Raw genomic sequence first — 144,179 nt, 5'->3', positions numbered from 1 at the left:
TTGATAGTCAGATAGTAAATAGTTACACACACACACCACACACACACACACACACAATGGAGGGGAGTTTCAATTTTGTTTTCTCTCCGATGGGATTATTGGCAACCCCTTTTTTTTCGAACAATGAAAAAAGTTTCAAAGTAGGATTTTCCACTCTCCCTCTTCCTCTCTCTCTCAAAAGGGGATTGCTAGTGCACACGCACACACACACACACACAGAGTAATGGATAGGAGTTTTAAAAATTTTTGTAACTGGGAAAGGGTTGCCAACTACCTAGTTCATAGAAAAAAAAGTTCAAAATTCCCACAATGGTAAGAGAGAGAGAGAGAGAGAGAGAGAGAGAGAGACCCCTTGAACATTTTGTGTGTGTGTGTGTGTATCTCTTTGTGCATGTTTAATTTTTTTTCCTTAAGGTGGTTTTGGCAACCCCCTTTTTTATGCAAGCCCCCTCCCTCTTCTAGTCACTCTCTCTCATTCTCTCTCTCCCCTTTCTTCTTTGCTTATAAAAGGGCCTTTCAACCAGAAACCATGTTCTAGTTTGTCTCCATCGAGTCTCTCTCTCTCTCTCTCTCTCTCTCTCTCTCTCTCTCTCTCTCTCTCTCTCTCTCTCTCTCTCTCTCTCTCTCTCTCTCTCTCTCTCTCTCTCTCTCTCTCTCTCTCTCTCTCTCTCTCTCTTTGTGCGTACATGCTTAGAAATAGTTTTTCATCAAAAGGGGTTGCTAATGGTCCCCTTTGTGGTCATAAATTTGTCCAATCTCCATTCTCTCCCTTGTCCCTCCCTCTCTCTCTCTCTCTCTCTCTCTCTCTCTCTCTCTCTCTCTCTCTCTCTCTCTCTCTCTCTCTCTCTCTCTCTCTCTCTCTCTCTCTCTCTCTCTCTCTCTCTATGTCCTGCACTTTGCTTATAAAAGGACGCTCTCCACCCACAAAAAACCACAGTGTAATTTATCTTTATCAACCCGAGCTTAGGATCTCTCTCTCTCTCTCCCTCTATATATATATATATATATATTTGCATGCTTTGGAATTAGTTTGGTCAACGAGACCACGTTGTGCTCTCTCTTTCTCTCCCTTAAATTGTCTTTGTGTGTGTTCAACCATTGTGTTTTAATCAATTCATCATTAGTTATTTATGGCAAGTAATCTAGCAAGCAATATCTCACCATCTAGGAAACACCGAAAATCCCACCATCATGGCAAGCAATATCTCACCATCTAGGAAACACCGAAAATCTACCATCATGGCAAGCTCGAAGCTTAGAAGACAAGTTCGTATTACTCTTTTTGTGGGTAAAAATGCATTGAAGAAAACCATGTTCAATAGACAATCACCTCATAAGGCTTGCGCCTTGCATATGTAAGGTTTCTTGTCAATTTGTACATTATAGAGATGTAAAGTGCTTGGCCATCGATAACAATGAGATTGAGCTCAAAGAAAACATAATTGTGTAGTGGCCAATTGAATTACTTGTAAGTAGCTCCTCTCTTGAAGTTATTCAATACATTTCACTTCTCCCTTTTTTAGATAAGTAGAGAAAAGGGAGTCAGATCAATTAAGTCATTAGAGGAGAACACAAACTCCTCCCGCACCCCCTAACGTGGAGTTGAATATCTTGAAGTCACTAGAAGTACTCAATAATAACAAACAAGGAGATGCCTATGAAGAGGGAGGGGAAGAGCAAGACAATCAAGATTGCTAACTTCTACAGATGTGGAGGAGGCCATTACACTTGTCCATGAGGGATAAGTGACCTTGGAGGAGTCAGCTCCATCTTGCCCCTCACCTAAGGGGAACATGCTTTGACTAGGCAAGCTTACAAGGGAAAGAGAAAACTAGTAATATTTGAAAATAACATCGAAGAGAAGGCTGGAGATGATGAAAACAACAACCAGCAAAGCATTGCATCAAATAGCACACAATGGGGGCATGGCCATGAAAAGAGAAAAAGGATGCAGAGATAAAAAGAAAAAAAGGAGCCCAATATGGATGTCGTGCCACTACATGGACATAGCATTGTCAAATGTTTTTCTGAAAACTGAAAAGCCCTAGTCAAATTGTAGTTAGGTTTGATTTTTGCTAGCTTAGTTATTTGCATGACAGTTTGTTTTGTTATTTCGTAGTTGGATTTCTTGTATTTGTTTAGCCTAGGATTTGCTTCTGTCATTTTGTTTGATTTGTTGAGTGTGAAAACTTGATAGCCTTGGTTGAGCTTGGTATTTTTTTAAACAGGATGAAGCTTGTGTTTGTCAATAACTACTAAACATTGTGGAGCTAGGTATGTTTTCTTGTCGAGACTTTTGCACATCATGAGGATAATGGGTTCGCAAGCACTTCACATTGCACTTGTTGATGCACTACACTCGGGGTCGTCTCCTAATTTTCTCAAATACTATATAAAGAGATGAGAATGGAGAGTTAAAGGCCTTCCCCCTTGATTACAATTGTATTTTGTGAGAGAGGAGAGTGGAGGGTCGCATGCTAGAGTGAGCTCTTGTCGTGCCAATTTGGAAGTTGGAGCTTTTGGGTGTCAAAGCGCCGAGCATCAGCTCAAGGTTGTTAAGGTACAAAAATATATCTCACTTGGTTTGTTTTCGAATTGTTGGTATTTCGTTGTGTTGTGGTTGGTATTTTCACTTGTTTTGAGCTTCAAGAGGCATTGTGTTTTGTCTTATTTTTATATATGGCTTGTGGTGTATTATCGAATATTTAAATTTTTCAAGTTGTGTTGTGCATTCGACAAAGTCAATTACCCAACCCGCACTCCTGAACATCTCGTTATTGGGTTGTGAGTGAGGCTTGTTCTCGATCACCACTCGCGTAATAGCGTGAAAAACCCTGGAGTGCATCCTTGTTTGACTTTTTAATTAATCTAGAGAGTCAATGTTGTTGGGGTAAAGGCGCCTCCGCCGTGCCGCCCCGTGTATTACTACACTGACAGTACCCGCCATTGCACACTGCAGGTGGCAGGCGCCCGTCACGTCACTTTATTCTTTACATTCATTTTTAGTGACTAGTAAATAAAGGAAGGCCCGGTCACACATTGTGACTGTTGGAGTTTCCATTTCTTGTCTCTCTCTTTCTTGCTCTTGCTCTCCCGCCATAGCTCGTGTGCAAGCTTCGATCCTTCTCACCTTTCAACTGGTATCAGAGCTTGGCTTACTCTTGCTCGAGCTCGACTCGATGCTTCTCTACCTTCGCATCGACTCCCTTCACGCATTGGATCTCCATCCCGGCAGCCATATCCGATCTCCCCGAGCTCTCGTCACTCCCCAACTTCCCGAGCACCTTCCCGGCCTATTGAGGCACCTTCAAGGCATTGATACTGAGGTATTTGATCATTCTTTCAAGGTTTTATTTCAGTCTACAGGTTGCAAACAGCAAGGGCAGCCATGGCTTCAAACCCTTGAAGCTTATTCTCCTCATATTGTGCCTTACACCTATCAAGGCTCAAAGAGGCTTGTCATAGGCCTTTGATAGGCCCTTCTTGAGCCCCCCATTACCCCCTTTTCAGCCCATGTGGAGCAGCAGCAAGTTCAGCACCAACAGGGCAGATTGCACCATTTTTTTCAGGCTGTTAGCACTCGTCTACTTCAGCTCCACACTTGGCCATTGCTTCTTGCTCTCTACCTTGATCAAGAGGGCTATAGACTTCATGTTTGATGTCATTCAAGCTTTGGGCATTGGTCTTGATCATTTGGGGTTGATTTCTTCAGATTTGGGACTGTCATAAACTGTCATAACAGGCGAAAAACAGGGCAGCACCATTGGCATTAGCATTTGTTGCTTATACTCCATTCCAGTTGTGCTATTTGATGCCCGTATGCGGTCTACATGATGCCTAGTGCCTTGGGAATGTATGCACATGATTATGCCATGATTTTGGCCTGAAATATTGGCTGATTTGGGACTGTTATTTACTGTTATACAGTGGTGGAAACAGGGCAACCACACTTGGCATTGGCATTTGATGCTTATACTCTACTCCGGTTACCTTGTTTGATGCCCGTATGCGGTCTACATGATGCCTAATGTCTTGGGAATGTATGCATTCGATTTGCCCATGATTTGGCATTGTTTTTGGGCTGGAAATTGATATTTTTGGACTGTTTAGAGCTACTGTATATGAGCGGGCTGAAGCTCATTTGTCACATGTATTGCTTCTCTATCGATACCGGATGTATACTATGGGTTATGTCATGATGTATTACACTTTGGGGATCGACTTTGAACTCATGATCATGATTCCGGAATGCTTTTGAGCATCGCATTTGCTCCTTTGTTATTGGTTTGTCATTGGCAGTTTGGTCAACTTGACTGGCATTTAGGCCACTTATGCCTATTGTCTGTACTTGACGGATAAGCTCTATGCATTACATGCTTTGGTCCGTGGTTGATGCCTCTTAGTTCGTCCATGCTTGACAGATATTTTGGAGCTCTGATTTGGATGTTTTGAGCACTTTCGACTCACAGGGATATTGACTTTGGCTTGCTACTGGATGTATTGACTTGACAGAGATCTTGCCATTGGGATTATGTCTTACTTAGTGGTTGCTACATCAGTTGCTTCATGTATGTCATGCTCTTGGGAAGCGTATGACGCATTGACTTGGTCACTTGTCACTAGTACTTTGTCTTGGGTTGCTTGAGCCCTTAACTCGATTGTACGCCTTTTGTGCCAGTGGGAGCATCTTGCATGCTTACTTGACCTTGAGCACGGATTACATGCTATTGGAGCAGTCTATGTCATTGAGTAGTTATAGATGTATTGAGACTTTGGGATTATACTCCGACAATTGGATGTTGCATTGAGTATATGTCTTGGTTCACAGGATGCTTATGAGCTGAGTCTCAATTTTGGATCCGCTTTCTTTTGAGCAGACGCCTATTTATGTCAGGTTTTGGCAATTGGTTCTACATTTTGCCTAGATTGTCTAGGGTGTGCCTCTTACTGGCAGATGCTATTTGACATCTCTCGGTGTTATGTTCATGTATTTTCACTGTCATTTGGCTTTGCTTTGTCCTCTTTATGCCAGCTTTGGACCTAGCATTGTTTAGTTGACATTAGATCCAGTTTTGGGACAGTTTGCTCTCATTATTGCAATTCTGAAATTTATTACAGCAAGCATTTATTGGTGGACTAAGCAGTATTTTTTATGCTGAAATATCCCGATTTGGTGTACTGCACCTAGTACTAAGTGGGCAGCATCTTTTGGCACACTTTTCTTGCCATTTGGAGCTCATTTCAGTGGATTTTGGGCATTTTCTGCAGTAAAACAGCCAGCAGTTTTACATTGTCTGTGCATTTCCAGCCTACATTATGGCATCCTCTTCGACTGATAATGCCATATTTAACATCACAAAGTTGGATGGTACCAACTACTCTTATTGGAAGAGTCAAATTTGGCAGGTCTTGGTGCAGAAATCTCAGATTAAGCCACTTCGGTTGAGTGGGGAGCAGCCTGAAACTATGGACAATGACGACTGGCTTGAACTTGATGAGCTATGCAAGTCCACGATTGTATTGTCTCTCATTGAACAGGTACATTATAATGTATTTGAGGAAGCACAGAGTGCATGGGATCTATGGAATAAGATCAAGAATCTTTATGATAAGAAAAGTCCGGCAAGTCAGATGTACAATCAAAATATCTCCCCTTAGTAGATATGCTTGGTCTCTTTGTAAATGTGACATACTAGATACTATAAGACACATGGGGGATCTATCCATGAATAAACTATAAGTTTGTTGTGAATGATAAGTAAGCATGGTCCACTACCACCCCAATGGGTGCAATGAGATTATGAGATCTTGAATACAAGCGATAAGCATAGGATGGATAAGTACATAGTCCACTCGGTTGGCACCATACCGATGAGTGTAGCATATGTAGATGCACCTAACAAGGGCTATCTTGTTAGATCATTGACTAGTATGGGTCCACATATTATGTCCATCTCTATATGGTATTTTCCATACTTTGTGTATTACCCCACATCACGTGGGTTTTACTCCATCTCTAGATTATCCATCTAGCCCTTATAGCATCTCTTCCAATGCATAAAAAATATATACTTCATGGCAAGCTATTGGCACTAATGTCCAATAAATTAACATCTTCCTCACTCAAGAACAATGAAATGACCTCATCCATAATTGTGTAGGGTGATTGCCCCTTGGGTGGGGTATATTGGGACATCGTAGGAGGCAATTAGCATACAACAATGTATAAAGTTCATTTCTTACTCCACACTTTCACATACACACTTAGCATGCTCACCTCTATGAACTACTTGAATCATTAGGTACAACTTCTTCCTAAATAAAACTGCCACACAACCTCATCCATGACTAGCATGCTTACTACATGTTTCCCTCTTCTATGGCAACTCCCATGTATACCCTATCACTCTTAGAGTGTGTGGGCCTTCATGTGTCAGTAAATAAAATAATAAGTCTTTTCCTTTTGGAGCCCCAAGAGGAACACCATGGAAAAGGGAATTCTCTTTCAAGAAAATCTATCTTGTAACATCAACAAGCTTTTATTTCATTCTTTTGATGACCAAAACAAAGAAAACAGCAAATCTTCACGCAGCATCATAGTAAATTTCTCCCACGGATTTGATAGAATCAACCATAATCTTCAACATCTTCATAAAATTCTTCAATTTAGCAAAGAACACAAAATAATACACCATTTTTGAATGGAAATCAATCACGTAATATTCATCTTCAGATCTCTCTCAATCTCTCATATACAGTTACACTCTCTCTCTCTCTCTCTCTCTCTCTCTCTCTCTCTCTCTCTCTCTCTCTCTCTCTCTCTCTCTCTCTCCATCAATAGTACATAATCTCCTCACTAAAATATTCTCATAATAACTCTCAATAATCATTCTTAGGTCTTGGATGCACCTCCCAAAAGGTATGTCTGATATGAAGAGTCCCCAGAGCCACTACAGTGTCTTTTCATAGCTCACTACTGTCATTGTCACTTCAGTCTTCTCTTCAGTCTTCAGCAGCTGCTTCTTCCATTTGTTTTAGCTCTTTTGAACTTAGATTCATCCTTTCCAAAAGTTAGAAAACTTTCCCAAAGTCACACATACATTCTACAAAACACTTACAGAAGGTCTACAAAACAATTACAGTACAGCACCAGAGTAGCTACAGTACAGTTACAGTACAGAGACAGAGCAGTGATAGAGGCTCTACAGAAGGTTTACAGAGGGTTACAAAACGCCATCAGAACCTCATAACTCATACTCAAACCATTTCAAACTATCAAAAACTATTCAATAGGCTTCCAAAAGATCTCAATCTTCATCAGTCATCAATCCATGCTTCATACAGAAGAAAATCAAAATAAAACAGAAGCTATACATAAGGTATACAGAACCTTAACAGAACATCATAGAGCTTCATATCTCCACTGAGAATCATCATAAACTTCCAAAACATAATCAATATCATCCAAAATACTCTCAAACACTTCCATTAACAACCATACATCACTCTAAATCCATCAAAAATCAATCATTTAGTCCTCAAAAACAACAAAAATCAGTCAAAAATTCAATCTTTTTCCACTCTCAACATATCGCCACACTTAGAAAGAAAGTGTCCTCGCGACCTAAGGAAAAGAACAATATAAGTTCATTAAGAGCTTAATTTTATCTTCCGTCGAATCTTCAATAATCTCACTAAGCCACGATCCCAACTTATCACCTGTATCTGATAGAAAAAACTACTAAATGAAAACTTCGTTATTCATTAACTCATCTGATTAAGCACTTAAAAAGTCATAACAAATTTGTAAAGGATATAAGAGGTTCTCTTCAGCTTTCCACCATAGGCTTTCCATCCACCATCAATAGCTTGAAAAGAGCTCTCGAACAAATTATTCTCAATCAGCACGAACTCATCATATACAATGATTACAACACACACACAAACACTGACATAACCATCTGAATGACACCTCCAAAAAGAGATATATATATATCATTTAGAATCATCCAAAATACATTGCAAAGGCATCAATGAAGATGATCCCTTTTGAAGGCTTGGTGGTTTCAGGGCTCATCCTCGGAAGGATAGACCATAAAGGAGAAAGGTGTATAGGAAGGGATGGTACCCTGTCCACACCCTCAAAGTTGTTGGTCAAAGCTTCCTATGGTGGTGATGAGGGTTGCATGCCCTCCACCTGGAGACGAGAATGATCACACGGCTTCTAAATGTGTGGTGGAGAGGGGGATCTGAGGAGCTTAGCCTGTTGAACCCAACTCTTCTCCCTGCGCTTGACTATCATTGCTTGTGTGTGTTGACATTGTCTATACAGGGTCACAAAAGTCATTGTTTATTTATATACATATCTATGAATCCATGTCACTTCACGAGGATAAAAGCTAATTTTAGAACTCTGGATTGTACTGGAGCGTGGCACACGCATCTAGTACTCGTGGTAGCTTACTCAATACCGATAGATATTTTACAACATCGAGTAGCATGGAACCTTGTCCGAGTCTACTGGCAACATGTAACTCTTCCTTAGTGAGAACTTTATCAGACAGAGAGTTCTCTTAGCTAGTTTCAGCTAAGTTCCTACCCCGAATGGCAGTCAGCACTCGAAGGGAAGTTGGTGCCACATAGGTTTGGCCTCTTTGAGATTGCCATTTGGCCAATCACTCCTCTAAGACTGTCGTGATCTAGGCTCCTAGTTTGGCCATTGCAACGCGGTTTTCACACCAACATTGTTCAAATTGGCTTCAGCCCTCTGATAGTTGCTTTAGTTGCTCTATCTCTAAGAGATTTGATTGGCAGAGCACATCATTGAATGTGACAGTTAAGTGTAGTTCCTCGGCTTCCTCGTCAGAGATGAGTCGCATGCGTTCATACAGGAGCATGTTATAGTGCTTGTCAAGATGTTCTTGCTCTTCTCAAGATAAGGGAAATGGCAAGTATTCTTCAAGCTGCTCTTTAGGGAATGTGCCCATGTCTACCAGGACATAGACACGTGCGAACACTTTGAGCTTAGTATCCAACTCGGTTAAGCATTCTGTGACACTTCTATGTTCAACAAGGGCTTGCTCAGTTGCTATCTCATGCAAGGTTCTAGGAGTTTGCATGGGCTTTAGCATAGCTGGGGGCTCAGGCCTAGAAGAGCAAGTTTGGCCAACGCTAGGATTTCTTATGCTCCTGGGGTTTCCATGTTTCTCATGAGGCTTCATTATTGTGTCATGGTTCTCCCTGGATATGACTGGTATAGATTTGTCACCCTATTGTGACAGCGTCGTATCCACTCTTGATTGGTCAATGCGAGTTCTATTGTCGGTGGATTGAGTGTTGCAAGCAGCCGTTGTTGGTAATGACTGCTTTGATTTTTCAAAGCACACGGATGTGTCTGAGGTTTCACCGCCATTAGGAGATGCGTCAATGGGGTCATTGGTTAATGGACTCGATGCTTCATTCCTCAAGTCTCCAGCACTCTTGGTGTCAATGTTCTTGGGATCCACAACCACCTGTAACTACTCTTGTTTTCACTGTTTTCTCCTCTTTTTCTTGGTTAGTGAAGGTGCATCTCTCAACAACTGAGGACCTTGGACTAGGTCAACCATTGATGTGCTTGGTTGGGCCTCAGCATTCTCTTTCTCTAGTGTGTTCTTGTGGGACATATCCGTGGCTTGCTGGATAGCCTCGCTAGGTTATGAGGGTACAACTGCCTCCCTCTTTAGGGAGTCTAGCTCTTCAGCCAATTCCCTTGTGTTTAACTCCTCCAGCCTAGGCTTTAGGCACTTTGGAAGTGCTGGAGTTGTCAAGGAAGTTGGTTCCGACACCTCCTCCACGGGTAAACTACTAAGGACACGTTCCACAAGGGGCATTGTCATGGCCAAGGGCTGTGACTGCTGTGATCCCTAATTGGAAGTAGTAGTGGCTAGTCCAGTGGGCTGGCTACTCTTGGTGGATTGCGGTGTCAGGTCCCTAGGGCGATTGGAAGTGGTTGTGTCTTTTGTTTCCCTTTGAGCATTCATCTGTGTAGATCGAGCATGAGTTGATCTAGTCACATTAGGTTGCACGGGCATATCGTTGAGCCGAGAGCTACGGCTAGTGTCATGTCCCACCTCTTGGACATTTGGAAACTCAGATGAAGATAGAGATTGGGAGTGAGCAGCCGCCCTTGACGACCGCTGTTGTGCTTCCTGTGTCCGTTTGGAAAAAGAGAGTGTAGGAGATCTAGGACTCTTAGGTGAACTTGGCATTGGTTGAATGATTTGCTCGAGGCTGTTAGACGATTGTGCTCTTTGCTTTGTTGAGCAATCAGTCTTGCCATGAGCAATGTTGTGCCCATGATGCCTATTATCCTCTTGGGAAATCAAAGGATTTTTGGACACTAATGGCTTTTGTGCACGCTCAATGGTTACATATGACATATGCTTACTAAGCATGCTAGGCTAAGGCTCTTTCTTTCAAACACTCATGTTTGGTTTCTTGCCTCAAGAACTGGAGTTTCTCTTAGATTTCCTCCTGTGCTTCATTGCTTTTGATGCAATCTGGCCTTCAACCGATAGAGGTGGTTTAGCAGGGGGTTTTGGTACCCAAATCCATTGGTTACCTGCATAATACCCTTGAGCACATAGCAACGCTTTGGATATCCATCGCAACGTTGTGTTGACCCTCCATCGATGCCTTTGTCTATAAGGCTTGGGCTTCTTTTGGGGTCTTCTACGATATTTGTAAGTCCAAAGCCCATCCTTGGCCTTGTCTCTTGACCTTCTTGTTTCAGGCATGGTGTCACTCACTGGTTCTCGTTGTTCGACCTATGCTTGTATCAACTCTTTCACCAAGTCCTTGCTCTCGTTAGCAGGCTTGACTGTTATGTCAGTACTCTCCTTGCCTTTCCCTCGAGGTTTGATGAGGTCACCCTTGCTAAAGGTTGTGCGTATCCTCACATCCGGTAGTGTCAGGTGTATCCTCTGTGCTACATAGTCGGCTTCACACTTGGTCACCCTTTTGAAGGGTCTTCCTAGGAGGGTTTCCTTTACGTAATTAGCACTACTTGGAGGAACATAAAATAGGATATGCAAGCTTTCAGTTTCAATTATCGCAAGGATTTTGCACTTCCCTATGAGTACTTGTGGATGTCCCCCGTAAGGGCTAAGAGTTGCATTAGTCAGTGTGAGCTCGTGTTGGCCTAGTAGGGTCCATGATTCATAGGTCAAGATATTAAAAGCTGCTCCTTCATCAATCAGAGCATCGATAGTATGCTCTCTTTTCGTGGTGAGTTTGACCCTAAGATAAGTAGGTGGTACTATGTCTTCGTCTTCTGAGTCTTGGCTTGTAAATTTAAGCCTTCTGACAAATGCCCTTGAGTCCCCAACTGCACGACCAGATGTGGATTCTCCACTGATGTCTTGGATTGTCAGTGCAGTGCTATTCAAGGAACATCTATCGTCAGGACTGTCATGTCTAGTCATTCTTACCGTTGTAGCTTGATGTTGCATTTTGCCCTAACTAGACACCGTCTAAACACAATGTCTTTGTGTTCTTGTGGTGTGGCCCTTTTGCCTTTGATGGCTAGATTGTCCTGTTGAGGTTCTAGGGTCTCTTTTTGTCTCTGTTTGGGTGTGGGCTTCTGGTTGCTGCTTTGTGAGTGAAGATCTATGCTTGTGTAGAGTCATTACTACACTAGGGCCTAATCCAAAGGACCTGTCACAATGCATGTTTTCTCTCCAATCTACTTGGGGGAGGTGTGGAGGGGGCAGAGCCCCCTCTGCAAGGGTCCGAGGGGGAAATCCCCCCGGCCCACACGGCCGTTACGATAAACACCATGCGTAATTTGGAGGATAGTTTATAGCCAAATTTTGAACTACTTGCTCTAAGTTTCAGCTCAGTGATGGATCTGTGATGTGCATTTAGCTCTACGTATCCTTTGGGGTCAATTTAGGGGTTTAGATGTATCAAAATTTGTGTTCTAGTTACTTGTCTGATTTTGACAGTTTTCTGTCCGATTCTCAGATGTCCGATTTTCAGGAGTCCAATTATTAGAGTCAGACATCCAATTTTGGTTGGAGTAATCAACCCAATGGTCCAATTTTGGTCACGTCTAATTTCTGGAATCGAACGTCCGATTTTGATAGGTGTCTAATTCTGAGTGGTCGGATTCCTTGTGTCCGATTTCCAGGGTCTGAGTGTCCAATTTTCAAAATCGGATGGGTCCGATCAGACAGGCAAAGGTGGTCCGATTCTGGGACTGGTCCGATTCTGGGACTGGTCCGATTCTGGGACTAGTCCGATTCTGGGAATCGGATCAGAAAAGTGGTTAGATTTTCGGAGTCAGACGGTCCGACTCCAGAGATCGGGAAATCCTATTCTGGGACTCAGACGAACTGGTCTGACGGTGTGGACGACGGCCCGCGAGTTGTGCGTGATGCCTCTAGGCCGACATCTACTTTACCAAATCATACAGTGCCTTCTAAATAGATCCAAAGCAACAGAGGGAACCGCCTGGCATACCTAGAAACGATATGGCACTCAAATCGTTCAGCACTTCAACAGTCTCCCCACTGTTCTCTCTCTCTCTCTCGCTGGCTCTCAATCTCACTCTCTTCTCAGAAGGCAAGATGTCAAATGTGGTCTTTCCTAGTTCTCTGGACCTCTTATTGCCCCATCCCAACCTGCTGTAACCTCAGAAGTTAATCCCTCATACTCTTCCAGCCAGAAATCTGAATCTGTGCCCCTATTTTTCTGTTTCAGCATGTTATACAACAACAGAAAACCCTATTGTTTGCTTCTTTTTCTTTGTTTTTTTATACCCTAAATGCATACAAATCACAAAGCAATCACCTACACTACTCCAACATGCTTTTCCAAATCCAAAAAACCAAAAACCTACTTGCTAAGGAGATCGAATACCTCTTCAAACTCCCTCGCTTCCTACCTATCTACCTCAAGCACCGGTTCGGGGAAAACCCTACTTCAATGCTCGATTTGAAGCACGCAAGCGCTGGGAGCTTTCACTCAACCACCAAGACCCATGGACCGCTTATCGTTCAACTGTTTCAAGCCGAGCACTAATGGCTACCTCTCACATAGCCAATGCGCCATCCATATCTACGGGTGTAGTGAGCTTACCTCCATGCCGATCGAGTTACCTCCTCTCTCGCGCACTCCGGTAGCTCCACAATCCAAGTGCAAGCTTCAAGCAAGCTCCATCCTCAAGCCTCCAAGCTCCATCGCCGCGAACAAGACAAGAGAAGAGAAGAGAAGAGAAGAAGAGAGGAGAAGATGGAGAGCTTCTCCTCCCCGGTCCCTCACCCTCACACACTCACTCCCTCACACTCTCACACTCCCTCTCCCAAGCACAAGCTCAAGCAAGCAAGAATAAGAAGAAGAAGAAGAAGAGGAGGAGAGTCACTTTTGGCCACACACAAGAATGAGCTTCTCATTCACTTTTCAACTTTATATATAAAACCCTAAATCCCTTTTTGGGCGGTCATCCCCTTATCCCCTTTTTTACATGGCCGGCCATGACCTAGGCCATTTTCCCCATTGTCCTTCTATCTTCCTAGCTTCCTTTCCACCGCTCGTCCACATTTACAAATTGCACGGATGAGAGCCTAGCGCTCCTTGAATTAAACCATGATGCGCTTGCGCTCTTTTACGAAAGTATTGACTTGCGCTTTTCCTTGCGCGTCTTTCTCATAAAATTATTCAATATAGCAAAGAACACAAAATAATACACCATCTTTGAATAAAAATCAATCACATAATATTCATCTTCAATGTCTTCATAGTTCTCTCTCTCAATCTCTCATATACAGTTACATTGTTTTGATAGAATTGACTATCTCTGACTCTCTCTCTCCATCAATAGTACATCATCTCCTCACTACAATACTCTCATAATAACTCTCAATAATCCTTCTTAGGTCGTGGATGTACCTCCCAAAAGGTATGTCTGATATGAAGAGTCACCAAAGCCACTATAGTGTCTTTTCACAGCTCACTACTGTCACTGTCACTTCAGTCTTCTCTTCAGTCTCTTCAGCAGCTGCTTCTTCCATTTGTTTTAGCTTTTTTGACCTTAGATTCATTCTTTCCAAAAGTTAGAAAACTTTCCCAAAGTCACACATACATTTTACAGAACAATTACAGAAGGTCTATAGAACAGTTACAGTATAGTACCAAAGCAGCTACAGTACAGAGACAGAGGCTCTATAGAAGGTCTACAAAGGGTTACAGAAGGTCATCAGAACCTCATAACTTATATTCAAACCATTCCAAACTATCAAAAACTATTTAATAGGCTTCCAAAAGATCTCAATCTTCATCATTCATCAATCCATGCTTCATACAGAAGAAAATCAAAACAAAACAGAAGCTATATAGAAGGTATACAGAACCAATCAGAACCTTAACAGAACATCATAGAGCTTCATATCTCCACTGAGAATCATCATAAAATTCCAAAACATAATCAATATCATCCAAAACACTCTCGAACACTTCCATTAACAACCATACATCACTCTAAATCCATTAAAAATCAATCATTCAGTCCTCAAAAACAACAAAAATCAGTCAAAAATTCAGTCTTTTTCCACTCTCAACACCTTTGCTTCCTACTCAATTGTACAAACATCGAGTTTCCACTCTCAACACCTTTGCTTCCTACTCAATTGTACAAACATCAAGTTTCCATGCTCCATTGTAGTAATAAACAACCACTTTAATGCTAGTATCACAAGTCTCAAATCATCATACATACATAAGAGCACGTACACACACACAAAAAGATTTTCTAAAGGTTTGGTATCATTTCTGACATCCTCTTTTATATGTTAGCATCCATTTAGCATGTTATAAAAAACATTTATTAATGCTTATTGAAGTAATTATATCTCTTGTCAAGTCCCACTTGGTATGAATTGGACGTGGTGGGTAAAAACCTTCTCCTACTGCTATTTACTACGAAGTCTGGCTTGCAAAAATCCCTTTTTAATGTGGGTCTAGTATGAGGTAGGCATGTTATAAAATTTTTCTATTACGAATTATTTAAAAAGCCTTACTCTCATGGGTGTTACTATAAGTTTATGTCTACTCAATATATTTGCTATTTAGTCCCCATGAACTTTACTCCTTATTCTAAATATCTAGGACTACATATCCCTTAAACTTTAAATAACTTTAATTGAAAAAAACCTACCCGCTCTATCATTCTTATGTCATGCCTTATTTGTAACTTAGCTTCTCTCCAACCCTTGGGGCATCTAAACTTGCTTATACGATGTTGTCATTAATACCCACATACATGGGTTTGTTTATACAGGTCTAAGATGGGGGACACTACCCAATCAGATTGGTAACAACAAACCTATGTGGTTTAGCATTTCCCATGCTAAGAACTACTTGCCCAAGCCTATGCTTCAATGCTCGATACATTGCATATGGGCTCATTATCTATATAAAGCTCCAAAAGTTGCCTGCTATACCCAACCTACATCCATCTTTGCGACTACTTCCACCTTTCTCTAAGGAACTTCTACGTTACGATAGATGAATGGCTACATCTAAGGTAATGTTACTCTTTGTAAGTAAATTTCAAGGACATCTTTTCACACTGATAAATGATACTTTTGGACTCTTCTTCTCAGCATAAAATAGGGTATTCATGGGCTAAAATATGTAAACATAGATTCTACTTCATCTCCAAACATTGCAAGTACAAACTAGACCTTTAATTCTCTCTTCATAGTATCTTGCTTCCTCTTCATTCAAGGGAGGGTTTAAAGAAGTATTTCAGTGATTTCTTGCCATACTTTGGAATTAAACTTGGCCGTCCATAATAGTCAATCCATAAGCTGAAGCTTTTATGCAACTGCTTAATTCAAGTTACATTGATTTAAGTCATGAAACTCATGATCTTTTCATGAAAACCCAACGACAGCGTTGCTAGTCCTATAACCTTGAATCATTCAAAGGCTGATATAGGCAATCTTCTTATTGATCTTCTATCTTCATTGTACTAAACAGTTGAAAAGAGAATGTGTCTTGTAGTTCTTCTTTATGCCTAGGTTGAACTAGGCAGCTTTATACATAGGCAAGGAAGGGCAAGAATTATCTTGTATCAATTGAAGTTTAGCTCCTGTTTGCAATTCATCCGTCTTTGTGAGAGTAAGTTTCAGGCTCTTAATCCATTTATTCAATTGTCTTATGTATAAATCTGTCTTTCTAAGATAAGCCAAAGTATATAGAGAACTGAAGGATGTAAATGATCCTCTTGAACCCTCAAATACTCACGTATAACTACCTATCCCTTGAAGTCACACCCCCATCTATCTTGTCCAGTTTTCTTGCCAAACCCCTGTGGTGGCCTTGAACCCTACGCATTGCAACACCGTCAATACCAGCGTGTTCTTGGCAGTGAAGAACCCTCTGTTGTGTTGTCTGATCGTGAAGGACCTCACCTAGGAAGTGGAGGACCACCTGTGAAGATCCTTTGTAAGTCTTTGGAGTAACAGAGAACACAGAAGGAATATTATTAAGCTTGGAGCTTAATAAGCTTAAAAAGCTTAAGAAAAAGCTTGATCTCTTCAAAATTCAATGTTAACGGCGGCAGGATGTATTTAATGACGTCAATTCTAAGGATGACATCCTGACGTCCTACCACAATTGATCCAAAATAATTAAGCTTTTTAAAGCTTATATTAAAGCTTCAATTCAATCTTTAATCCCCTATCTAGTTGGTGTTCACACCGAGCTACTCTCGAACCAATTACGCAACTCCAACAAGCCTCAGTTTACACCTGCACTTTGGTAGAATTGAATTCCAGCAAGCAAATTGTCATACGCAGTCTATTTTTTGCTTGGAAGAAGACCATAGTCAATTGCCATACCTGCGAAAAAAGCAAGTTTTTTTTTTTAAAAGCAAGTCTTGTAAACCGAAATTTGAGGTACGCTCATCCTTCTAACGAGATTTCGAGTGTGTGAGGTTGTTTGATATTTTTACAGGATATTCGATCAAAACATGGAAGATTTTATGACCGAAGGTGATTTGCCAGAATTGACTATGGAGCAAAAATTGAACCGTGATGCAACTTCAAGAAGAGCGAAGAGTACGTCAAAATTTGCAAGCACAACTGGCTACATTTCAATGATCCACTGTCAATTAAGAAGGAGCGCAACCTGAAGATGTTATTCGATATATGATTAATGCGACACTCAATGCATAGTCTCTTAGGAAAGAAGCCAAGATAAGTCAAAGAAATTTCAAATTCCATACTTTTAATGGGCAACGTGATGGAAAATTTATTCTCGCTTTCATCAATTAATTTGATGATTATTTTCATTAAGAGAAATATGCTAAAAAAGATAAATTTAAATGCATCACTAACCATCTAGTAGACAGAGCATCGTTATGGTGGTGGATTGTTGTCCGCAAGAGTGTTGATTGTTCCTCTACTTGGGAGACCTTTCAAAAGAAATTTTTGCAGAATTTCATTCCACCTCAATTCCATGAAAAAGCTATCAAACAATGGAATCTTCTGCAACAAATAGATCGTAAATCCATCCCACAATACACTAAGTGTTTTTGAAGTGCCTTACTACAACTTCGAATGCTTGAAGATGTTCATGGGGGGATCTGCAAGTGCAAGTATATGTTCGGTTTGCATGGTCACTTCTATGTAGAAGTGAATATGTTCAAACGAAAGATTTTGGAGGATGTGATTTCTTTAGCGCATGATGCTGAAGATAAAATTTGTGAACAAGAAAAGCGACTTCAACAATTTCCAACTAATGGTAACTTTGGTACAAAGCAATTCAATTCTAACTTTCAAAGATTCAATCAAAATCGCTTTATTCATTCTTCTTTCTGTAAACCCTATACTCGACCCCTTGCTTTACCATCAAACACAAATTCAAACCCTAAGCCTTCTCACCAACCAAATCCCAACATACCCAAATTTCCAATCCTTACCAATAATGTTTCCAAAGCAAAGTCTATAGTTTACTACAAGTGTCAACAACCTGGACACTTAGCAGTAAACTGTCAGCCCAAGAAGCAAGCTTTTCAAATCAATTACATGGGAGCGACTAAAGCTGAAGACCATGAAGATGTGTCAGAATCCACTGAAGATGACGATGATATCGGTGATGCTTTAGATACTTTACTAGGTATGCCAAATCCTCATTCATTATTAACGATGAAATGTTTTGTGCATGGTTAAGAAAACATTGTTTTGCATGATGATGGAAACACGCATGATTTTATTTTCGCAAAGTTGGTAAAAGAATTGAATTTACCTATTGTTCCAACTCATTATTGCATAAAGGCTTCATTCTTAAGCATTAGATACAATGGTACATGGTATACAATAAGTTTTCATGATTTAGAAATTAAAATTGGTGATTATGTTGAGCACAAAAATTTCTTGATTGTGCCTTTGCAAGCTAGTGATACTATTTTAGGAATGCCTTGGCGTCACAAATATAATCCGACATAGATTATTTCACACATTCCATGAAAATTCATTCTAATGAAAAATAAATCACATTACATGGAACACATACCTTTGATCATTTTTCCCTACTTAGTCACACACAGGCTAAACATGCATTGAGAAAATGTAGCAAATCATACTTAGTATGGGTAAATGAAATTGAAGCTAAGGAAAATCAAATGCATCCTAGGCATGCACAATTTCTTTCACAATTTAAAGATTGTTTTGCTGCTGATTTACCCCCTGGTTTACCACCTACACGTCTTGAAGATCATAAAATAGGCTTAATCCCAAGTTCTCAACCACCATGTAAAGCACCTTATAGACACAATCTGATTGAACAAAAAGAAATCCAAGCACAAGTCGAAGAACTGTTGAACCGAAGACTTATTAGGCCTACTAGTTCTTCTTTTGGTGCACATATCCTATTAGTTAATAAGAAAAATAATACCTATAGGATGTGCATTGACTATCGTGCCCTAAACAAGATCACTGTTAAGAATAGATATCTGATCCCTAGGGTAGACGACCTCATGGATAAACTATAAGGAGCCACTATTTTTAGTAAGATAAATCTCAAATCTAGATATCATCAAGTACGATTGGATACACCTGATATTTTCAAGACTGCATTTAGAACTCAATTTGGTCATTATGAATTTCTTATTATGTCTTTCGATTTGACCAATGCACCAACTACATTCAATCGTATGATGAGTCGTATATTTTTGAAGTATCAAAATTGTGTAATTGTTTTCTTTGATGATATATTGGTTTTCAGTAAGAATGAGAATGAGCATTGTGAACATCTATCTTTGGTTTTTAAATTTTTGAAAGAGAATCAATTATATGCTAACCGTGACAAGAGCAAATTTTTCCAAACCCAAATTGAATACTTAGGTCACATTGTTTATTCTGATGGTATTCGTGTTGATCCTAAAAAGATAGAGACAATTTTAAATTGGCCAATCCCTAAAAATCTACATGAGTTATGTTCTTTCTTAGATCTTGCCAGCTTTTATAGAACATTTGTGAGAAATTTTTCATTGCTTGCATTGCCTTTAACGAAATTGTTAAAGAAAGTGTTGTATATCATCGGTCTGACAACCAACAAAAGTCTTTTGATTTATTGAAACATGCTTTAACATATGCACCTGTTTTGCAATTACCTGATTTTAATCGACCATTCTTCCTAGTAGTCACTGATGCTAGCAATCAGGAATAGGAGTTGTCCTCATGCAAGATTCACATCCCATAGCCTATTCTAGTTGCAAACTTAAACCCTTTGAACTGAAGTATTCCACATATGATAAAGAATTATTAGCTATAGTTCAAGCCTTACGTCAATGGAGACACTATCTAATGGGATCTGAATTTATGATCAAAACTGACCAACAAAGTATCAAACATCTCATTAGTCAGCCATAAATTTTTTACCATCATATTAAATGGGATGCTTTCATTCAAAATTTTCATCCACTTATCCAATATCAACCCCAAAGAGAAAATGTTGTTGCCGATGCATTGAGTAGAAAACCAAGTATCCATAATATTTCTATTCTATCTCTTAATTCCCTTATTCCTATGAAGGATACCTATGACCATGACCCCAGTTTTCAAGCTGATTGGAACAAATTAGTTGCTAATAGCTGGATTCCAATTGATTCTTTGTCGTATTCTGATGGATTTATGTTTTATGAGAAAAGATTGTGAGTCATTGTTCCATTTAGATCATTTGTGTTACACGAAATCCATTGTCCTCCGTATCAAGGCTATAGAGGTATTATTTCCACTTTAAGAATAATGGTTGAAGATTTTTATTGGCCACAAATGGAATCTGACATTTCTAACTTTGTTTTGAGTGTTTAATTTGCCAAAGAGTCAAGAGACACCATGGTAAGCAATATGGTTTGTTAATGCCTTTACCAATTCCTGAACGACCATGGAAACATATTTCAATGGATTTTATGATTGTTTTGCCTAACACACAAGCTAATCATGATATGATTTGGACTATAGTAGATCGATTTAGCAAACAAGCATATTTCTTACCATGCAATAAAACATTAACTGCATCTCAAGCTACACAATTGTTTTTGAAGACTGTTTTCACTAACCATAGTTTGCCGAAAGTTATTATTTCTGATCATGATTCTAGATTCTATAATAATTTTTGGACTACTTTGTTTGCTAATTTGGGTACTAAGATTGATTTCTCATCTACATTCCATCCTGAAACCAATGGGCAAATAGAAGCTACTTACAATACAATTCTAGATCTTTTGCATGCATACACAATTTTAAAACCACAAACATGGGATACATACTTGCATCTACTTCAATTTTCATACAATAATACACCACACACCGCTACACAAAAAGCACATTTTGAAATCATTTATGGACATAGATTTCCTACACCTGTTACATCATTGTCAAATAAAATTAAAGTTGTTGATGACATGCCAATACACATGCTACTATTTTTGTTCAAGTTAAAGATATGATTGTGAAAGCCCAGTAATCATATACTAAACAAGCTAATAAGAAAAGAAAAGCCACAAGTTTCAATGTTGATGATTATGTGTGGTTACGCATTGAAAAGAGACAATTGCAAAGTGTTGAGAAACACCCTGTTGTTAAGTTAGCACCTAAATTTTATGGACCTTTCAAAATAATTCATAAGATCAATGACAATGCATTTAAATTAGAACTATCCCAACATTGGAAGATCCATAATACTTTTCACATCAGTTTACTACGACCTTTTAGAGGCCAATTACTTGTCCACCCTGTCTATGAAAACCCTCATTTGTTAGAAGAAGAAACAGAAATCCTTGAACATGAAACTATTCTAGACACCGACTTTATGACCACTAGAACTGGCCGTAGATATTCTAGATATTTGGTTAAGTTTAAAAATCATCCTATTGAAGAAGCCCAATAGATGCACACTCACGAACCTAAGTGCTTACCCCTCACTGCTCGCTCCACATTAAGCTAATAGTAATTGAGGATAATTGCTATCGTTCAAAGCTATTTATTTATTTTGTAGCTAAAGACTACTAGATATTCACTTTTGTGGGTTTTATCTTATTATTTTCTAACAATTGTGAATGCTTCAGTTGATATGTAGAGTAGGCAACAATGGCATTGGGCGATGGCATGTATTCAGATTATCTAGAAAATTTATTATTTTTGATGGGCGCGCGTCTTATTACTAAAGGTGTGACATCAATATTTATTTAGGCACGCTTATTTATTAAAGCGCTGGACAAACATTTATTATTTTGTATACGTATAGACGCTTAGTTTAAATATTTCATTATTAGACATTGTATTTGGACATAGCTCGATTTTTGGATGCCCAAACGCTTTATTCTTTATTTGGGAAAAAACAAACACAAAAGCCAAAAGCATGCTAATTGTAAATTGGGCTATTTTTTAGCTTGGAGATTAATAAATTTATAAATACATGCCTTGTGAAGCGCTCACACAAGGCATGGGGGGAGATTGCACCCAATTTGTCTTTTTGTCTCATGTCGTGCAAACCTTTCTTCTTACTTATGAGCTTTTGTCGAGTTCTTTATCCTTGGGGCCTTTCAGCATTCACTAAGCGCGCATACAACATCCGATTTACATGCCACACATGTTGAATTCAAGGTCAATATACTGACCAATAATCGAACTTCTAAAGTAGAAACATCTGTTTGGCCAATTGGTGAATGGCATTTTATTGCTTAACTACATAAATTAGAGCAAAACGATCCACATGGAATGGATATCCCAGTAAATAATGCATCAACTTCTTAACATAAAAGATGATGCCAAGGAACTATATTTGTGTAACTAAGTAATAGAGACAATCTTTGACTTGCATAGTAGATAGGCCTAAACTGCCCATTGAAACTTTATTGTATCAAGACACTACCAATGGAAATATTTGAAACATCTACAAAGATGTGAAACTCCTTCCAATCTGAGTGAACCAAAGGCTTTGGAAAGCATAAGATGTAGTTGGTGAAAAGCTAGATCACAATAAAAACAATGCTCAACAAATGGATGGCCTGATTCAAAGGAATTGCCACACATGCCAAGAGTCAAAGTTGGCAACCATTCCATGGCCTACACAATGAATCTCAATATTGCATTTGGTGTGGCTATTCCTATGCTTGCATGATGGTAGGCACTTTTACAAATCCATTGCTATGCAATCCTATGAAATAACATGACCAAGAAGCATTACTCCTTTGACAAAAAAAGCATTTCATGGTTCAAGCTAGCTATGCTTTCGAAGACTTAGCTAAGCACAATTGTAGGTGACTTAGATGCAAACTAGCCCTTTCAAATACACAAAAGTCAACAAGAAGCACACACACATGAAATTTATATGTATCTCTTGCATGTTGTGCCATAAAGAGGTAGGTTCATTCTTTAGGGCAAACCACATTATTGTAAAAATGAAGACTGTAAGTTGTAATGATAATTGTCTTTGGATGAATCCCTAGGTCATTCAAACTTGATTAAAGCTACTGCAATTATCCAAAAAAGAGTGCATTTCATGTATGACCACTTCATGGGTTTGATGGCTTGAGTCACCCTATCCCATGGTCACCAATGAGAGGCGTGACAAGGCGCCAAAACTAAAGCAGAAAATAAAAGCATTTGTGGTAAAAATAAGAGACGCTAGAGTTTTCTAAGCAAAAGCAAGTGGCCCAAAATGCATTGGAAACGTTTATTTGTTAATTGAAGTTTGATAAACAACCCATTTAAAGAGGTGCAACTTTAGCATTACAAAGCAACTACTTGATTTAGAGGCCAAAAATAGCATCCAAGAGGCCAAATTAGTTAAAAACGATGCCAGAAACATGGTTGCACCTTTAGATCTCGAATTTGAGCTCATTTATCCCTCTAGTTTTAGTAAAATCACTTGTTGAAAATTTATTAATTAAAGGTCAAAGGGGCTAAAAAGCTCAAATTCTTCACGATTTTTTTTTGCTGTATTTTTTTCAGTGCCCCTTCATTTCCCATAAAAATAGAGACTTGCAATTGTTCGAATGAGAAAAAGCACACTTGGCCATGGAATTCTAACTTTTTTTCTCTTAATCACCATAGGAAGCATGAAAAATTATGTATTCTATCAAAATATCACTTTTTAGTATTTCTCTCTCCTGTTTCTCTCTCACCATAGTGGATGTTTATACATGCTGAGAGGAAGAGGAAGAGGAAGAAGGGGTACCGAAATGTGATACGATGTAAGTAATGGAACAAGCAAGTGCGGAGGTGGTTGTTAGCAGCTATATGGAGTATCAGAGTTGCCTAAGCAATCTCGAAATCATAAAAAACAAAGCAATTTTATAGAATATTTTATGGTAAGTATCGTTTTATTTGAAATCGAAAAAAATGAATAGTACATGTATATGTAAAGCATTCTCTCTTAGAAAAAATTAAACAAATATTTTCTAAATGTTTGATCAATGTTTATTCTATAATAATAATTGGTTTTTAAAAGGCGTTTGTATAAGTAAAATCGAGCAACATTGCAAAAAATGGGATTTTAAGGGGAATTAAATGATTAGATAGATCCCAATATCGTGGAATAATAAATATACATTTGTGCAATGTTTGTACAGGTTCCACGACATGGAGATTTCTTTAGCGTGGCCTCATATTGTGTGTTAAGGTGCATTCCTATGCAATTTTTCTCATTTCACCACATACTTAAGAATATGACAATGCTTGCAACATTTGTTGATGGGGATGGTGAGAAGGAAAAAATAAGACCAAATGTGTTGATTTTCTTATCTTTTTCCTATGCATATAGGTTAGATTTTTGTGTATGTAAAAAGACAATATCATGAGTTTTCTTGGTGCTATCTTCTACATTGCTAACAATATGTACGGTGAAAAGCATGAAAATATATGATTACATGCATGGAGTATGATGCTATTTTTCTTTTGTTTGTGCACTTTAGAGCATTTCACCTTGCATGGAAGGAGCATAAAATTATGGTATCAAAATAAACCTCTTGGATGCATAGCAATTGCTTATAAAAAAACATATGTCGACCCATGCAGAGTGAAATAGGATCCCTAGCCATAGGTTAGTGTTTTTATTCTTAGGGAAAAGATTGTGTGAGGTTATGAAAAGTCTCTTGAAATGATAAATATCAAGAGAGAGGTATGTTATGATGTTCTATATGTTTCGGACATCACATCTTAGGGTCAATCCTTGGGGTGTAGGAGAGCCGCAATAAGGGCCATAGCAGTTGACTGGGGGGTGCTCTTTATGTATGTGATTCAAGGTGAGATAGTCACTTGTGTATGGGAAACTCCTTTGCTTGGAGTTAGGAGGGGTAATTAGTTGAACCACAATCCAAAATTGCATTTACAAATGCAACAGTTTTAAGAATCATTTGTAGTACCCATACGCTCTTAGACGTGAGGCCATGTGGGGTCATTTGTCATGTTTATGAGCCCAGCTAGACCTATGAGAGCTAGTGTCAGGGGTCCATTTTTTAGATCCCAACACCACTCTCTTGTCAATGAGGTTGCTAGTTTCCATTCTTGGTTTCTTTTGTGTTCAGGTACATACTACACTCATTTGTTTTTTACTCCATTATAAAAATGTTTTTTATGCTCTTCAAATGTGCTTGGTTTTTTTTTTGAAATAATAAATATGGTGAAAGGATTAAAAGCTGACAAAGAGGAAGCACCCTAGTAGCTAATGCCATTCCATTACAATGATTGCCCATATTCAAAGATACCTAATGGATCCTAACATGGTCAAATCAGTAAGAACAAGTTGGATAAGTTGCTCCAAGTTGAGTTCATTACTCGAGTGGATTGAACATACTGGATTTTCCTATAGTTATTATCCCAAAAAATGGAAAAAGAAAAAAGAAACTTGTGTGGACTAAAGAAAGCTTAATGAGGTTGCAATTCCAAACCCCTTTTCTTTAGTCCATGATTATGTGAACTAGAGGAAGAGTAACAATGCAGTAATGTTGGGCCCTTTTCCTTTAGTCCATGTTTGTGTGGACTAAAGGAAGCGTAATGAGGCAATAACTCCAAACTCTCCTTTGCCACTCTTAGAGGTATTCTAAATAGCAAGCATCAAGCTACTTCAAATAAAGTGCACAACATAACACATGACATGACTCTCACTTGTAGAGGAAGCTCACGCTCAACCACCACCAAGACCCACAGACCACTTATTGCTTCAAGAGTTTCAATCGAGCACAAATGGCTATCTCTCACCTAGCCGATGTGCCTTCGATCCTAGAGGGTGTAACGAGCTTACCTTGATGCTTGAATGAGTAGCCTCCTCTCTCAAGCAAGCCGGTAGCTCCACAATTTGTGATGCGAACTCAAGCATCCTCAAGCCTCCACCTCCAAGCTCCATCCTCCATAGTCGTGCGCAATACAAGAGAAGAGAAGAAGAAGAGAGGAGATGATGGAGAGCTTCTTTTCCAAGATCCCTCACCCTCACACTCTCACATTCCCTATCTCAAGCACACACACAAGCAAGCAAGAAGGTGAGAAGAAGGGAAGAATAAGAGTCCACTTTAGCCACACACCAAAGAATGGGCTTCTCATTTACTTTTTGAGTTTATATGCAAAACCCTTATCCCTTTGGGCACCCATCCCCTTTTTTACATGATTGGCCATTATGGCAAGGTCCTCTTTTCCCATTCCCTTCTAGTTGCCCTTTCTCTTTACCTAAGTCCATCTACCCTTTACAATTTGCACAGGAGAGAGCCCGGTGCTCTTTTACAAAAGATATAGGGGCACCTTTGCAAAAAAAAAGTGTGCTTTTGCCTCAAACTTAGCTTTTGAGGCTGCCCTTGTGCTTTTGGTCATTTCCCTTCCTGCTTCTTCCTTTGTGTTTGCATTTTTCCCTGGACTTCTTTTTCTTCGTCTTGAACTGGGGTTAACATTACCCCCCTCCTAAAAGAGTGCCAGTCCCATGGCATTTGCATGTCTATGTTAATGAGGGCTCAGCGATCTGAAGGGTGGTTGGTGAGTTGATGATGGTGAGGCCTCTTGGGGGTTAGTCATTGGAGAGAAGATGATCAAAATGTTGAGGGGGCAGAGGCCAATAATGGTTAGAGTGGATGATGGGGCCTCTGAAGTTAGTGGTTTAGCACATTTGTTTGTACCTGAAAAGAAAAGAAGTGTGCTATCTAGGGGAAGTGTCTACCTTACCATGTGGTGCATTGTACTCATGCTAGTGGAACTAGGAGCTAGGTGAGCCTCGGTATTGTCCCACACTTGAGAACCCAATTCATGCATAAGGAAGGTGCAGTGGGTGCGGCTTAGGGAGACAGGTCTAACCATATAGGCAAGTGTGACCGCCTTAGGTACGTCCTGCCCTTAATGTGCCTTAAGTCGTGATGTAGGGATTCAAAATGAGCTATGGGGTTAGGGACGGAGCCGGTCAGCCAACCGAATCTACGGACGCACCTAACTTGAGAACCCCTAGGTGCAGTGGTTGTGGCATATGTGCAATGAGGTGATTTGATTGCTTTTATTGTGATTTCCTTCTCATTTCTTTGCTTTTTCCTTTTTTTTTCGTTTCTTTTTCTTTTTCTATTTTGAATTACATAAATATGAAGAGAAGCTAGTCTTTGTCATCCAAGTGGTTTTTGGGGCTTAAGAGATTTTTCAAGGAATTTCTAGCTCTGCATGTACCCCTTGAAGTTCAGATGTACTTGGAGAGTGGTGATGGAAAGAAATGGATGATTGCAACAGGTGAAGCAGCTATCATTCATATCTTCTATGAGGGCGCTAATTAAAAAGAGGGGAGTAGAGCAGCTCACATAATTAATTTAGCCATAGTGCAGCTGTCTATGCCATTGGGATAAAAAAAGAGTGCTAGGAGGCGGTGCTCTTGTGGTGTTGGATCCTGCCTTAATAGTATCTTGAGCAACCTAAGATAGTACACGTGGTGATGAAAGCGGGATCAAGGCAAGAAGAGAATTCATTGATGAAGCGGACTATTGAGTCGTACAGGTCTCCTGTTGTGAAAACTAAGACTTCTTCGGGTTTAGTAGCATTCGCATTATAGATCCATGGAAAGTCGTATTTGTCATGGATGCTTGGATTAAAATCCACTCCTACCTTTCTTGGACATGGCATGAAAGTTATGTCATTCCTTTCGAAGGATAGGGTGTTACAAAATGCCATCCAGGAGTCCATGTTTACATCCAAAATGCACCTTCTCCACTTTGGTTGGTATTCATAGCCCTTGACTACTCTGGGCACTTCAAAAACTTTGTTCTGCCAAAAATCTGTGTCCTCTATCCCCCATAAGGTAGGGTTATGTGCCCTCATTGTGATATCCATTTGTCTCCTAGCCTACTCTCAATATTGATTACCTCTTCCACCACCACTGGCAGTACTCTGCCCAAGTTGATGGGAAATCAGAAATTAAAGTCGAAGGGCAGTTCTTCCTCTTGAGGTCCCATCTCAAAACTTATTCATGCCTCTTCCTCTTGTTTGTCCTCGTGTTATGATTCCTTTGCGAACCCTAGGGCATCCACTTCTTGTGGGGTCAAGCCTGCCCTTAGTAGATAACTCCTCTGTCCTACGAAGCTAAGGCAGACACCCATCAGTTGCGCTGGCATATGCAATCCTACTCTTAGGGCCTTGAGAGCAATACCCAGCTTCTTCTTTAATGGTTCAACAGCCTTCCCTTCTTTTGTTTGAGTGATATCTAGGGTTGTGTTCAGGAAGGCACATTGTTGGGTCTCTAGGCTCACTTGAGCGGCATCTGCCTTGCTCCCTATCGACACTTTATCTCCTTCTACACGGGCCAAATGGCACAACAAGTCCTTGACTCTTCTTTCATTCAAATTAGTCTAATCCTCTACTCTTCTTTTCATTTCTTTCAAACTCTCCCCTTGCCTTTGAGCCAAGATTATGAGGCTTTGCTCTTGATCTTCAATCTCTCTCTACAACCTCTTTTGCTCCTCCTACCCCAAGGCTACCTCCTTTTTCAAAATTTCTATCTGCACTTGATACCTTCATGCCCTTTCCTCTCTTGTTTATTCTAGCATTTCTGTGGCATCTTGGATATTCTTCATTTCTTCCTATAGCTCTTCATACAACCGTGCCAGCTCCTCGATGCATTGTTGCATCCTCACTGGGCCCCGTTTCTCCTTAGCTAGCCTTGCCTTTGTTGAAAGATAAGCATAGGAACTCTCCCTACATTAGAGAGGATAAGGGTAGCTAGGTGTAAAAGGGTTGGAGGACAGGGGAAACCCTAACCCTATCTCCTCCAGTGGCTAGATAAACAGCCTAAAGTACACGCTCAATGCAAAGGAGAGTGTACTAGTTGTACTTTGAGCAACTAACTAAACAAGATCTTGTCTTGTACTTGAGCTCTCTCTCTCCCTCTTGTGCACACTCTCTCAAGCCTCTAACTCTAATTTGCAATATGGTATTAGAGGCTTCTCTGATCTCTTCAGCTTCCTATAACATCAGCTTCACTAAGTGCACGTGATTTTTCCATCATCTTCATCTTTTACCTCTTGCCACCATAGCCAGCCAGACCCCCTAACCTTGGAGGAGCTGATGTGAGCAATAGAAACAGTTTCAGCTTCTGATTTCTTATGGAGATCTTCTCCCTAGCTCAAGAACATGAGCTACAGATGAGTGCTTATAAGCACTAAGGCACATTGCTCAATCAGTATTGCTGCTGGTATTTACAAAATATGAATGTTTTTCATCAAAAAATTAAAACAACTGAGTACTTTACTTCATGTTGTAAGGCCATGTGTACAATTATAACCACATAGACCATCATACACTAAAATTGTATTGCATATCTTGTGTGACTTTTTTCAAGTACACTAGTCAATGAAATCAGAGGGATGAGTGTCATTGTACTCTCCTCGGAATTATCAGCAACAAGCATTGAAATCATAGTCTGTCCTTGTTTGACACAAGGTTCATCCACTAAGCCATACCACAAGGAGGAGCCAGAAGTCCAATCTAGGTTCATATCATTGAAGCCTAAAAAGACCATTAAACCTTGGAAGAAGACTGCACACAAGAAAGGACCACCCAAATCATATTTTGAAATATTACACGTATGATTTTTAGCCTTTTTCCTCATTACAACTTTAATATCAATTGTTTGATTTGCTTCCGCATTCAGTGGCAAGGTTGTAAGGGACTAGGCACTACCCTTGTTCTAACAAGTGGTAAGACCTTCCCAATGGCCACAACATATGTTCCTCAAATTCGAAAATTTAATGGAAAAGATTTCCATCCTTGGCAGGTTTTGATCAAATACAAAATGATGGAAAGAGGATACTGGCCCTTCATACGAGGAATCGAAGTAATTGACCCATCTAATCCCCTTGATGTAGAAGATGATGAATGGGCTCAGGCCATCATCATGCTTCATTTAGATGAATCCTAATTCATCACATTGAACAGCTCTTAATTGCAAAAGAAAAATGGGATGAGTTTGAAAGGCTCTATGGTGCTACAGGGAAGAACTCCAAGATATTTCTCAAGATTGAGTTTTTTAGCTTGGAATACAAACAGGGAAAATATCTAAGCAAGTTCATTCCACATATGAAGGGGCTTATGGCACAACTTGCCTCTGTTCAGGAACCTATCCATGATGAAGATGCCATTGCCATAGTCTGTGAAGAAGACCTTTCCAACCCTTGTGACTGCCCTAACTAATATCCCGAACCCAACTTTAGCAAGTACCATCCAGTCATGCCTGGATGAAGAGAAGAGAAACCATATTGAAGGGTCTTCAACATTTACTTTATGTGAGCAAGTGTTAGTTCATACAAATTCTACTAAGTGCTCCTTTTGTCACAAAAAGGGGCATATTATGAGCAATTGTTGGAAGAAATATTTTTACAAAATGAAGTGTAATAAATGCAAAAAGACCAGGTATATCACCAGTAAGTGTCTTGGTGTTCCAGAAGTACCTAAGGAATTGGAGGTCAACTTTGCCTCCCAATCCACAGGTGACTGACTCTTTTGAGTCTTGTAACACTCTCTACCTATAATCTTTTCTTGTAGCCTAATTTATAAAGGAAGCAGTCTGTTCATTTCAAAAAAATTATGACACTTTTCCTCAATCACAAGTTGATTTTCATCCACTCTTTTCCGCTTTTGGGCATTGATTGAGGCTTTTTTCCTTGTATGTCTCATTTACCTTACATGTTTGATTCCCCTTACCCCCTCCCCCTTGGAATTGAGAAGAATCCTTCCTAGGATGAAGATTTAAGAGGTCAAGGGCATTCAACGTGTGCTCGTAGTGTTTTACTTTCACATGAGCCAAGCATAGAAGTTCGGATTGTATTCTAGATCAGCATAGTGATCCATGTCGAAAGGACGGATGCCTACTTGAGTGATGTAGGTGAGAACATTCGTGAGGAAGTCACTAGAGTCATTCGATAGAAATGCGTAACTCCTCCTTGGTTGTCATCAGAATTCGATCTAAATACGAGTGGGTCAGGAGGTTCTCTTCTAGGGGTCGGTTATGAATGGTGGTCAACACCCTGTGGGAGGTTGAAGCCACATAAGTGGGGTCATACTTTGAGGCTTTGATTGCCCATTGTTGCTCCATGTTGGTCATGATTTGGTAGCCCTCTTGCTCCCATGGAACTTGGAGAGCATACCATTTCCTCAAGAAAGAGGAGTCGTTGTCAGCAAGTTGCTTCAGCTCCTCAATTTCCTAGTCGGTGGCAAGGACTATGCTCTTGTCATAAGACATAATGAGGCATCGTTCTCGTGTGTGTTCTCGGGATATCTCAGTGGTAATTAATTCCTTGGCTGCATGGGGAGCCTTAACAAACACGAATTTGGATTCCTCCCATGAGCAAGGCATCGTACATACCTTTGTTGCTAAAGGCTCGTCCAAAGGCCTAGGTCTAGTCGATCATAGCTTTTAGCAAGTGTGGTAAATGTGGCGTCCAATCATCAAAGGTAGAAAATCAAGTCATCCCCTGCATTTTTAGCAAAGTCTGCGGACAATGTGAGAATTGATCTTCGTTCATAAGAGGGTCTAAGGCCTCTAGTAGGTGGTTGGGGTTTGACAGTACTAGATAACTCAGCAGCTGATGGTTGTGGCTTTGGTTATTCTTGATGGTGCGGTTGAGTCATTTCAGCTTGGCTTGTGATCCAAATATAATGCTACTAAACACTGGTGAGGTCTTAGGGGCACTACCAAGACTAGGTTGAGGTAGTGTGTGAGTAGCAACCTGCTGCAACTTTGGTTGATAGACTTGTTTAGTCTGTGTCGGCTTATGCGCTTGAGGCTTTATGGGCTTCGCAGCAACCTAAGTTGTTTGTGGCATTGGGGCATTTTTTGTCACATAGCTTGGTGTGGTCAAGATTGCAGGTGACATTTGAGTAGTGCCCTTGGTCATCTTGGCTATAGGTACCCATATCCATGCATCACCCTTGTAATATCATTGCGTTTGCAATAAGATTTTAAGGACCCATCACTACTTGACCACTTGTCGATGCCTATAGTTCTTTCTCTATCTCCTAGGTTTCGAATATGAGTTCATAGCCTTGTGAGATCGTGATTGTGTGCTTTTAGGTGGTGGCCCTTGATGTTTAGCATCCATTTGAATTGCAGTGCATGGGCCTTAGCTTTGATTTCGGCGGTTTGCTGGATTTGAGGTTTGACGGGTTGTGACGATTTACAACCCCCTTGCTTAGGCTTGGCGGTGGATTGCTCTACCAGTGGCTTTGCAGGCTTTGATGGAGCCACACTACCCTTGTGCTGAAAGCTGTGACTATACATATGTTGTGAATGGCTAGATGAATGCGATCTGATTGGTAATCGACATTACAAAGTGTTTGCTTTTTAAATGTACATCCTAATAGCGATTCCATACCTACATTCTTCGCATTTGGCACCACATAAAAGATCATTGGTATGCTTTCAAACTCAATAGAGACTGCAACCTTGTGCTTTCCCAGAAGTGTTAGGAAAAAGAAGGACTCTATTGGTAGAATTGCTTTAGTTCCATAGGTCAACTTGAAAGGAGTCTATCCTACAGCCATTTTATAGGATGTTCATCGATAGGCCCATAAGGCTACCATTAGTTTGTTATCCCAATCATTGCGCAAAGTAGATACTACTTTGGTCAAGACGTTCACTAAGATTTTATCAGTAGACTCAACCTGGCCATTCGCCTAAGGCTAGTAAGGTGAGGATTTTCGATGGATGATTAGGAAGGTGGATAGGAGGTGAGAGATCACTTCATTGATGAAGTGCGTGCACCTTAATCACTAACCAGTTCAATGGGATAGCCAAATTGCGATATCACTTACTCCCATAGGAACTTAGCTGTGGTCCTAGCATTGTTTTTCCTTGTGGCTCGTGCTTCCACCCATTTTATGAGGTAATCGGTTGCAACAATGATTTACTTGACCTGCAAGTACTATGCTACGGGACTAATAGGCCCAATAAAGTCAATCCCCTGCTTCTCGAATGGTTTTCTTGCAATGATTAGACTTAACTCCATTTTGTACTTGCGAATAGGTACATTGGTTTGTTAGCACTCATCACAGTGCACTTGACAAATCGTGCTACGTCTCGAAAAAGAGTAGGCCACCTTGTGGGCAGTCGTGTCTCTACTGAAATGTCCTCTTGCAATCCTACTGTGTGCCTCTGCAAGTATGTTATGCATTTCATGCTCGCACACACATCTTTGTAGCAACCCGTCTTGCCCTAACCTATAGGGTTGACCTACTATCAGTTGGTAGGGTTGTATTTTAAGGATGAGTCGCCTAAGTTGGGCTTTTTCAATGGGTATTTCAAGCACTCCATGCTCAAGCACTTGGACTATATCTTTTGCCTAGCATAGCATCAAGTCATCTCTAAACAAATCTCTCTTTTATGAGACATGTTAAATATATGCGCATTTGGCAATTCGTCTACGATGCCATGTCTAGCGGCTTCTTCAATGGGTATGCTGTTGGGGTAAAGGCACCTCCGCCATGCTATCCCATGTATTACTACACTGACAGTACCCGCCACTGCACACTGCAGGTGGCGGGCGTCCGTCACGTCACTTTATTCTTTACATTCATTTTAGTGACTAGTAAATAAAGGAAGGCCCGGTCACACATTGTGACTGTTGGAGTTCCCATTTATTGTCTCTCTCTTTCTTGCTCTTGCTCTCCCGCCATAGCTCGTGTGTAAGCTTCGATCCTTCTCACCTTTCAACTGGTATCAGAGCTTGGCTTCCTCTTGCTCGAGCTTGACTCGATGCTTCTCTACCTTCGCATCAACTCCCTTCACGCATTGGGTCTCCATCCCGGTAGCCATAGCCGATCTCCCGAGCTTCCGACACTCCCCGGCTTCCCTAGCTCCCTCTCGACATTGTTGGGCTTCTTCAGGGCCTTGCCCTTAAGGTATTGTATCAGAGTTTGAAGGGTTTTACTTCAGTTCTCAATTTTAAATAGGTGGAAGAAGAGGGGCAGCCATCATTTGAAGCTTCAATCTCCATATCTCCCTTACCCTTTGCTTTGGGCATTCATGGCTTTGTTGTATGCCCTCTTTAGGGCCTCTTTGAGCCTCCCATCCACAACAACATTGCCACATGGAGCAGCCACTTTCCAGGACAGCTTGCGCTGAATTTGCGCCAGATTTCTGCCTGCCTACTCATCAAGTTTTCAGCCTATATGCCTTGGCTCCTAAATGAGCACTTAAACAATGGTTTCTAGAAGGCATTTGAGCTACTTTGAAAGACTCTTTAGGCCTTGTGCTTGGCATTGAAGCTTTGGGGCTGACATTCTCTGATTTGGGACTGTCATTTACTGTTATACAGTGCTGGAAATAGGGCAGCCACACTTGGCATTGGCATTTGATGCTTATACTCTACTCCGGTTACCTTGTTTGATGCCTGTATGCGGCCTACATGATGCCTAGTGCCTTGGGAATGTATGCACATGATTATGCCATGATTTTGGCCTGAAATATTGGTTGATTTGGGACTGTCATTTACTGTTATACAGTGTTGGAAACAGGGCAGCCACACTTGGCATTGGCATTTGATGCTTATACTCTACTCCGGTTACCTTGTTTGATGCCCGTATGCGGCCTACATGATGCCTAGTGCCTTGGGAATGTATGCACATGATTATGCCATGATTTTGGCCTAAAATATTAGCTGAAATTTCTCAGTTTTGACAATCAAACTTGGCTGTAGTAATAGTGGGCTGAAGGTACTTTTGATGCTTTGTCACTTACCTATTGGTATCGGATGTATGCTTTGGGATTTGCCATCATGTATCTGACATTTGGGGACGACTTTGAGCTCATGTTTGAATCTATGGAATGTATTTGAGCTACGCATAAGCTCCGTCTTGGTTGATATTCACTGGCATTTGGACCGACTTGGCATGCTCTTGGACCGCTTATGCCTTATGTCTATGCTTGACAATTAGGCTTCATATATTACATGCTTTGGTTCGTGATATATGCCGCTTGGTTCATCTATGCTTTACTGACATTGGGAGCTTTGCCTTGGATGTATTTGAGCATTTTCGACTCATTTTGATCATTTACTTGGTTGCTATCGGATGTCATTGAGTTGACAGAGATCTTATTTTTGAATTATGTATTGCTTGTTGGTTGCTTGCAAGAGTGCTATGGATTCGTGTCTTTACATGAAGAAAGCCCGTGATGGTTTATTGCTTATTTTGGTACTCTATGTGGATGATATGCTGATAGCAAGGAAAGCTCGTGATGAGCTAGATGCTCTTAAATCTCAGCTGAAGAAGAGCTTTGAGATGAAGGATTTGGGACAGGCCTCTCACATCCTTGGTATGCGCATTAGACGCGACAAGCATCAGGGACTCCTCTACTTGTCACAGAGGGAGTATATTCATAAAGTCCTTGAGCGCTTCCACATGCAGGACGTAAAGCCTATTGGCTGTCCATTGCCTTCTTATGTGAAGATATCACAGGCCGATTGTCCGCAAACAGATGAGCAGAGGGCCGAGATGGCCCAGATCCCTTATGCTTCAGCCGTGGGCAGTTTGATGTATGCCATGATAGCCACTCGTCCAGATATTGCCTTTGCAATTGGTATTGTGGCATGCTATATGGCTACACCTGGCAGGAAACATTGGGATGCCGTGAAGGGTATCATGAGGTACCCGAAGGGCACAACAGATATGTGTATTTGCTATGGCAGCCAGGATACAGGGGTCGTGGGGTACACTGACTCCGATTATGCAGGACATGCAGATAGTAGGAAGTCCACTTCTGGCTATGTATTCACCTATGCTGGAGGTGTTGTCTCTTAGATGTCCCGGGTTCAGAAGTATACGGCTTTGTCTACCACTGAGGCCAAGTATGTTGCAGCCACCCATTGAGGCTTGCAAGGAGGCCATATGACTAGGCCGTGACCTTGGGATTGATGCTATACCTACACTGCATTTGGATTCTATGAGTGCCATTCAGTTGGCTAAGAATCCGGTCTTCCATGCGAAGACGAAACACATTGAGGTGAGGTATCACTTCATACGTGGTGTCGTGGAGGACAAGTTTATTGACCTTATCAAGATCTCCACTGACGAGAATCCTGCAAATCTGCTCACGAAAAGCCTCACTACTGAGTGCTTTGCCTTCCTCAGGCGATTGATGGGCGTTGGATGAGATGTTGCCTTTCCTCATCCCTTGTACCTATGTACAGTTGTACTGTCTTTTTTCTTTCCTTTTCTCTCTCACTGGGGCAAATTCGCCTTTAAGTGGGAGGTTGTTGGGGTAAAGGCGCCTCCGCCGTGCCACCCTGTGTATTACTACACTGACAGTACCCGCCACTACACACTGTAGGTGGCGGGCGCCCGTCACGTCACTTTATTCTTTACATTCATTTTAGTGACTAGTAAATAAAGGAAGGCCCGGTCACACATTGTGACTGTTGGAGTTCCCATTTCTTGTCTCTCTTTTTCTTGCTCTTGTTCTCCCGCCATAGCTCGCGTGCAAGCTTCGATCCTTCTCATATGCAAGACATATGATCAGCCATGTAATGCTGCTTTCCTTTTCGTACAACCATAGTGAAGTCAAATTCTAAAAGCAGAAGTAGCCATTGAGCAATGCATCCTATAGAGCCGCAAGGTTTACTAACGAGATAAAGCAAGGTTTTATGGTCAATAAAGAAGGTAAAAGGCGTAGCCAAAAGATAATGCCGAAACTTCTTCACAACAAACACCATGGCTGAACCCTCTCTCTCTATCATTGAGTAGTTCATTTCCATATTCGTGAGTTGTCTGCTAGCAAAGCTCACTGGATAGTCTAGATTGTGTTCACCAGGCTGGCACAACACAGCTCCCACAACAAACTTTGAAGCGTCAATGTGAACATGGAAGGTTATGGTCCAGTCAAGGGCTCGTAGGATTGGTGTTGTGGTTAGAGCCTTCTTCAAATCCTCGTATGTGCACTAGCATTCCTCGGTCCACTCGAATATTATTAGCAACTTGTATAGAGGTTTAGCAATCAATGCATAGTTCAGTACAAATCTTCAATAATACCCCGTATGGCCTTGGAAGCATTGAACTCCCTTGTAATCAGATGGTGGTGGTAGATCGACAATAACCTTGACTTTCGAAAAGTCTGTGGCAATGCCATTCTTTGATACCACGTATCCTAGGATGCATCTATGTTTTACCCAAAATTGGCTTTAAGGGGTTCAACGAGAGATGATAGAATCGATATCATTCAAATATTGCTCTAGGTGTTCCTTTCAATAAGAGTGAACACACGGATCATCAATGAATACTTCTAGATCTTTCCTAAGTATGTCTTTGAATATGACACACATGAGCCTTTGGAATGTGGCTAGTGCATTTGTCAACCCAAAGGGCATAACTATGTGGGTAAAGACTCCCCCACTCAGTGGCAAATGCAATCTTGTGTCTATCGTCAAGATGCACTTACCCCTGATTGTATCCAGAGAATTCATCCAAAAAATTGTAGGCCTCTATATCAACAACAACTCTCTCAAGCATGTGCTCCGTGTACGGTAATGGGTAATTGTCTCTCTTGGTAGCAAGGTTGACTTTCTTGTAGTTGATGCACACTTTGATCTTTCTGTTTTTCTACAGTACAATCATCACTATGGGTGAGACCCAGTCCGTGTGCTCAATCTTCTAAATGAATCCTGCTCTCAACAGTTTATCGATTTCTTCCTTGACAACGTGAGCATGCTTGGGATTCATAGGGTACAATTGTTGCTTGACCAGACGTCATGGGTATATTATGAGTCACAACACTCGGATCTACCCCTTTTAGCTCATCAAAGGACCAAGCAAAAACGTCTAGATACTCTTGTAAGAGAGCAATGAGAATGGCTTCCTCCTCCTCGGCGGCTATAAAGACAGGTCGAGGCGTCTCCCCTTCCTCAGCTAGATTAACCTCCTTGACTTTGGTTGGGCCTTCTATTGGTTCACTTGCTTGCCCTTGTCGTTTGGCTCCTAGCAAGATCACTATCCTATCGCCTTTCTTAAACTTCGTGAATTGTTTTAGCAGGTCTTATAGATTTTTTAGCTCCTTAGCTTGCAGTTTCTTAGGCTGTTTCTTTCTTTATTCCTTCAACCTTCAACGCCTTAGGTGGACTGGTAAGTCTCCTTTGGTGTGTCTAGTCTTAGGCAGTTGAGGTATTTCAAGATCACTGTCTGAGCTTACTTTTGACTTGGAATCAAACTCTTCGTCTTTGCTAGAAGAGGGAGTCTCTCCTGGTGATCATAACTCAGATGGTAACTCTATCGACGACACTTGGTTGGGCTAGGCCTGCTTACTCATAATCAATTGCTCCTATATGCTCCAACCATGTGCGATCACAATCCATGCACATGACTCCTCTCTCGATTCTAAAAGTGTTCTTCTTTGAGGTTTGGAGTCTGCCCATATTTGCTCAATTACATGTCCCTTAGTGTCATATTCTATCGTATCGATCTCTCCTTTGCTCTCGTCACATTGAAGGAGTAGTAGTCCTTGTATTCGTCGTTAGAACTATCCTCATCCAACTGCTCGTCATCTCCTAAGTCTTGATATGGCATTTCTTGTTCATCTGTGACTAAGGCCCAATTATACATTAAGTTCAAGTCGTGCACCTTAGTCCACCGCCACTTGGGTTCGTTTATGAGATTGTTGAGATGTTTCAAGTTAGCAATAGAGTTACCAGCTAACTTGCTCGTTAGGTACTCCAAGACCTTGCGGAGTTCTAGCCTGTTGCTAGGGACATGGAACATGACAGGTTTGGATCGGCTGCAAGAGCTTCTGGCCATCATGCAGAGTGGCACTGCAGGATCCTTATTGGGCATTCTCACTTTCTTTGCAGCTTGCTTGTATTCCAACTGCTCGTCATCTCCTAAGTCTTGATATGGCATTTCTTGTTCATCGGTGACTAAAGCCCAATTATACATTAAGTTCAGGTTGTGTACCTTAGTCCACCACCACTTGGGTTCATTTATGAGATCGTTGAGATGTTTCAAGTTAGCAATAGAGTTACCAGCTAACTTGCTCGTTAGGTACTCCAAGACCTTGCGGAGTTCTAGCCTGTTGCTAGGGACATGGAACATGAGAGGTTTGGATCGACTGCAAGAGCTTCTGGCCATCATGCAGAGTGGCACTGTAGGATCCTTATTAGGCATTCTCACTTTCTTTGCAGCTTGCTTGTATTCCTCTTTCTCATTTGAGAATGGTAGATCCATTGTAGCAAGTACATGCATCCAATCTCGCTTTGGCCTCACAAGCATGCTCGAACTACTCTACGAAAGTGCGTGATCCCTTTTGTTGTTTTCTCACCCATGTATCCAAGTGAGTAGAAGGTCTTATGGCTAGGGTCTTAGCGTATACCTTATAGGCCATGAGACATGTGATGTGCTCTAATTCAATAGGTTCTATTTCTAGTCCTTTTGTGAATTGATATCACTACGACCTCATATTAATCAAGTGAGATAAAGCCATAGAGACATCGGATTTCTTCATATAGCTAGAAGGGGTTTAATTAGGGAATCTTTGAACATATGAAAAATTTGACTTGGTAGCCTTGTTAAGCCTTAGAGACTTCCTTTTGGGTACAACGTTTATTGTGTCTCTTATTTTATGTATGTGAAGTTTGCATCAAGGATCCTAACCAAATCTTGGGGGACTACCTTCTTCCTACAGTTCACATTAGGACCTTTGGCATTTGTTTTCTCTAGGGTTGGTTTTTGCAAGCTTGTCGAAGATGTCAAGATAGAAATTATGGGCAATTTTAAGGTTCTCCTCAATAAGTTTTTGGCAAACTTCCATTGTAATTCTCTTATTGTGAATTGCAATAGCATAATGAGCTTCTGCGCGAGCGAGGGAGAGATTGGATAAGTCTTTGTGAGGGAGGCAGCCCCTTGCCGCTATCTGCACTTACTTGGGTATACAATGGCCACTCGAGAAGAAGCTTATGATGTTGAACACTAAGGAAAACGAAGTCAAAAAAAGCGCCGTTTGCCACATGAGAAAATGTCAAATCCTTGTCTAAGCCTTGGTTGCGATGACCTACTGTGTGTAGGGATATAGAAAAGGCCTACCTCAACACTGAAAGAGGTCTTTGGTTTGAAGCGCCCCTCTCTCCTCTCTCTCTCTCTCTCTCCCCCCCCCAACTCTCCCTCCCTCCAAACTTTTGTCATTCCCGCTTCCAGAGAGACACGCACTCTTCCCCCCATCCCCCATCCCCCTTCCAACCTCTCTCTCTCTCTCTCTCTCTCTCTATCTGGCCTGCCTGCCTGCCTGCCTCTGCCTTACTCATACAAGCAGCTCCTTGCTTGGAATCTTGAACGACCTCCCTCTCGCCTTCCTGCGTTTCGCCTTACCATCCACCCCCGCATGTCCATCACAGCTTGTATCAGAAGCCTCGCTGTCTCTCTCGGCAGGCCTTTTGTCCTCTCAAGCTTGTAATCGCACCTTGCGTCAGAAACTTGTTACTGCGCTCTCTCTCTCTTTCTATATCTGAGCAGGCCTTTTGTTCTCTCAATCGCGCACAGGCGGAACATTTGTGTTGGCAGGCTTCCCCCCTTTTCTGCCCTCTTCCTGCTCCGTTTCTAAGAAGGCCTAAGGCAGGAGTAGCCAGTATCCCTGGTGCAGCTTTGCACAGACGAGCAGCATGGATGCCCACGGCAATCACAGCCTGTGGGAAGACTCGTCGCATGCGTCCCGCAGTGAGTTCTCCGATCGTGCCTGGGGAGGTTCCTGGGGGAGCGCTCTGTCCTGTGGCACTACCTCTGCCATTGCAGACTCATCAGATAACGGCTGGGGGGACGTGTTCACCATAGATGTACTAGAAGACCCAAACGAAGAGGATGAGGACGACATGCAGCCATGCAATGGTGGCTCTGCCGGAAAGGTGGTCCTCATCATGTCGAATTCAGTCCGTAAGGACCAGTTTTCTGTAGCTTTTGTTCCCGTTTTATGCATCATTTCAATTGAAGCAGCACCACCACAACTGCAGTGTGCAGGTCTTTTAAATTTGGGAAATACATGCTTCCTCAATTCTGTCCTCCAGTGCCTAACCTATACAGTTCCATTTGCCAACTCCGTGAAGCGCAGCCAGCATAAGTCTACATGTGATTTCCTTTCTCTTACCTGTTTCTTATAGTTAATTCCGTAAACCTTTTGATAACAACATGCATGCTTGGCCATTAATGTGTAGCTCATCTTATAGGCCCATTGATTTTTGTAGGTCATGTCGAAGGGTTCTGTGCAATGTGTGCCTTGGAAGATCATATCAAAGATGTTTTTTCTTCTTCTGGTAGCACTGTTTCACCTTCCTATCTGGCCAGTAATTTGAGCTGTATCCTTGAACTGATAACTATAATGCCTTAAGCCATAATTCCGCTCATATTCTGTATTACGCTCCTTGACAATTGTCCTTTAGACATTTCAAACTCCTTTGTTTTAGGGGAGCAACAGGATGCACATGAGTATTTCTTCTTTCTCATGGAAGTGTTGCAGAAATGTTGCATGCCTGCTAGTTCTATGGCTAACACAAGCCCAAAGAGCTTTGTGTCAGACATATTTATTGGTCGACTAAGGAGCCAGGCAAGAATCCCCATTCACTTCCCTCCCAAATACAAAGTTGGTTCTCTGCAATTTTTTCCTCATGCTAATTTGAAAATTCTCAGGTGCAATGCAAAGCCTGCTCTCAGAGCTCTGATTCATTCGAAGATTTTTTGGGCCTCAGCTTAGAGGTCGAGTCTTGCAACACTGTTCTTGAGGCACTGCATAATTTTACAGCAGTGGAGGCTTTGGAAGAAGAAAACAAGGTCTCATGTTCGCACTGTAAAAATACATCTAGCAGAACAAAACAGTTGACTTTTGAAAAGGCTCCACAAGTTCTTGCAGTCCATCTCAAGCGTTTCAAAGCATCTTCAATCTTGTTGAGTAAAATCGAGAGGAAAATTGACTATGAGTCCTCACTTGACCTGAGACCTTTTATGAGCAAGGGAGGAAATACCAAAGACATTCAGGTATCTGCCCTCTTGATCTTTTGGTTTTCTACTTCCCAGGGACATGCATCCTGTTTTACTAACTATTGCCTATTGCAGGAGTGTAAGCTGAAGTATAATTTGTATGCTGTACTTGTGCATTCCGGATGGTCGACAACATCTGGCCATTATTTTTGCTTTGTCAGGACATCTCCAGCCACATGGCATTGCATGAATGATTCTGTGGTACTCTCTCACGCATTGCTTTGGTTTCAGTTTTCCACTTTTGTAGAATGCAACATGTTTAAAGTTAGACATGACACATATAATCTGAAATGTCACTTTCAGTGGATAGAATGATCACTCGTCTTGACAATAATGATCATTTTAATCAGGTCAGAGATGCCTGCGTGAGTTATTGTGATTATGTGACCGCAGTAAGTTATCTAGTTTTCAGCTGATGCATTATTCAGAAACATTAGAGACAGGAGAATTAAGGATGCATAGAGAAAGATCAAAAGATCGGTGTGTTTAAAACAGAAATATGGTATTAAAGTTGTGATCAAAGTCATTGGTATATTCATGGAAGATTGGGATATTCTGATAACAATTGTTTTTTGGCGCAATTCTATTGAAATGGTGTAGAAAATAGATTTGGTGGTAATGCACGTAAATCTCTCTCTCTTTCTCTCTCTCTCGCGACCTTTTACGAAAAAAAAAGAGACCTTTTACGAAAGAGAGAGAGAGAGAGAGAGAGAGAGAGAGAGAGAGAGAGAGAGAGAATCTGCTGTTGTCAGTCACGTTTAACAGCCCTTGAGTATGTCTTAATCCTCGACTTCAGTACTAGGACAAGTTTATTGTGGTTAGTGTCTGACAGGAACCAGCTCCTTTAGCTGCCATTTTGGCACTGGTGCTTCTGCTTCTTGCCAGTAGGCTGTAAACTCTGTGCTTCTATCCAGCTTGGGTTGCTTGTTTTATGGGCTGCATGCTTGCCATATTCTCTTTGACCTTTTCTGCTCTGCTTGATGACATCAAATGTGAACCTTCTATTAATCATTTAAAGCTAAGAAGCTTAACTGCAGTGCATTTAACGAAGTTTGGCTCTCATGCATGAAGGGTGAGGGAAAGGACTGCTTCAATTAACATATATGTTGAAATTTGTTTTGAAATTCGTTTCTCAGGTATCAAGGGCGAGTGAAAAGACTGTGCTTCGGCAGGAGGCATATGTCCTTTTCTATATACGTGAAGATATAGATAATACATGCAGACTTGAAATAGAGGATCCTGCAGATATTTCCTCCACAATTGTACAGTCCTGTAAGAAGCCTGTTTGTGAAGATCTTCAGACCAGGACAGACGTTGATGCCCACTCTATTTCGGCTTCTCCCTCTTCAACACCTGAGGTAGAAGTTGCATTTCCTGCTCAGGTACCGATATCAAAGCTCCTCCCAGCATCCAAGGAGACTACTCCTAATGACAGGCACACTGAAGTGGCTATACTGACCAAACCTGGTCAAAACACAATGGTAAGGCTCATTCTATCTTTCTGTATAATGGTAAGGCTCATTCTATTTTACAGGTATTGCTAATTCCTACAATGGGGATTTGATTTTTAAATCACTGAGTTTGCTGCTGTTGCAGCCTTCATCTCTTAAAGCTAGTACAATCTCAGAGCTGTTGAATGCCAAGCATGACAATGATAAGGTGTACCATTCAAGAAGAGCTCAACAAAGTTCTCCCGTATCCAAAATTGATACGAGCCAGCTGTCAGGATCTTCAAGTGGAGGAAAGTCTGAAGGCATTCCTAACTCATTCCAGAATGGCACACAGCAAAGCTTTATGCGGCTCTTAAACAATATGCCATCTGCTCGGCGGCATGCTCTTCTTGCCAGTGCTCAGGCAGCTGCAAAGCAGGCAAACTCACCCACAAATAAGGTGCTAGATGGAAAAAGAGCTATTGCTGTCAAGCAACAACCTGAAGACAAAATAGGATTGATTCAGAAATCTGGTGTGTCTGGCAAGAGGCAAGACAAAGACAAGTTGACAGATTTGGAAGGTCTTCTACTTGATTGCTCTTCTGTGTGCTTACATTGTAATATGATTTGCTATTCTTTTTAATAATGTATTCTTTTGTCAACATGCAGATAAGACATGGATGGGAGATTGCAGCACCTTTGGAACCCGGAAGTTGCAAAGAGTAGCAGGATCAAAACGGGTTATGGCTTCTTTTGTAGACTCTCATGCATAACATCAACTGGTAAAATAATTATGATAGGATCCATTGGATCTTTCTCTGTTTCAGTAAAACTCAGATTGATCTAAACATGTAAAATAATTATGATAGGTGCATTGGATCTTTCTCTGTTTTCACTTTCATACCTTTGTAATAGGCTCTAAATTCAGACTGATCTAAACATGCAGTTTGTTCAAGCCACATGTGTAATATCAACTGTAAACTAATTTTGATAGGATACATTGGATATTTCTCTGTTTCACTTTCATACATTGGTTATAGGCTCTAGTAAAACTTAGACTGATCTAAGCATGCAATCTGTTCACGCAACATGTAGAAATCAGGAAATTGGTCTAAGTGGAGAACTGTATAGTGAATGCTAATGTCAATTCAATTAGTTTCTGAATTCTAGCACCTCTAACTCCTTTGCTGTTTCCTAACTTGATCTGATATGTTTTTAGTGACTGTGTTCTGCAGTGCATATTCACTTTTCTGGAACATGCCCATGTGAACAAGGACCACCTGGCAGACTGAACGTAGGTCAGGAACAGACTGTAGGGGAAACGGTCTACAACATGATCTGGAATGTCTTGTGTATAGCACAACTGGCTAAATATTTTGTTTGAATATCACACCATAGAGCTTGATGAGGATGAAAAACCAAACAGGCGTGTGCCACTATTTTTGACCAAGAGGTTTTGGAGTGTAGAGTACATATACTGCTTGGTGTGGGCACAGGCAGAAGGCCCTATCTTATTGAGATCTAAGATCTCTGCAGAAAAGAGCATGTTTTTTAACTGATTGTGTGCCCATGACTACGCACAATTTGCTTCAGGCCTTGGATGATGGGATTTACCAGAATATTAGTCTGAGTTATGTATGCATCAGGTGCTTGTCTTAGCACCTCAATCTCTATGTATTCTATATAGTAAGATTAGTTATCTGATACCTTTTCCTCTATTTGCTATTCCTGCAATTATCTGGTGCCAATTTAGAAGTGTTACTATGATATAACTGGAGGTGATTTTGAGTTTAGATATTCGAAGTTTGGTGATATATTTCTGAAGTCGAGATTTGGTCTAATGTAGTGACGAGCATTATTGCAATGCCCATGATACCCTTAAATGGGAATGTAAACGTTTAGTGTTTACTTTTGAGTAATGGTTGACTATTGGGAATCAAAATGACTTGGATGGTTTGCTATATTTGCTAATGTATAATCTATAAGTTGGATGCTTTGTTATTATTAACTGATATGCAAGACTTTTAGATAGTGTGAAATTCAATTCAGATAGTTTGCTGCAGTTGACTTGGTCAGAATTGATGAATTTTGTGCACGGTGGATATCTTAATTCTAGATGCAAATTCTCTTATCTTAAGCTTCAAGATTATGCTGCAGTTATCTTAGTCAGAATTGATAAATTTTGTGCACGATGGATATTTTGATCCTCGATGCAAATTCTCTTATTTTAAGCTTCAAGGTTTCGGTGTTTGGACAAACAATTAATAAATTGCTTAAGGACTAAAGGTTGCAAAGCTACAGTTGGCCTGATATGCTTTGAAATCTAAACGTGCTGTCTTAAGATTCTTCTGATGACTCAAGTTGAGAGTGGTGACCAAGATTCTGTTAATGATAGTTCAGGTTTTTTAAAGCAGAGCTTAAAAAGTGAATAAACTGAGTAGTTTTCAGCTTTTTAATGCAAATGACAATTCATTTCATTTAGTTCTATGTGTTCAATTAACTTTTTGCAGTTTTTGGATCTGGCTTTTAATTGATTTTGCTGAAAACCACCAGAAACCATGTTGTCTTTACATAACTTCTGTATAAACATCTCCAATATGTTTGAATGGATGTAGCCACTAGTTACAAGTTCATGCAATCAGGTTACTACCATTATAATGCAATCAATGGTGGTCATGCATTTATAAAATTCATACCAATTTCTTTAATCTCATTAACTTGAAAGAACAAACACATTTCCAATTGTTACATGTTTTCATATGTTTAAACCACCTGGTCTGTTCTTGAAGAGATTTTTGAACTCCAGTATTTTAATTATCATTACATGTACTGAGCCAGTGTTTTCACGCTAATGCTTTTCCTTTGGTACAGAGTCCAAAATTTTCATTCTCATTCATCATTACTTTACTGTTCCTGGGCCAGTGTTTCCATGATTATATTTTCCTACAGTTAACAGCCCAAATGTGGCATAATGCAATTAAAACAGGTGTTTCTCAAATATCAGTCCTCAATTCTTAATGCTCTCACTTATCACACAAGTTCTATATGGTCATACTTATCACATGAGTGCCAAATGTACAAAGCCTTTGCTAAAATGCTTGCCTCCTTTTACATGAGCATTATGGAGGCAAAGAATGTACTTCGCCATTCTCCTAATATTGGTACTCATTTAAAGCTCATGATTACAGGACCAGAGATCAAAGACAACACATTAATTTGTTTTGCCAGGCAATGTTGAAGTCAGATAGCCAATAATATACATATTCAGCATGTCTCTTACATTAATCACTTGAGTTATTTGTTTCAAAGTAACCAAATAAGAGTTATGATGCAAAAAAAATAAATGCAGCCCACTTGTTCACTTGCTAAATGCATATAGGCCTGAAAGACACTAACATATTTCAGCTTTTTAACGAGCTATGGCTACTAAGAGCATGGATGCAGTATCACACTGCACACAAAATCAGGAACCTGCATGCATCTGCGAGGTACTATGCAAAATGTTATACCAACAATGTAAATAAGCAACAGTTTGCTCATTAAGATATCATCTACTATATTCGTGTGGTCAGGTGCCAAACATAATTGGTACCAAACAGATCTGCCTCCTGTTCTGACTTACAGTAGGGTTGATTTACAAGTAGTCAGCTGAATTTCCCTACCTTTGTTGGAATCTGCTTGTGCCAGAACTCCACCATATTCACTCTTCAAGCCTGTGAATAAGTGAAGGAGTTGATGGCTTGTGCCAAGACAAAGTAAATGCTCTCTCAAGAATGTCAACTATCAGCTGACAAGGAGATTTGCTCAATTGATTTGACTTCTGTTGACTTGAAGCTGATACCTATAAATTCATCTTCTGCTGATCAAGTAGGTAACCAGAGCATACAGCATAACAAGAATTTGAGTATTGTACTCTTGTTCCTGATTTGCTTTCTCCATATTTGAAGAGATTTGAGTATTGTACTTCTATTCATTCTGTGGCTGACTTACTTTCTCCACATCCAGAGTTCTTTGAGAAATTGTGAATTGATCTACAACATTAAGATAACTAGCCACTTGAGAAACACAGCTTTCGACAACTGATTCGCCAGGGAGTACCTCTTTTGGCAAAGAGGGAAGACACCTTGGTAAATATTCTTGTTTGCCTCCATAGTGCTTATGTAAAGTGAGGCATGCCCTGCAGAAAATAAACCTGCAACAGACAAAAAAGGTAAGCCAAACTTCAAACACGTCCTGGTAGAAGAAAGGATTGCTAGCAGGCAGTCTGCAATTTTCTGAGTATACATTTAGGTGCTAAACTCAAATTGAAAATGTGATTGTGCAAATTAAACCAGTAAGTAAAACTCAGTAACTTACATCCTTGAAGAATGAATCCAGAGACCAGAATTTGTTTACATTTTCTTTACAGAAACAACCAAAGCTTTACAAAATTGTGGGTTTTTACCCTGAGTAAAACTGTGTAACCACAAGGAAATAAAATTGGGAGCCGCTTTGTGGTAGTAGGACCATTAAGCCTGTGAAAGTGAAGAAGCCTATGGCAGTCCAATACAGTCGCAGCTTGCTGGTTGTTTTAGCTGCCTGCCATATCTGAAAAAATCCAGATGCTATATGTACTCCCCGGAATCCTCCTCCATCTCCATTCAGTATTTGCTATCTGACTATTGGCCAAACCACTCGAGCTCTAGGCTTTATGTGGGTCAAATCATCTAACCATGCTTCGTAATTTGAGAAACAAGCTCCGTGGAAGTACATACCACTTAACCAAATGAAAATAATGGCTACTTGACCAAAAGGAACCCTACGTATTATACAGAATATATCCTCCAAATCATTGGTGTAGCTATTGAAGTCATGGGCATCAGCATGTAATTCCAAATCCACATGGTTGTACTTGGGACCTTTAGCTAAGTACCTTGAAGGATGATCAAAGAGATCAGAATTTGTTCTTTTTTCTTGACACAAACAACTCTTTGAGAAGGCTCCATATGTCAAAACCAACTGCAAAAGGTTCTATAATATTTGTTACCCATATTTTTTGATTTCCATGTTAAAGAGCAATGCTCGTAGAACATTTCCTGATGTCTCTACTATAAGCTATAAACTTTCTCCTAGTGTTCCATTCTGTACAACAGCTTAATGCTTCAGGGAAGAACATTTTGAGGGACATGAGATTTATGCAAACGTTTCTATCATTTTCATACAAAGCCAAATTCATGTACCAACTATGTTAATTATTGTAGATGGTCAATGATGGTTTGCACCTTGGAGTCTTCTATATGGATCTTCTTGAATGATAATGCCAAAGCTTTGTTGACATCAATGCCAAGTCATGTACAGTTTCTATGTTAATTATTGTAGATGGTCAATGATGGTTTGCACCTTGGAGTCTTCTATATGGATCTTCTTGAATGATAATGCCAAAGCTTTGTTGACATCAATGCCAAGTCATGTACAGTTTCTATAATATTGGGACGCTAGCTTCAAGTGGTTGACTGGTTTGATCCACTTTATGACTTCTTGATCACTACCCTGCTGAAAGCTGTGCAAGAAAGATGTGATCTCGTTGGTCTAGGTTGTTCCTCTGCTCCTTGGTATACTGGGTTTATGGTTTAGGTTTCATTACTAGATTATGTAACTTGAATCAGTATACATATACTTGGATTTTGTTGTTCTTTTGAGTACCACCATAACAAGTGACATCTAGTCCATACACTCAATGTCCTAAATGAATCTGACCTTTATATATGGAATTTAGCAATGGCCTCTCTTTGTGAACCGTGATTACTTTTTTGTAATTCACATATACTTGGATTTTTTTGTTCTTCTTGAGTACCACTATAATGAGTGACATCCAGTCAATACACTCAATTTCGTAGATGAATTTGGCCTTTAGAAGTTTATTCAACTCTTTCTAATGTGATGAATGTATCTCAAATTCATGGGATATTGTCTTTACTTCAAGCTTGACATTGAGATTTTTTGGAATGGTTTGAGTCAATACATACAACGGAATACCCTTTAGGACAAACACATCGTGAAACTCTTAAATCAACCTAACAAGTTTCTGTTTGTCCTTCCAAAGATGGCTGAAACCTCTGTGGCTGCCTTTAGACAGGCGTAGACCTTTTTACCCAATGATTTGTATTGTCGGGCAATGGGCATACATCCTCGGGGTATGTGCACATCATCACCATGTTGCTGATATTCAGCATTTTTGTGCTACTGTAACCTATTTTCAGCATGTTCTTGCTGCCCATTATCTTTTGGCTGTAGCACAATGGGTTGTTGCTCATTTTCAGCATCAAAAGGGATAGAATCTTCAGCTAGGGGCTGTTGCATGGCTGGCTGTAGCATGTTTCAGCAACTTTGCCCCATTTAATACTGTGTCTCGACTGCGTACGATCTTCTTGCCCTCAGGAAGCTAAACTCTATAACGCATCTCTCCCTCATCTCCATATCCCATGAAGATGCCCTTAATGGATTCCATGTCTAGTTTGGTTCTCTGATCTATAGATACATGCATAAAAGCATCACAACCAAAAGCACACAAATGGTCATATGAAGTAGGTTTGCTAGACCAAACCTCTTTAGGAATGCCATTTTCCAATGCATGATTTGGAGAGCAATTGCATATATAAATTGCCTCTCCCTAAAACTACTGCGGGAGATTAGCTGTGGACATGTTTTCCATATATGCAATCATTACAAAATTCGAGACTAGAGCCTTTTATATCCGTTTGTGAATGAACTTCAGCCACAACCAAGAACTTGCCAGGTAATGCTTTACAATGCAAATAATACAAAGTCCCCCTTTTGTTGCCTTTAACAATCAGCATAGAGCCCTTGTGGACCTTCCAAGATCCACCACCAAAGGTAGTAAAATATCCTATTGTATCAAGCTACCCAACTACAGTAGACTTTTCTTTATGCCGGGTACATATTTGACATCCTGCAAAATCAGCTCTTAGTTGTTTTCAAGAACCAAATGAATGGTACCTACGTCCTCTATCTCACATGCATAGTTGTTGCCCAAGTAAACTCTGCCTAGGCAACCTATAGTGTATTAAGAAAATGACTTCAAGGAGGGAGTAACATGAAAAGAGGCATCGCTGTCTACTATCCATGATTGGGACAACCCATTATGAGCTGAAAGTAAGGCATCAATTACTTCCTTTTTGGTGATGTGCATATCACCTGTTGCTGCCATAATGTCTACATTGCATGAGGTTGCAACAAGTATTTTCTTTCCCTGCCGTTTCTTCTTTCTTGCTCTTTCTTGTAATATTGGCACTCCCGCTTTTTATGCCCTTTTCATCTACATTGATAGCAAGTAACATCCTACTGTTTGCCCTTGCTTTTACTTCTACTTTTGCCTTTATTTGCTCCATTACCCCTCTTCTCTAACCTACCTCTAAGATGATAGGCTGAACCATTGCTTTCTCCATCGGACTTTCTTCTAATCTCCTCATTGAGGATAGAGCCCCTAACACCATCTTAGGTTAAAGAAGTGTTGTTGCTAAGTGGAACAACCAAAGCCTCCTAGCTATCACGTAAAGTCATAAGCAAGAAAATAGCTTTTAGTTTATCATTGAAGGGCTGTAAATCAGAGTCCTGCAATTGACTCAAAATCCCTATGAAAGCACTCAAATGCTCAAATACTAGCTTAGACTCATAGAATTTCATGTTTACAAGCTTGCGCATGAGATGCCCTTGATTTACTGGAGTTATATTTTCATAAGTATCCATTAACTTTTTCCATACAGCATAAGCTATATCAAGTTGCTTAATGTTTGTAAGTATATCATTAGATATAATCATTTTTTTTTCGTTAAGATAATTGAATTAAGTAGTAAATATTTACATCAGACCATCACGTCAGCAATCTCTTTGTATCTCTTACTTTCTGTTACATCAGACCATCAAGTCATCCTAGAAACCCATTTTAATGTATGCAATGGCTTTCTTGTTGAGTCTAGCCCAATCCTCATTTGTCATAGTTGCATGCTTAGTTTCCAAGAGAGCATTATCACAGTCTTTGAGAAACAAAATGCCTTGCATCCTGTCCTTCCATAGATCAAAGCCAATGCCATCAAACCTCTTGATTTCAAGGAGGGATTTAGTGTCATTGCTGCTAGAAGCATTAGTGGCCATTTGTTAACAAAGTACCAAGTACCAATGCTGTAATTTATGATAGCAAACAACATACTAAATATTTAGCTAATTTCAACCCGAAATTTAAAGAAATAAGAGCAAGATTTAGTGTAACTGTATTACAAACAATGCCCAAAGTCAAGAATAGCAACAGAGGAAATGACTTTCAGCAATATAACTGAAATTTCAGCATACATTACATGCATACATCACTGCTGCTAGGTGACTCCCACTTTAGCAATGCACCAAAGATTTACATTTGCAACAATCCCAAATCCGCAAATGATCTCTAAGACTGTTGCACCATGAATATTCAGCAATACATCAACTCAATAGGAGCTGCTTGACATGTATACTGCATACATATACATCCAAATCAACTTCAAATACACAACTTATGCATGAACTGTATCAAATCCAGGAAAAGCCCCCAAATTTCGAGCATGAAATTGCTGAAAAATCTTAACTATGCTTCCATGCGTGAAGCAAGGGTCTATATAAATGTGCCAAAGTCACACAAGAATGTCAAACAAACTGTCGATTGACTATCATGATCTATTGTGATCTCTTGCTTATGTCCTGCTTGTCAAAATTGACTATCGCTTGACCATGTGAGCTGTCCTTGCTCTCACGTTGATTTGGGAATTGTTGCTTGCACTTGCTTGGTCAAAACTGATTGAAAATATTGTTGCCTATTTGTCCAGTACACACACGTGCTTGAAGTTGTCGTCTACACTTGACCTGGCTTGAACTGATATTTCTTCACGTGGACAAGTTGAAGCTGACATGCATAGACTTTGGGAAGCGTGCCCACCTTAGCCGCAGCTCTGATACCAGTCTGAAGGGAAGAGCGCACAATGGGAGTGCGAGTTAGAAGTGTAGTAGTAGTGTTGAGAGTGAGAGAGTGAATGCCAAGATAAGTGTACCGGATTGTATCGGTACACAAAGAATAAAGAGTGTATTTATATGTTAGGGTAAGTGGCAATGTTATGACTGTGATGTCTTATAGAAATTCTAGTGCAGTTGGCTTTTCCTTTGGCACAATGCAATGCAATCAAAGATGATTGCAGGGAGTTCAAGGGGGGGGGGGGGAGGGGAGGTTTGTCTCACAGAGATGTGAAATTTTGAGATGCTTTAATTTTGATGATGACATCTGATTAAGTTATTAATCAAATATACAAGGTGTTTAGCATATGTGATATACATAGCAATTATTTCATGGTAATGGACCAAGGACCTCGAGGCTGCAATGGGTATCAAAGGCAAAAGTTGTGATAAGGTATGCCAGTTGGGCTTTGGGGGCTAGTTGGTGTCAGTTTTGACCCTAGGATAGTTATTTGGTCAATAAGTGTTGGTAGTGACACTAGCAACTAGTACTAATTAATTAATTAATGCTAGTCTAAAGGTCAATAGAATCTGCAGACCACTCCAGGTTGCAAATGGCCTAGCCAATTTAACTATGGATGGACACATTTAATTTTGGGCAGGGTCAAAAAAGTCGAAATTAATTTTTAGAATTATTTAATTCTAAAAATTAATTAAATGACTGAATAATGCTGAAAAATGGGTTTAGAAGGTTGCTGCTTAGCAAAAATGCCCATGCAAACTTAGAAAACGTTTTTGGGGGACTAGGTCTGAGCCATTCAATTAGTTTACAACTTGGGAGAGAGAGAGAGAATATGTGTAGTAATTATTTTCTAGACCTTCTTGGTTCTACTCCTTCACTTTCTGACCAAATTACTCATGCCTGCTCAGTTTTCTATGATTTGGTCTGCAATCAGGTTCCGCATGACATGCAAACTACATTGGAGACCAATATTCGTGAGGAGGAGATTATGGATGTTTTGCCATGCTTGCCCAAGGATAAAAGTCCCGGTTGGGATGGTCTCACCAATGAATTCTTTGAGGTTTTTGCTACCTAATTGGTGAAACCATTGACGGCTAGTTTCAGCAGGTTTGGGAAACGGGGTTCATGCCTTCCTCATGGAAAGGACTTATCAAACTGCTTCCAAAAGTTCCTTCGCCGTCTATGTTGAATTATTGGCATCCAATTTCTTTGATGGGTTCTATGTATAAAATATTTTCCAAAGTGATGGCGAATCGGCTTCATAAGCATATGCCTGCCATTGTGCATCCTCTTCAATATGGTTTCATTAAGGGTTGAAACATTCTACATAATGTCTTAAATGTGCAAATGGCTATTGACTATGCAAAGCACTCTAATCAAGAGGTGGTATTGATCCAATTGGACTTGGAAAAGACTTTTGATTATTTAGACTGGCCTTTCATTGCAGAACTTATGTCTACTATGGGCTTTGGTACTCGGATGTCTCGTTTGATCTACACCATTAGTGCTGCGGCTTCTTCGCGAGTTATGTTGAATGGTGGCGTTACCAAGCCATTTGTCCTTGCACGCTCTGTGAGACAGGGTTACCCTTTGAGTCCTCTCTTTTTTGCCATTGCAACTCATCCGATTCTTTCGATGTTATCCCATATGACAGCTTCTAATCAGTTGGCTAGATTGTCTCTTCCTTTTGGACAGCACCTTATTAGTCAATCCTTGGCTGATGACAGCTTTATGATTTTGCATGCGGACAAGGATAATCTTCGCAAAGCATGAGATGTTTGGACTCTCTTTGGTCAGGCTTCTGGTCTTCATATCAATGCTTTGAAATCAACCATTCTCAGTTGCACGGAGTCAGATTTGTAGTCATTGGACTGGCAAGGAATGGTTGTTTCCCGTGGTTTCATTGTTAGGCATCTTGGGTACTCTTTGGGTGTTGATGTTCGGCCAAAGAAACTACTAGAGTGGATTTCACAGAAACTGGCAACTAAGTTTTTGTATTGAGTCAGGCGTGGCCCTTCCATGTTCGCCTCAAAGTGGCTCAGACAATTTTGTTGCCAATGCTCATATATTTCTTGCCATTGCTGCCTTGGACTACTACTACATTGAATGCTCTTACTCAGTACATTCGTTTCATGTTATGGAAGAAGGATTCCTTGCATGCAGGTATTTCATGGATTTCTTGGTAGCATGCATGTACCCCCAAACGCATGGGTGGTGGGGCTATTTTGGATTTTCTTGAGGATCATAGGCTTGTGCATGGGAATACCCAAATTCGGAGCTCCTGGTGGCATGTTCTTAATGCAGACTCTCGGTTTTCTAGTCCATCATCCTTGCTTGCTCATCTGGTATGTTCCTGGAAATTGGTTCTCCAGAAGGCTCAGTAGCATCCTGTGGAGGACCGCTTAGCTACTAACTCTTTTCAATTGGAATTGTTGGCAACCTCGCGATTACTTTCTTGGGAAGGCAAACATGAGCTCAGGCCAAAATTTAACCGCATGGCACGCTTGGGCTTGACTTCAGTTGTAGATGCACCCTTGCCAGTCACAATGTGTTGATATCGTTTCGTACAGCCAGGAGACTTTTCATGATCCCTTGTGGATACCGTGATTTATGGAGACAGCTTTTGATGGTGCTCCAAAGCAGACAACCCTTTCCTGCCCTTGCTTCGGATCGTCCCTGGCAGGACTGGGATCTTGCAGGCCGGCTGAATTTGGAAAAGGCTTCAGCTAACCAGGTGTATCATCTTCTGATTAAAGATCATCAATGGCTGGCTACTAAAGCTAATATTGTATGGCGATTGCGTAAATCTCAGTCATGGTGGAAGGTAACTGTGATGGAGGGCTGGTTGAACAAGATACTGTTCAAATGCAAGTTCTTTCTTTGGAGGGTGACGATTGGTGGTCTTCCTCTTGCTTTAGCCTTTCCAAGCGTCGAATCTCCAACGGCAATTGTTTCTTTTGCACCACCAGTGTGGAATCGGCCCGTCATTGATTTATTTCTTGCCCTCTCGCTAAGAAAATCTGGTCACTCTTGTCAGTGGTTTGGCGAGCAATGGTTGGCTTCTTGCTAAGCCCTTGGGAGGACTTACTTCCCTGGCATATGGCAATTTTCTCTACGTCTTTGCCATGACTTTTGTAACTCTTTTGTTGTTTAGTACTTTATAAATATAACATGCATTACGAAAAAAAAAAGAGAGAAAGAGTTGCTGGTCCATTCTGATTAGAGAATAACAATTTGCTGCAAAAGATAGCCATCTAGGGGCCTCAACAAACAAGGGATAGTAGGAGTCATCTTCTAGGGGTTGGCAATGGCATTGCTGCTCATGTGACAACATTTTGGAGGTGCTTGGCAGTAGGTGACTGCATAAAATGCAAGTTGGAGCAAGCAACGGGTAGAATTAGAGTTTTCTCGTGAAGAAAATCAGATTTCTCTCTCATCTTGGCTTTCTCTCACCTTCTCCAATCCATTCTTAGGAGATCTCAGCATTTCTCAGCCATTTTGAGCAGATCTCAACCAAAGTTGGTAGACATCAAAGAGATCTTTGTTGTAAACCCTAAATTTTTAACAGAAATTAGGGTTTTAGAGCTACCTCAAGACTCGTGCCAATTGATGAAGGCATCATACACTGAATTCAGCACTTGAAATTTGTGTAATTGCCAAGGAAGTCAAATGCCAGCCCATTCATTTTAATTTGAGGCAACATTTGGATAGTTGGTGGTTCCATTTGTGCAAGTCTTGGGTGAAAAATCAAGGGGCAATCGGCCCGAATTGATTGCTGATTGTTGCTACAACAAAGGGGCTTTTGGAACAGCAAAGGAGATTGTGAATCTCAACTTGTACTCATTCCATGCAATCAAGTTAAAAAAATACCGAAAGGGGTGCTAGTTTTGGGGTTAACAAGGTGTCGAACGTCGGAGATTATCAAGGCAATTTGTGCAATTTAAGTTATGTTCATTTGTTGATTGCTGTAACTAAGTGCTTGATTAGGGAATTACCACCGCTTCCAAGAAGGCTAGTTTCACTGCCCACCATTCAACCTCATCTTTTTGTGCAAGTTTCTCACTCTACCATACAGTTTTTAGCCATCAGCCACCTACCATCTACTGTTCAGCTATCACCGATTGCAACTCATCACTATCCATCCTTGGGTGGCCTATTTTCAACCATCGCCTTGCTGTTTAGAGGTCTCCATCTACTGTGCCATCATAACACCTAATCAGCCTACGTTTTCAGCATTTAGAGCTAGGCGACAAGCTACTGTCATCTCTCCCACTGTGCAAATGCTGCAATACCTACGTTTTTGCTGTCTAGCAGACTGTCTACATCAGCAAACACCTCTCCTGTTATCGCTACCTCAGGTGATCAATTTTCAGCCTTCCTCTAGTGGTACATTGCTACACTTACTAGATTTCAGCCTCCAATTGCTGTGTTTGGACTACCAACCTGTTGCAATTCATTATTTAGCACTCTCTCATCTTTGACTGGTGGTTAGTGCACTTGGGATCTGTCTCTGATGGACGTCACTCTTCGACTTTGCATTGCTCTGCCCTTGGGCATTCTATACACTCTTACACCATTCATTTACTTAAGAGTTTCTTTACTCTGTGTTTGTCCCTATGTTTGTGTTTTTGTGTTTTGCATTTTACGTTTAGGGTTTGAGTTTTGCTCGTCTTTGTCTGAGTCTTTTGTTTCAGTCTTGGCCATACATGCTGTGTTTCCTCATTGCAAACCCTAGCATGTCTTTGTCTGAGTCTTTGTGTTTCAGTCTTGGCCATACATGCTATGTTTCCTCATTGCAAACCCTAGCATATCTTCAAAATGTGGAGGTTGCCCAAATACCCAATACAAATCTCTCAGAGAGTATGGTTCGTGGCTTGCTGGGGAGGGATTCAAGGACAAGACCTCACTTTTAGAGTGCAAGACAATATGCATATATCCTTGGTAGGCATCTTGGTGATGGCTCGAGCATGGAAGTAGTTCTGCACCACATTGCAACTAGGAATATCCCAAGCCCACCACATGTTACACATACGGTACATGAAGCAATGGAAACTCCTATGTTTGAGGAGCCAACAACTTTGCAAGGGAACAAGGAGACTGTGCAACGCAAGAGGAGGAAATCAACAAATACAATAGGACCTTGGTCTATCATGGAAACTAGGACTGATAACAAAAAGGCCGGCCTTGAAAGATTTCATTTAGTGGGGTGAAAGGAGATAACACATGTTCAATGGGTAATGCTGCATATGGAGGCTCTAAGGATGGAGAAACTCTACATCAGGCAATAGTATTACCACAAGATGTGTCAAGTCCACTAAGAGAGCAATTCACAATTATGGAGCATAGCATCAATCTAACTTTGTGAACAATATGTAGGAAAGGAGATAACACATGTTCAATGGGTAATGCTGCATATGGAGGCTCTAAGGATGGAGAAACTCTACATCAGGCAATAGTATTACCACAAGATGTGTCAAGTCCACTAAGAGAGCAATTCACAATTATGGAGCATAGCATCAATCTAACTTTGTGAACAATATGTAGGACTCCACTAGGTTTCATATAAATTGTATGGGAGCTATGGGAGGAAAGACCAAATGTGACAAGGCACTACAAAATTGTTCACAAGGTGTTGTGGCTCCAAGCTCCCTCCCTAAAAGACAACATCTAGGAAAAGATAGCCCAAAGGCACAAATGATGTGGTTGTCTAGATGATGTTACAAATACTTGATGTGTGGATAACGATATTGTGTACATCCCAAGAATTCCTCTTGTCTGGAAGGTAGATGTAGGTACAAATATCAAATGTGAAAAGATATGCAACTTGATGAATGCATAGTTTAGGCTAGAAATAATCACAAGGAGACTATGCCATATAGCAAATGAAACAAATGCCACCCTGCCTACAACAACAGCGAATCTATCGTGTACACCCCAAGAATTCCTCTTATCTAGAAGATAGATGTAGGCACAAATATCAAACATGAAAAGATATGCAACTTGATGAATGCATAGTTTAGGCTAGAAATAATCACAAGGAGACTACATCATACGGCAAATGGAACAGATGCCATCATGCCTACAACAACAGCAAGTCTATCAATTGCTCCAACGCTAACGTCATCAAGGTCTACAAGTAGAGGCATGGTGTTTCACGAGAGGCAACCAAAAGAGTTGCAAGTGCACAAAGTATGCTTGCAAGCCTTGTGAATGAGCTCACCATTGAAGATATCAAACATGTTATTTTCCATGTTTTCCATGAAACACTGACTCCTTTCTGTCCATGCAGCACTGCCACAACTCTGACATCCCTGCTCATAATGCCACTTGCTACGCCTTTAGCCTAGCTTAGCTCCATCTCCACTACCACCTAGTTGCTGCTACTGTAGCTGCGCTGCATTTGCTGCCACCTTAGCACAGCTCTTGCACCTCCAGCTGAGCCAAACTGTGTTGTATAGCACAATCTTGTTATCCTGAACTCATGCATGCAACTCAAGGTGACACAAATTTTGGGCTTTTGTCCGATCTAAGGTCTTCATGGGGATCTTCATCAAAATCGTTGAATTTGTGCGATTTCTTCAACATTTGCACTAAAGATTTGGGGCTTTTGTAACTTTTTGCATCTATCACACACCCCAAGGTGAATCAAAGTTGCTGATTGCTGTCTGCATGCATACCGAAGCAACATTCCATCAAGTTTTCAGGTTGTAAGTATACAATCTCTTTAATGTCTCAGAACTTCATGGAGATTTGGGACTTTTGCTTGGCATGCATCCCAAAGCAGTACACAGGTATTGCAATGGCATTATCTTGTTGTTTATGTTAGATTGGGCAGAGAAATTTGTACAAATTTGAAAACTTACAGTAAAATAAGGGGATTTTCAGCATTAAGTTACTTCGTTTGATATTGGGCATGCATATTGAGGCACAGGCAGTAGTACAGCACTGGATTGCTGTAAATTGCAGATTAGGTGCTGTTTTGTGTAGAGTGGGCGTGCTTTTCAAGGAGATTGACAGTTTTGTACTTGCATTTGTATTGCGTGTTGGGATTTTGGAACTTGGTGAGTACATTTCACACTCCATCTTGTGAGTGTTTGGTTGCTGAATTTGTGCATTGATTTGCACCAATGTCAAATCAAGATACCCGGAATCATAGCAACATTTTGGGAGTCCTCATTTAGGAGGATAAGCTAGATGGCACCAACTTGTCAGAAGTGGAGCAGCGGTGGAAGCATAAACATGTGCTGAAATAAACTGCTGAAACACAAGACAAAAAGAGAAAAGAAAGAACACGATACAGATGAGAACTTAGATGTATGCACGGGAAATGGAATCCATATATCTGAACACGAGACAGTCGCATACAACAGTGAGTCACTAGCTGCGTGGGCACTGGCACTGGCACTGGCACTGGCTCCTCTCTCCACAGAGTCTGCAGATGGTGAAGATGACGATAATGACTGAGGAGGAGCCACTGAGTATAAATAGGCTGAAAAGTGGGGAGCAATAAATGCTGGTCGGACAGCATTAATGCTGGCCGACTGGTGCATAAAATGCTCCACTGGCATAAAATGCCACACCAAAAAATACCTAAAATACCTAATAAAAATGCCCAGCCTAGATCAAGCTCAGACTCACACATGAGCTGACAAATACAATACTCTGCTAACACAACTATCCCTTGTGGAGTTTTATGGTGCGCAATCTACTTGTTGCGAAGGATCTTTGGGATTATGTCATTGGAGATTTGCAAAGACCGGATGAGCTTGCACCTCAGACACACCTCAACATGGTTCTAGAGGGCAGCCACTTGCTCATGTTGCTGCCCCTTCTCCTCCTACATCAAATCATAGGAGATGGGATTCAAAGGCCGGATGAGCTTGCACCTCAGAGACACCTCAACATGGTGCTAGAGGGCAGCCACTTGCTCATGTTGCTGCCCCTTCTCCTCCTACATCAAATCATAGGAGATGGGATTCAAAGGCTGGACAAGCTTTGTCATTGATTGCCTTGTCACTCAAGAGAGCTATTATACCTCATATACGGGTATGCGGGACCTCTAAAGCACCTTGGGATGTCTTGGAACGCATGTTTGCAATTCCTAATGAAGCCAAAATCTCTTACTTATGAAAAGAACTGGCTAATGAACATAGGGATGAGGGTGACAGCATGATTGATGACCTTACACACTTTAAGGACTTACGTAAGCAGCTGCTGAATATTGAGGAGGCTATTTTGGATGCAAGAATTGTGAATGTTTTCTCAATTCACTTCTAGAGTTTTATTTTATGTTGGCTTCATAACTCGTTGAATGTGTCTTTTCAAAAGGAAGGGGGGGGGGGGGGGGGGGCGCAACTCCTTACTTTTGTGGAATTGGAAGGCCTCTTATTAAAGGAGGAACAGACTTGAAGAAACATTGCTATGCATTCATGTGATGTAGCCACGCTCTCTAAATATAATGGCAAGGGTAAAGCAAAGCAACACCTAAAGAACAAAGATGAATGCATGAAAATGTTGGCCAAGGAGAAGAAAAAGGACTCCAGTTTGGCTATCCAAGAGACATTTGCCACTTGGTCTTTAGATGGGGATGCTACGACCAATTTTGTAGAGTAGGACTATGCATTCTTGACGTGCAATTATAATACTTCCGTGGCTGATAGTGCATTTAATGCTGCTAAAATGGAACGTACTTGGTATCTTGACAGTGGGATATCCATGCACATCGTGGAAGTGTTTGCTCACATCATTGCATTCAACCCCTAGAAGGAAGTGTGTTACATGTGCTAATAATAGTAGTTATGATGTTTGTGGTTTAGTGCTGATCACTGGTACAGATGGCTTAGATTTTATGCTTCTACATGTCTTGTTTGTTCTTGGTATTACAAAGAATCTATCATCCATCTTAGCTTTTCATAAGCATGGATTTCAAGTCATCTTTGAGGATGACAAGTGTATTGTTAGAGATAAAGAGCTTGACAACGCTCTTTAATTGTCAAATACCTTATATAAGGGCCTTTTCTTGTTGGACACATATGAGAAGAGTTCTCATGATGCTCTAGTAGGTAGCACGCTTACGCCTGCTATGCAAAATGTGGAGCTATGGCATGCCCAATTTGGTCATATGAGTTTTGGTAGTTTGATGACTCTTTAGCATTGTTAGATGGTGGATGCCTTACCTCTTGTGGAGACCCCACCTCCCCATGCATGTAAAGGATGTATATTAGGTGAAATGCATAGGTTTGCTTTCAAAAAGAACGATGTAGTGTCTGCTGTCTGAAAATTGCAGCTAATACACTCGGATGTATGTGGTCCCATGAGGACACAAGCACTTGGGGATCATCTCTATTTTGTCACTTTTATAGATGACTACTCACACTATACTTGGATGTATGGGCTGGAAGCAAAATCTGATGTATTATGCACTTTAAACATTTGGTTGCTAAGCTTGAGGCAAAAACCATTTTGAGAGACACTTCGCACGGATAGAGGAGGGAATATATATATCTCAAGCTTTTGAGATATTTTTGCTTAAAACAGGTATCACACATCAATCCACTATGAGGATGACCCCTTAGCAGAATGGGTTGCTAAAACAAAAAATTGGATTCTTATAGCAATGACTAGATGTACGCTTAGTAGCAAAGGGTTGCCATATAAGTTTTGGTTAGAGGGTCTTCAATGTGCTAATCATGTCTTGAATCATGCACCAACAAACGTACTAAAGACTATCACACCTTTTGAAACTTCGCATGGAAAGAAACCAAAGATTGATTGATTTGAAGTATTTGGATGTATAGCTTGTGCACATGTGCCAAAGTAGCTTTGTGGCAAGCTCGATGACAAGGTCATAAAATGGATTTTTATTTGCTATAGTTTGGAAACCAAAGGCTATCAGCTATATGATCCACACACAAAGAAAGTGTTTGTTAGTAGAGATGTAATGTAGTCTTTACTGAAAATGCAGCCCTTTAGTATGATCAGTTTGAAATGCTAGCCACCAATGACTTGGGTGATGTATTTGAAGGCCTCTTACCAATTTCTTTGGGGTCCGAGCCTACTCTAAATGGCCGAACCAACAGACTTATCACAGCAAGCTGTTGCTGCACAAACAGCACGTACTTGATGATGCTTTCCTTCCAACAGTGGAACATGTAATATAGCAAGAAAGGGCTACTATAAACGCAACAAACACAATCCCAAGATGGCTATTGCAAACTCTCTAGGACAATAAAATGGATGCTCCCTTGCCTCAACACACTAGAAGGGCTGCTAACTGGAAGAGCAAGGTAGAAGTCATAGCCATGATAGCATCAAAAGAGATGTTGGATGATTTGCCTTGGGAGGGAAAGCCTCCATGCTGGTAGAAGAACAAACCTCCTAGGGTGTGCATCCCATGTCTCCATCCTATGAATTGGTGTAAACCTACATGTTAGCTCCACACTAAAATACAAAACCCTACAAAAGAGAGAAAAATCTGCAAGCAAAGAGGTCAGTAGTGAGATGCTAAAAAAAAAAAAGAAGCTAAATAAAAAGCAATGCAATGATTGTGTATGAAGGAGTGAATGCAATGGAAGACTAAAGAAGAAAACCTAAGGATGAGGCCACCATCACATACGTCCATCAATAGGCCATTGCTAAGGAAACACCTGACGAGGTTGGAAAATGGTCCTAAATGAAGGTGCAGAGAATGATCTAGAAATGGATGCAAAGAGTGCAATGGGGGAGGAGCTAGTAGACCAATTAGCTAATCCTTCAAGAGTACTAAAAGATATGGGTTGCTAAGGCTATTTGCGTGCCACGTCTAGCGATCACTAGGGCAGAAATAAGAGACGTAGACCCACTAGAATGTCCAATAGAAGTGGAGTCTAATCGCAATGGTTTGCTAGGCTCTCTTAAGAGGAAGACCCTCAGCCTTGGTACAACACTCCTCGTTCACATGGCCCAATCTCTAGCAGTGTGTGCAAAACATATATTTCTTAGGGAGTTGGTGCCATATAGGTTTTATTTCTTTGATGTTGTCAGACGAAGGGGTGTCACTCTTGTTTTGGCTTGCCTTCGCATCTTCTGAGTTCTTTCCATTGCTGGTTTTCCCTTATGAAGAAGAGGCAACCCAACCCCTCTTTGAATAAGAGTATGTGGAGGACTTCTTGTGGACTTGATCGTGTAACCTCACATAATGCAAGAATAGACATTCCAACTCATAGAAGGTCAGCAATCGGGACAACAAGATAATGTGTTGAATAAAAATTGACATATTTTTCAAGCAATGCACTAAAAAAGAATGTAACTTGATCGTCATTTGATTTTAGGGAGCCAATAGTGGCAAACTCAACGAGTAACCACTGATATTCGGCCAACTTGACTTTTAGATCATCTCCTTTCTTAATGAAAAACTCTTGAAGCTCAAAATCAAGATTGATATGCCAAGTACAATCTCTTGCCACATAGTGGTCAATGAGATGACTCCAACACTTAGATGAGAGGGGAAAATGTTGTCGCTGAGAGTGGAACTCATGAAACACCCCTTGCATTAACTCAATATTAGCGGTGGCATTGCAAGCTCTCCATTGATGGATGTGATTAGGGTGAGCTAATCGAGGGTTCGATATAGACTCTAGACCAATGCCAAAGTCCCAAAGACCTTGAGATTCAAGGACTTATTGCATGAAGTTCAACCAAATGGTGAAATTCGACTTGTTAAAACGGAGTTTTAGTCATTGCAACAAGAGTGGTAGTGCTAGGAGATGGATAGGATGTGTAATGGGAGTAGGGTGGATAGGGTGAGGGAGTGGAGTACACTTGGAAATTAATCCTACAGTACTCACCATGTATATAGAAAGGGTGCACACTAGATCTAAATGTGGACATGGGTAGGGTAATCACATGAGGCGCCCATGAAAGGAGGGATAGAGAGACATGGGACAGAGGATGAAAATCCCTATATAGGAGACCCAAGGAATGTGTGACGACGCACCATAAGCGGAGAATAGAAATCCTTGCACCTAAAAGGTCGATGAATGGAGATGTGAGTGTCTAAGAAAAGTGAGGGGGAATACCCATCACAACCATCCTAGAGGAAAAATAAGTGCTTACTTGTGGGTATGTGGAAGGCATAGTATTAAAGAGTGGCATTCTACCCAATGATGTATTTGGGTGGAAAGTAGCAGTGAAGTAAGGGTAGATAGAAGATGGTGGGTAAAAAGAGAAAGTGCAAGAAGCGGAGATAGAGGATTCAACTCCTAGGGTACTAGATGCGAAAGTGGGATGTAATACTAGGCTTTGGAATGAAGAAGAGAGGAAATCGAGGTGTGGATTAGAAAAGGATGGGATAGGAGGGATTTGAGAAGAGTGGATTACATGCTCAAATGAAATAGAAGATGATATATACCTAATGAAGCATGTATGCTTCGGGAGCCCCCCCTATTGAAGTTTACATACAGGAAATCATCTAGATCTTGTACACACCAAAAGAAGAAATAGAAGAGAGTTTTGATTCATATGAATCAAAGGGATTGTATGAGCTTGATACTGGGCTTGGCTGAGATGAAGAAGATGGGTCACCAGCTGTCCCAAACATTGTATGTTCTCCATGATCAAAGAGGTGGCCAACCTGACCAACCAGTCCGAATAGAGTAGCAAAGCTGGTAGAAGGGGTGTAAGGCTTGACTATACGTGATGCGCAAGTACTCTTTAAACTCCTCTATCATGAGACTAAAACCTGGAACAGGAGAAAACAAAGAAGGTGAAGGTGAAGGTGGGATGCTGTCTTTCTTGTTGAGTCCATAATGCCTTCTTAAGGCCTCCAATGATGATGAAGCTTGATAAGATATCATGGGGTCCTCAAAAGTTGGCCTCTCAAACATTGTGATTTGGTTATGAGTCATTTGTGTGCCTTGCACATAACCAAGTCTCCACAATATCTGCAAGATACTCTTTACAAAAGCACCGACTCGGATACCATGTGAAGAAACTACTAGGGTTTGCATTGAGGAAGCATAGAGTGTACAACCACCATAAAAACACAAAGGCATTGGCAATGACGTGCAAAACTCAAACCCTAAATGCAAAATACAAAACTCAAAACTTAAAATGCAAAAACAAAAACACAAACAATGAGAGAAGGAGAACTCTAAAGTGAATGAATCAATACAGTAAATGAATGTAAGAGTGTACAGAATGCTCAAGGGCAGAGCAATAGAGTGTTGAAGTGTGACATCCACTGGAGATGGATCTTGAGTGTTGTAATCACCGATTGGAGTAGTCAAAGGGTGTAGAAAACCAAAACACAGATCACTAGAAGCAATACGATGCCTAGCGATAGCAATGGAAGCATCTAAGGATGCTGGCGATGGTTGAAATTGCCAAATGCAACTGGAGAAGTGTCGATTGGAGCTGGCAATGGCTGTCTGGGGAAATCAGCACGTAATGCATTTTTTAGCTCAATAGGATCCAAATCATGAAAGGTTTGATGACGCTACCTTCAATTGAGGAGGTGCTCAAAGAAGTTGTACTTCCACAGATATAACTATTTCATTTGAGCATGAAATTGGTATTGTTGATTCACAATTTCCTCTCGTCCCTCCCTCTTTTGCATGTTTTCTTTCATTTGCTTTTAATAGCTGAGAATTACATTCCACATTTGCATCCAACACAATGGAATTAGGATCACCTATTTCCATTCCTAGTACTTTGTTTTTCCAGCACCACACGTTAGCTACCCACAGGTGAATACTGCTTTGCACCCTAGTACATCGTAAGTGCAGAAAAGGAAGATTTGCTGGTTTTTTACAGCTTAGGCTGACTATCAAATTTCAAAATATTTTCATTACCATACAAGGCCAAAAAAATGGTGAACTCGAGCTTAATCAGTGCCTGCCACAACTCAACTCAATGCAACCAAGTAACCTAGTATTCTATCCACACAGACAGCATGCAGAAAACATTGCCCTCTATGTGCTTCCTCTAAGTGCTGATGACATCCTGAGCTCTATGCAAAACTAGAATACCTCTAGTTTGAATTGACAGTCAGAACACTGAAGTCCACATATTAGAATGTTACCTTAAAACAAGTTGCCTTAGAAATGGGTCCCACATAATACGTGCCCAAAGTGGATCTAGTGCTGATAGGGAAAGAGTTTTCCCCCATTCAGAGACTAGAAAAGTCAGAAGCTTCTGCACTTTCTCACTTAAACCCTGGATAAAGAACCCACAGTACGTGCAGTTAAAACTCAGAATCGCCTTACTGCAAAAAAAACACCTTGAAGAGAGCATGCTCTGCAAAATCACTGGAAAATACTTACTAACCTGTGCCAAGCTTGTCACGGAAATGTTGACAAGCTGGCAAAAAGCCAGATATGGTGCAGTAAGGAACAAGGTGAAAAAGTTCCCAGCACTCTTGTGATGTAGTGAACTCAGATTATTGTGCTCCTTGGATGGCTGCAAGGCAGGAGAGAGTAACAGCACTGCCCCTTCACCTCTTCCTTCACCATGAAGAACCTGCTATCATGAGATGAATATGGAGTTTTTTCATTTCTTAGAAGCATCAAATCTCCCAAAATCTAGAGTCTTTGCACCTGATAAGCATAGCATGAATTTGACCTACCTCAAAGGGAGCACTGTTCTCACTGTCAATGACTATGAACAGAGGTCGTCTTGTAAAAGGAAGAATATCGGAAGGATAAAGATAATTGTTGCCTGTGAAAACAAGTTGTTAAAAATCGATTTTGGAAAGTGCATAATCTTGTGACACACATCATGAAGCAAGGGTCTAAAGTCCTTCCACATTTCTAGCCGCCAGTGTTCAATCAAGTATCACTGCACTTTAAGTAGCTACAGCATTAAAATCCAAATTTGGAATGGATAAGTATTCAGTCAGCTATGGCACATGTTTCACCCATTCAAAATATACAAACACATTTGGCCAAAACGTTTCAGGAAAATCAACAGTTAACCAAATGAACAAAATACCAGTATCTCAAAAAGGTCACTTAAAGTGCCAAAACTTTCTATGCAAGAAGAATAGCATGCATGCCATTCGGATTTCATTGTTTCATAGCAGTAATTCTTCCTGTAGCGACCTGCTGCTTTCTTGCTTTTTGCCAGCCTGTTGCTGTTAAAGACATATTGAAAGAGTACAGATACTTTTTGACTTGAAATATCTTGTAGCCACTTGGGATATGCAAACTGACTTTTGGAGATGTGAGTCAGTAGAAGGACTCAGGCCAGAGAGAAGATAATACAAACAGTCTACCTGCATGGCCCTTAAGTCGCATTAAGATTAAACTTGTCTGGAACATGTCAATGTAAACCAATGTGAAAGACCAAAACCTAGATGTCCTACAGATTTCTTACCTGAGTTTGCACGTGAACCAAACCAGAGACCACTTTCATGATTCCCAGCAGTTCCAACAATCGGATCACCAACTGAAGAAGCATGATCGGGAGAGCCATTTAAGGGTGAGCTTGAAGGTGAAACCTCATGAGCATCTGCTGTTACTTCCTGTCCTCGTCCAACCTGATCAGCTGAAGATGATGCTTCGCTTGGATTGGACATGTGCTCAAGAGCTGCATTGGATCCTGTAGCATATGAGAGTTCTGAATAAACCAACCATCCTATTAATACCCACGGTATTTGTTGGACAGTCTCTAGCGCAACATTCTCTTGTTAAGATGCACAGCACTGCATAATGGCAGCCCAAACCACAGAAGCCTCAGGGTGATTGATTGATATTGAATATATGTTACCTGATGCTGAGAAATACAATAGGATGATAGAATCAGGTGCCAGTTCTTCACAAACTGTTGCCATCACCTGTTACATTGAGGATTTATTGGTTTATTTGTTAAGTAGGTTGCTCTCTAATGTGAAACTGGACAACTTGGATTAAAAAATTACAAGACTCCACATACAAGTAATAGCTGTGAAATGCTAGGTCGAGACAATATGTATTTATGAGGATTAGGTGGAAGAGCATGATCCATTATTTCATCCATACGACCGGATGTAGAATGACCAGCTACAACTCCATTTGATTCCAGAATCCTTGAGCGGTAGAATGACCCACTAGGCTCCCACTCAAGACATTGGAGGAATCTGAAAGTATCCAGTGTAAGCTCCATGAACTTTACCTACAAGGAAGTGACTAAAATGAGCAGACATTTGTCAAAACCCTGCATTGAACTTCAATTTCAAAAGCTAATAGTGGCAATCCTTTTACTACCTCATTACGATGATAGCTTGCAAGTATAGCATCTTTCAGCCTCAGTGCCTTCGCTCCACCAAGACGTGACATAGGTGGAAAGGAATTTGGCTGTGGGTCTAATAACACACTGTACCTTAAGGGCCTGATATGTTCACATGGAGCATCTGCCTTCATGAACCTGTTAAGTTCTTGGAAAACACGCTTCCACTCCTTTGTATCATTACCCTACAAAAAAGAAAGGCAGCTTTCTTCTATGAGAAAAAATTTGTATAGAAAATGACAACAACAAAAGACACTCCAAGTGTTTATGCAAAGTATCTGTGTATGAGAGTAATTAATGGAATGTAAGATGCACATGTAGATTAAAAATAGTTCACGTTTCACGAGCACCAAGTCACTTTCACTAGCACAAGATTACTTCTTTATGAGAATGGATTCCCTTACTGGGATGTAGCAAGCTGCAACAAGCTCATTTTAATGCATAGTGCAGCCATTCAAGTTCTTTTTCCAACACATCGAGGCTAAGGTCTTTTTTCTTTTCAAAGACAGTAGACATAACTCAAACACTGATTATGCAGAAAGAGGTTTTTTAGGGGGGTAGGGGAGGCAGCACTTCAAATATTAGCTAAGAGAGCTGTCAGAAGTGGATGCAGCAATGGAAGCATAGAAAATTGCTGTAATAGATTGAGTAACACAAGAGAAGAGAAAGAGAAACACTACAATAGAAAAAGAGCACTGCACAAAGAACTCAGAAGGAAAGAGATGCTTGGGAAATGGAATCCATATACCAAGACATGAAACAATATAGAAACAACATGAGTCACTGGCTGTGTGGGCACTAGCACAAGCTCCCTCTCTCCAATGGAACCTAATATAGAAGTATACACGATAAAGGGATAAGAGGGAGTGCCTGGCCTATAAATAACCCCCCAACATGAGCTGGTTGACCAACAAATAAAGACCGAGCAGCCTTCTAGTTTTTCCTCATCCAATGACAAGGTATACAAGTTGAAGAAGGCCCTTTACAATCTCAAAACGGCTCCATGTGCTTGGAATGAGAGGATATACTCATTCCTCCAAGGAAAGTTAGGATATCACTGTTCCTCTTCCGATCCCTAGTTGTATGTCCACACTTTAGCTAGAGGGTACATGTTGTTCGTGCTTTATGTGGATAATTTTGCTGTTGAGCTAAAAATGCATTAGCTTGACTTAAACAGCCCCAAAACATGCTTAATTAATTAATCAAATCTTTTATTTTAAAAAGAAACGCGATCCTAGAGAACCCTAATTTGGGTATCCCAAACATTCTATAAATCAGCATGCAACCCACCACTCTCCCTCAATCTCGTTTTTGCAGATTTCAGGTATTTCAACTTGCTACCCACACCCTAGACGTGGAGGACATCGCGGTCCAAGCTGGCCATTGTTGTCTACAACAATCCTGCACATGTTTCCAGCCTACCACACTGTTTCGAGTTGATTTCAGCCTGCTGATTGCTGCTACTGGTCTCCTCACTTGTGTTTTTAGTCTCTCTCTCTCTCCCCTCACCTAGGTTTTCAGTCTTTCTCTCTCCTGCACTGCCCTTTGCATCAGATCCAGCCTTCCCTGGCTACATTTGCTGGTGTTTGACATCTGAAGGCTGCCTTGCTGCATTTCGCGATCCATTCAGAGTATGACACACTCTCCAGCTTATTACCCCTACCCTAATCCTCGAGATATAGGAGTTTGTGGTACAGTATTTACTCTTAGCATAGTGTGTTTGCTGCATGAGCATTGTATATTTAGTAGTCATTCATTTTATTATTATCTGTATTCATTGTCTCTGAGTTACCCTAACCCTAGCTGTGTTTTGTGTTATCAGTTTGTGCTTTGTCGTACGATTGGTTTTTTTTTGTGTTTAGAGCGTCTCGTCACATGGTATCAAAGCCAAGTTCTCTTTGAGAAACCTTGGATTTAATCGGAGAGCTCATTCGCAGAAGTAAGAACAATAGAAGGTTCAAATGACTTCGATCATCGACACACCACTCCAGACTCCATAGCCAAGCATGTCAAGAAACGAGTAGGAGTGGGCCTCCTAGCTTGCCCTTGCTAGATCTAGCATGGTTGGAGAAACTTCGGACTACCATGGAGTCTATCGGCCGTACGAGATTTCAGTTGTTGAGTATCTATTCGCCTAGAGTTTATGCTTTCAAGTGACAATTTTACAGACATTTTGACCAAAGCGGTCAATCAATCAATTCTACAGTACATCCTACCTTGGATTGGCTTGGGTCCACCCTCCTCTACTTCTTCAGATTGACAAGGAGAGGGTGCTTCCCTCTTGCTTCTCCCTTTAGTTCAAGAGGGAATGGGTTTTCCTCTTGTTCAGTGACAGTGATGATGTTTACAATTTAGCTTTGGACATTTCAGAAATTTATTCTTTATATTGTACTTAAGGACATTTATAGCTTCATTTGCACTATCAGGATGACATGATTGTAAAAGGATACTTGGACAAGTGAACAATTCCTCTATGAGGGCACCGTCTAGTGGCACCGTTGCATCGCATTCTACATAAGCATGAAATCTTGGATACCCCTTTGCATTACTCCATGCATTAGCATTTTGTTCATATAAATATGTATTTGTGCACATTTATCCCTTTTCAATCTTTCATAAGTGGTCGACTTTGGGTCCACCATATTCATGGCAGTTCTCTGAAGGCACTATTTTTCCCATGCATGCTTGCTTGCTTTGCTTGTCTTGCTAAGCTTACCATCATTCTTTTGCCTCCCCATTTATTCTCCATATGATTGGGGCACACACACTTCAAGTATCCCTAGGCACTTATCCTAGTAGCGTGTGGGATTGCTTTGCTTATTGTATGACGATGGTGGGCTCATCCATCCTTATTTTCCCGTACTTCAAGGCACATAGACTCAATAGGACGAAAATTGATTTGAAACATTCATGTAATGCTAAATCTTTTGAACAAATCACACAAAAAGCCCTTTTAAAAAACAATTAGAAAAAAAAAAAGCAATCCATTGTTGATTCCATCCGCCTTTGTAAGACTTGGTCGGCCCTTGGGCAACCAATGTGCATCGTTGGTCCAATGCCTTGGCCTCTCTGGGGTGATCACTCGAGCTCCCTCGGTAAGAATAACCATCGCCTTTGTAGTCTTGGTAGGTCATTGGGTAGTTGACATGCACCCTTTGCCCAATGTCCGAGCTACTTTGGGGTGGGACACCTTGGAATAAAATACTATATATGTTAAAGGCTTACTTCTCATGACTCTGTTTTGGGCCCGAGAGGAGCTATTGAGCTAAAAATGCATTAGCTTGACTTAAACAGTCCTAAAACATGCTTAATTAATAAAGCAAACCTTTTACTTTAAAAAGAAACGCGATCCTAGAGAGTTATTGTGTCCCACATGCAAAACCCTAATTTGGATGCCCCAAACTTTCTATAAATAGGCATGCAGCCCACCACTCTCTCTCAATCTCATTTTTGCAGATTTCAGATCTTTCAGCTTGCTGCCTACACCCCGAACGTGGAGGACATCGCGGTCCAAGCTGGCCATTGCTGTCTACAACAGTTTGGCGCTTGTTTCCAGCCTACCACACACTATTTCGAGCTGATTTCAACTTTGCTAATTGTTGTTGCTGGTCTCCTCACCTATGGTTTTAAGTCTTTCTCTCTCCTCACTTGCATTTTTAGTCTTTTTCTCTCCTATACTACCATCTGCATTAAATCTAGCCTTCCTTGGTTGCATTTGCTAGTATTTGATATCCAAAGATTGCCTTGCTACGTTTCAGGATCCGTTCGAGGTACGACACACACTCTAGCTCATTATCCTTGCCCTAATCCTCGAGATATAGGAGTTTGTGGCACAGTATTCACTCTCTCCATAGTGTGTTTGCTGCATGAGCATTGTATATTCAGTAGTCATTCATTTCATTATTATCTATATTTATTGTCTTTGAGTTACCCTAACCCTAATTGTGTTATGTGTTATCAGTTTGTGCTTTGTTATACGATTGGTATTGTGTTTTTGTGTTTAGAGCATCTCTTCACACTTGTTAGCAGATATGTTAGTTCATGGTTGAGTTTGTGCATGTGATTTAGCAGGCTAGGGCACTAGGATATTATCTTGTGTATTTAGGCATTTTTATTTGGCCATTATGATGTGGTTTTTGGCATTTTTCAACCAGTTGGCTAGCATTTAACACTGGTCGACATGTATTCTTAGCATATATTTTGCCTTTTTTAAGGCACTCTGCCTCCACACTCATTATCATTCATCTGTCATCCACAGGTTGTTGTTGGAGAGAAGAGCCGGTGCCAATGCCTTCATATAGCCAGTGACTCACATTGGTTTTGTAATGTCTCATGTCTTGGTATATGGATTCCATTTCCTGGGTATTCTTCTAAGTTCTCTTCTTTTGCAATGTTGTTCTTTTCTCTCTGTCTTGTGTTTAGCAGTCTATTCCAGCATATACGTATACGCTTCCATTGCTACATCCACTTCTTATATGGTATCAGATTGTAGGATCTATGTGTTTTTCTGCTCTGTAATACCTCTTTTGATTAGGCAACCTGCTGCTGATTACTTCCAGCCTGTTTGTTGTCTACTGCAGCCTGTGTTTACTGCCCAAGAATAGCAATCAGCCTGTTTGTTGTCTACTGCAGCCTGCGTTTACTGCCCAAGAATTTGAGTTTTCAGCCTGCATCAGCATTCAGCCCTGTTTTTGTCTGTTTGCTGCCTTTATTTCTCAATTCAGCTTGTGTTTTGATTTTCTAACCTTGATTATTGACAGGGCGACTATGTGTATGGGTTGTTTTTGCTGTTTCTAGCATTTTTTGGCTGTATTTCAACTTCTTGCAACAGCCCGCCTCATCTTCTAATCAAATTTTGGTTTCCAGCGTGTGTGAACTCTCATTTTGTGCAGTCTTTGCTGTTGGTTTTGGCCGTCTTCTCTCTCTGTCCACCTTCTTTCCTCTATCTTCTTTTCCTATTCTTTCCAGATGGCTCCTTTTGCTTCTACTAATGATAAGTCACATGTCCCTGACTATGTAACTTGGAGTGCTTTTATGAAAGCTTGGTTCGTGCAAAAGCGGTTATGGTACATTGTTTGTGGAGCTATTTCTCATGGGATATGGATGATGCACGTGCCTATTCTACTCTTCTTCAATGTATTTCTAAAGAAGTTCTACCGATAGTTACCTCCTACACAACATCTCTAGAAGTATGATAGAAGCTTTAGATGTACAAGGCACCTTCCACCATACATGCAGTGACATGGACAGCTCCAACAGATGAAGTTCAAGCCTAAAGACACAATTCAATCATTTTTGCTCCGTGTTACTCAAGTATAGAACCAGCCTTGACACATGCACTCTGCCCTTCCAGAGGCACATCTTGTAGCCACAATACTCTAGAAGCTCCCCCTAGAGTTTGATGGAGTGGCCAATGCCTTGAGGGTGCAGACATCCTCAACCCATGTAAGCTTTACCCATTTGTATTCCATGCTGCTTGAGCATGAGGCATCTTTGCACCTACAAGGTATGCTTCTGCCTCATTATACAAGTTCTAGTGAGGCTCTTGCTATTACCCTAAAGGCTAAAAATGCATTAGTATGACTTAAACACTCCCAAAACACGCTTAATCAATGAAGAAACCATCTTATTTTTAAAAGAAACGCGATCCTAGAGAGTTATTGTGTCCTACACGCAAAACCCTAATTTGGATGCCCCAAACTTTCTATAAATAGGCACGTAATCTACCACTCTCCCTCAATCTCGTTTTTGCAAGTTTTAGGAGCCGTATCTCTACTACCCACACCCTGTTCGTGGAGGACATCGCGATTATAGTCTTCCATTGTAATTTGCTACCATCTAGCATCTAATTCCAACCTCCATCACCCACATCTAGCTATCACTTGCTGCTCCATCACTGCTAGACTTACATTTGCTGCCAAACGTCCATCCCCAACTATTGACATCATCATCCAAGCTGCGTTTACATTCATCATGGGTCTCTAGAGTTGTCGCCATTATCTAGGTACATGCATTTTTAGTCTTTCTCTCTTTTGCATTGTTGTTTGCATCAAATCCAACCTTCTGTAGTTGCGTTTGCTAGTATTCGACACACAAAGGCTGCCTTGCTACGACTTAGGTTCCGTTCGGAGTACGATACACTCTCTAGCTCATAACCTCTATCTTGATCCCAAAGATATGAGAGTTTGAGGTTTAGTATTCGTTGTATAGTGTGTTTGATGCATGAGCATTGTATATTCAATATTGATTCACTTCATTATTTATTGTGTTAATTGTCTTTAAGTTACCCTTACCCTAACTGTGTTTTGTGTTTATCAATCTATGCTTTGTCGTAGGATTGGTTTTGTGTTTTTGTGTGTAGAGCATTTTTCACATGGTATCAAAGCTAGATACTCTCTGAGAAACCTTGGCTTTTGATTGGAAAGCTCATCCATGAAAGAAGAAACATCAAAAGGGTCAGATGACTTCGAATATGTTCACAACACCGCTCCAGTCTCCACAATAAAACATGGAAAAAAACAATCAGGAGTGGGCCTCGCAGCTTACCTGACATAGGTAAAGAACTATCAAACTACCATGGAGTCCACTGACCATATCAGATTTCTACTACCGAGTATGATCTCATCCTTATGCATAGGGCTCAACAGGAGATTGAAGCTAAGCTTGAGTTTTCTCCTTTAAATTCGGTGCACAGAACTAATGATCTTGCAAGACCTTCGGAATCTCCACTACGGAGTGGCCATCCACAAGTGGAGCCTAGCTTGGATTACACATCACTTTCACAGTACTCTTTTTTCCAATGCCAAATACGAATCCTATTATTTCAGATTCTATGGCAATTAATTATGTATTTTCTGTTAGAACGGGGGATGCTCCTCAAGAAGAGACTCTTCAAAACAACCTCTGGTTTGCAAGTAATGAGGAAGACAAGTATTTCTTTATGAATTCAAAACTAGGTAAGAAGTTGAAAGAAAAACTTAAAAAGTATTCCTCCCCTTCCTTTTCTTTCAAATGATTTTATTTCTCATGGTCAATTTGGGGCAGGTTCATCTTCACATGATGCATTTAATGGACAAAAGAAACCAACCATGTTTCCCACAATAACATCCATCACAAATCCATTTGGGCTCCCACCCATCCCTCCCTCATTTTCCGTTGCACCTTCCTTTCTGCTTCTATGAAGTGCAACCCATTATCCACCAAATACCACATCGAGGGGTTCTATACATTTAGGCACAACCTTTAGGATCTCTACTCACTCGTTTCCGAGTGGTACACCTTTGACCAAGACTCGACCTTCCACACACTCACTTTCGAGTTATCCCTCTAGGAGTGCATCCCAAACATACTAAAGTGTGGATCATTTGGTTTCGCAATTTGCCTCTATGGCATTACCTAGTGGAGCATTAGGTCATTATGTTGTGCCCTAGACAACATTTGGACAAGGCTATCGTGTCCAATACCTCCACCTCACCTATGGTATTGTATGGACCTATGTTTGTTCCAGTACCTCCGCAGCAATTGGCACTCATTGGACATTAGTAGCCTATTTTTGCCTATCCACCTTTACCCCCTCCTCCTTATCCACCACCACCACCACCACCACCAACACCAACACCAACACCAACTTATCCTCTACCTTATCCCACTTATCCATCTTCATAAACACCTCATGATTCTAGCTTCTCATCCACCAAGCATGCTTTTAATGACAAGATTCGTTTCAACGGGTCAAACTACACCACTTGGTCAAATTTGATGAGGCATGTCTTAGACTCTTAGAACCTATGGGATTTAGTGCAGGGGTTGAAACCCCAACTTAATCCTGCCCTTGTTTTATTCCAGGTCGTCCACTCATGGAAGGCTCATACCACCTCTACTATTGTCAAGCTTATGCAGGGCTTATTGCCTTAGTTTCACTCTCGACTTCAGCATTTTGACTTAGCATCTGAGCACCAGGCACACTTGACTAACCGCTATGTGGCTCGAGACAGGACCTGTCGCATCAATTTGGATCATGAGCTTTAAAACTTTAAAATCACGGACAAGGATGACTTGAAAGTCAAGTTGGTTGAGTATCGGCATCTCCTCGCTAAGTTCTCAACCACTCGGACTTGTAAGTCCTTTGACGACCAAGGGAAGGGAGGAGGAGGGCAAGGAGCTTGCAACCTAGCTGCCACCCGTCGGAACAAGCAAAGAAGGTGAGTTTTTCAGGTTACCTTGTTCCTTAACAAGCTACCAAGAAAATATTTCCATTTTGTGCAACAAGTGATTTCACAACCTCAGGTGCCCACATTTTATGAGTTTGAGTATTAGTTGTTGCATTACACACAATAGCTCAATCAATTTCATAACATGTCCTCGATAGAAGGGGCTCTAGTTGCATCTTCTCAAAGGGGACAACAGGGCAAAGGCAAACAAAACTCAAATCAAAATCAAAACAAGGCTAGTGAATCCCAAGGAGCCTCTCAGTCTACTCTTAAAACCTAGATGGTAGAATGTATCTAAGAAGAATAGATATTATGAACATTGTCAAAACGACAAGAGGCACATAGCCAAAATCCAAGAATTAGACCCCCGCATCTTAGTTGGGTAACCCCTAATAGGGGAAGTAGGTTGGCGGGAACCCCCAACAGAGGCAACAGCGAGGCCAAATCCACACTGCCACCAGTCTGCCATCACAATCGATGAACTACTCAACTTCCAAGGGTTTATCTCACTAGTCTACAAAGGTCCACATCGTCTCCTTAGAGACATTGGATATGAGTCTCGTTCACATTTGCGAGTTGCCTCCTAATAAGATGCTTGTAGAGGCCTACTCATCATAGCCAAGCACCTAAGCACATGTTTGGCATGTGGACAGTGGAGCTACCCATCACATGACTCCTATAGTGGACATTTTGCTTTCTTGCATCCATGCAGCTGAGAGTGTTCACATATGAAACAACTCCTTTGTCAAGATTTAGGCCTAGAGTTGCGTTAGTTTCCCCACTAACCAAGGTCCGGATCTCACTTCGTTGGATGATATCTATCATGCCTCCCACCTTGGGGTGAACTTATTATATGTTCAGTAGCTTTGCCAATTGGGGCGAGCATTTTTCTTCACTACAACCACAATTGAGGTTCTAGACTCTCAGACTAGTTTAGTGATTGCTTGAGGCAAGGCTCGACCTAATGGCCTTTACCACATGGCACATTTTCTTACCAAGCCGACTACCGATGATTTGGAGTTCCATCACTTTCAAGCCTTGGTCACCACACAAGAGCCCATAGACTTTAAGCGTCTTTGGCATTTTTACTTAGGACATCTTAGCTATGACTCTCTTTATGAGTTGTCACATCGAATGATGGTTGAGGACCTTCCATACCTAAAACTATCTTGAGAGGTTTGCAAAGCATGCTAGCTAGGTAAGCACATCGTACACCCTTTCCTTAGCAAACTATCACTCGTGTTGCTAAACCACTTTGGCTCATTCATAAATATCTTTGTGGTCCCACATTCACTACTGTCTTGAATGGTGCATTGTACTTCTTTTTGATAGTGGATGATTTCTCCAAATATATGTGGGTGTACTTCCTAAATCAAAGTCAAATGCCTTTACTTATTTTAGTGCTTGGGTGTTGCTTGTCCATAACCAAACTGGTCATTGTGTGGGTACTATGAGGAGTGATTTTGGTGGTGAGTTTACCTCCCATAAGTTTTCTGAGTTTCTACAAGAGTAGGACATTGCATATAACTCACCTCCACCAACTCCCATGCATAGAATGGAGTCGTAGTGCACAGAAACCAGACAGTCGTGAATATGATACACACTATGCTGGTTGCAACAGAGCTCCTTGAGTGCCTCTGGGTTGAGACTATTAACACTTCAGTCTACATCCTTAACCGATATCCGACTATAGAAGTCCCTAGAAAGACTACGTACAAGTCATTCTTTGGCTCTCGGCCTATTATTTCTCACTTTAGAGTTTTCAATAGGTGTGCTTATACGCACACTCCTGCTGACAAGATAGAAAAGCTCACCCGTCGAGTAGATCTCCTGATCTTTGTGGGCAATTCTTCTGAATCAAAAGCCTATCGATCCTCAGGTAAACAAGGTGATCGTTCAAAGGGATGTCATCTTTGATGAGAGGAACATAGTGCAGTTTTCCGCGAGACCTGTTACCTCACTAGTATGAGCAAACCATACAGGATTTTGGGATCCTTCCACCGGATTCGTCTCAGAAGGGCCCTAGAAGGTCTGCTTGGCTCACCCCTCAAGCTTCATATGTGTCGCTCTTTACAATTGATTACATTGCACATTTTGAGCCGAATAGTTCGTAGAAGACTCTCCAGGACCCTCTCTGGCGTGAGGCTACAAAGAACAATCTCGATAGTATTGATCAAAATGGGACTTGGACATTGGTGGATCGTCCTCATCACAAGCCAATCATCAGGACAAAGTGAATTTTTAGGACCAAGCTATTGATGGTACTTTAGATAAATACAAGGCTCACCAATCATCTATCAGATGAACGTCAAGTGGCTTTCTGAACGGTTATTTGGAGGAGAAAGTCTGTATGGAGTAGCCTCTTGGCTTTTCTTCCATTGACCGGACTGATAAGGTATTTAACTTGCAAAAAGCTCTTTATGGGCTGGAACAAGCGTTGAGGTCTTGATACCACAGGATGGATAAGTTTTTATGGACTCATGGATACCATTCTACCCCCTATGATCCAAATATATATCTGCACACCACTAGTATGGGGATCAGCTATATCCTGTAGATTGATGATATCTTACTCACTGACTTAGATTCTGCAGCTATTGCATGTATCAAGGCAAAACTTTGCTCTACATTCACGATGACAGACTTAGGTTTGTTGTCTTATTTCTTGGGAATGGAGATTGTTAGATTAGAGGGAAGTATCTTTCTATCACAGCAAAATTACATTCTATCACAGCAAAAGTACGCCCTACAGCTCGTGAAACAGTATTGCATTATCAAACACGGCTCATGGCCATGCTGCTAGATCCTACTATCCATCTGCACAAGGATACCTCGGGTTAGCCTTTTGATGCTCATACCTATTGTTTTGTTGTAGGAAAATTACTTTGGTTGATTCATACTAGGCTTGCCTACTCAGTTAGTTTGCTTTGTCAGTATTTTAATATACCTAGAATGTCTAATTGGATTGCTTGTCTTCGTGTGTAAAGATATTTAAGGTGTACCTATAATCATGGATTAACTTATGGTCATGGTTTATGCTTGCAAAGCTAAACTGATTTTGACTAGGTGGGAGATCCAGACACCCGGCATTCCCATGGTGGCTACCTCTACACCTTGGGCATGGCAGCCATCTCTTGGGCTAGCCATAAGCAAGAGATGGTAGCGGCTTCCACAGCAGAGATGGAGTATTTCACTCTCTTCGATGGTACTACGGAGGCCATCTATCTGAGGAACTTGCTAGTGGCACTTCAATTCCCTTACGAGTTGTCTACAATTGTCTATTGTGACAACTAGAGTACCATTACTCTTGTGGGCAATCCTATCAACCCCTCAAACATGGCACATAGCATTTCACTTTCACTTCACCAAAGAGTAGGTTACATTACGCATTATTCACCTAGAGTTTGTGCCATTCAGTGACAATTTTGCAAATATTTTGACCAAGGCGGTTAACACACAGGTTCTATCGTACCTTCTACCACAAATCGGCTTGGGTACACCCTCCTCTACTTCCGATCAACAGTGAGAGGGTTCTTCCCTCTTACTTCTCCTTCCAGTTTGAGAGGGGGTGGTTTCCTTCTCTAAATAGTAACAATGATGATGCTTACAATTTTTCATTTTCAAACACTTATTTATTTTGTATTGTATAAAATGGACATTTGTAACTTCATCTGCGTTGTCAAGATGACATGATTGTAAAAGGGCACTTGCACAAGTGAACAATTCCTGTGCTGCAAGGGCACTATCCAAGCGGCACCAATGCATCACATTTTGCATGAGCATGAAAACTTACATCTTCCTTTGCATTACCCCATGCATTGGCATTTTGTTCATGTAAACATCCATTTATCCCTTTTCGATCACCGTTGGAGTGGTCGACCATTATTGTTGACGAAGCTCAACCAAGTTCTAAATGGATCTTGACAGAGATTGGTGCATCTCAAATCTATGGAGAAAATGGGATTTTGAAGTTCAAGGCTTCTATCATGTTTATAGAAGATCAAGGTATTTTAACTGTTGGAGACTCTCTGTCAGAAGATCAGCATGTAAATTTACTATCTCTTGTTTACCCAAAAATACAAAAGCAACAAAATAGAAAGGAATACCCTTACATGCACCTTGGATATAATGCTATAGGTATCATCCCACTAAGTAGAAAAGGCATAAATGCATCATGTATGGCAGCAGTATTAGATACACGCCATTTAAATCTGCATGATATGATAGTCCGAGCTGTAGTATCACCACTGTCAAATGGCCACACCTTCTTTGAACTAAGACCAAATTATGTTATAACAGTAGATAATTCTTATCTTCCAAAACTTATTATGCTACATATCAGAACAATAGGCTTGCAAATGAAAGCATCATTTGCATACCTTGCAATTCAATATAGAATGGTTTTCCGTTGTATGTCTTTAGCCATCCCCAGAGTCATAGGAGTAAACTCTTCTAATGATAAAGGCCAAACCATTATCATAAAGTTTGATGAGGTTACACAAATTTTTTTACTTAATTGTGTAAATTGATCTGAGATAGAGTTGCCGACTTGACATTAGCTCTATCAGAAAGAAGGAATTTCTTCCTCCAAAAATTATAAAGGTTCAGAATATAAAAGAAAAAACATTATTGCTTTCATAAAAACAGATGATCACAAATTCCCCTCCAGAATAATCATCTTCAAAAGCAGTGATACAACCACAGTTGAGGATTTCTCTCTCTCAAAGAGCAAACACTTTAAAGTTTCACACTCAACAGTGCTCACATGATCAAGTTATTCATGGAGACTGCTAACACTGTAAGAAGCTCATTGAAAAGACTACATCTTCTATAATTAAAGCTCTTCAAGATTTTGAGTATGAAGAAAATCACTACAAGGCAGCCCCTTATCTACGACCCCAAGATAATAATTATTGGGCAACAGAAATACAAGCAGTCAATTGGACACATCTTGCACTAATAGGACTCATTGAGAAAATGGAATCCTTACAGCAGATCACAGATCAATTACTTGTCCTTTGCCAACAAACACAAAAAAATACTATTGCAAAACCAGCCACAGCCAATGTTTCTTCAACAATAGTGCCAACACTAAGCAATGCAACAGATTGGTCCACATTCTCAAACAAAAGGCTACATAAAGGACGGACATCACATTTCTCTTTTCCATCAACTGGTACATTGAACATACATACTTCTCTCAAAGGTAAAGAGAAAGAAATCATACCCACAGGAGAAGGTACCTCCAAGTCTACTGAAGACCCTACTACACCCATACTTTCTGAAAAATGATATATTATGCTATGAAAATCTGCAGATCTTGCAACAGATTCAAGATATTTATTGTCAACCTATTGGTTCATGGTTATATACATCACAAGAAACACAGGAACCATCACTGTTCCAAAGCCCGATTCAGCCAGGATCAATAACACTTGATTTATCAGAATATCTGGAATTTATGTTTCCAGATTGGTCAAAATCTGATTACAAAATGGCTTTTGATGACATTGATATTGACTTAGAGAAAATCGGAAGGTTAAGAGAAGAAAACAAAGTTCTTGATCAGATGTCTTTGTGTATTGACCCAGAAGAACAAGACAATGAAGATTTTACCCGCCATGTTTATAACAAGATCAACTCTAGATATTTGGGTGAAAGTATATAACAAACTCCACCAAATCTACCACCTGTAGAAACACCTGCATGGTGTTACTGGGATCAAGCATGTTTTGAGGTAAGAATGGCTCATGCTATCACATCTTCCAATGAAGATGGTGAAAGTGTAATAGAAGAAGAATTCACACTTATCAATCCTCACAGGTCCAAACCCTACAAGCATTCTTAGAGCCCAAATGAATGCTCACTAACATCAGCATTTTGATAGCACAACTGTTCCATTGAATGCTACTGCTTCCAGTCCATGATCCCAAACTTCTCACAATGAGTTCTACAAGAAAATTGGAGTTTCTGAGAAAGTTGGCTCATTTCCTATCTGGTCTATTGATGGGAAAACACGAGAAGAAATAAAATTATTGATCTATATGATGTACACTTATGCAGGCCAAAAGATAGTTGACAAGCCGCAGACAAGCAGGATTGATATCCTGAATGTCATCACCTATGGTTTTGTGGGAGGCATCAAACATTGGTGGACATCTATATATCCAAAGGTAAAATTGGCTATTGCACAAAACCCTGACCTTGTACAAATATTTTTTGGATTATTACTGGGTGAGTTAGTAGAAAACAAGCTTGACGATGTTTTGGAAGCTCAAGAAGCTTTCTTCAAGTCGAAGCTTTGTGATCCTCGCATGTACAAGGAATACTTGATCTACATGAGAGATCTCCTATATGAGGGTTTGGGAGCACATGACAATACTATGAAAGAACACTTAGTTTGTTCTTTTCCGGAGCCAATTCCTTTTTACTGCAAACAAAGAATGAAAACAAAAAATAGAGATTTTACAGACAGCGTGGGACAAATCATTCAGACAATTGAACAGACAGTAAAAGAGGTTTGCCACCATAAAAAAATGACCCAATTGAACGAAAAGTTTCCTCAATCAATTTGTAAGCAAGCTTATAAGTTTAATATGGATTTTGGATGTGAAAAATACAATTGTGACAATCCATCCAAACAAAGTCATCGTCACCATCGGCATCGCCACTTTTCCAGGTATCACATAAATTATTACCATTCTAAATCATTTTTCAACAAACAAGACTACATTGGCCACAGAGACTCAAAACATTCGAGAACGTCGTACAGATACTCAAAAGGCAAATCACAGTACAAAAATAAAGAACACACAAATAAATCAAAGAAGAAAGATCTAAAATGTTTCATCTATGGAAGTCCTTCACATTTGGCAAACAAATGTCCGAAAAGAGAGAAGAGCAGAACAATTCTGCTAAAGTCAATCTGCATATCTATGATTCAAATTTATGAGAATATTCTACAGATTGTTACTCATATGATGATATGACTGAAACTGAAGAGGAATCCAGTACTTCAGAAGAAAGTGAGTCAACCACTAATTCAGAAGTTGAATCAAGTTCTCTCCACTCTTGGCATACTGCAAAAGAATCAGAAGACTGCATAGCAGAAGATAGTGCTTCTGATGCAACAGAAGTCACAGATGAAGACATAATTGTTTCTTCAAGCTTTCATAGGAGTCAATGCTCATAAATCTTATTTTCTACGAGATCAGAAGCAAAAGTTCATTTCTTCAACCTTCAGTTCTTATCCCAGATTTAGTTTCGAAAAAGGTTTAAAAGAAAAACAAAGGAAAATTGATTCTTCTGAATCAACAGATGATTCGGATATAGATACATTCTCCTCCAAGCATAAGAAACATAAGGATAAGCTTAGACAAGAATTTTTTGCTAACCCTTATGACTTGCCTAAACCAGGTACATTGGGACCGGAGACCAATAATCAAGCCAACATGTTCGTGCCACACAAGCTGGAAAGCGTGCATCAACCCAGAACTGCATAACAGCTACTTCAATCTTTAGCACCCATAACAACTGCTACTCAACAAACTGGTGAAGAAATGGTAAAGGCATTTACCCAAATGCAACAAAAAATACATTTACTATGCAAAGTATACAGAAGAAATCTCTCCAGCCAGAAAGAACTAGCTGAAGGAACAACAGCTATTCTCAGAGATCTTCAAGACATATCTTCTACTTTCTAGGTAAAAGCTACTCCTAGTACTTCAACACCAACATCCCTAGTCAATCAAATTAGGCCAAGCAAAGAACAGACATTCAAGGTCAACGCCTTGGATACTCGTGGCCATATCCCCATGGTATGTGTTCAACTCAAAAACATGCCACAGTTTTCTTTGTATATGGATGCTTTGCTTGATACAGGCTCCAGCTTAACCATTGCCCCTTTGAAGCTCTTCCCTAGAAAATGCATAAAAGCTACCACTCCAATCATAGTAGAGCTATCAAACAATAAGAAAATCACTCTTATTCATGTGACTCAAGCTTATCTCCATTTTGGCAAAATAAAAGTGTCAATTGAAATTCAGCTCATACGACAGATGTGTTACGATCTTTTGATCAGTACCGATATTCTCCAACATCTTGTCCCATACACTTTTTGGTCAAATCGTTTTGGTATCACTTACCAAGACAATAAGGCAAAACTACCTCTACTCCCCAAGATTGGTAGATCACTTTATTCAATAACTGAAACTACTGGCCCTGACAAAACAGCAACAAGGGAATATTGGATAAAGCAGGAAATGAAGAAATATGAGGATCAGATAAAAAGCATGGAAAAAAGGCTTCGACAGTTCATGCATGAAAGATCCTTTAGTCTATAAGGAGAAAAAAATGCCGTACTTACAAAGGCTGTTCATCAAGGAATGAAAGAAGAAGACTTAGTACTTTGTAAAGAGAAAATAAAGTCTTTGTTAGAGAAAGAATTGATTGAGTCTACAAATTCCCTGTGGGCTTGCCAGGCATTCTACGTCAACAAGCACTCGGAGCAAAAGCGAGGTTAAAAAGAAAATGGTGATAAATTACAAGCCACTCAACAAATATCTCATAGGGCATGGACACCCTATTCCTTTGAAGGATTTACTTTTGAAAAGAATCAAAAAAGCCAATGTATTTAGTAAGTTTAACCTCAAATCTGGTTTTTGGCAATTGCCTCTAAAAGAAGCAAACAGTTACAAGATCGCTTTTTGTGCTCCCCAAGGCCACTATCAATGGACAGTCCTTTCTTTTGGCATAAAGGTTGCTCCAACGAAATTCCAAGAATGGACAGATTTTGTTTTCGGCAAATTTCCTTTTTGCTTGATATATATAGATGATATCTTGGTTTTCTATGAGAGTATCAAAGATCACTTGGATCATCTTTCTCAGATTGCTACTGCTGTGTAGAAGAAGGTGGCATGGTTTTATCACCTACAAAGTCCCTAATGTTTCAAACTTCTATTGAAGTCCTTGGAATTGAAATAACCCAGGGACAGATCAAGCTACAACATCATGTTCTGAAGATAATTTTGGAGATGCTAGACAGCCTCAAACAATTACAACAATTTAATTTAAACAACCTAAAAATTATTGTAATTGTTTGATTGTCTAGAATGTCCGAAATTTTCTTCAGAACATGATCTTGTAGCTTGATCTGTCTTAAATTGTTGTAATTGTTTGACTGAGGTTAGGCTGTTTAGCATCTCCAAAATTTTCTTCAAAACATGATCTTATAGCTTGATTTGTCCCTGGGTTATTTCAATTCGAAGGACTTCAATAGAAGTTTGAAACATTAGGGGCTTTGTAGGTGATAAAACCATGCCAGCTTCTTCTACACAGCAGTAGCAATCTGAGAAAGATGATCCAAGTGATCTTTAATACTCTCATAGAAAACCAAGATATTATCTATATATATCAAGCAAAAAGGAAATTTGCCGAAAACAAAATCTGTCCATTCTTGGAATTTTGTTGGAGCAACCTTTATGCCAAAAGAAAGGACTGTCCATTGACAGTGGCCTTGGGAAACACAGAAAGCGATCTTGTAACTGTCTGCTTCTTTTAGAGGCAATTGCTAAAAACCAGATTTAAGGTCAAACTTACTAAATACATTGGCTTTTTTTATTCTTTTCAAAAGTAAATCCTTCAAAGGAATAGGGTGTCCATGCCCTATGAGATATTTGTTGAGTGGCTTGTAATTTATCACCATTTTCTTTTTAGCCTCGCTTTTGCTCTGAGTGCTTGTTGACGTAGAATGTCTGGCAAGCCCACGGGAAATTTGTAGGCTCAATCAATTCTTTCTCTAACAAAGACTTTATTTTCTCTTTACAAAGTACTAAGTCTTCTTCTTTCATTCCTTGATGAACAGCCTTTGTAAGTACGGCATTTTTTTCTCCTTATAGACCAAAGGATCTTCATGCATGAACTGTCGAAGCCTTTTTTCCATGCTTTTTATCTGATCCTCATATTTCTTCATTTCTTGTTTTATCCAATATTCCCTTGTTGTTGTTTTGTCAGGGCCAGTAGTTTCAGTTATTGAATAAAGTGATCTACCAATCTTGGGGAGTAGAGGTAGTTTTGCCTTATTGTCTTGGTAAGTGATACCAAAACGATTTGACCAAAAAGTGTATGAGACAAGATGTTGGAGAATATCGGTACCGATCAAAAGATCGTAACGCATCTGTTACATGAGCTGAATTTCAATTGACACTTTTATTTTGCCAAAATGGAGATAAGCTTGAGTCAAATGAATAAGAGTGATTTTCTTATTGTTTGATAGCTCCACTATGATTGGAGTGGTAGCTTTTATGCATTTTCCAGGGAAGAGCTTCAAAGGGGCAATGGTTAAGCTGGAGCCTGTATCAAGCAGAGCATCCACCATAGTTACCAGGAACGGGGAACGGGAACGGGAACGGGACCCCGCGGAACGGGGGGAACGCCTAAAGTTAGGGAACGGGAACGGAGGGAACGGCATATATATATACATACATACATATATATATATATATACATATATATATATATATATATACATATATATATATATATATATATATAGAGAGAGAGAGAGAGCTCATAGATTAAGTTAGTTGGAAGATTGCATGGTGGAAGTAAGAAGGGTGGCATGATATCACTGTTGCAACTTGCTCGCACCAAATCTGGACAAATCCCCAAATTTTCCAAGTCCTACGTGCACCAATTTCAGTGAAATTGAAAGGATTTCAATAAAATGTGAAAAGCCCTAAAATTCCCGGGTAGATGTGCACCGACTTTGCAATTTCTGAGTCAAATTGTCCAATTCTGTGTTGAGATCCCCAGATTCGAGAAAAGCCCCAAATTTTTGAGCCGATTTTGAACAGATAAGAGATCTTGTGCTCATGCGTGTGAAACCCCGTCAATGGGTGGAGATTTCAAAAAAAAGATTGAATTTTTGAAAAAATCTACGGGTCAACGGACCCGTCAATCGTGCGCTATGACGCCCGCCTTTCGCCGTTACGCACTAGTCACCATGCCCGCCGTGCAGTCGCCCCGTCGCGTGCAGCTGTTGCCTGTTACGTATCGCACAGCAGTCGCCTCCAGTCGTCTGTCCACGCTTGTTGCAGTTCCAAACATGGTGTTGCATGGTGGAAGAGCAGTCGCCTCCAGTCGTCTGTCCACACTTGCTGCAGTTCCAGGGAACGGCCGTTCCAAACAGGGAACGGCTGCTGGAACGGCCCGGAACGGTGCGGAACGGGCAGGAACGGGGCTGGGAACAGGCAGGAACGTTCCATGGGCGTTTCGCTGGTAGACACATGCCGGAACGCGTTAATCCGTTCCTAAGGCCCGGAACGGGCGTTCCCTGTTTCTATGGCATCCACATACAAAGAAAACTGTGGCATGTTTTTGAGTTGAACACATACCATGGGGATATGGCCACGAGTATCCAAGGCGTTGACCTTGAATGTCTATTCTTTGCTTGGCCTAATTTGATTGACTAGGGATGTTGGTGTTGAAGTACTAGGAGTAGCTTTTACCTAGAAAGTAGAAGATATGTCTTGAAGATCTCTGAGAATAGCTGTTGTTCCTTCAGCTAGTTCTTTCTGGCTGGAGAGAATTCTTCTGTATACTTTGCATAGTAAATGTATTTCTTGTTGCATTTGGGTAAATGCCTTTACCATTTCTTCACCAGTTTGTTGAGTAGCAGTTGTTATGGGTGCTAAAGATTGAAGTAGTTGTGATGCAGTTCTGGGTTGATGCACGCTTTCCAGCTTGTGTGGCACGAACATGTTGGCTTGATTATTGGTCTCCGGTCCCAATGTACCTGGTTTAGGCAAGTCATAAGGGTTAGCAAAAAATTATTGTCTAAGCTTATCCTTATGTTTCTTATGCTTGGAGGAGAATGTATCTATATCCGAATCATCTGTTGATTCAGAAGAATCAATTTTCCTTTGTTTTTCTTTTAAACCTTTTTCGAAACTAAATCTGGGATAAGAACTGAAGGTTGAAGAAATGAACTTTTGCTTCTGATCTCGTAGAAAATAAGATTTATGAGCATTGACTCCTATGAAAGCTTGAAGAAACAATTATGTCTTCATCTGTGACTTCTGTTGCATCAGAAGCACTATCTTCTGCTATGCAGTCTTCTGATTCTTTTGCAGTATGCCAAGAGTGGAGAAAACTTGATTCAACTTCTGAATTAGTGGTTGACTCACTTTCTTCTGAAGTACTGGATTCCTCTTCAGTTTCAGTCATATCATCATATGAGTAACAATCTGTAGAATATTCTCATAAATTTGAATCATAGACATGCAGATTGACTTTAGCAGAATTGTTCTGCTCTTCTCTTTTTTTCGGACATTTGTTTGCCAAATGTGAAGGACTTCCACAGATGAAACATTTTAGATCTTTATTCTTTGATTCATTTGTGTGTTCTTTATTTTTATACTGTGATTTGCCTTTTGAGTGTCTGTACGACTTTCTCGAATGTTTTGAGTGTCTGTGGCCAATGTAGTCCTCTTTGTTGAAAAATGATTTAGAATGGTAATAATTTCTGTGATACCTGGAGAAGTGGCGATGCCGATGGTGACGATGACTCTGTTTGGATGGATTGTCATAATTGCATTTTTCACATCCAAAATCCATATTAAACTTGTAAGCTTGCTTACAAATTGATTGAGGAAACTTTTCGTTCAATTGGGTCATTTTTTTATAGTGGCAAACCTCTTTTACTGTCTGTTCAATTGTCTGAATGATTTGTCCCACGCTGTCTGTGAAATCTCTGTTTTTTGTTTTCATTCTTTGTTTGCAGTAAAAAGAAATTGGCTCCGGAAAAGAACAAACTAAGTGTTCTTTCATAGTATTGTCATGTGCTCCCAACCCTCATATAGGAGATCTCTCATGTAGATCAAGTATTCCTTGTACATGCGAGGATCACAAAGCTTCAACTTGAAGAAAGCTTCTTGAGCTTCCAAAACATCGTCAAGCTTGTTTTCTACTAACTCACCCAGTAATAATTCAAAAAATATTTGTACAAGGTCAGGGTTTTGTGCAATAGCCCATTTTACCTGTGGATGTATAGATGTCCACCAGTGTTTGATGCCTCCCACAAAACCATGGGTGATGGCATTCAAGATATCAATCCTGCTTATCTGCGGCTTGTCAACTATCTTCTGGTCTACATAAGCGTACATCATGTAGATCAATAATTTTATTTCTTCTCGTGTTTTCCCATCAATAGACCAGATAGAAAATAAGCAAACTTTCTCAGGAACTCCAATTTTCTTGTAGAACTCATTGTGAGAAGTTTTGGATGCTGGACTGGAAGTAGTAGCATTCAATGAAACAGTTGTGCTAGCAAAATGCTGATGTTGGTGAGCATTCATTTGGGCTCTAAGAATGCTTGTAGGGGATTTGGACCTGTGAGGATTGATAGGTGTGAATTCTTCTTCTATTACACTTTCACTATCTTCATCGGAAGATGTGATAGCATGAGTCATTCTTACCTCAAAGCAGGCTTGATCCCGGTAACACCATGCAGGTGTTTCTACAGGTGGTAGATTTGGTGGAGTTTGTTATATACTTTCACCCAAATATCTAAAGTTGATCCTGTTATAAATATGGTGGGTAAAATCTTCATTGTCTTGTTCTTCTGGGTCAATACACAAAGACATCTGATCAAGAACTTTGTTTTCTTCTCTTAACCTTCCGATTTTCTCTAAGTCAATATCAATGTCATCAAAAGCCATTTTGTAATCAGATTCTGACCAATCTGGAAACATAAATTCCAGATATTCTGATAAATCAAGTGTTGTTGATCTTGGCTGAATCGGGCTTTGGAACAGTGATGGTTCTTGTGTTTCTTGTGATGTATGTAACCATGAGCCAGTAGGTTGACAATAAATATATTGAATCTGTTGCAAGATATATTCTGGTTAGTCTGTGTCCTGCAGATTTTCATAGCATAATATATCATTTTCAAGAAGTATGGGTGTAGTAGGGTCTTCAGTAGACTTGGAGGTACCTTCTCCTGTGGGTATGATTTCTTTCTCTTTATCTTTAAGAGAAGTATGCATGTTCAATGTACCAGTTGATGGAAAAGAGAAATGTGATGTCCGTCCTTTATGTAGCCTTTTGTTTGAGAATGTGGACCAATCTGTTGCATTGCTTGGTGTTGGCACTATTGTTAAAGAAACATTGGCTGTGGCTGGTTTTGCAATAGTATTTTTTTGTATTTGTTGGCAAAGGACAAGTAATTGATCTATGATCTGCTGTAAGGATTCCATTTTCTCAATGAGTCCTATTAGTGCAAGATGTGTCCAATTGACTGCTTGTATTTCTGCTGTCCAAGAATTATTATCCTGGGGTCGTTGATAAGGGGCTGCCTTGTAATGATTTTCTTCATACTCAAAATCTTGAAGAGCTTTAATTATAGAAGATGTAGTCTTTTCAATGAGCTTCTTACAGTGTTGGCAGACTCCATGAATAACTTGATCATGTGAGCACTGTTGAGTGTGAAACTTTAAAGTGTTTGCTCTTTGAGAGAGAGAAACCCTTAACTGTGGTTGTATCACTGCTTTTGAAGATAATTGTTCTGGAGGGGAATTTGTGATCATTTGTTTTTGTGGAAGCAATAATGTTTTTCTTTTATATTCTGAACCTTTATAATTTTTGGAGGAAGAAATTCCTTCTTTCTGATAGAGCTAATATCAAGTTGCCATTCAATCGGCAACTCTATTTAAGACCAATTTACACAAGCACGTAAAAACCTTTGTGTAACCTCATCAGACTTCATGAAAGGGTTTGGCCTTTATCATTAGAAGAGTTTACTCCTTCTATGACTCTGGGGATGGCTAAAGACATACAACGGAAAACCATTCTATACTAGATTGCAAGGTGTGCAGATGATGCTTTCATTTGCAAGCATATTGTTCTAATATGTAGCATAAGAAGTTCTGGAAGATAATGATCATCTACTGCTATAACATTATTTGGTCTTAGTTCAAAGAAGATGGGGCCATTTGACAGTGGTGATAATGCAGCTCCGACTATCATATCATGCAGATTTAAATGGCCTGTATCTAATACTGCTGCCACATAGGATGCATTTTAGCCTTTCCTAAACAATGGGATGATATCTATAGCAATATATCCAAGGTGTATGTAAGGGTATTCCTTTCTATTTTGTTGCTTTTGTATTTTTGGATAAACAAGAGATAATCCCTAAGCACTGATCCTAGTTGTGTGTGGGATTGTTTTGCTTGTTTTCTGAAAGTCGTGGGTCTATCCATCTTTCTTTCCCGTACTTCCAGGCATAGCGACTCAATGGAACGCACGCTTGTTTAAAACCCTCACTTAATGCTAAGCCTTGTAAACTAATTAATCCAAAGCACTCAAGAAAGAAAAAAAGATTCATTGTTGATTCCATCCACTTTGCAAGTCTTGGTAGGCCCCTGTGCAGCTGACGAGCACCCTTGGTCCGGTACCTTGGTCTCTCTAGGGTGATCACTTGGGCTCCCTTTGTGAGATAACCATCACCTCTATAGTCTTAGTAGGTCATTAGATAACCAACATGCATGGCACATGCCTTGGTTGCTTTGGGGTGGAATGCCTTGGGATAACAATACATTATTTAACAGGGCTTGGCTGGCCTACATCTCGTGGCTCAGTTTTGGGTATAAGAGGGAATGTTGAGCTAAAAATGCATTAGCTTGACTTAAATAGCTCCAAAGCATGCTTAATTAATGAAGAAACCATCTTATTTTTTTAAAAAACACGATTCTAGAGAGTTATTGTGTCCTTTGGGTGCCCCTAACTTTCTATAAATAGGCATGCACTCCACCACTCTCCCTCAATCTCGTTTTTGCGGATTTTCGGAGCCATATTCCTACTTCCCACACTCCATTCACAGAGGACACTACAGTGAATCTTCCATTATTGTTTGCTATCATCTAGCACCTGATTCCAATCTCCATCACCCACATCCAGTTGTCACCTATTGCTCAAAGGAGAAAGCATCTATAGAGGCTCAATTGGAGCCCTTGAAGGAGACATGGGTGAAATATGGATGTACAATATTATGCGATGGATGGTCAGATATGCATTGAAGGATTGTTTACAATGTTTTGGTGTCTTCATGTAAAGGCACCATGTTCATTAAGGCCATTGATGCCTCTGCCTCAGGTGTTACCATCACAGGAGTTTTCATTTGTGAGCACATGCGACAGGTCATCATGGACATAGAAGTCCAAAATGTGGTGCAGGTGGTGACAGATAATGGAAGCAATTGTGTGTCTATGGAACGTATGCTTGAGGAGGAGTTTCCTAGCACAGTATAGACTCCATGTGCATCCCATTGCCTTGACTTGCTTATTGAAGATGTTGAACAAATATCTTGGGTGGAAGCCATTTTCAAGACGGCAACACGCATGGTAAGATTTGTGACAAGTATGTTTCGAGCCAATAGCACACTTGAGCTATTAAAGCGACCACAAACCATCTCTTACTCAAACTTTTTTATAAAAAAAATTAAAGTTCATTGTAGTTAAATCCGCCTTTATAGGGCTTGGTAGACCATTGGCCAGCTGACGAGCACCCTTTGTTCAATGCCCTGTCCTCTCTAGGGTGGCTACTTGGATTCCCTTGGTAAGGTAACCATCACCTCTGTAGTCTTGATAGGCCATTGGGCAGCCACCATGCACCCTTTGTCCAACGCACTGGCTGCTTTGGGGTGGGACGCCTTAGGCAAAATGAGTAGGCCTTCCTTTCTCACCCTGTTTTGGGCTGAGAGGGGTGTTGAGCTAAGAAATGCATACCATGCTGATTGTTGGAACTGGAAGGACACAGCTAAGAGAGTTTGAGATTGAGCAAGAGTGAGCATATGAGTGTGACGGCTGGAGTATCACAACTCTATAGAAACAGAATTTGTATCCTTTTTCATTAATTTGTCTATATAATGATTTATTAAATTTATTTCCTTTGCACTAATTAGATATAAAGAAAAGTGCATTGGAGCTGGCCACTGATGAGTGGTCACAAGTTATGGTGGACCCATGGGGTGGGTTAGAGAAAAGATAGTTCACACTTCCACCTATATGGCCCGATTGGGCGCCTGTGACCAGAACTCACGCATATCAGGGTTAGACTCGCACACAGAAAGGATTGATGCCTTGAAGTGTGGGCTAGATCCACCAGAACAGACTGTTACAATCAACAAGATGGCATCATCATGAAATGCTTGTATAATGTGCATGTGTGGGCTGAAAGCTTGAAATGCACATTTCTTTGCATAGGAAAGTCACATGAAGATTCCGATATCGTTTTTGCGATGTACACGGAAAAAGCTTTCATATGACAGCCATATTGGGGGGGTCCCTAAATTTTAGGAGATCCCTAAATTTTAGAAGCCTCGAATTAGCCTAAAAATGCTAGTCCTAAAAAATAGGGATGTCATTCTAAAAATAGAAAGTTCTGTACTCTGACTGTGCTTACTAAATTTGGTTGTTTCTATTCTTGACAGTATTCAACCCAAAAAGGAAGGCCATAGAGAAGAGACAAGTGTCAAGACACTTGTCACACAAGTTTCCAAGTGTCCCACCACTTGTCACATCTCATGACATGTGGCTGGACACTTGTCTTGTGCTACTCCACTTTCCCCTTTTGTACTAGCTCTCCCCTCTCCTATAAATAAGAGCTCGTTTTTCTTCATTCAACATCATTTTTCTTTGCTGTAAACTCATGTACAACACCCACAGATAGCCAGAAATTGGCCCCATCCATCCCCATCATTATCCCCCACTTCTCCATTATCAAATTCCTCCATATTCCCTCTTCTATCACTGCTGTTTTACAGGACAGCAAGCCTGTAAATTCATTACAGCACCTCCTTCTCGAGCTTTTTCTTCCATTTTAGCAACAAGAAGCAAGCCCTATCCATGTACTGCTGATCAACGATGGAAAAAGGCTGATTTCCCCTCTTTCTTCTCTCATACTGTAAAGAAATCAGTTCTTATCATTGCATAATAGATAATGGATGTGTGTTTGTACATCTTTGCATGATCTTGTGAGAGTGAGAATTACTTCTCCTCACTCTCAGGTTGATTGTAACTGAGCTCTTCCCTAAGGGACTTGGGTTGAGCAGAAATACATTCCTTCGGGGGGGGGGGGGGGGGGGAGGCCCATCTTCAACCCTCAATCTTGTCTCCATTACTTTTACATTTTCATGGCTGTAATTTTGTGAGTAATTTTCATTTTCAGTTTTAAGTGTTCATTCTCTTTTATATTAAATCTCGAAAACAAGCGAATATCATAATTGTTAAGCATACTACGTTGTTCGGGGCGTTTACATGGAGTGAGTGTGAGCAGAGTGAAAGTCCGAGACGATAAGAGTGTACCAACAATATGTTGGTATACAAAGAATAAAATGTATTTATACTTAGGGCACGTAAAGGGTGCGTTCACATGTACTACTATATACACGGAGGTCACTAGGCCTTTATATCCCAACAACCTCCCACTTAAAGGTCTGATATGAACCTCTAGCTAACCAACTCCCACTAGTCGAATGCAATGCTCGTGTTGAGCTCTGCTTAGACTTTTAGTGAGAACATCTGCAAGGTTATCTTGTGTTTTAATCTTGGTCAATGTGATTTGACCATCTTCCAGAATCTGTTTGATGAAGTGATATCATACATCTATATGCTTTGTGCGTGAATGATATATGGCATTCTTAGCCAAATACACAGCACTCTGGCTATCACATCCCAAAACTGCAATACCCATAGACATGCCAAGATCATCTACAAGTCTACTCAGCCATATAGCTTCCTTAGAAGCTTCAGTAGCTGATATGTATTCAGCTTCAGTGGTACTCAGTGCAACAATGTTTTGCAACTTGGAACACCAAGAAACAGCCCCACCAGCAACTGTAAAGACATACCCGCTAGTGGACCTACGAGTGTCCAAGTCACCTGCCATGTTTGCATCACAATAACCCTGCAAACTAAGTGCACCCTGCCCATAGCAAATACTTTTTCTTTGTGTACCCTTAAGGTATCGAAGAATACACTTGACAGCCTCCCAATGTGCTTTGCCAAGTTTTGACATAAACCTGCTAACAACTCCCACTGCATGAGCAATGTCTGGACGAGTAGCAACCATAGCATACATAAGAGAGCCGCAAGCTGATGCATAAGGAACTCCCTTCATAGCATTTGCTTCCACGTCATCTTTTGGCCTGTTGGCTTTGCTAAGCTTGAGATAAGGAGGTAAGGGTATCCCAAAAGGCTTAGCTTCAGCCATGTTAAATCTGTTCAGTACCTTTCCAATGTACTTTTCTAGAGATAAAAACAGCAATTTCTGCATTCTATCTCTACGAATCCTCATGCCCAAAATATGCTCTGCATTCCCCAAATCTTTCATGGAGAAAGTTGATTTAAGCTGATTTTTTAGAGCATCCAAGCTAGTCTTTTTTTTCCCACCTAGTAACATATCATCCACATACAAAACAAGTATTATGGGGCTGCCATCTGTATCCTTTTTCATGTACAAGCAATGATCTGCATGGCTGCATGTAAACTCATGAGATAGCATGAAAGTATCAAACTTTTTGTACCACTGCCATGGTGCTTGCTTTAGCCCATACAGGCTGCGTTTTAGCTTACACGCCATCTACTCTTTTCCAGGAACTACAAAGCCCTCGGGCTATTTTATGTAGATTTCCTCATCAATGTCACCATGCAAGAAAGTTGTTTTTACATCCCTTTGATACAGCTCTAAATCCAAAACAGCAATAAGAGCAAAAAGCACACGTAAAGTGGTCATCTTCACAACAAGTGAGAAGACCTCTTGGAAGTCAATCCCTTCCTTTTGTGCATAACCTTTGGCAACTAGCCTTGCCTTGTACTTGGGTTTCCCATCAACTATCTTGACTTTGTACAGTGGCTTTTTTCTCTTTGGTAATGACACAAGATCCCAAGTATCATTTGCATATAGAGATTTAATCTCTTCCTACATAGCTAGCTCCCATTTACTGCTGAACTCACATGACTTGGCCTCTTTGTATGTAAGAGGCTCACCCTCATCTGTAAGCATCACATAATGCAAGGAGGGGTCAAACCTATGTGGTTGCCTTCTTATGCGTGTAGACCTGCGTACCCAATGATTAACATTGTCAGGAATTGGGTCTACATCAGGAGGTATATTATTTTCAGCATTCATTTGCTGCTGTAAACCATTTTCAGCATGCTGTTCATGCTGTACAGCACCTTCATTTTCATTTCCAGCACCTGCATTTTCATAATCAGCAAGCCTATCTTGCTGTCCATGACTCCTTGTGCTTCTATTTGCTGTCCATCATCATCTGGCTCAAAAGTAACCGGCTGATCGTTAGTTTCAGCCTGTGGTACAGCACCTTGAGGCTCATTTTCTGAAGTTATGGGTGGCTGCAAACTCTGAAATTTCACCTTTTTCAGATCTTCATTAGAGGCTAAAGAGCCTTTTAGCAATTTTGCCTCATTAAACACAACATTACGGCTGCGTATAATTTTCTTGGACTGAGGTAACCACACTCTGTAGCCAAATTCACCCTCATCACCATAGCCCATGAAAATGCCTTTGGTGGATTTTGGGTCAAGTTTGTTCCTCAGCTCAACCCTAACATGTACAAAAGCATCACAGACAAATATACGTAAATGGTCATATGAGGCCAATTTGCTAGACCAAACCTCCTCAAGGATGCCATTATTTAAGAACCTATTTGGAGAGCGGTTACAAATGTGAACCGCGATTTTGAGTGCCTCCCCCCAAAACGCATGAGGGAGATTGGCAGTGGACAGCATGCACCGCACTCTTTCACATAAAGTCTTGTTATATCTTTCAGCCACCCCATTTGAAGAAGGACTGTAAGGGGCTGTAAGCTCCCTCTTAATACCATGTAAGTCACAAAATGACTTGAATTCAGTCGATGTGAACTCACCCCCATTATCAGTTCTCAAGCATTTCAGCTTTCTATCTATCTAAGTGGTCACAAACGCATGAAAAGTTTTAAAAACAGCAAACACTTCACTTTTCTTTTTCAGCAAGTACACCCAAATCTTCTTGGAACAATCATCAATAAAGGAGACAAAATATGCAGCACCACCCAATGATTTCACGGGCATACTACATACATCAGAATGCACTAAGTTCAAGACATTGGACTTACGAGAGACACCAAAGTAAAAGGAATTTTTTATTTGCTTTCGAAACTGACACTCATTACAAAAATCAAGTTTAGAGCCTTTTCCATCAACCCTCTTCAGAGAGGTAAGAACATCAAGTCCTTTTTGGCTCATATGGCCTAATCTCTTATGCCATAACTCCAAGTGGCTGCAAATTTCAGCAACTGCAAGAAACTTGCCATTCAAGGCTTTACAATCCAAACAATACAATGTGCCCTTCTTGGTTCCTTTTGCAATCAGCATGGAACCCTTTTTTACTTTCCACAAACCACCACCAAGCAATGTGGTGTAGCCATGCAAGTCAAGCTGACCAACAGATAGTAAACTCTTTTTAATGCTAGGCACATATCTGACATCTTTCAATACAAGCTCTTGACCATTGTCTAAAGACAAGTGTACGGTGCCAATCCCATCAATGCTACAAGCATGGTTATTTCCAAGGTACACCTTTCCATAATTGCTTGCATTGAACATAGCAAAACACTCTAAGCAAGGAGTTACATGGAAAGAGGCACTAGAGTCTACAATCCAAGTCTGAGTGACACCATCATCAACTGACAAGAGTGCATCAATCACATCAGCCTTGGTAATCTACATATCCTGCATGTGGCATACAAGGGCATCATAATCAACTGCACATAATACATCAACCTCTGTATCTGAAAGCTCCTCTATGACCACACTAGAGGCCACATCGGCCTTTTCTTTGCCTTTGGATGTCTCCAATGCATCTGTCTTTTCTTCCTTCTTCTTTTTATCTCTTGCATTCTTCTTTCTCTCTTGTTCCTTCTTGTAGTACCTGCAATCAGGTTTCTTGTGGCCCTTCCGACCACAATGATAGCAAGTAATGTCACTCTTATCCTTTCCTTTGCTCTTGCTCCTGTTTCTCTGCCCTGCATATGCATTTTTCTTTTCAGCCCTGCCTCTTACATTATAAGCTGAGTTGCTGCCTTCTCCACTAGACATACGTCTAATTTCTTTATTCAAGATAGAACCCCTCACCCCATCATATGAGAGATTGGGGTTATTGTTGAGTGAAACCACCAAGGTTTCCCACGAGTCCGGCAGTGTCATGATCAAAAAGATTGCTCTCAACTTATCATCAAAGTCCAAGTTTGCATCTTTGAGCTGATTTAGAATTCCTATAAATGCACTCAAGTGCTCAGCTCCAGGCTTTGACTCATCCAGTTGCATATTCACCAACTTGCGCATTAAATGCACCTGATTAACAGGTGTGGTGATCTCATAAGTAGTCTTCAGCTTCTCCCATATTGCATAACCTGTGTCTAAACCCTTAATGTCTGTCAAAATGTCATCAGTGGCACCCACTCTGGCCCAATCTGCATCAGACATTAGTGCGGGTTTATCTTCCTGCAAAGCATCCCCACAATCCTTCAGGAACAAAATGCCCTGCATACGGTCTTTCCAAAGGTCAAAGCCATGACCATCAAGACATTTGATCTCCATCAAACTCTTGATGTCTGAACTGGAAGAAGTTGCAGCCATTTTATCACGAACACAAGAGTAAATGCACTAATTTGCGGAAGCACAAGCTGAACCAGTAAAATACCCTGCTGTTTTTCCTCAATCAGAAATAAATCTCTGTTGTTTATACATTAACCAGCCACTACACGGGCAAAAGATGCAGAAATTTACCAAAATTCTGCGCAAATCCCCAAAATTTCAAGTCCAAATTGCATGAATGTCAGTCAATCTGACCCAGCTGAGTAAAGCTTTGCCAATATATGAAAAGCCCCGAATTTCTGGGATCTAATGTCAGGAAATTTTACCCAAAAATGCAAAATTTCGAAAAAATTGGCAAAGTCCGAGGTCACCGCTCGCAATGTCTGCAATTTCTGACTCAAAAGTCACTGACAAGCATGAATGATACTAAATCTGGGAAAAGCCCCAAATTCTGTGGCTAGATTTGCATAGATTTTGAAATTGTGCCTCTGGAGTGTGAACTCCTGCCAAGGAGGAGGGATTCAAGAAAAGATTTTTAAGAAGGAATGTTTGGGATTTACGACACGCGAATCGCCCGCAAAGGTCGCCTGCACATCGCCTCGTTCCCAGTCGCACACTGCCCGGACAATTCGCCGCCTCGTTCCCAATTCGCCCAGCTATCACGCTATTGTTGCCTATCGTCAACTACACGCTCAGCACCTCGACTGGTCCTGGTCCCGCCTAGTCCTTCACGTCAACCTGACAGCTGCGCCCAGCTCTTGTCAGCTGATCCCGTCAGGTCAGACCAGACTTGTCAATCTTGGGAAGCGTGCGGGACCTTTGGCTCTGATACCAGTTGTTGAAACTAGAAGGACACAACTAAGAGAGTTTGAGATCGAGCAAGAGTACGCGTATGAGTGTGACGGCTGGAGTGAGTGTGAGCAGAGTGAAAGTCCGAGATGATAAGAGTGTACCAACAATATGTTGATACACAAAGAATAAAATGTATTTATACTTAGGGCACGTAAAGGGTGCGTTCACATGTACAATGTGCGTGTACTATATACACGGAGGTCACGGGGCCTTTATATCCCAACACTGATTAGCCACTTAAACAGCCCCAAAACAAGCTTAATTTAATGAAAATCCTAAAACGGGGAATGGTTTGAGAGAATTTAGTGCAACCCTAATTTAGGAGGGTCCATCCTCATCTATAAATAGACAAGCTACCCCCATTCAATCTCATCTCTTTCGTGCAAGTTTCTCACCCTTATGTGCAAATCTCAACCATCTGTCTCTCACCATGTGACAGTCAAGCCTTCACAACTATTGCTATCACGTCGTTTGCTCCTTTATTACTGTGCCATTCTACCGCTACATTAGGGTTTGAGTTTTGCTTTTTGCGTCTGTGTTTGTCTCGTTGTGCTTCTGTCATGGTCGTACTACACTCTCTCTTTTCTCAGTGCAAATCCTAGCAATGCCTGCACAGCCTTCTTCACAGCAACTTCCGAGAGGGGTGACAAGAAGAAGAAATAGAAGGCCAAGTATTATCACTATGGTAAGAAGGGACACTTGCAAAAGGATTATAAAGAGTTTGCGGCTTCGAGGAAGAAGAAAGAGAAGCACTACAATGTGGACTTCTTAGTTGAGTCATCGTCCTCCTCAAACTCCAATTCAAGTCCTCCGACCAAGGCCAAGGCCAAAGGCATGAAAGGGATCCTTGTACTTTGATCGAGGAAAGGGCTTGACAACCCCTCCTTCTTCCACTTTCTAGGACAAGTGCTAGAGTCATCCCTAATGACTCTCTAGTGCCAAAGGGAGTGTAAGAGGATGGTGAGAGGGGGTAGGTGAACCTCATCTATACACATATATCGGAGCACATGTTCTAGAGAGGAACGTCCCTAATGCATGGATTGAACTCTAGTAGGTTCAAATCCTAGAGTTGAGATTGACATCCATGTTCATGATGGGCTGGTATTTGACAGAGAGTGGGATTGGCTCCTACACTAAGCTCACATGAGGGAACACTTTGGTAGTTTGGCCAAAGGCAAGGAATCCATGGTCATATATGTTCAAAGGCATTCTTGACAAGATGATCTTGTATGCTACTACAAAACATTATTGACAAACATTGAGAGCTACTTTGATTCTTCTCTATTTTCAGGAGCAAGTATGATCCACATTCACATCACGTTTTCTTCAAAGCACCTTGGCGGTGGCTTGCTATACCTAATACTTGGATATCCATGGTTCTACTCCAGTAGTCCTTGTTGTAGTACTATGATAGGACATTATCATTGTATCTTGTATTGTATCAAATCACCCATGATCTAAGAGAGGGTGTTAGCAGATAATAGATATGCCATTTCACAAGCACAGTCACCCGAGATGGGGGACAAGGACCGGGGCATACAAGAAAATAGGGGACCATGGACCGGGACGAGTATGGGGACCTAAAAATATATATGTTTTCTAGACATAATTGAAATATGTATAAAGAAACTAAACAAATACAATAGCTCAACTCAAAAACCTTCTAAAAATATCCCATAAAATTTTTAAACAATACATGGACCATGAAAGTTGAAACATAAATAAATAATGAATACTCAAATTGAAGAGTAAACGCAATAATTGTCAATTCCAAATGGTGACTGAGAAATGTTGTGTGACTTAAGTCTTCAAGACTAAAGTCCAATAGTAAACACTGAACAAGAAATAGTACAAACGGATAAATATAGTAAAAGTTAAAAGTAAGGAATCATAAATGCAGATTAACAAGAAATTTGGTGCACTATTTTGAATACTATAAATCAACTATAGGCATGATTAATATCCCATAAGACCATAGTATATCCATTAGAAGAAGTGAAGTTAGCGTTATTCAACATGGATAAGTATAAGATTTTAACATTGTATTTCATTAAGTTCTTCATTACAAAGATAGGCAAGTTAGCCTTAGTTTCTAGGAATTGATAACAAGATTCAGAAGATTGGGATATTCAAGAAGTTTTTAGTCCTTGGACTTGGTTTTCCTTATGAGAGCAATCACATCGGGTGGGATAACAATGGTATACTAATCATAAATCCACTTGCTCCTCATTAAAAGCACTCCATTTATATACTTCATTTTGTCTCTCTAGTGGGTATCGTACTTATAGAGTCCGATTAGTTTAAGCTCCTCGAGCCATTTTAATAGTTTAAGATGAGTTTCTATATCCTTGTATAGGCTCACATCCAAATAGAAATAAGGATGTGGTGGCCCTTCGCCAACTCAAGCCTCTCAGTAAACTTGGATAAGTCCAAAGGCATGGCTTCTTTAGGATAGTCATGATGTCTCTTGAAACTCCAAAATAGGCGATCAAGAAGCGGTCGGATATGTGATCAAAAAAATCAATCGCATATGTGCTAGAGCTTTTGACTACATTTGAGATGCAGGGGTGTAAGGCTATTTCTACTCCTATGGATCCAAACTAAAATGCTACGGCCCAAATAGATTCACCAATGGCAAATGCTACCCACTATCGATAATTGATTGGATCATTGATATTGTCAACCTGCCTGCTTTAGGGCTGTCAATCTATCAATTGATCAGTCTCCTACTACTTTACCATTTGTATCAGTATTCTTTCTTGTTCAGTGCAGAATTCATTCTTCTTTTAGGATTTCCAGAATGCCACCCTCGATAACCTGCAGTTCTACAGTCTGCTCCACCAAGAGATAGTAATTGTTGGATACCATCCCCTCTATAGTCCGCTCCTTTGAGGGAGAGTGGTTGTTCAACTCCTTTCATTACTTCAACTCCACAGTCCACTCCATATGAGACATTGAGTGTTGCCCACCCTTAGCTCGGCATGGGCCTTTCCTTTACCCACCCTCGACTACTCAGGTTCCAGAAGCATCCTCTAGGAGTTCTTCGACATCTTCGACACCCCAGATACCTTCTTTGGCACAACCAACAATACTTTCTTCGTCATCCAATGATCTAGAGATCATGATCCATGAGTTTTTATATTCCCTATCTCTCACAGAGGGGATTCAAAGGGAGATGTACTCTCTTTGCCCTCAAAGGGGGCTCCTAATTCTTCTTCAGCTTCAAAGGGAGCCCTTGCCTCTCTAGCCTCAAAGGGGGCACCTAGTCATCATGAAGTTCTTCCCCCCCATTTACTCTTTGGGGACCGTTATCTTCGAGGAGCCATCCTATTGATATCCAAGATCTTCAGAAACCACCTAGATTAGGGCCTTGGAGGTTCAACCGCGACTTTATGACAAGGCCTTTAAATTCCTAGCAACATGGAGTTATAGAGCTAGTGGCTTCTCTCCTGAGGTGGAATCTAATTCTATAGTTCATCCCATCTACTGTTCCTTACTAGAGATTACCTTTTAGGTGGAAATCTTGGATCTCTGGGATCCGCCTCATCCTCTTCATTCTCTCTCTTCACTCCTCTTTCTTCGTCCCTTTTTGGGCCTGTGAAGGAATGTTGAGAAACTGCTCCTTCACTTTCCACACTTTAGTTAGGGTTTTGCACTAATAGTCCCAAAAAGGGCTAGTGTCTTCATTTTGGTCATTTCGTCAGTGAGCGCCCACTTAGTGGTGTGCCACCCTAAACAGCTTATGCCTCTAAATAGGCTGTCACTTCATTCATACTTCACCTTCTTTGGCCATTCTCCACCACGCTTCCTTCGTCATCAGACACCCTTATCTTCTCTCTCCAGCCCTTCCACTGCCCTCACACCCCTTCCGACGAACATTGCAATCCGTGGTTCGCAGCTACCTACTCTATCTTCGTCCTCATCCTATTCCACATCATTAGGTCTTTACATTTTGGAGCTTCCCTCTATTTGGCATCAGCATCCATACATTGGCATCAACTTTTTCTCCCTTCAAGCATTGTTCATCCTTGTGTTTGGCTGTCTGGAGACCTTCCCCCTGCCAAATGTCATCATCCCCACATTGGCATCAGCTTTCTGCACTTGGCATCAATCTTCTCTCAACACCTTGAGCCCCTAGTATTTGTGTTTTGCTGCCTGGGGACATCCTCCATATGTAGCATCGTCATCTAGCACCTCGCATCAACATTTGGGCTGCTCTCTGTTGGCTCACGCGTGGAGTGATTGTGCAATTAATCTAATGGAAAATGAATGAGAATGAAAGAATTATTCGATGCACATAATACTTGATCACAAATGAGAAGTAATGAAATAATGAGTGAGAGAGAGTACAACGCTCTAGGCGATCACACTAAATAATCCCACACTTGTGCAAAATGAGGCACAAAGTGTCTTTAAATAATGAAATATGAAACCCTAACGGCTTAATCGTCATACGAGACCCTAAAATAAACCCTAAACCTAGTGTCACTCAAGGCTAGGACACTAGGGACAACAACTACATTTAATGACAGTTTAAATGCCTATGGAGCCCGGATCATGGATCAAAGGGCATCAACCTGTAGCCCACGAGATGGCCTACAAACCCCCTCTATGAAATGGGCGGACTGATCTTGGGAAAAATAGCAAAATCCTAGAAAATAAAGGAAAATATAAGGTCATGTTTGCACAAGTTCATCCAAGTGGATATAGCAACCTATGACAATACAGAGTATGACAAATCATGAAACAAATGGAATCAAGTTCAAGGCTTGCCGAAAAGCCTGGAACTTTGGTCGAGAAAGAGCCTTCGTGAAAAGATCTGCCAAGTTGTCTTCAGTGGATACGTAAGACAATTCTATTTCTCTAGCTAACATCTGCTCACGAACATAATGATAATGAACCTCTATATGCATTGTGCGGGCATGGAACACTGGGTTCCGTGCAATGGCCAAAGCACTCCAGCTATCAGTGTAGGTAAGTGTCGAAGCTGTCTAGTACACATGAAGATCTGCAAGTAACTTGTGGAGCCAAACACACTCCACTATGGCTGTGAACGCTACCCTGTACTCGGCTTCACAACTGGAAGTAGCAACTGTAGTTTGTTTCTTGCTGAACCAAGAAACAAGAGATGTACCCAAGAAGAAGCAGTTGTCACTATAAGAGACACAAGAATCTAAACATCTAACCCAATCACTGTCAAAATATCCATGCAAAGAGAGTGAAGAATCAACCTTGTAGAAAGGACCAAGATCCTAAGTGCCTTTAAGATACCAAAAGACATGGTTCACTGCTTACCAATAAAGTATTAAAGGGCTATGCATATATCTACTCAGCTGGGACACAGCAAACTGAAGATCGGGCCTCATGTGACATAGATAAATCAAGCATCCAATAGCTTGCTGTTATAAAGTAGTATCAAAGGATCCACTACCATCATCAGCAATGAATCTAAAACCATGCTCCAAGGGAGTAGACACGGGCTTACGATCCTCAAACTGAAAATGCTGAAGAAGCTGTCCAATATACTTGGATTGTGTTGGATACCCAAATAATAGTGAAGTAGACCAAGACCTGTCATGGCAAATGTTTGCTGTAAATCAGCCTTAAATGCTGCAATTTGACCAGCATTGGTCCCAATGACAAGGATGTCATCAATCTAAAGCACAAGAATAATAAAATAAAGTCCCTAATGTCGAATGTAAAGAGTAGCCTCGGTAGGACTATTCTCAAATCCAAGATGCAATAGATGAGAATGTATGTGGACGTACTAAGCCCATGGAGCTTGCCTTAAACCATACAAAACCTTCTTAAGACGACAAACTTGTCAAAGTGAAGCAGTGCGGAAGCGTATGACCAAGATAGAGTGAACAAAGCGAGGAGAGAGAGAGAGAGAGAGAGAGAGAGAGAGAGAATGGAACATAGAAAATCTGCAATGAAAAATGCTGTATAAGGAAGCAGATATGTACACGGGCACAAAGTGTATGCCTCTATATGTCTCCACCTCGAAGATCTCACCCTCTGTGAACCCCAAGAGTAGTCTCCACAATCAGCAATCTGGAAACCTGAGATCAGAACTATAAAAGAGTGTGCTGAACCGAGCAATAAATAGCCTGCCAAAAAATAGGAAAAAATATGTTGTCGGCAGCATTTAATGCAACCGACTGAACTGTCCGACTGGACCAGCTGACGTGGTGATCAGCTCTGAGCTGCCACGTGGCACTCTGCCTACTAATGTGGCACACCTACGGATTGTACCACAACATGAGACTCCATAAAACTGCTCACAAATGGAACTGTCTGTCCAAGGAATGCCAATCTCTAAAACCCCCTCTCAGATCCTAAACAAGTCGGCAAGATTGTCGAAGTAAAGCTTGAGGAAGCGCCTTCGTAAACAAGTCGGCAAGATTGTCCTCTGTCTTGCAGTAGACCAAAACAATAGTCTCATCTAGAATCTTCTCCCAAATGAAATGGTATTGGATCTCAATGTGCTTCGTCCGAGCATGGAACACAAGGTTTTGAGCCAAGGCAATGCAACTCTCATTGTCGCACTAAAGAACAATAGGACCTGTTTGCAGGCAGCCGAGCTCCTCCAAGAGCCTACGAAACCACACTGTCTAGCCTATCACGGACCTCCAATGATCCACATCACCAACCCAATCTGAATCACTCCATCCTATAAGTACCAAGTCCGCATCACCTGTACCTGCTAGATAACAAATCCCAAGATCAGGGCTTCCCCATAGTAACCGCAAAATCCTCTGAGCACCCTACCAATGCACCAGTTCACTCATGAGCCCGGCCAACACACCTACAGCATAACATAAGTCAACACAAGTATTAAGAAGCCAAATCAAGAAGCCAATTAACTGCATGTAATGGGTAGCATCAGCCAAAGGAAAATCGGAATGAGTTGTAGCCTTCTAGTTCAGGTCCATAGGAGTCATAAGAGACTTGCATCCCTCCATTTCACACATAGTCAAGAGCTCCTGCATATACCGCTATTGGGAAAGAAAGATCCCCCTCAAAGTCTAATAGATCTCATGACCTAGAAAGAAATGAAGAAGTCCAATATCCATCATCTCAAACTTCTCATGAAGTGATGCCTTCGTCTACTCGACCATCTTGGCATGGTCACCTGTCACAATCAAGTCATTCACATAAAGGACAAACAACACATAACCTCCACCTGAGGTGTGAACATACATTCGAGAGTCGACCTTGGAATGCCGATACCCTAGTCTCTTTTGGAGGAACGAATCAATCTTCTCATTCCAAGCACGGGGAGCCTGCTTAAGGCCATAGAGGGCCTTCCTCAACCTGTACACCTTACCATCAAAAGAACCTAAGCCTGGAGGCTGGTCAACATAGATCTCCTCCAACTCCCCATTCAAGAAGGCAAACTTCACATCCAGCTGATAGACCAGCCATCTCCTATGGCTAGCCAAGGCAAGAACAGCACGAATAGTAGCCATTCGAGATGTAGGGGCAAAAGTATCATGGAATCAATGCTTGGGCACTGCGCAAAACCTTTAGCGACAAGGCGGGCCTTGTGCTTGTCCAACATGTCATCACTACAGTACTTGGTCTTGAAGACCCATTTGACTCCATTGATCTTCTTATAAGAAGACTTAGGCACAAGTTGCCAAGTGCCATTCCTCTCAATCGACTCCAGCTCCTACTCCATTGCTCTCCGCCAATGATCATGATGTAAAGCCTCCTTCACAGAGGTGGGCTCCCGATCCTGCATGGCACGAGTCATCAAACAATAATTAGTGTACAAAGGCTTAGTGTGGTATGCCTGGTTCCTCCGGAGAAGGAACTCAATTGGTGAGTCTGATGGCTGAAAACTAAGCTCCTCATTCGAACAAGAGTCCTCAAGAGGCACGGGCTCTAGAGGAACAGCCGCACTGGAGCCCAACTATCATTAGGATCTCCAAGAACGAGGTGTTCCTCACCCCCCTCTGAGGTTGGAACTTCCACAAACCGAACATCATGGCTCGTGTAGACATCCCACTTAACCAGATCATACAATCGGTAACCTTGAGGCTACAAGCTATAGCCCCTACCTCCTTCCACACGAATGTCTTCCAATTGCTTACGTAGGTAAGCAACGTGCACTTCATTGCACACTTGATATAATGATGCAACCTTTTCCCATGCTTCCTTGGATGTCTTGCATAATCGGATGTGTGGAATAATGGCTCTTCACAGATAAAGCAATTAGGACATGCACTTGGGCGTCATGGCCATCCCATCAAATCTGATCTTGAGTGGGAGGCATCGTTGAAGAGAAAGATGATTCACCATCATGAAAGCCACCTCACGTTTGGAAGCGGGAGGTGGCGCAGGTGTTGCAGAGACTAGCCTTTGCTCAATGTCGTTGGCAATATGTATAGATTCTTCATGACAAAAACATGTCACACCATGTAAGCCCACATTGGATAATTGATGCCATCGAGCTTGTCGTCGGCGCCAAGCATGCCCAACAAGTCATTATTATTGCTGGCCATGAGTGATGATCAGCAATAACATAATATTTTCCAAGTGAAAAGAGAGAAAATAGATGCCCGAACAATAATAAATCACTGATAGAACAATTGTTGTTTGACTCAATGAAGTCAAGCTCAATAGAAGGCCACCTAAAGACAGGTTACAGCAGTCAAAACACGCCCAATCAGCAGCGACAGAGGTAAACACAGGCCTGAACAGTAGAAGAACAGCACTAGCCCACCTCAAACAGCTGATATCAAGCAGAAGCAAGACCCCAACCTGAAATCTGATATCATGTCAAAAGTGGATGCATCAATGAAAGTGTTGAAAACTGTTGTAACAAACTGTGTAACACAAGAGGAGAAAAGAGAAGCGCTGCAATAGAAGAAGAGCACTGCACAAAGAACTCAGAAGGAAAGAGATGCTCATGAAATGGAATCCATATATCAAGACATGAGATAGTACAAAAACAACATGAGTCACTAGTTGTGTGGGTCCTAGCACCAACTCACTCCTTCCAACGGAACTTGTTGTAGAAGTATATAGGATGAAGTTGTTAGAAGGCAGGCATAGGAACCCACGATAAGCAAGGGAGTATAAGGGCAGATGAGTGTGAATAGCCCTAGGGGCAGGGGAAACCCTAACCCTAGCTTGGCAAAGGCTATATAAACAGCCTATGGGTCACTATCAAGTGTGGGAGAGTGTACCCAAGTTGTACTCTAAGCAACTTAGTAAGCAAGATTTTGTTCTTGTACTTTGAGCTCTCTTCTCCCTTTTATGCACACATTCCAATGCTGCAACTCTGGTTTTCAACATGGTATCAGAGCCATCTCTGATCTCCTCGACTTCCCTTAGCCTCAGCTATCACTAAGTGCACATGAGCCTTTACCTCCTTCATCTTATCCTTCTTTCCTCCATAGCTGCCTGCAACCTACCTCCATTGGAGGACTTGGGGAGGACAAAGGAGGCCATATCAGCCTATGCTTTCTTTTGAAGATCTCTTCCTCACATCAGGCCGTAGCTCCTTGTCAGGTCTACCCCCGACATTGTCCACGTCTGAGCCTGGCATTGCGTGATTCCCAGAAACAGGCGCAGTTTCTGACAGCGCAAAATTCGTACTGCTGTACACGCAGCAGGCGACGCGATCCCAGCAGCTATCTTGGGGCTTTGATAGCCCCCCTAGTGGGCTATCCTCATCTACAAGGGTTCCTGGAAATTCCTCCCACAGAGAGAGATCTCTGCCAAACCCTAACTGTGTATTTTGAGGCAGCCATAGCCAACAAGCTCTAAGCTTGACATTTGGTCATTTTTTCACTCTGAGCTTCATTAACAGTGATTCTAATCACTGAAGCATAGTCTCTGAAACCTATTCTAGATTCTAAAGCTCTTCGGCATGCTAAATAGACATCACTAAGCATTGGGAAGCCAACTTCCAACCGGGTTCCATTCAAGCACTTCACTAAGCTTGACAATAGTGTTTTCTAAACACTAATCATGAATCATCTAATCATTTGCTTGTTGGGCATTCACTAAAATCCAATGAGTTTTTTATTCCTCTTCATATATTGTTGTAAGGTTATGTGTACAATTAACACATAGGCCATCATACACTAGAAGTGTATTGCATACCGTGAGTGACTTTGTTTCAAGTACACTGGTCAATGAAATCAAAAGCATGAGTGTCATTGTACTCTCCTCGGAATCATCAGCAACAAGCATTGAGATCATAGACCAACCTTGTCCAACACAAGCTTCATCCACTAAGCCATACCACAAGGAGGAGCCTGAAGTCCAGTCTAGGTTTACTTCATTAAAACCTAAAAAGACTATTAAACCTCGGAAGAAGTTTGCACATAAGAAAGGACCACCACAGTCATACTTTGAAATATTACATTTATATGATTTTCAGCCTTTCTCTTCATTGCAACTTTGATTTCAAATTGTTTGATTTGCTTCCGCATTCAGTGGAAAGTTTGTAAGGGACTAGACACTGCCCTTGTCCTAACAAGTGGTAAGACCTTCCAAATGACCACAACATATGCTGATGTCCGTCCTCAAATTCGAAAGTTTGATGGCAAAGATTTCCACCCATGGCAGGTACTTATAAAATACAAAATGATGGAGAGAGGGTATTGGCCTCTCATTCAAGGCAGTAGAGCTGTAAACTCTGCAAATCTGGTTGATATAGAGGATGACCAACGTGCTCAAGCGATCATAATGTTATACTTAGATGAATCCCTGATTCATCATGTTGATCAATTAAACACTGCTAAAGAAAAATGGGATGAGCTTGAAAAGCTCTATGGAGCCACTGGCAAAAATACTAAAATCTTCCTTAAAATTGAATTCTTTAGCTTGGAATATCGATAAGGAGAAGATTTGGGAAAATTCATCTCTCACATGAAGGGACTTATGGCACAGCTTGCCTAAAACACAAAAAAGGGGATAAGAGTATCTACCGAATGAATGGATGCTGAAAATGAATGAATGGAAAAGATGATACATATGTGGGTGTTCATGGAGCTGAGATGTCCAACAACCATTGACTCACCTAGGAGCGGCTGAGGAGAGTGCCGTCCTCTGTGTATGGACCCAAGTGTTAGAGATCATAGCCTGACTGGAGGGCAGGCAGCTGCACAGTCGGACCAGCAGGGCAGCTGCACAGTCGGACTGTGCAGTCGGACTGCCACGTGCCTGCATATTTTCTGGCGCCCTATTTTCAGGCAGTTTTCGACTATTTATAGTTGACGTTTCCAGCAGTCTGGCCACTCTTCTCTGTCGCAGATTACAGACCGGTGCCGTGCAGATTTCTGTCTCTGTTCACAGATTTCAGACAGCAGACAGTGCAGACTGCAACAGACTTCGAGGTGGACAGCAGGTCGCATCGTCGAGGTGGAGACACGCAGTCCAGCGCACTGCGCCCGTGTATATCTTTGTATTCAGCATTCTTTATACAGGAGATCTTCATTGTCCACTGTCTCTTTCTCTCCCTTCTCTCTCTCTCAGTCCTACGCTTCCGCACCGCTACACTCTGACATGGTATCAGAGCAGTGTTTGAGGGCTGACTGAGCGCAAAATCAACCTGAAGGGGAGTTTCCATCGCGACACAAATTTGCGTTTTTTGCGTTTAAGGGCAGACAGGAGTGCTGCGCCTTGGAACAAGGCTGAAACGAGTGTGGGCGCACAGGAAAGGAGTACAGGTGGTGGATTTGCTGCTGTTTACTGCTGTTTAACGCGGAGGAAGTTTGAGTTTTCAACCTAAAAGTGCAGGTTTTGCTTTTTCATCGCCTCCGGCGAGTGAAGAAGCTTCGGGACGCGGAAGAGCCTTAGCAAGCTGAGTTTACCCAGTCAGAGGGGGCTGCTTTTGCGTTTGAGAAGGCATTGCAGGTGAAGATGTCTACAGAGATGGACTTGGAGTTCCAGGCGATTATGGACCGGTTTCAACAACTCTCTCAGGCTGTCGATGCATCTTGTCTTCATGGAAGACTACATCATGACTGCGGATGACTTTCCGCGCTTTCTGCCTGTCTTACCGGCTCTTCCTACAGATCAGAAGCTCGACGGCGACAACTACCGCATTTGGCGCGTTATGATGTTGGCCATCCTTGAGTCCTATGATTTGGCGGAGTTGGTACAGGAGGATATTGACCGGCCTTCGGTAAGAGATGAGTCCAAACTCTCTTCCAATGCTCGTGCGGAGTTGGCCAGGGCCCAGTCTCATTGGGACAAACTGAATGCCAGGATTCGATCCTTTCTCTTTCTATCATGCACTACAGCCGTGATCGCTCACATCGAGCACTTGACGGTGGCTCGTGAGATATGGCTGGAGCTTGATCAAATGTACAATCGGATGACCCTAATGAAGAGGGTTTCTTTGGAGGTACAGATGCGGACCTTGTCCGTCAATAAGTCTTCTTCGCTAAGGGAACACATTAACAAGCTAAGGCAGCTACAGATGCAGGTTCAGAATGCGGGGAAGCCGATTTCCTCCGAAGACATGGCGATCACACTATTGTCCCAGTTGCCACCACGATTCGGTACATTTTACTCTGCCCTTATTGCTTCAGGGCGAGAGTCTACTCTTCGGTGGGAAGAGTTGGTTCCTATGGTCTTGGACCAAGAGGAACAGTTAAAGGGACAGAATGCTTCCAAAACGGAGGCGTTGACAGGTCAAGCCTCTCAGAAGAAGGGGAAGGACCAAAAGAAGAAGAAGGGGGATAACAAGTCTAAGAAGGACAAGGAGAAGGACAAGGACAAAGACTCCACATGTCATATTTGTGGAAAGACTGGCCATTGGAAGAAGGATTGCCCTGACAAAGACTCGAAGGACACCAAGAAGAAGGAACCCAAGGATTCTGGAGCAGTGGCTGCACCCTCATCAGCTGCATTTCTACATCTAGTTGTCATTGAGGACGCTTCACCTAATGCTTCTGATGCTGCGATGACGGCTCCCCAAGCTCGAGAGTGGATTGTTGATAGTGGTGCCTCACGGCACATGACTCCTTCATCAGATGGTGTTGCCCAGCTGCGACCTTCGCATGGGCAGGTTCTCATTGGAGACAGCTCTTCAGTTTCTGTTGTAGGTCGGGGTAAGATGCAGCTTATTCCGGATGGACGAGGTGGCACCCATACCTCAAAGGTTTTGCATGTACCAGGATTAGGGTACCATCTCCTTTCAATTCATAAGATTTGCTCCCTTGGTCTTTTGGTGGAGTTTGACAGTTCTACTATGCGAGTCCTTGATCGTGGATCGAGGAAGGTTCTCTCATCCGGATATGAGGAGAACGGCATTTACAAACTGAAGTCTACCACTGCCCTCTCTACTCTTCTTCTTACCTCACAGTCACAGTCTGAGTTATGGCATACTCGGTTTGGTCACCTGAACTATGACTATCTTCGGAGGGCGTCACATGGACAGCTTGTTCGAGGGTTGCCGGATATAGTGGTGAGCCAGCAGCCATGTGTCTCCTGCATACGGGGGAAGCAGCATAGGGATGCCATTCCCCACACAGCTTCGCGGCGGTCTACTTCACCGATGGAGCTAGTATCTACGGATCTATGTGGCCCTATGAGGAATGAGTCCCTGCGTGGGAGCTCGTACTTCATGCTGATCGTGGATGACTACAGCAGGATGACATGGGCCTATTTTTTGGCACTAAAGTCAGAAGCTTTCTCGCACTTCAAGGATTGGCTTCTCTTTGAGGAGAACCGATCAGGCCGGAAGTTGAAGACCTTGCGATCCGACAAGGGAGGTGAATTTGTGTCTAATGAATTTGCTCGGTTTTGTGCAGATAGAGAAATTCACCAGGAGTTTGCCAATACCAATACTCCTCAAGAAAATGGTATTCTAGAACGGAAGAACCGCAGTGTGATCGAGATGGCGCGCACCATGATGGAGCACCGACAGACCCCTCAGGTTCTGTGGGCCGAGGCTGTGGCTACTGCCGTCCACATTCTTAATCGATCCCCTACTTCGGCCGTGGAAGGGATGACTCCATTTGAGGCTTATTTTGGAACGAAGCCAGATGTTTCTTACTTTCGAGTCTTTGGGTGTGATGCTTATGTTCACATTCCCAAGGCTCACCGTGATAAATTTGAAGCGGCTTCCCGAAAACAGGTATTTGTTGGCTACAGCTCCCAGTCCCAAGGCTACCGACTGTATGATCCCGTCAAGCGGGATGTGTACACTAGCCGTGATGTGCAGTTTGTGGAGGTTCCGGCTACTTCAACGGGTGAGGAGCATCCCGTTCTTGGAGATCCAGGGGAGAGTTGGGCTCCTTCGACAGTTCCACTGGAACCCGTGCCTTTTGATTATGATTCTGTTTCTGACACAGAGTCTATTGTTCCACCGGACCCTTCTGAGGAGTTACCACCGGTGGATATTCCAGAGTCTTCTGCTAATGGAGAACGACGAGGGGAGGTTCGGCCTCCTCCTCGCTGGGCCCGTGACACACTCCGTGATTCAGGGATCGAGGGGGTTCCTGAGGAGTGGGGACCGCAGGATGGTCCGCGGCGGTCACGGAGGCACCAGGCGCATTCTTCGGAGCTTGTTTGCTCCAACTATTGTTTGCTGTCCCGTGTTATGCAGGATCGAGAGCCCACCTCCGTGAAGGAGGCTTTACAGTCCGCCCCATGGAAGAAAGCTATGGAAGCTGAATTGGAGGCTATTGAGAGGAATGGCACTTGGTCACTTGTGCCACGTCCCCCGAAGAAGAAGGTGATTGGAGTCAAGTGGGTCTTCAAGACCAAATATCTCAGTGATGGTACTTTGGATAAGCACAAGGCTCGCCTTGTTGCTAAGGGTTTTGCCCAACGCCCAGGGATTGACTGTCATGACACCTTTGCCCCCACAGCTCGTATGGCAACCATTAGAGTTGTTCTTGCTTTGGCTGGCCATAGGAGATGGCCTGTTTATCAGTTGGATGTGAAGTCGGCCTTCCTGAATGGTGATTTGAAGGAGGAGATCTACGTTGAGCAGCCTCCTGGCTTTGGTTCTTCAGATGGGCAAGTCTACAGGTTGAAGAAGGCCCTGTATGGCCTCAAGCAGGCCCCGCGAGCTTGGAACGAGAAGATTGATTCGTTCCTCCAGTCTCAGTTGGGATATCGACGGTCCAAGGCCGATCCGCAGCTGTATGTTCACACTTTCGAGGATGGTTGTGTGCTGTTTGTATTATATGTTGATGATTTGATTGTCACAGGTGATGATGCACAGCAGGTCCAGGAGACAAAGTCAGCTTTACATCGGACGTTCGAGATGACGGATTTGGGGCTACTCCATTTCTTTTTAGGCCATGAGATTTATCAATCTCAGAGGGGGATCTTTCTCTCCCAACAGAGATATGTATAGGAGCTCTTGGTGTCTTTTGAGATGGAAGATTGTCGGGCCCTCTCTACTCCTATGGATCCGCACTGGAAGGCCACTTCCCATTCAGCTTCTCCTTTGGCGGATGCGTCCCGCTATCGACAGTTGATAGGGTCCTTGATTTGGCTTCTCAACACCAGGGTTGATCTATGTTTTGCTGTTGGGCTCTTGGCAGGGTTCATGAGTGAACCTAAGACGGTGCATTGGCAGGCTGCTCAGAGGATACTTCGGTATCTGAGGGGGACGTCTGATTTGGGGATTCATTACCCCGCAGGGACAGATGGGTCAGATCTTGTACTTGTAGGTTGGAGTGACTCGGATTGGGCCGGTGACGTGGACCACAGGCGGTCTACAACAGGTTACTGCTTTACTTTGGGTGCAGGTGTTATTTCATGGAGTAGCAAGAAGCAGCCCACGGTAGCCCTTTCGTCTACTGAGGCGGAGTATCGGGCCGCGTCTTCCACCACATGCGAGGTTGTGTGGCTTCGGAGATTGTTGGAGGAGCTTGGGTGCCCCCAGACTCGTCCTACATTGCTGCGATGTGACAATGAGAGTTGCATTGAATTGGCAAGGAACCCTGTTTTTCATGCCCGGACGAAGCACATTGAGATTCAGTACCACTTCATCCGAGAAAAGCTTCTGGATGAGACCATCACTGTGGAGTATTGCAAGACGGAGAACAATCTTGCGGATTTGTTTACGAAGGCGCTTCCTCAGGCTCTACTTCGGCAACATTCCAGATCCCTCAGGCTTCTGCCATGTCCAGGCTCTGAGAGGGGGTGTTAGAGATCATAGCCTGACTGGAGGGCAGGCAGCTGCACAGTCGGACCAGCAGGGCAGCTGCACAGTCGGACTGTGCAGTCGGACTGCACGTGGCAGTCCGACTGCCTGCAGCCTAGTCGGCTGCATTTAAATGCAGCCGACCTATTTTCTGGCGCCCTATTTTCAGGCAGTTTTCGACTATTTATAGTCGACGTTTCCAGCAGTCTGGCCACTCTTCTCTGTCGCAGATTACAGACCGGTGCCGTGCAGATTTCTGTCTCTGTTCACAGATTTCAGACAGCAGACAGTGCAGACTGCAGCAGACTTCGAGGTGGACAGCAGGTCGCATTGTCGAGGTGGAGACACGCAGTCCAGCGCACTGCGCCCGTGTATATCTTTGTATTCAGCATACTTTATACAGCAGATCTTCATTGTCCACTGTCTCTTTCTCTCCCTTCTCTCTCTGCGTTCTCTCTCTCTCAGTCCTACACTTCCGCACTGCTGCACTCTGGCACCAAGTGCAGCAATACCACCAAAGATGCCGGCGGCACTTCCTTCCTCATTAGATGATTTGAAGTTCATGATCAATGAGTTTTTAGATTCCCTCTCTCTCAGAGGGGGATTCAAAGGGGGATGTGCTTTCTTTGCCCTCCACGAGGGCTCCTCCTTCAGCTTCTGAGGGGGGCCCTACGTCTCCACCCTCCAAAGGGGCACTTGCTATCAAGAAATGATTGAGCAACCAAAGAGAGTAGGGTATGCAAGGAGAAACACAATGTGTACGAGAAACATTGAGAAGAGAGGAGAAACTTAGATGAATGAATGAAATAATGAAGCGAATCTGATACAAGGGTGTTGTAGCATGAAAGATGCCCTGGAGCAGGGAAATTGCTAAAGAAGCCTCTAAGTTTGCAAACGCAGGGATGATGAGGTGTCGCTTGGAGCGTTGTCGAAGAAGAGGAGCCTCTAAATCTACAACACAAGGATGAAGACTAGTGCTTGGAGCAAGGAAACTACCACTCAAGGGTGAGGAGCCTTTGAGTCTACAAACATAAGCCTAATGAGTTACACCAACTATTGGGGAGTGACGCAGCTGGTGGAGGAGAATTTGGAGGCCACAAGCTGCAAAATGCAAATCAAGGCAACCTTTGGAGATGATGACTGATGAAGGGAAGCTACCAAGAGATGGAGGAAGGTGCCAAGCTACACAAATGCAAGTAATAAGGACCTCTTAAATCTAATGTCACTCAGAGGCCTATAGCTTCGTGGATGGCTTCTCTAGATACAATCAGGTGCAAGTGCATTCTGCAGTCCTGACAAGCATAAGACTGCCTTCGCCACCGAATGGGGCATCTTTGCTTACATATAGTCATGCCCTTTGGGTTGACTCATGCCCCAGCCACCTTTGAACGCCTCATGTGAACCATATTTAAAGACATGCTTTGCAAGGAATTTGAGGTCTTTCTGGACGACTTGTGTGTTCACTCGACCTGGCAAGAACACTTGGGCAAACTTCGAGCAGTCTTTGAGCGGTGTCACCTATATCATCTCTCCCTGAACCCCTTAAAGTGTCAGTTCTGGGTGAAACATGGGTGCATCCTAGGGCACGTGGTGTCAAAGAATGGCATTGCCACTGACTTCTCGAAAGTTAGGGTTATTGTTGATCTTCCGCCCCTATGAATGATGACACTAGGTGATCGAGGAGCTGTCCAAACAGTCAAATGAAAGTAGGTGATGCCCGTTTGGAGGAGGAGGAGCTGACACTAGGCTGCAAATGCCGATACCAAGCAATGGAGTGTTGTCACCAAGGTATGGATGATGACACGAGCTGTGAAGGAGAAGCCTGCAACCATAAACGCAGCCCTATGGATAAAGGGGATTGGCACTTGGTAGCAGGAAGGGGGGAGATGGCGAAAGGAGAGAGGAGAGACAGAGATTATGGGTGACTAACTGAATAAAGCAATGGTGTGTGTAAGTGAAGAACGAATGGGCAGTGCCAAATATATAGGCACAAACAATCTCGAGTCTCGCCCATTGAAGTCTCTTGAGCAGCGCTCAAACACTCTCAAAAGGCCCTAGAAAGCCCTTTTGAGGCTAGAAACAAAAACCAAGAATGGAAAAGAAGAAGGGAAATTGTGCCAAATGATGTGGTTTCTCAACACCCCCTCTAAGGCCCAAAAAGAGCACAAAAAGAGTGAGGTGAAGAGAAGAAGAACTGCCCTGTAATCCGAGAATGCCACCTAAAAGGAGACTTGTGAAGATAGTCAAGAGTCCGAATGAGCAGTAGAACCTGAAACACAACCTCGGATGAGAAGCCACTAGCTCCATTACACCATGCTTGAAGGAATACAAAGGCCTAGTCATAAAGTCACCGCTAAAAAGCTGAGGGCCTTGATCAAAGATAGATCTTCTAGACGTTGGGTTTCAATGGCGGTAAAGCTGCTCGAAAGAGAGCCAAACCTCAAAAGTAAAAGATGGTGGGTGAATAACTTCGAGAGTAGTAGGATCCTCCTCTCAAACTAGAGAAGTAGAAGCCTCCTCTAAAGCTAAAGAAAAGGAGGTGCCCCCTCTAAGGGCAAAGAAAAAGGATCCCCCTCTAAGGGCAAGTAATCTATTTCTAATCGGACTATCATTCGGAGCTTAAACAGTTCTGGGAGCAGTGACTCCAACTCATGGATCACAGACCCCGAGGTGTTTGATGATGTACCATGGTCGTGCTAAAGAAGGTATCCGAAGCTCAGGAACAAAAGCCAAAGAGCACCCAGAGGTGTCTTCTCAAACCTGAGTAGAAGAGGGTGGGATAGGAGGCTCAAGCTGAGCCAAGGGTGGGGAACATTCCCAGGCTCTCAATGGAGTAGACCGTGGAGGAGCAATGGGCCGTGGTAGCCACTAGACCCACAAATGGATGGGGGAAACCTCCCCGCCGTGTGGTGGCCTTTAGGCGACCAACAATCATTGTCTCTCAATGATGCCGACTACAAAACCGCAAGTTATCAAGGTGGCATTCCTAAAACCCAAGAAGCAGTAGAAGAAACTTCTATAGCACATTGCGGTGGTCTCAAGGAGATCAAGCTACCAAATGATCCTCCTTTGGCTTGAAAGGACTTAGTGCGCATTGAATGCATCTTGTTGCCTTGAGCATAAAGATAAGAAAGCCTGTGTAGAAATAAACTCTGTCGCCCAAAAGGGAGAGATGGCACAACAAGTGCCTAGGTGTAGACGCATGTACTCCGATGGTGTAGGGAGCAAAGGTGAATGTTGGCAAGCATCGATGGGAGGTTCAGTGATGTCGGAGGAGGAGCACCTAGTGGTCTGTCCATCTCCTTATGGAGAATAGCACTGGAGTGTCAACCTGTAAAAGGGAGGATAGGAGGGAGAGGAAGAGAAGGGTATCTCTATCTCCTAGTGATGCAACAGAAATGAAGGGGAGAATCAGCATATGATGTTGAGCCCACAACCTATCTTTGCCTTCTCCAATGAATAGGATCTTTAGCTCTCTAAGCTCCTGCGCTCTAATACCATGTTAGAATATGTGACAATGCAGAGAGACAGTAGGGTCTGTGGGGAGAAACTCAGAAACACGAGCGCAAGATGATGAAGCAATAAATCATGCTATGTGAAGAAAAGCTTATAGCAAAGCCGAAGCTTGGAAGATAACTACACTGTCCTATCTAAATCAGGCAGTAGCACCTATGGGGAATCTACGTTGTGAAGGGAGCGAAACACAATCTCTGAGCAATGGGCTATCGAAGTAATCACTAGAAGGTGAAGGACGGCTATCAAAGGAGCAAAGCGCACTCCTCTGATGTCGTCAGGGAGCAAGAAGATAATCACCAACTATTGAGGGAGCAAAGCACAATCCTCGAACACCACGAGGTGGGCCAAGGCTGCAAACGCAAATGCCAACGGCTTGTGTGAGCTAACACCTAATGCGATGGAGGTTGCCAAGTAAAGGGGCGGCCACTAGGAGGGTAAATGCAGCCTGTGAGAGCCTATCAACCCAAAAGCACAAGTACCTAAGGCTGCACAAATTGACGCCAAGTGTGGAGATGATGCCAAGCATGAAGATATTGACACCTAACTGGAGAAGTTGACGCCAAGGGGGAAGCCTCCAGACAGCAAAACACAGGTAACAGTGGAGCCTGAAGGAGAAGGGAGATGACGCCAAGCAAAGGGATGGTGACACCACGTGAAAGATGCTCCAAACACAAAAGGTGATGGCGCCCGAAGCTAAGGGAGAAGATGGTGATGGAGAAGAGCCATGAACCACAAACCGCAATGTCCACTAGAAGGGGTGTGAGGGCAATGGAAGGGCTGGAGAGAGGAAGGAAGGGTGTCTGATGACGAAAGAAGAGTCGCGAGCAAAGAGCGTGGGTGGTGGTGTGGAATGAATGGAGAGGCAGCCTATGTATAGGCCACAACTGTCTAGGGTGATGCACCACTGAGTGGGGGTTAGGCCTTCTCAGTCTCTTCCTTTACCAACAATAACCACAGTAGAGTTTCCTTATTTGAGTTTTCTTCAGATGCATCAACTGATCCATCTGTAACTAAAGGAGGCTGGAATTCTTCGAATTGCATTTCCACTTTTCAAGAAGAAGAGGCCCAGTACATCCATGTTAGAACACAAGCACACCATCCAACAGCATCCGCCGCATTTCTAGGATGAGCTTATAGCTAAACAGCAGCTGAGAAAAGAAAATGCAACCCTTTGCTCAAAAGCTGGGGAAGACATCGGAGCAGCCTGTCAAACTATACTTGAGCTCTTATTGATGCATGTCAAGGAAAACAAGGATATGCCCACTTCCTTCAATCACCTTCAACATAATATACAGCTCCACAGGGTAAGGTTCATATGAATGAGTCTGTTTGAAAGAAGACGTTTAAGGTGCCATTGGGATAAGGGAAGATACCAAACTGTAAGTGAGAATGTTGCAAAGTTATATGACTTAGGGAGAAGCGTGCAAACCATAGATCACTGGGCGGACTAACCACACACAAGTCATTGAGTCTATTGGATTTCCTTTAACGCCCTTGGGTAGCATTTTCTTTTGCACGTCAAAGATGTTGAAACTTGAAATTTGACCTGGAAAGTAAGCCGGTAATCCTCGACAAGGGTCCGGAGCTGCCGAGTGAGTCGATGAGCCATTTCTCGGCGATTGAGCAGCAGGCAGACAACAATGAAGCGCGCATAAAACCGCAGGTGCTTGTTTGCCAGGATTGCATCCTTGCCGGTATCCTTGAAGTACTCACGGCTCGTGATAGCCTCGTAAAAGATGTACGACTCGGACAGGAAGGTCGCATCACTGGTACGGAGGTAGAAATTGTAGTAAAGCTGGCCAATTCGCGATGCAATCTCGCCGATTTCCCATCTCTTGAGGCCTCCATCTACCAAGGCTTGTCGGTTCTCCTGTTGATATTTCCAAAGCTTGGTGTAGACCTGGAATGCCTTGTGGAAGTAGGAATCCCATTTGCTGCCACCATAGAGGGGCAGGTCGCGCAAGCGTGCAAACTTCTTGTCAGCTTTGTCAGCGAGAGCCCAGTATGTCTCGTTGACAGACGCCATCGACTGATTTTGTTTGGTATCAACGATGGAGCAGTATGCGCCTGCTCTCTTCCTGCTTATTGATGATGCGTCTCTTCGTAAGGCGTTATGTTGATGGGCAATCCATAAGCATGTAGTTTCCCTCGAAGCTCTGTGCTATACACCATTACTGAGAACATTACTCACGGGTTTTTCTTCTCAATCCGTGTGTGTGTGTGAGAGAGAGAGACAGCGCGCTACGTGGGTATCGCAGAAGTAAAAGAACACTCGTGTGTGTGTGTGTGTGTGTGTGTGAGAGAGAGAGAGAGAGAGAGAGAGAGAGAAAGAGAAGGGGGCTTGGGAGGGGGGGGGTTAAGTCTTAACGTAAAACCTGGAATCTACCCATTCGGCCCTTTAACATACATAGCCGATAAGGCCTCCGCATCGAGTGAGAAGCCAAGTTCGATACCCGGGCACCAACTGGCGGATTTCCAGTCAATACAAGTTAAGTCCAATTCCCATGGACAATTTGATAGATTTTAAGTTTTACTCACCTCTTTTTTTTAAGTTTTACTCACCTCTTTTTATCGCGCCTCTCTTTCTCTCTCAAAAGAATGTTATTTCAACTACGAGAAATAGCTCTACTCGTAGGGGCCCCTTTCAAGAAATAATTGGAGCTAGCATTATATGTGCCTTTTCCTTACTTGACTATGTGAAACATTCCATATGTCTGCCTTCATTCGAGTCCCATATGCCTCTTTGATGGATACTAGATTTTTGACCCACATTGTTGAGTTTAAAATGATTTTGAGTTGAGGAGGTGCAATTCTGATTGTAAATGCTCGCAATAAGAGACCTTGAACTAGCACGCACACACACACACACACACACACTCTCTCTCTCTCTCTCTCTCTCTCTCTCTCTCTCTCTCTCTCCCCACATACATACGTACATACATACATGTGTGTGTGTGTGTGTTTAGGTAGAGCCAATATAGATTGCTTAAGATTCAAAAGGATATTTACAATGAGAGTCCATCAAAGACAAGGTCCATAATCTTCCATCATGCCATATGTGTATTAATTCAAAGTACATGATAAGATAGACATATTACAAAAAAAGAGACCAAATTCAAAAGGGAGGGATGCCACTTATTACCTGCAAACCAAGTAAGCATATTATTAGTAAGGACTAGATAAAAATGCTTATGTTGTGGGCATCAATAGCAATGTTCGTTTAATGTTACCTTAGATGCAACCATTCATCTATCTTAAGGTAGAAGTTCCTTAGAGAAAGTTGGAGGTAGTCACAAAGATGGATGTAGGTTGAGTATAGGAGGCAGTTTTTGGAGCTTTATATAGATAATGAGCCCATATGAAATGTATCAAGCATTGAAGCATAGGCTTGGGCAAGTAGTTCTTAGCATGGGAAATGCTAGACCACATAGGTTTGTTGTTACCGATTAGATTGGGTAGTGCCCCAATCTTAGAGCTATTGTATAAACTAACCCATGTATGTGGGTATTAATGACAACATCGTATAAGCAAGTTTAAATGCCCCAAGGGCTGGAGAGAAGCTAAGTTACCAATAAGGCACGACATAAGAATGATAGAGTGGGTGGGTTTTTTTCAATTAAAGTTAGTTAAAGTTTAATGGATATGTCGTCCTAGATATTTAGAATAAGGAGTGAAGTTCGTGGGGACTAAATAGCAAATATATTGAGCAGACATAAACTTGTAGTAACACCCATGAGGGTAGGATTTTTTAATCGTAATATAAATTTTTTTTAACATGCCTACCTCATACCAGACCCACATTAGAAAGGGATAAGAGTACATGCATATCATATCAAAGGCAAATACATGCAATCAACTCCTCATTTCCCATTTTTCCTATTCTATATAGGTGAAAAAGGAATTAATAGAAAAGTATTAACCTAAAAATAAAGTTATGAATCATGCATGATAATTCATCTACTTCGTGAAGGGATGATTTTGCTTTTACAGTATCCATAATCATACTAGTTCAAAAAATTATAGCAAGTTAACAAATATGTACTACATAAGCTAATGTAAAGCAGCATCAATATATTTATGCATAGAGATCACCCATATATATCTATATGCAAAATTGCCCAAAATTACAATAGTTTAAACCATATGTATAGTTAGAATTACATAAACTGATGTATGGTAGTAGCCATATGGAAGAAACATTTTATATTCATGTTTCTGTGATCCAAACTTCGTATAAGTAGTAGTAGGAGAAGGTTTTTACCCACCACGTCTAGTTCATAGCAAGTGGGACTTGACAAGAGATGTAATTACTACAATGAGCATTCATAAATGCTTTTTATAACATGCTGAATGGATGCTAAGATATAAAAGAGGATGTCAAAAATTATACCAAGTCTTTAGAAAATCTTTTTGTGTGTGTGTGCACGTCGTGCTCATATGTATGTATGATGATTTGAGACTTGTGATACTAGCATTAAAGTGGTTGTTTATTACTACAATGGAGTGTTCAAATTGGATGCTGGTATGTTTGAGTAGGAAGCAGAGGAAAAGACATAGTATTTTATTTAGTGACACATCAAGGCCCACACACTTTAAGAGTGATAGGGTACACATGGGAGTTACCATAGAAGAGGGAAACATGTACTAAGCATGATAGTCATGGATGAGGTTGTGTGGCAGTTTTATTTAGGAAGAAACTTGTACCTAATGATTCAAGTAGTTCATAGAGGTGAGCATGCTAAGTGTGTATGTGAGAGTGTGGAGTAAGAAATGAACTTTATACATTGCTATATGCTACTTGCCTCTTGCGATGTCCCAATATACCCCACCCAAGGGGCAATCACCATACAAAATTTTGGATAAGGACATTTCATTGTTCTTGAGTGAGGAAGATGTCAATTTATTGGACATTAATGCCAAGAGCTTGTCATGAAGTATATATTTTTTTATGCATTGGAAGAGATGCTACAAGGGCAAGATGGATGATTTGGAGATGGAGTAAACCCCACGTGATGTGGGGTAATACACAAAGTATGGAAAATACCATATAGAGATGGACACAATACGTGGACCCATACTAGTCAATGATCTAACAAGATAGCCCTTGTTAGGTGCATCCACATATGCCACACTCATCGATATGGTGCCAACCCAGTGGACTATGTACTTGCCCCTCCTATGCTTATTGCTTGTATTCAAGATCTCATAATCTCATTACACCCATTAGGGTTGCAATGGACCATGCTTACTTATCATTCACAACAAACTTATAGTTTAGTCATGGATAGATCCCCCATGTGTCTTAGTAGTATCTAGTATGTCACATTTACAAAGAGACCAAGCATATCTACTAAGGGGAGATATTTTGATTGTTGATAATGCTGATCCCCACATTCTATTATTTGAGTTCACATGAAAAATTGGTCAAGTTGTGTATGCAACTAGTACGAGGTTTTTCTCACTCACAACCCACACAAAGAGCTTTCTTGAAGTTAATACCTAGGAAAAGTTGATATGGTGATAAGTGTCGTGAGAGTAGAACTTGTATATAGAGAAAGTTGGCACTAGGAGCCACAACTCACAGACAAGCATGAATCCTCTTCAGACACCTCATAAAGCAAAAGAAGTGAGCTAATTTAGCCCAATTTGAGAGAGAGTTATACCAATTGCTCTTGAGTGAGGACTAAAGAAAGGCTTCGTGACCTTTTAGTAAGCATTGTTCATCCACTTCCATTACATCTCCTGATTTGAGACATTATGCAACCAATATTTACACAATGGAAAGTAAGCCTCCTCTCTTTGATCTATTGAAGCCTTTTCCATAAACATCTATTTTATTCATAAAGAGCATGGTGTAAGAGGCTCCTAGCAAGCTTTGCATAGGTAAGTCATAGGATCACGTGGGCTTGATGGCTGAACACTGGATACATGTTAGTGAGATGATGAAATGACTTCTTGGATATATGTTTAACACAAGTACATACATCTAAAGGCTTTCCAAAGAGCTACAACACTACCACAATTATGTCTATACTCAAGTCAAGTGATCTAACTTTACCTACTAATTATGGTCAATAACATATTGAGCAAGCTATATGCCTCAAATTTTGACCATGAATTGAGTTGTTGGGTAGAGAGAACAAGTCTCAAAGCACACAGCCATGTAGGATTTAGGAGAGGCCTCTCTACATTGGATCATATCCTTAAACTCATAGTGATTATTGAGGAGGGTAGAGCTCGTGGTATGGATTTACTATTGCCTTGTGTAACTTTGCAAAGCTTTTGATACAGTTTTGAGACTCAGATTGATACAAAAGCGTTATGACATAGGAGTGCCTAAGGAGGTCACTCAAGGATTATCGCATTATACAACATAGTAATTGGCAAGTGTGGACATCTAACTTGGGTCTATCATGACTTGTTCATTCCACCTTAATAGTGAAATATGGATGTCCTTTTTGGCTAGCACCATTTGGAATATCTAATATGAGATCTTTGGCCATATCTTCCAATGAGGGAATAAAGGAGGTTAGCTAGCAAATACTTGGATACCCCTCTTTTTATATGCAAATGACATTGTGATGATAGCTAGCTCTCCACAGGGGCTAAAGAGACATTTCGACACACTACGTTCATACATACAAGACAATGGTTTTTTAATGAGCCTTGGTAAAACCACAATTATAATGTCCAAGAAAACATCATAATGAGTTTGGAGATCAACCCTTGTGTCTACTAATGGGTAGGAGGAGTATGTGGATTCCTATACATAGATAGAAGCCTTATTCACAAGGCTTGCTTTTTCTATGGAGAGGTAGTAGAGGCTAGATAGACATGAGGGTATACGATGTTAGGTGGTCTAGAGATAATATGCTCAAAGGTGTAGTTTCAAGAGCCCTACACTAAGTTGTGGGTGTTTGATATATTGATGATGTCCACATTATTACATGGAGTATAGGTATAAGGGGAGCTAGGCTTGATCTATGCATTCCATTGAGTTGCATATATGATGAATGGAGATCAATGGTGAGGCCCTCATTATCCACGATTTATAAGATGATCATATGTAAGGCTTCACTACCTTGCGAGAAGAAGGACCAATTAGGGCTTTTTTATGACGATACACATCTTCATTTGACTAGGGTTTTCTTTCAAATTGTAGCTTTTATATTTTGTTTACTATATTGTTGTATCACACTATAGATGGTTGTAATTCATCATCTCATAGGCCACTTTGGCCTTTTATAGGCATTACTCTGTGTGTGTGTGTGTGTGTGTGTGCGCGCGCGCGCGTGCTTTTAGCTTTTGTCTAGTATTTCCTTTCCAAATAATTATATCCCGATCTAGATGGTGTCATCATCTTATAAGTTATTTTGGCCTTTTTTAGGCACGAATAAATTGTTCTCCCTCCCTCCCTCGCTCCCAACGATCAAGCTAAAAAGAGTGCACTCATGCATGTGAGCATTGCCCTTTTTTTTGCAAGGGTGGGGAAGGGGATTTGATCATTTCATTAAAATACATTTAAGCATTTGCAAGTAGTTATCAAATTAATTGATGTATCGGTGATGGTTATCCCCACATCATTGATGATGATATTCAACAACAAAGGGATTCCCTATAACATTGGTTGGGGGCTACCTTTAATGTTGGCTAGGTTGTCCAATAGTGAGTTTGGAATATGCCAAGAATGCATTCAACACACTCTATGGGTTTTAAATTAAAGGGTTTTAGGCCTCACCAAAGGCTTTTAAAAAAAAAAAGTCAAACACTATTTGAGAAAATAGAACATGCCAATCTTAATGATCCAAAAAAAGTTGATTGAGGTTGCACTTGGATTTAGAAGTTCTAGAGGATCCAATTTGGAAATATTTTGCTAGTTGACCCAGCCTCAAATGTATTTGGCAAGAGTTTGAGGCTTGGACAAGTATCCAATGAATAAGTCAATTGCATGAAATACATGTGGAATCAATAGGTGGTGGTCATTTGATTGAGGAAGAGAGGCTTAAGATAATTACTTAATATCCCTTATTCAAACCTTTGCTTCAAAATGAAGGCTTGGAGTACTATGATTGAGATTTTGCATGCTTAGTTTGCAGTATTTCAAGAAATTTGGCATATAGAAAGACACTTTCAACACATTGAGACATTCAAAGCATGGGATCGAACTACTCGCAAAAGTGTAAACATTAATAGTGAATGTTGTACACCACTTTACCCAAGTAGTTATAGTCTATCCTCATGTGATATATTTGAAAGATGGATTAAGAAAATAGAATGATCCATCATTTTTCCATCATTGTAAACCTACATTCATAATGTCAAACCATTTGTTTGGAATTATTTCATCAAATATTGGTGTCTTAGAACAACCAATACACCATTGGGCATCATGAATTCAGTATATGTAAATATTTGTTCAAATGTGTGGAGATATGCATTTTATGCATATGATATGGCTATAGTTTTTTTTTTGTTACCTTCTTGCCTAAGGCCCAAATAGATTCGCCTTGTACTTCCTATAATGCAATGATGCACTGTGGAAGTGAGATCCATCGAGTGGCTTGTCCCTTTCTTAGAGGGCATACATGCCTTCTTTCTTTGGACTTTCCATGGATCATTTGCCATGTACTATTCTCCTTGTGAAGAAAGTCTTTGGGTGGTAGGTCATTAGATGCCACCATCCTCAATATGCTAAGTATTACTCACACAAGAAGATCCACACAACAAAACAAGATCCACCAATATATTTGATTGAATGCACCAATACACTTAAAGCTAAAGGCTCGAAATCCAAAATATAATGGAGATGTTGTAGTGAGCATTAAACGCTAGATCATAACAATATCAATCGTTTATCTACCATTCCTATAGCAATTTAGATAGCATAATGGGTTACGACCCTTGATCTTATTAATCCATTGTTTCTAGGCGTTTAGTATATTCCTCATTGCTATTGATAGATAACCTGAAGGAGTGGAGAAAAAGGGGAAGAAATAGTTCATTAGTTAGAGAAGAGGAGCTCGTTGCTTTCTTAACTAAGGGAAATAGAAAAGGAGACAAAAAATAATTGCACCTCCTCGAGCAAGTGAGGGAAGTAGAAGAGGAAACGAAGAAGAGTTGCACCTCCTTGAGCAAGTGAGGGGGTTTAACACACACACACACTCTCTCTCTCTTTGGAATGTTTGCATGCAACTAATAAGAAACCACTATGTGCCCAAAATTGTTAGTTAATGAGTACAAATTTACAAATTACACAATCTCCACCCTTGGAGTGCACCATCTACTAGGCGTTTCCCTCAGGACAACTTTTGTGAAAGCATATGAAAAATGCATATGCCCCCCCTCCCCCCCCAACACACACACACACACACACACACACACACACACACACACACACACACACTCTCTCTCTCTCTCTCTCTCTCTCTCTCTCTCTCTCTCTCTCTCTCTCTCTCTCTCTCTCTCTATCGGGAAAGTTTTACCATCATGTTATCTTACTTATATATTATATACATAATGTTCTAAACTAAAATTCACTAGTATAGGGAATGGACTTTGGATATATATTTGTATCTGGCATATTTTTCCAAGGTCAACCATTTAGCTCCTATCAAGCTTGGGATAGTCGTAGTGATAGGTAGGATGTACTTCCATTCTTGGTGATGTTATAAAAGACAATGGCACTAGTATCAACTTTCACTTGGTTTTAAACTCGACTTGAATGCTATAATGCCCTTATTCTTGACTTTTGTGTAAAACTTGTTTTTTTAAATTACTATTATTGGAACACCATTAGTGGAAAAGGCTTGGCCTAAAACCACCTCCCATTTGCTTTGCACATGTACCCGTACTTTCAACAAGTTATCTTTTTCTTATACCTAATACAAGGTGATTGGAGGTCCCATAGAATATCATGATTGCATGGCCTATTTCCAAATCATCCCAACATGTGAACTCTAGGAGGCCTACCATAATCATTCAATTCACTGGATATTGAAAGGAGTTATGAAATGATGTGAAGCGACCTCCTACACCTAGCATGAACCTCTAAGAAGCTCTTAGGATATTTCTAGCCCAATCACATTGGTGTTGTTGGGGGTAAAGGCTAATGGCCTATAGTTGAGTAGTCACCCACCCCTTGTATACATACACATTAAACAGTCGTATATAAGTTAAGATAACAAATTAATAAGAGCACCATTCATTTTGTGGTGCCCACATAACTCTTGTGTTCCTCTCTCTTCACACACACACACACACAAACCTTGTACTCTTCATAGCTTCTACCTTGCATCCCACTATTTCTTCCCTCTTAACTAGTATTAAACTAGCGTTTGGTGTTCATGGAAGCTCATGCTTGGAGTGAAGAGCACGAGTAGTGAATCTTTGTTGTGAAGATTGAGGATTTGAGTTTCTTATTTTACATTCATGTTTGTTTCCTACATGGTGATAGAGGTACTATTCTCATCACTAGGATATAGACCTAAGTCAAATAGGTGCTTGAGCCATTGAGGCTCAATTTGGGGCTGTAATAGCCTATTTTGGCATGGAATTGGGTGGCCATTAATGGTTGGGATTGAAGTAAATTAGCTTTGCTTTGGATGCTCAAAGAGAGATCCTACTACATGGTTTTGACATATGCAAGCATAGGGCACAACTTGTCTCTTGGAAGTAGGGGGCCTACTTATTGCAAAGGGTTCAAGTTGGAGCCTCTAATAGAGGAATTTTTTTGTGTCTAAAATAATGAAGATAAGAGTTTGACTTTTTTGAGAGTTGTGGGTTGATTGTGAAGATTTTGGGCTCCAAAGTACAATTTCCCATCATTTGATGTTGATCTAGAGCGTGGAGGAACAGTGGGCTGTGGTAGCGACTAGACCCACAAATGGATGGGGGAAACCTCCCCACCATGTGGTTGCCTTTAGGAGACCAACAATCATTATCTCTTAGTGATGCCGATCGCAAAACCACAGGTTATCGAGGTGGCATTTTGGAAACCCAAGAAGCAGTAGAAGAATCCTCTATAGCACATTGAGGTGGTTTCAAGGAGATCAAGCTACCAAATGATCCTCCTTTGACTTGAAAGTTCTTAGTGCACATTGAATGCATCTTATTGCCTTGAGCATAAAAATAAGAAAGCCCGTGTAGAAAAAACTCTGTGGCCCAAAAGGGAGAGATGGCACAACGAGTGCTTAGGCATTGTCGTGCCGCTACGTGCACACCGTGTAGAAAAATCTAGAGTATGGCTTTCTTATTGATTTAGAGAGCCAATGCCATTTTAAACATTAGTGTTAGTGTCCATGGTTCAAAAATAATAGACTTTTGGACAAGTTTTAGACAATTTTTTATATTTTATATATTATCTATTGTAAAAATCCATAAAACTATAGATAACTTCTAGTTCTAGATTATGATAACATGTAAAAGAAAGCATGTAGCTTTCAGCTAATTTGTGAGGATTTTATGTAAAAAGAGAGATTGGCAAAATCGCGTGATGCGCGATTGCTGTTTTCAGGCAGTTGAATAGCACTCCAAAGTGGGAGATGAAGAAGGAATAATCTGGCTGATGAATTCTATCTAGGTGTTCTACTATTTTACCCCCCTTTCGGAGCCAATGGAGGCATCAGATTGGCAATCTGAGCAGCATAGAGGAATGTATTATTTTATACACGTTTTTGTCGATTAGAGTTTTATCTTCTCATAATGCATAAATAAACTGACAGGCTTCATCTCTGTTAGTATTCTTATACATTTTCTATTTTTTTCTGTGAGTGTTCTTCTACGTCTTCTATTTCTTCGAACCCCTTCTATTCCGTGGGCTGATTTGGGGCTGATATCTTCAGCCATATTCAAAGAATTAGCTATAGCAATGTTCTTTTAATTCATTTCTTACTCTACAGAAGACATCTTGTCAAAATATGCAAGTATTATGCGCCCTATGGCAGGGCAATGTTTGTAGATCATTCATAGATGTTTTGAGTTGAATTAAGAGGAGCTTTTTCTCTTATTTATTGGCTGTGGTAACTTATCCTTATCAAGAATTCAATTTGAAGCTCTCTTGAAGCAAGTCTCTTTGCCCTACAAGCCTTGTAATTGACTCATAAGCTTTTGTCCCTAACAGTCTACATTGAATGTAATCATGCAAAGTTGATTCATGCTATGGCATCATGTATGAATGATGGGATGCAGAGTTGTTTATGATACATGACAATATATTGTACTTGATTTTATAATTTGTGATTGCTCTTACAGTCAAGAAAACAAGCTTGATTTCAGTTAGAACTTATGAGATAATACTCTTGTGATCTTTACTAAGAACATGCAGTTGGAAGCTCTATTAACACCTTCAAGAACTTGGCTTGAAACCTTCAACCCTTGTCTTATCTCTACCATCTTCGGAGTCTAAGCTCTTGAACCCCCATACATTCTTCTCTCTCAAACCCTGTGATGGACCGTGAAGTACCTCTTGAACCTTTAAACATTCACTGTAATCTACTTATCTCTTGAAGACACATCTCTATCTATCTTGTCCAGTTTTCTTGCTAAACCCCTGTGGTGACCTTCAACCCTACACGCTACGACAACATAGATGCATGTACTCCGATGGTGAAGGGAGCAAAGATCCATGTCGGCAAGCATCGATGGGAGGTTTGAAGATGGGGACGAACTGGCGGATTTCCAGTCAATACAAGTTAAGTCCAATTCCCATGGACAAATTGATAGATTTTACATTTTACTCACCTCTTTTTATCACACCTCTCTTTCTCTCTCAAAAGAATGTTCTTTCAACTACGAGAAATAGCTCTACTCATAGGGGCCCCTTTCAAGAAATAATTGGAGCTAGCATTATATGTGCCTTTTACCTACTTGACTATGTGAAACAATCCATATGTCTGCCTTCATTCGGGTCCCATGTGCCTCTTTGATGGATACTAGATTTTTGACCCACATTGTTGAGCTTAAAATGATTTTGAGTTGAGGAGGTGCAAATTTGATCGTAAATGCTTACAATAAGAGACCTTCAACTAACACACACACACACACACACACTCTCTCTCTCTCTCTCTCTCTCTCTCTCTCTCCCCACATACATACGTACATACATACGTGTGTGTGTGTTTTCTTTTAAGCAGAGCCAATATAGATTGCTCGAGATTCAAAAGTATATTTACAATGAGAGTCCAGCAAAGTCAAGGTCCATAATCTTCCATCATGCCATATGTGTATTAATTCAAAGTGCATGATAAGATAGACATATTACAAAAAAAGAGACCAAATTCAAAAGGGAGGGATGCTGCTTATTTCTTGCAAACCAAGTAAGCATCTTATTAGTAAGGACTAGATAAAAATGCTTATGTTGCAGGCGCCAATAGCAGTGTTCGGGTGCTATTCCTATCGCCCAAAATCATTTAACATTACCTTAGATGTAGCCATTCATCTATCTTAACGTAGAAGTTCCTTAGAGAAAGGTGGAAGTAGTCACAAAGATGGATGTAGGTTGGGTATAGCAGGCAACTTTTGGAGCTTTATATAGATAATGAGCCCATATGCAATGTATCAAGCATTGAAGCATAGGCTTGGGCAAGTAGTTCTTAGCATGGGAAATGCTAAACCACATAGGTTTGTTGTTACCAATATGATTGGGTAGTGTCCCCCATCTTAGAGCTGTATAAACTAACCCATGTATGTGGGTATTAATGACAACATCGTATAAGCAAGTTTAGATGCCCCAAGGGTTGGAGAGAAGTTAAGTTACCAATAAGGCATGACATAAGAATGATAGAGCGGGTGGGTTTTTTTCAATTAAAGTTATTTAAAGTTTAAGGGATATGTAGTCCTAGATATTTAGAATAAGGAGTAAAGTTCATGGGGACTAAATAGAAAATATATTGAGTAGACATAAACTTATAGTAACACCCATGAGAGTAAGGTTTTTGAAATAATTCGTAATAGAAAATTTTTATAACATGCCTACCTCATACTAGACCCACATTAAAAAGGGATTTTTGCAAACCAGACTTCATAGTAAATAGCAGTAGGAGAAGGTTTTTACCCACCACGTCTAGTTCATACCAAGTGGGACTTGACAAGAGATGTAATTACTTCAATAAGCATTAATAAATGTTTTTTATAACATGCTGAATGGATGCTAAGATATAAAAGAGGATGTAAGAAATGATACCAAATCTTTAGAAAATCTTTTTGTGTGTGTGCACGTGCTCTTATGTATGTATGATGATTTGAGACTTGTGATACTAGCATTAAAGTGGTTGTTTATTACTACAATGGAGCATGAAAACTTGATGTTTGTACAATTGAGTAGGAAGCAAAGGTGTTGAGAGTGGAAACTCGATGTTTGTACAATTGAGTAGGAAGCAAAGGTGTTGAGAGTGAAAAAAGACTGAATTTTTGACTGATTTTTGTTGTTTTTGAGGACTGAATGATTGATTTTTAATGGATTTAGAGTGATGTATGGTTGTTAATGGAAGTGTTTGAGAGTGTTTTGGATGATATTGATTATGTTTTGGAATTTTATGATGATTCTCAATGGAGATATGAAGCTCTATGATGTTCTGTTAAGGTTCTGATTGGTTCTGTATACCTTCTATATAGCTTCTATTTTGTTTTGATTTTCTTCTGTATGAAGCATGGATTGATGCTGATGAAGATTGAGATCTTTTGGAAGTCTATTGAATAGTTTTTGATAGTTTGGAATGGTTTGAATATAAGTTATGAGGTTCTGATGACCTTTTGTAACCCTCTGTAGACCTTCTGTAGAGCCTCTGTCTCTGCTCTGTCTCTGTACTGTAACTGTACTGTAGCTGCTCTGGTACTATACTGTAACTGTTCTATAGACCTTCTGTAATTGTTCTGTAGAATGTATGTGTGACTTTGGGAAAGTTTTCTAACTTTTGGAAAGGATGAATCTAAGGTCAAAAAAGCTAAAACAAATGGAAGAAGCAGCTGCTGAAGACTGAAGAGAAGACTGAAGTGACAGTGACAGTAGTGAGCTGTGAAAAGACACTGTAGTGGCTTTGGTGACTCTTCATATCAGACATACCTTTTGGGAGGTACATCCACGACCTAAGAAGGATTATTGAGAGTTATTATGAGAGTATTGTAGTGAGGAGATGATGTACTATTGATGGAGAGAGAGAGAGAGAGAGTCAGAGATAGTCAATTCTATCAAAACAATGTAACTGTATATGAGAGATTGAGAGAGAGAACTATGAAGACATTAAAGATGAATATTATAATTTTATGAAGATGTTGAAGATTATGGTTGATTCTATCAAATCCGTGGGAGAAATTTACTATGATGCTACATGAAGATTTGCTGTTTTCTTTGTTTTGGTCATCAAAAGAATGAAATAAAATCTTGTTGATATTACAAGATAGATTTTCTTGCAAGAGAATTCCCTTTTCCTTGGTGTTCCTCTTGGGGCTCCATGTTTTTGGAACGCAGCCGGGGAAACTTGCCATCAACAAGCACCAGAAGAGGTTGAAAATGAAGGAAATGGCATTGTCAAGAAGAGGAAAATTCAATGGATGTTTGCAAAGTTCCTTCTTCCACTGAAGAGTTTGACATTCTCATTATCAAAGCCACTTTCCACAAGAAGTTCATCCCATAATGGCGGAAACATATCACCATCATGATGCATGCTCCATGTGGTGGACTGTTTCCTCTTCCTATTGAAGCAACAGAAACTTGCATCTTGGTGGCAAACTGTTTGGGAACAAACTGAAAAGCGGAAACAGAGAGAATGACCATCCATGGAAGATTTGACATTCATTGAGAAGTTTCCAAACATCATGAAGTGGGAGATTGTGAATGCCAGCAAATGTAGTCCCATTGCCAGTTTTTAAGGGAGAGTACAATGAAGACCCTGATCTTCATGTAGCAGAGTTCATGGTAGGATGTGTGGCTAATAATGCCAGAACCCCTGAGCATTGGTTAGTGATATTCCCCGCCACTTTCAAGGGTGTGGTGTTTCAGTGGTATGAGAGACAAGTAGCAGGAACTTTTGGCACTTGGGACGATCTGAAGTTGGCATTCCTCACTAAATTCAGGCATGAAGGTTTTGAAAAGCGAATGCGAGAGGAGTTCATGAACCTAAGTCAGTCCTCTGGAGAAAGAGTAGAAGCTTATGTCTCGCGAATGGAATCCATCCTGAAGAGATGGACTAACCATCATCTAGATGAAGGAATCCAGAAAGGAGTGTTTCTCAGGGGCCTACAACCAGAAGTTCGCAAGTTTGTGGAATTGAGAAGACCAGTCAATTTGCAAGCTGCAGTGGAAGGTGCAAGATTGTATGACGAAGTTGAAGCAAGGCTATCAATGACTCCAGGAAGAGGAGTCTTACCTCCTCCCATGCCTGGAATGGTATACAAACCAAATGCAGTCCCAGGGACAGTTCCCTATCCCTATCCCCAGATGCAAATAGTGCCGCAGTATAATGCACCTAACCCACTGTGGTCACCGCAGACGACAGTGCCTCAAATGATGGTTCAACCACAATAACAGTGGCCTCAAACAATTCCTCCTCAACAATAGTGAAATCCTACCAACTGGAATCAACAACCCCAAGTCTCAACAAGAGCTCTGAATTAGAGCCAAAACAGAGGACCTTCTAGATCGACCCAACTAGTTTATGCAGTAATTATAGAAGCTTCCCAAAATCCCACTACAAGCACTTCAGGAGGTGAAAATCTGAAGGACTACTTATCCAACTCAGTTGCAAGTATCAAGAAAGAGCTTCTGGATGTGATTACAGAGTAGCTATAGACGCTGAAGGTGAATACTGCCAATATATCCACTCCTGCGGGAGCTGGAAGAGATGTGATGCGCTCTAATACATGGTGCAGAAAGTGTCATTAAGCGGGACATTTAGCCACTGAATGTACCCGAAAACCAACCATTCCTGGAGCCTTCTATTCCTAATGTTTGCATAAAAACCATACAGAGGATATTTGCTCTTTGAAAGAGATGCATCAACGAAGACAGAAGGATGAAAATGCAAGATTTAATTTGCTGGAATCCAAAATGACAACACATGATATTGGACCAAAGCCTAGGAAATTTGGTCCTAATTTTGGTCCAAGGAGGTTTTCCTCTCAAAGTTACAGAGGAAGACAGTCTGGCGGTGGTCATAGATCAGAGGTGGAATGTTATAGGTGTGGAGAAAAGGGACATATCTCCCCGAATTGTCCAAACCCTAGAAGATCTGTGGATTAGAAGCCCTTATGCAGTTGATGCAAAGGTGAAGGCCACACTGCAAAGGATTGTCTAAGTCCAGCCCCTGTAAAGGCCAATGCCACTGATAGCCAACAGAAGGTACAAGAGCCTGCCTCCAATTTGGTAGAGTTGGAAGTTGCCGCTGTTACGCACACCAAGAAGAAGGAACCAGTTGTCAGAATGAAAATAATTCTCCTGCCAAGACTGTGAAGTTCAACCTACCCACAGAGGGACAAAGCAGTACAGAACAGAACAATGCAGTATAGAGCACTGTAGTGCCACAGAGAGTTATAGAGACAATCCCAGAGATAGGACTAGAGGTCCAAGAGATAGATGAGACAGAAGCACTTCCAGAAACAGAAGAAGTGCCGATGCTGCAATTATTAAAAGGAAAAGGAAAGATGAAAATGGGTGTAGCCCCAGTCCCCAGCAGGCTAGAGAAGCCTGTGGATCCTATCAAAGATTATGACTTGGTCAAAGATCTAGACACTTTTAAACCAAACTTAACATTCCGACAGTTACTGATGTTGTCTCCTAACTGCCGAAAGAGATTCAAAAGCATCTTGACAAGAAGACGTAGATTAAGAATCGCTCCTTCAACAAGGACCAAGACCAATAAGGCCCCGGAGCCTGTAAAGGAAGTAGATGTGGCTAATGCCTTCCTAGATCTGGGAAGCCCAGAGATTAGTGTATGGATAGAATGATGCTTTATTTCAGATGCATTGATTGATGGAGGCTCATTAGTAAACATAATGACGAATGTGACAATGAAGGACTTAGGGTTGTGAGGAATTCAACCTACATAGTGGCTTATCAGATTGGGAGACCAAAGCAGAGTCAAACAGTTGGGCATCCTCCCATACGTAAAAACAACCCTTGCAGGAAGAGACTATTGGCTGACATATCTGGTGGTTAAACCAAATTCTTATGGGACCTCATACCCTCTGCTGTTGGGAAGACCTTGGCTTTTTGAAGCAAGAGCCAGGACGGACTGGTTCAAAGGAACCCTAACCCTAGGCAGAGGACCCAACAAAGTGGTATTGAAGCTGTATGGATCGCAAAAAGGCAATGGATCCACATCCATCGAAGTTATAACTGACTCCTCCAACGAGGTAACTGATGGTACATCAAGAGATGAAGAGACTGTTAAGCAGATCTTTCCTAAGAAAACAAAGGCACAGTCCCTGACAGTGGGCACTGTAAGCCAACCGCCATGGGAAGTAAAATCCTTGTCCATGGGTGAATACCTCTTGTCTCAACTAGAATTAACTTCTGAAATCACATTTGACAGTGAGATAAAAGCATGGATGTACTGTTCTCCCTGTTACATGACAGTTGCAGAGACAGAGCAGAGACAATACAGAGACAATACAGTTACAGAGCAGAGACAGTACAGAGGTAGAGCAGATACAGAGCGGATACAGAACAGAGACAGAGTGGATATAGAGACAGTCACAGAGACAGTAACAGATACAGAGCCAGAGCCAGAGCCAGAGGCAGAAGCAGAGTCAGAAGCTGTGACAGAAGCAGAAGTAGATGCAGAGGCAGAAGATTTGTTCTTCTCTTACAGAGCCTCTATAGAAGCAGAGACAGAGCCTCCAGAGGAAGAGGATGAAAACGATGAGGAAGCAAATGAGGCAGATTATGAAAGTGCAGATGAAGAATTCCCTCTGATAGAGGATGATCTTGTTGATGTCCCTACGGAGACCTCAGAGGCCGAAGATCTCCGGTTGATGGATGGAATGACTATGGTTCCATTTGGGTTGATCAATGGACCACGAAGTATGCAGAATTTGTATAAGCAATGGATTAGAAGCATAAAAATTAAGTTCACCAGTGGCTCCTATTGCCCTGACCGTTCAGTCCAGAGAAAAGACGATGATGATGCCCCCTGTCAACAGAAGCTAGAGCCATCAAAGCCTCGGCCCATAGAATGTCCGTGCTATGTGACATTCCTGGATGCATCCTCTGAAGATGAATCCCTAAGTCCAGAAGAAATTACCACTCACACAGAAGTAAACAAAGCTCTGATACCCTTCCAGCAACCTAAACAGATAAATGAATCATCTGTTCAAAAGGAGGACACTGATTCTAGTGGGACATCAGATGAGGATACTACTCTCTTAAAAGAGTCGACCTCTATCTAGAAGCAATCCATGGGACATTTATCCGTGAAGTGGAAGGTGAAAGGCAAGTAATATTCTTGGATACTGACGGTACTGAACGTCACCTGAAAGTGGGTCTCAATCTTCCAGAAGAAGAATTAGTGGTCCTGCGAGACCTACTTAAAGAGAACTTAGATGTGTTTGCTTGGCCATATAAAGACCTAAAGGGGATTGATCCCACAACATGCCAGCATCATATTGACCTAGAGCCTGATGCCAAACCTGTAAGGCAAAGACAAAGGGGTATGAATCCTAATTACTCTACTCTGGTGAAGGTTGAATTATTGAAACTTCTTGAAGCAGAGTTCATCTATCCCGTGGCTAACAATGAATGGGTTTCGCTCATTGTGGTAGTACCCAAGAAGAATGGGAAACTTCGAATATGTGTCAACTTCTGAAATCTCAATTTGAAGACGAAGAAGGATCATTTTTCTATCCCTTTTACAGACCAACTGTTGGACACAGTGGCAGGCCATGAGCTATATTCCCTCTTGGATGGATTCAGCGGATATAACCAAGTCCAAATTGCAAAAGAGGACCAATCTAAAACAACCTTCACCACAGAATGGGGAACCTATGCCTATAGAGTGATGCCATTTGGGCTTTGTAATGCTCCTGCCACCTTCCAATGAGTAATGATGACTGCCTTCTAGAATCATCTGCATGATTTCATCAAGGTGTATCTTGATGACTTCTATGTCTATAGTTTGATCCGAGAACATTGGGGACACCTAGAGCAATGTTTTGACAGATGCCGAGAGTATGGGATTTCTCTCAATCCCGACAAATGTGTCTTTGGCATCTCCTCGGGAGTTCTTTTGGGCCATATTGTCTCTGCACAAGGGATTGCAACAGGCTTGGCAAAGATTGAAAAGATTGCCGCTTTAACAGCACCAACAAACCTCAAGCAATTGAGAGGATTTCTTGGCCACGTGGGCTACTACAGAAGATTTATTGCACATTTTGCAACCAAGGAAACCCCTCTGCACAAGCTCCTAAGGAAAGAGGTGGATTTCCTTTGGACTAATGACTGTGAAGAAGCCTTTAATGCTCTAAAACAGTGCCTTATCCAAGCACCTATCTTACAGCCTCCTGATTGGATGAAGGAGTTCCATGTGTACACAGATGCATCAGTTGAAGGGCTAGGTGCTGTCCTATGTCAAAAGGTCCCCTCTAAATTAGATCAACCAATTTATTATGCAAGCCGAAAGGTCATTGATAGGGAACGGAACTACACAATGACAGAGCTTGAATGCTTAGCAATGGTGTTTGCATTGGAGAAGTTTCGACACTATCTACTGTCAATGCATTTCAAGTTCTATGTGGATCATGAAGCCCTGTCCTTCCTGATGAACAAAGCAGATGTTAAATGACGACTGATGAGATGGTTGCTACTATTCTAGGATTTTGATTTTGAAGTGGTCACCAAGCCTGGCCGTTCCCATGTCCTAGCTTATCATCTACCACGGATCCCTCAAATAGAAGAAGAGGAACAGGATAATCCAGACCTTCCTGATGCTTCCTTGTTTCTAGTTGAAATAGTTACTCCTTGGTATGCAGACATAGCCAATCTCCTAGCAACTCAACAGTATCCCCCTGGTATCTCAAGCTGCGAGAAGAAGAAGCTTCTGTTAGAATCAGCCCCTACACTTTGCTAGGCGGTGCACTGTACAAGAGAGACAAAGATGAAGTGCTGCGAAGATGTGTTGCAGGGGATGAAATTGGTATAGTATTGAAGGTATGCCATGATGAACCATGTGGTGGACACTTTGCAGGAGAAGCGATAGCTAGGAAGGCTCTATTAGCAGAATATTGGTGGTCGACTCTCCACAAGAACGCATATGACTACTGCAAAAGATGTGATGCTTGTCAGCGAATGGGGAAACCCACCAAAACAAGTGCCATGCCACTGCAACTCATTCTTCCCCCTAAAGCTGTTCGAGAAGTGGGGGATTGATTTTGTGGGTCCCATTGATCCACCTAATAGATGGAAGCAAAACAGATACATCTTAGTGTGTACGGATTATGTCACAAAGTGGTGTGAAGCGAAAGCTCTGAAGCAGGATGATGGTAACAATGTAGCTTTGTTCATGTATGAGAATATTATCACCCGTTTTGGCAGTCCCCTCGAGCTGGTGAGTGACAAAAGTACTCATTTCCTTAACAAAATCATGGAGGAGCTGACGAAACTATATAAGATCCGCCATCGCAAGTCCACTCCCTATTACCCCAGAGCCAACGGCCAAGTTGAAGTCACCAATCGCATCCTTTGCTTGATTCTAACAAGAACGATTGCTGCACATCATCACGACTGGGATGATCGACTTATAGAGACCCTCTGGGCATACAGAACCTCTCAGAAGGCAGCTACAGGACAGACCCCTATTCAGTTAGTGTATGGGATAGAAGCCGTCTTCCCTATTGAACTGGAATTGCCCTCTTTGCGAGTGGTAGTTAAAGAACGCTTGGGAGATAATGAGTTACTGCAATGCCATCTCCTACACTTGGAATGTTTGGATGAGATACATCGGATGGCCCTACAGTGCATGGAAACTACTTAGGCGCGACGCAAGGCCTATCATGACAATTTTATCAAGCACAAGGAGTTCAAAGAAGATGATCTTGTTCTAGCCTATGATTCGAGATTTGGCAAGTTTTCTGGCAAGCTTCAACAATGGTGGATGGGCCCATACAAGGTACTTGCTGTCAATCCTAACGGTTCTGTCCAGGTGCAGACCACTGATGCCTCTGATGATCCTTTCCTAATCAATGGATATCGCCTGAAGATGTACTTCCCTCCCTGGGGATCTTGACAATCATAGCCGACCTACCCTTTCCCTTTTGGGTGGCGTACTGTCCTTCTTGTTGTGCTTCTGATAGCCCTTATGATTCTCCTCATGAGGGGGGGTCTCGTTCTGCTAACCCCTCACAGAAACATCTCAACCCGACCTTATTCTCTTCTCGTCTGATCCAACAATGGTGGCGAGGTTGGTCCTGACACATGGTATTTCTACCATCCTCTTTCTTAATGAAAAAAAAGAAGAAAAAAAAGAGGAAAACAAAAAAAAGGAAAAGAAGAAAAAAACAAAACAAAACAAAACAAACAAATTGTTATGGGAGAAAAGGAAGAAATTCATTGTCATAATAGGTCTTGTTCCAAGAAAAGGTGGAAACACCCTTGGGCGGGAAGCTGACTGTGGAGAAGGTGGTAACACCTCGCAGTTCAGGATAGCCGACTCACCAGCAGAACCTCTTCAGCAAGTAATTTGAAGCCACCTCCCTTGGTGCGCTGTCTTTACAATATCAGTCCGTTTGCCCTTCTTAACAGACGACTCTTCTTACAAATCATTAAAGTATGAGATTCGTAGGCTGCCTCCCTGGGTACGCCTCGTCTTCAAGATCCTGATGACAACAACAGCCGACATGATCTTCATCACCAACCCCTTGAGTAATGTGAGCTTTCATCCTAACAGGATGGGGACGTGAGTCTGGGCTGCCCTATGTATCTATCAGAGAGTGAGACAGGGGGGGGGGGAGTGACCAGTCTTTCCCTTCAAATCAAATGAGAGGTGAGATGTGTGAAGGGAGTGTTGCATGCATGGGATGGGCCTCTCAATGCACAAAGCACGATCTGTTTCTGTACACTGTACCATAAGGCTCCCTGGCCTTCCTTCTTGCACTGTATGCCGGCACAGGGTGGGATGCACAGTTGCACCATCAAATGCGCACAAGGCATACAACTTTTGCACAAGTGATAGTGAGGATTACATCAATGGGTTTCAGGAATGGGTTGCCCTCTGTATCTTTCAACAGAGCGCGAGACAAAGGGTGGGCTGAGTGTGAATGGTGTTCTTCCATCAATTATCGAGAGGTGAGGATTGAGGGACGTTACGACCATTGGAGTTAGGTACATTTCTGTTTCCCTATGCACCCACGGGCTGGGTTTCTACCATCAGCACAGGACACATCACTCTGTTCTGTACACTGCACTACAAGGCTCCCTGGCCTTCCTCCTTATACCTATGCCAGACGGGGTTGGATGCACTGATGCACCATCAATTATACACCTTGGCATACTTTCTACACCATTCCCTTGTCAATACCTAAACCGGATGTGAGCTCTGGATTTTCATCGTTATTTTCTTCGAGTAACGTTTGTAATGGGGCGAGTGACTGCTCTTTCATTCCATTTGAGTGATCGTGAGTTGAGTGCCATATCCCTCGCTATCGACGAATGTCCTGCGATTCCTTCAACCAGCTACCTCCCTGGGCGCTGTCGTGTGGTCCCTGCCATGAAGGACGAAGGATGTGTACTGTGGAGACACCTTGTTACCTCCTCCAGCCGACACAACGATACCAGACGCAACCTCGATTGTCGATATTCCTCCTTGGCAATATGGGCTAAGTTTTTCTAATCCTATACCTTCTGTTTCTCAGTATCGGTCATGTCTTAAGTGTGGGGACGTCGTGGTTGGTCTGATGTGTGGTACTCAATCCTTGATGTTCGGTTTACCCTTTTTGCTAAGGTCTTAAGTGTGGGGACGCGTCCCTGTGCGTCTATGTTGTATACCCCCATGCATATACCCTATTCTGACCATGCATCCATGCCATGACTTCATTTTATCCTGATGGGGTCCCTTCCCCACTCCTCCGTTCTATTTCACAGTGTCCCTGGAGCTGTTCTTTGACCATTTTCCTTTATTCTTTGTTTTGCGATTTTTCCATGTGAATGTACCCTATCTTCACCAGA

At 41.4% G+C, this 144,179-nt stretch overlaps 2 protein-coding genes across 5 annotated transcripts; one reads left to right on the top strand and one right to left on the bottom strand.

Moving 5' to 3' along the window:
• Positions 1–40,178: 40,178 nt before the first annotated feature.
• Positions 40,179–45,143, top strand: LOC148026072 (uncharacterized). Its single transcript, XM_087693316.1, has 10 exons — positions 40,179–40,873; positions 40,979–41,093; positions 41,210–41,320; positions 41,405–41,568; positions 41,652–41,996; positions 42,075–42,200; positions 43,136–43,480; positions 43,596–44,010; positions 44,099–44,211; positions 44,665–45,143. Exons 1-9 carry the CDS (start codon positions 40,634–40,636, stop codon positions 44,200–44,202), a joined length of 1,965 nt encoding a protein of 654 aa, XP_087549442.1. The 5' UTR covers positions 40,179–40,633; the 3' UTR covers positions 44,203–44,211; positions 44,665–45,143.
• A 1,514-nt stretch (positions 45,144–46,657) lies between these two features.
• Positions 46,658–122,322, bottom strand: LOC148026071 (signal transducer, putative (DUF3550/UPF0682)). Of its 4 annotated transcripts, none has more exons than XM_087693311.1 (9): positions 121,578–122,322; positions 68,648–68,854; positions 68,337–68,555; positions 68,172–68,238; positions 67,779–68,021; positions 67,030–67,121; positions 66,732–66,926; positions 66,487–66,620; positions 46,658–47,621 (listed from the first exon to the last, which is right to left on the bottom strand). In XM_087693311.1, exons 1-9 carry the CDS (start codon positions 122,055–122,057, stop codon positions 47,396–47,398), a joined length of 1,863 nt encoding a protein of 620 aa, XP_087549437.1. In that variant the 5' UTR covers positions 122,058–122,322; the 3' UTR covers positions 46,658–47,395. The 4 variants fall into 4 exon arrangements, with proteins under 4 accessions (XP_087549437.1, XP_087549438.1, XP_087549439.1 ...); XM_087693312.1 differs by having other exon boundaries at positions 66,732–66,923; XM_087693313.1 differs by having other exon boundaries at positions 67,779–68,003.
• Between the last annotated feature and the right edge of the window lie 21,857 nt (positions 122,323–144,179).

This window comes from Lygodium microphyllum, chromosome 14 (assembly GCF_053477565.2).
Source record: "Lygodium microphyllum isolate KBCC chromosome 14, Lygodium_microphyllum_v1.1.10, whole genome shotgun sequence".
NCBI lineage: Eukaryota > Viridiplantae > Streptophyta > Polypodiopsida > Schizaeales > Lygodiaceae > Lygodium > Lygodium microphyllum.
Note: the sequence above shows the minus strand (reverse complement) of the source record. Positions and strands in the feature narration are given on the sequence as shown.

Bases quoted from the DNA above. Each gene is read 5' to 3' on its own strand.
- LOC148026071 (XM_087693311.1), bottom strand. From the start codon at position 122,057: ATGGCGTCTGTCAACGAGACATACTGGGCTCTCGCTGACAAAGCTGAC. The intron at 68,855-121,577 runs GTCAAATTTCAA...TCTTTTTTGTAG, and splicing joins ATTACCGGCTTACTTTCCAG to GGTAATGATACAAAGGAGTG. The intron at 68,556-68,647 runs GTAGTAAAAGGA...ACTTCCTTGTAG, and splicing joins CAAGCTATCATCGTAATGAG to GTAAAGTTCATGGAGCTTAC.
- LOC148026072 (XM_087693316.1), top strand. From the start codon at position 40,634: ATGGATGCCCACGGCAATCACAGCCTGTGGGAAGACTCGTCGCATGCG. The intron at 41,321-41,404 runs GTATCCTTGAAC...ATTGTCCTTTAG, and splicing joins TCTGGCCAGTAATTTGAGCT to ACATTTCAAACTCCTTTGTT. The intron at 44,011-44,098 runs GTCTTCTACTTG...GTCAACATGCAG, and splicing joins CAAGTTGACAGATTTGGAAG to ATAAGACATGGATGGGAGAT.